Below are 136835 nucleotides of genomic sequence, written 5' to 3'. Positions count from 1 at the left end.
AAAATTAAAAAAAAAAAACTCTGCAAACTTATGCTGTGAGTAATCAGATGTTTAACTATGTGTCTGTAAATTCATCAGCTGATTAAAAAATCTTTGATGCATAACTGGCCAGGACCTTCTAAAGCCCTAACAGCTGCCTGTAATAATGATCTGTAGGGGACAATGAACACGTAAAAGCAGGGCGGTCGTCGCCAGGAAAGGCGTAGAACCGAGGCTGACAATTATAATTTAGTGATGAACAAAAAAAAGAAAGAAAATGTTCTCAGTATTAAAAAAAATTAAATGGCAGTGATGAAATACCAAGTGGAGTTTCAGTGACAAAAAGAATTTTTTTCATCAAAATTTTAATAGAAAATGTAACCCTTAAATGTTAAACAATTAATCCTTTGAATAATTTTTAGGAACATCCACGGTTCTTTATTATAATTTACTTAACTAAAGGCAGCTGATAAATTACGAACATTTTTTTTCAACGATAAAAAGTATTCAGTTCATAGAACAAACCTATGACAAATTTCAACTTAATACAATAAATAAATAGATAAATAATTATGAGTTTCATAGGGTCGCCCAAGCATGTTTTAAATAGAAAAAAAAAGTTAAAATGCAATAAGGGAGATTTAAAATATTGTAATGAATACTAAGTGTTTGAATGTATAAAACGAAAGTAAACCAAAACTTTACCAAGAGATTTTAGCTGGAGGCATGATATTTCAAATAAAATAAATTTGGGAGAAGAAGACCTACGGTGTCAGTCCAAAATGTTAAAAGATTATTTTAACGAATCCCAAACACTTTAATTTCAAACCAATACAAAAATCAGCTTGGAAATTGAAAATATCACTATGAAAAAAAACTAAAGAACTAAAATGGTCTTGGAAAAGGAATACTGGGGTGGGGGGGGTCTACAACAATTGTATCAATAATTTAATAAAAGAAGATAGAGACTTAGCCAAGAATGCGGAAGCGAGAGAGATCCTTCAGACTTACCCTTCATTTTACACCTCCAATTTAGATTAAAAACGCGTTTTAAAACTTTTATTTTGCCATAATGCAGGAGAAGAGTTTCCAAATCGGAACCCAGTCCCTTCTCCTATAGCCTGCCGTTATCAAAGATGGCCTACAATTCGTATTTAGAACTTCAAATTCAAAAAGTTTCCAGGGGAGTGATCACCAAATCCTGCAGAAACGCTTCCACCCTATCTTCAAAGATTATTTAAAATTTCGTTTTTAGGACTTCAATTTAGAAAATTTTCAGAAGTCATCGAATCTCTTCTCCTTCATCCAAGATCACCAAAGATGGTCTGAAATTTCTTTTTTAGGGCTTCAATCCTACGTCATTGAAAGTCGACGAAAATCAAGTTTTTTAAGCTGAAATTTCGAAGAATTGTCAGTCCCCTTTACGTTATGAAAGAAGACCTACAATTCCTTTTTTTAGATTTCAATTTCAAAAAAAATCCTGGACAGCACCCTGGAATCTCTTCTCTCCCTAACATTACCTAAAATCATCTAGAATGCATTTTTAAGACAAATTTTAAAAAATCGACCGGGGGGGATTGTGGCACCGGATCTTTGCTCTCATTAACATCGTCAAAGATAATCAAAGGACGTTCTTTAAAATTATACATTCTCTTTTCACGCGAAATCGCGTGAAAAGTTCCTCCTCAATCGGTTATTGCACCATAAGACCTTCAGATACTGACTTGGGGAGGGGAGCAATTAATCAGTAACAAACTTGTTGAAGAACTTCAATTTCAAAAAAACATCCCCCCCCCCCCCCCCCAAGAGCGTCAATTATCACCTAAATTGGCGTTTTGGGAACTTCAATGGCGAAATTTTGCCTATAAAGAATTTCTAAACTCCTTCCCTTCTTCCCCCCCCCTCTCCCTAGTATTTCCAAGCACAGGTTACACAAATGTTTTAAAGCTCTGATGTTGGAAAAAGCTTTGGGGGAATTCTCCAAATACTCTCTCCCGAAAACATCGCCCAAGATCATCTAAAAATAGTCTTAACAATACGTTTTTGAAGCTATTTTCGAAGATTTTCCGGGGGAGTGCCCCCCTCCCCCTCTCTGTCATCTGCACGAATATTACACTTTTTACTATGCAGGTATTTGTATAATTGATTCTTTTTCTCCACATTTGTAAACGCAGTTCTCCTAATTTGAGTCCGTCCTCAAATTGTAATGGTGACTCCCTCCTAAAACTAAAAGATTTAACCGATCTCTCTTTTACATCTGAAAAAAAACCAAGGGGGGGGGGGGGGTAGTGTCTCCTCTTCAAGGAGCAAGTTTTAAGGGGCCGGTTGGCCTGGAAATGCCAGGGCCGGTTCATGCTGTCCCATCCGCCACTGAGCAACAGTAAGACATCTTATCCCAGGAATAACAGATATCCTACTGTTGCGCTGAAGTGACGATATATTCAATGGACTGCCCTGGGAGCTTAAGGTCTCATGCGATGCAGCTATAACTTCATCTGACGAAAGGAAGCGGCGTCCCTGCAAATGTTTTTTTAATGCTGGAAATAGGTGAAAGTCACACAGGGTTAACTCAGACGAAAGGTGGTGTACTTCGGTGATGTGAACTATTCAGAACAAGGTTTTATACAACTTGTCCTCGAATTTGCATCGTACCTTGTATAATTCTGCTAGTCATGGAGATTTTTTTTTTTGAAATGTTTTCAGTGCATGTAGTGAATAATTAAGTAATTGAATCGATGAGCCCGAAAACCAGTCGCCACTTTTCTTTAAATGCAGGAGGCGACTGGTTTTCGGACTCATCCATTTGATTCCATGTGCACCTCCTCCATTTTCGTCCTTGGAATATGGAATTAACGATATACAAGGCAATTTTAAAAAATGGTGCGGTTTCATAGGGTTACCGATTTGGGAAACACCAATGGAAGTTTTTCCTGTGGGGATATGCAGACAGTATTCCATTTTGGGGATGCTCTCTTATATCCCCTTAACACGCTAATCTTGGATGAAAAGACATCCGACAAAAGCCAAGAGCTACATAAGCAAACAGCTTAAAAGATAAAAATAGCGGATTAGCCAAACACCAACGAGGAAATTATAAACTGTTACAAATTCAGTCAATTAGTAATTTTTTTTGTGATTAATTTGTTGTAATCTGGCTAAATTTGGCGTTTATTCCATTATTTTTCATCTAAAATTATCTTAATAACGTAACCTGTAAATAGTTTCTTGTAATGAACATACAACCCCCTAACATTCGACTGAAGTATACGGCCCCCCCCTCCCCCATTTCTGAACGATAAGATTTGTGAATGGAATAAAAAGAAAATATAAGACATTTGAAGAACTTTGTAGGATTTTCTAGATATCTCTTCGCTCGGTATAAAACGCCGGGCGTCTTGTAAATGTAGGAGTCAGTTTGTTTTCTAACTGTGGAGTCAAGTTTTCAGCATTCCGCTGGAAATGTGCCTTTGCGCTGTGTTTTTGCGTATTTTCATGTGAATACGTGTGTGACCATTGAGTTTACTTTGACATTTGTGTTTACATTGAGTTAATTGATACTTGCCTAATTGCTATGGTTAATTTAGCAGTTGCTAAGGTTATTTCTTGTACGTAGTTGTAAATAAATCTCCTGTGTTTTTCTCAAGAACTGTGTCGTCATTTAAAGAAAGTTTGAAGTTGCATCGAAATCGTAACGATTGGCGCTCAACCAGGGGCTTCTTCAGGACTTTCTTGAAATAATTTGTGTGATCTTCGACATTTCGTCTTGAAGCCTACCTGAACTCTGGTGATTACTCGCGCAATGAATGATCAATTAAAACAACTTAACGCATTCAACTCTGTGAAGAGTGATATAGCGGCTAATGAAGAACAATTAAAAGTGATAGGGCGGCTAATCAAGAACAATTAAAAAGTTATTTGACTGTAAGTTTTACAGCAAATCAAGCCCAATTAAAAAATGAATTGACTGCTAATCAAGTACAACTGTTTTTTTTTTTTTTAAATTACGCCCACCAACGTCCTCTCGGACATAAGGCGCCTTGCAGTCCAATACAACAAAGATGCAGTAGCAAAGCGGGGAAGCTCCCTGAAAACGACATCCTTCAGAACGTCGAGAAGAACGGGAAAATCAAAAAGATGCTCCCCTGTCATTTGCTTAGTCCCTTCACATAGTGGGCACAGCGGGGAACTAGCCAGTCCGATTTTTTGAGCCGCCAATTCATTTCACTGAAAAATGAATTGGCGGCTAATCAAGAACAATTGAAAAGTGATTTAACGGTGCTGAAAAACGACTTAGCTTCTAACCAAGAAGTAATTAAAAACGACCTTACTTCGGTAAAGACTGATGGAAAATAAATTTAATGACATAGAGCATCGAGTTGATGCTATTAAAAGAAAATTTGAGGCTGTTGAAGGCCGATTTATCGCAGTGGAAAACAAAATCGAAGTAAATTTTACGAAAGATTCGATTCCGTAACGAACCGTATTGACACTGTTGGAAATCATGTAGAGGAGAAAACTAGAGAGGAAATTGGCGACGTCTGGAAGCGGTTCTGCTGACTTTGTACATTCAGCTACACGACCTTCAATTAAGCTCGCCACATTTGACGGCAAGTCTTCATGGCAAGTGTATAAGACCCAGTTCCTGATAGTTTCGAAGCAAATGGATGGGACTCGGTTACCAAGGCATGTCATCTTGTAGCATCCCTGAGAGGTGACGCAGCGGACATTCTTAAGAGCCTTTCGGACAGCCAGCTCCTGGATTTCGCCACCCTCACATCTGCGTTGGAGCTTCGCTTCGGCGAGAAATGCCAGAAAGATTTCAGCCGAGTACAGTTAAAGTCCCGTTTCCAGAAAACCGGGGAAACCTTGCAAGAGCTAGTGGCGGACGTCGAGAAACTGTCTCATCTCGCCTTCTGCGATTGTCCTGCAGATGTTCGAGACAACCTGGCACTTAACTACTTCATCGACGAAGTTCGGGATCTTGAAATCCAAAAGGCCCTCCGGATGGAGAATGTAAACGACCTGAAATATGCTTTGGTGCATGCGATGAAATACGAGGCCGCCCAACGAGCAACCCGTGTGGATCGCTATCCCATCCGTACTCTGGAAGCTGATGAGTCTGATTCCAGGTCGTCCCACACCTCGCTGAACAACTTGGTGACTTGGCAAGACATCTGAACAGCATAACAGTCCAAAAGAAACAAGAGCATAAGTGCTGGAAATGTGGTAGAGAAGGGCACCTGTGAAGGTGTTGTCCGGCTCGCCAAGCTACGCGAGGGAAGGAAATCACCACCACCAGAACTCTGCAGATTTCCTCTACTACAAGGACGTAGCCAAGGGGTGGGTCCATGGGGTCCGGCCCCCCCCCCCTTCCCGAAAGACCCCTCTCCTTTTTTTCTCAGTTGTTGCATCTCGCATCAACAAAATTTTTCCAAAAGACAATGATTTTATAAAAGGCAGCATTCTCCCCTTAAATATTCCCAGTAATCGGCAATTTTCTCAGCGCTTGAGTCAATTCAGAACACGAGAACCTCGTGCAACAACTGCAGGTTCCCAATTTTCGTCCGTTTTTTGCTGTGTCACCTACTCCGTCCGAAACGGGGAAATGTCCCTTTCGACTTTCAAACCAGCTGGCTCCTGTGACCTTGAAATTCAGCCCCTCTCCTTGGTCCATCAAATTGCCATTGGCAAAGTAAAAACAAGCATTTATTGCCACTTCCGCCGTATCCCACATTCTCATTGGCGTGGTTTTCTTTGTTTCTTTCTCTTGTCTTTTTGGATTTTCGTGGATTTCGTAGTCGCATGTTGCACGAAAGACAGTCAGAGTGAGGTGCGTTCCTGGTGAATCAGTAATTGAATTCCGATTCTTTTCTGTTTTAACACGCAGTTTTTATCTACGTCATACTTATAGGAAACATATCTTGAACAAAATTGTATGCAAAAGAAAATTAAGTTTACCCAAACTAGGTAAGTCGTAGTGCTCCCTTTTAAAGTTTTCTTGATAATACGAGCAATTTTACGTGTTAATGTGTTTTTCCATTTAAAAACTAATTTTAGATTCTAAGCCAGCAGCGAAAAAAGAAATTCTACACATTTCGTGTGTTTGAGGATGAGAAAAATAATTATTGATTTTTTGTTTCATTTTAACTCTATATTTTTGGCATGGTTCATTTCAGATTCATTTTATTTTTTGCTAAAAATTTTATTTGAACTTTTAGATTACTTTTAACATCTCTCTCCTTTCGGAGTAACAAATTACGTAGATTTTTTACTGATGTTTTCCCCCCAATATTTAACCATGATCATGGAACATTTTAAATGCCCACCCCCCCCCCCCAAAAAAAAAAAAAAAAAAAAAAATTCGTGTTTGAAGGTAAAATAAATAAAATAAATGAATAAATAAAACTTAAAGTTGATGTAGCAAACTTTTTACGGTATAAAATTGTATAGAAAAATTAAATTGAAAATTACTTGAATATTTTACTGTGATCAGTTTATGAAATTACAAGTTCGGCCATATTAAGGCATGTAATAAGTAATTTATTAGAAATTATTACTTTTAAATCTTACTGAATTGTGATTCTATGATCCCAAAAGAAAAAGTTTTTAATTGACGAAAAAAGATCTTATTCGATGTTGTTCCATAAAACATATTTGTATTTGCATCATTGGAACACATTTTCTGATTGTTATTCACTGGCTTTGTACTAAGGAGTTATTTAATTAGCATCTATGCATCCATCTTTAGTAAATTGTGAAGGTAGCATTAAACGTAACAAAAAACAAGCATGTGCATTTAACTATAAATTACTAGGTGAAAATTACCGCTATTTACTGCGTTACAAGCAAAGAAACAAAAAGGTGAATACGAGGTAAATGTTTTTGAGCTTTTCTTTTGCCTTTTTTTTTAAACACTTATTTTCTTCAAGCTAAAGATATTTACTATTTCTTACAATAGAGTGTTTTGCTAACATCGTATTGAAGAAAAAAAATCATTACCTGCGTCGTAAAATATGATATGTACTGTTGTTAAAATTAACAACATGTTGTTAAAATAAAATTACACAGATGCTTAATTTACTTCATTAGGTATACATTCTATTAATCGTCATGTAAAAGATCTCTTAGGTCGTTTGACTGTGAATACTCTTGACAAAATTAAATTCCTTTTGCAGTTTCGCATCGAAGAGAGCTCAGGTGTTTCCATCTGGTGGAAACTGGGCATCAAATTTTCCTGTGACATTCACATCCGCGCCTTAAGAGGACTCATCAGACAGAAAATTTCTAGCTTTCGGAAGAGAGAGAGAGAAAGCTGTAGCGTTTTCCTTCCCCTCTACGTGGAGCGGCTGACAGGTTTTGGGGGACGTCTTCCCCTCTATGCTGTCACCGCTCAAAATTTATTGGCAGGGGAAGAGGGTCCGTGTATAGTATTGGATGACCACATACAATTTTTGCGTTGACTCTTTTAGCGCATTTTAGTTTCGACCGAAATCTTCTACACAATCGGTGTTTTGTGCCTAAATTTCCTTTCCTTATGCACTGAAACTCGAAATTTTGTTAATTTTATATTCGTTATTTGTTTTCTAAATTTGATTTATTAAAATGCTTTCACATGCTACTTTTTATGCACAAGAAGGATATGCAGTAGGATCATTAACATTTCGTTTTCCTTCGAAATGCAGCATTATCAATCTGCAAATCAAAAGCATTTGCAGGATTGATAAAACAAATTATGGATCACGTTGCGAATCGAATTTACCGCTCTTGTTCATCAAATATTACCGCATCATTACCGCCAGCACCAGGCAAATGGGCGCGAAATTCCTGCAGTCTGGCTGAACTCACCAAAATGAAACAATTATTCAAAATTTGAGGAATGTGCCAAAACAAGGCCCCCACCCCCTCCCAATTTTAAAGAAACGACTTAGACTTGAAATGATATTTTCGAATAAAAGCAAAACTGTTACTTTTGAAGACAGTTATATTCCAGTACTAGCTCTTACCCGCGGCTTCGCTCACGTTGATGTAGTTTTTTTCAATTGATTTAAGTTAATGGTCATTACAGGCAGAGGTCAAATAGTTACCAAAATATTGTTTGTCTCTAGTTTCGTCGACATTTCAAATTGTCTGTCCCCTTAAATGTATCAAAAGGTATGATTAAAACTGAAAATTAGGGGGAAGGGGAGTAAATGAAATGTCGGCAAAACTGAGAAGATACCCAAAAATCACAAAAAATATATCACGAAAACGTTCAGGAGTTGTAAAGAAGTCATGGGTAATTCCCAAAAAAAACCTATTCGAGTGAGGTCAACTATTCTTAAATAAAGTGAAACAGTTCCCTTATAATCCCGATCTCCATCAAATGCATAATATCCAGCGCTACACCGGCAATCTAAATTATTGTATAATGTATAACTTCTTACCGTAGAAATCGTCCCAAAATGGGATCAACAATGATGCTACCCGAAATGTTTCCAATAAACAGTAAAAGTTTGGCAATTGTATGAAATTGTGTGCAAAGACCACCCAGGTAGCACAAACCATCGGATTTACGTTGGAGAAAGGTTGAAAATGCATCGCAATGGTTGGAAATATGTTTTGGTTAGATATTGGTTTTTTTCATACGCTCATTCGATCATTCAAAGCATCGGAGGATGGTTTAAAACCAACCTATATCCGACTAAACGCATTCCCAACTTATTTCTAACCTTCAAACCTGTTTCACATTTATGCCCATTCATTGCATGCTCGTTGCTGATTTGCGCGTTCTGCGAAGCGTGCGTAAATGCGTCCCATAAGTCCTCCCCCCCCCCCCCGCCTCTGCAGTTTTGTAGAGACCCAGGATTTGAAAGGGGTGAGGGAGGAGTGCGCATAGCCATTTTCTTTTCATTCCAGGGTCACATACACATTCACACGTGTCGTACTTGCTCACTGCGAATTTCAATCCTCGCAAGTTCAAGTCTTCCAAAGTAAATCAATTCATTTTTCCAACTGTTTTTCTTTCTTTCAATAAATTTTCTCTTTTTTTAACGGGGGGGGGGGGGGGACTCCCGATTCGGGGGGTCTCCGATGAATCGAAATTCCTAAAATTTTTGCGCATTCGAACTGATTTTTTTTTTTTTTTTTGATAGATGCTTTAACTAGTTTTCTGGAACATTTTGTGAATGCTTTGAATTTGTTTCAGAATTTCGTGTTGTTCCTTTGCTTAGCCTTGATGGTAATTTTAAACGCACAATATTTTAAAACAGTTTGCTAGTCATACAAATTACACGTGCAATTTACCATAGAAATAAAATTGTGTCTTTGAATGAACTTTTCTCGTTGATGGATAAAATACATTAAAATTCCTTCCATAATAATAAAATGAAAAAAAAAATAAAAAATCAATGAACATGAACTTTTGAATGAAATGGGAGAGTATAATATAGTTCGGCAAAACAATAAAATAAGTACTTTTCATGATATTCAAGTTTAATCTACGTCATTTTAATTGTTATGAAGATTTACTAACTGAATGTGTATGCGTATGATTTTTTTTTTTTTTTTAATTTTTATTCTTATTTCAGGTCAAAGCAAAATTGAACCTTCAAACAAGCTAGGTTATTTTTCATGGCAGAATTTTAAAGTCAAAGATTTTATTCTGTCTTAAGAATAACCTTGCTGGTAATTAATATTTCCTGAAAAAGAAAAAAGAAACTAATGTATGCTTATGAAGATAATTTTCGAGTAATTATTCAGAAAAATAAAAGGTAAGAATTATAAATATCTTAATTTTTGTTCATATTTTATTGAAACGTTTGTAAATGATAGGGAAATGATAAATTGCGTTTTTTTTTTTTTTTTTTTTTTTTTAAAGCATTTTTACCCTTTGAAACAATATATTGATGTAATGAGTGAAAATAGTAAAAACTTTAAATGAAACAGGTTTGAGAGCAATCAGAGGTAGCAATAAAGGTTATGATGTCACAAAGGGCAAAAAGTCACATAAATTATAGGTACTATACATGATGCAACTATTTCTCTATTATATTTTAATTTATTTTAGCATATAAGAATTTCCATGCTTCAGCATATTTTTTTAATTTTTAGTATTTCTATTTCTACGCTTGTAAAATAATAATGATTTGATATATATTTGGTAAAGTATATTGATTTGATGAGGGAAAATAATAAAAAATTCAAATGAAATAGGCTGGAAAGCAATCTGAGGTAGCACACTATTAAGGTTGCGCATATTAAATTTCAATAACATTGGGAAATAGTTACTTAAATGTTGATTTTTCATCAGAATAGCGTCGGAAAATAATCAGTCTAACGTTGCAGCTAACGTTGGAAAATTGTTGGATAAGCGTCGAAATTTATATTGGGATAATGTTAAGAAGTGTTGTTTAACTGTTGTAATTTACATTGGAATAACGTTTGGAATTGGTTGGTTCACCGTTGCATTTTACGTAGGAACAGCGCTGGAAAAATGTTGAGATAACGTTGGAAACCAATCGTTGGATAACCGTTTTCCGACGGTGCACTTTAACGTATGTTCTAACGTAAGAGGCCGACATAAGTCTAACGTAATAAGCTAACGTTGGCCGAATGTTCGTGTGCTAGCTGGGCAAGTAATGGAAGTTTTTGCGCTGTTTATGAATTTGCGAATTAGTTGGCGAATTATTTTACGTGTTAACAAATTTAAAGAAATGGCGATATTTGGTTACATGGTGAAAACCGAGAAACACAGTACTGCGTAGTCTTTAGCTTCAAAAACAGCGACAGTTGAAAAAAATGCCAAATGCCTTAGCTATTGAAATGATTCCACAAAAAAAGTTTGGCTAGATTCCAGCCGATCGATTAAATATACCCAGTCAATACAAATAAATAAAAAAAACCATTAATTGCCTCAAAGTTGCATTAAAATGGGAAAAAAAATCAGCCAAATCCATGTATTATTTGCCAATCTTGTGCAAAAATCTTACTCCAAGATTTGATTTGAGAAAAGCCTTGAACAGTCACGAAAAGCAAAGATAGTCAACAATACAATAGTCGCTATCGACAGGGAGTTGAGATGATACACTAAATATTGTATTGAGTTAAGGAAAGCCTTCGAAAAGGGAACTAAAAAGCTCATAACTCGTTTTTTATTCTACTTAGAAATTTCGAACAGGTGCCATTTTCAGCAGAAAAATCAGAGCTTTCGATGGACATATAATGTTAATATGTGCAAGTATTTTTTCATCCCCATATTAGAGAATTTATACTAAAATTGTGTTTTATTGCCCCCCAAAGGGGGTTTTGCCCCCCCATAATGGGACGAAAACTACCCTATGTGTTATTCTGATGCATAAGCTAGATTATTGTGAAGTTTCATCAAAATCCATTTAGTAGTTTTTGCGTGAAAGAGTAACAAACATCCATACATCCATACATCCATACAGACAAACTTTCGCATATATAATAGTAGTAAGATTATTTTAATCTTTTGCAATCTATATTCTGTAGCATTTGATCTATTTCAGCCTCTGCTTCAAATTTTAAAAGTCGATTATGAAAATTACGTTTAAGAACTTCATTGGCCGCTGCGACACCATCATTAACTTTCTAACCAGAAGTCAGTAAATTTAATAATTAATTAAATTTATCCTGATTTAATTAAACATACTGGTATGATAAATTATAAATTCATTTGTAGAAACGTGAATCGAAATAAAAGTAACGGAAAAAGAATGATTATGAAAATTTTTCCGCATTAATTTCCATATTTGTCAAGCCGTATGGGAATGACAGAATCTTTAACCCCCCCCCCCCACGCCACTTATCGAATTATCAGGGAACGTATTTTTCAGACTTGAAACATATTGTTTTAATTCATAGGGTAAATTTTAGAATTAGTAAAGCGTTCGAAAAAGAAAATCAAATTTGTTTCTGAAGTTTTTTAATCAAAGATTACAGTCTTGAATCATTACTTACCTTTTTTTTTTTTTCAATGTCCTTTTTTTCTCTTTTCGAATTTGTGCGTAGTAGTTGATTCATGTATGTTTTTAAAAGCAAGAGTTTTGAATAAATTTCAGGTTTTCTTTTCAGATTTTTTGTTTACGCTAAATGTTTCACGAAAAGAATACTAATGAATCGGAAGAGTGTAAAAGTTATACCATAAGAACAGTGGCACCCAACCTGCGGCTCGAGGGGCACATACGATCTGTGAAGTTGATACGTGTGGCCCGTAGTCTTCTTTAAACTCAACAAATCGAAAAGCACGTTTAATGAGAACGTCAAAAACTGAGCTAAATATTCAGAATTGGTTTCTGATAAACTGATGCAATTAAAAAAAGATGCATCAAGTAATGATTACATCAATTATTGGTTTTTAGTTTTCATTCTTTTTTCCTCGTTTTCACATGTTATTTAAAAAAATGAACATTTTCAAATTTTAGTTATGTTCTGAACCGCGAGAACCATTTTAATATGAGGTGCGGTCTCAAGTAGAAAAAGGTTTGGCACCACTGCCATAAGAGATTAAAAAATCATCAAAAATATTTTTTATTACAGTATGAAGTATGAGTTTAATAATTTTATTTCTGGAAACACTTCGGAAAACATACGCAAAAAAATGTCCCCTGTGGCCCAAGCTCGCTTATTATAACCCTAGTTTATTACGTTTTATCTGCAATCTTAGAAGTTTGGATTTTGAAAGATTGGAAAGTTTTGTGTATTTGCCATGAAATGAAATTACATACCTTTAATAGCTTCCGTTTTATTTCTACCTACATTCGTAGCATAAGATGGAAAAACGTAGAACTTCGAGGATGTTAAGCTACCTCTCTCTAAATGTTAAAATTATGAGCTCAAGCTTCACAATAATTATTTTTTACATAGGTGAAACCAAATGGGAGAGTAAAACCAATAAAATAAAAAATAATAAAAAGGCCTATTTTGGACCACGCTAATTTACCGTGCTGTTTCGTATAAGCTGAAAACGGACAGGATACAGAAAAATCTTTTGGAGGAGGCACGGAAAATTGAATCCCCCCCCCCCCCCCCCCGCCTATTTGATGTTTAACAACAGAGTTTTAATGACTTTATTTTTAAATGGTTTTGCGGTAAATGAATCTACTTCTAAATATAGGAATATTATGCACTAATATATTTTGAATGTGGACGGAAAACATCTTCAACGTCTCAAGCCAATTAAATACTAAACCCAATTTAATGTCACCGAGATGCTATACAATGAGCGGTTTTAATTAGGAACATTGAGGGCAATGTTATTAAATAAACCCATCCTTCATTTGAGATTTTATAAATTTATTTATATTTTAACTACAAAATATTATTTGAGTAAGAAAATCATAACTTCATAAAACATAAGTTTTATTGAAGAATTCAGAAACTATTTCTGTGTGAATTTCAAAGCAGTTGCTAATTTGTTTTTAAAGTCATGACACAGTTGAGATAAAATATTGATACTACATGCCGTTTCCATTAATAATCATGATTTTCCCAAGAAACTACCATCATGTGATTTCTATCATTTTGCATTTTTTATGAGCTGAAAAAGAAATCTATTATTTGGCAAATAGCTGCCTGGATCAAAATGACTTTTTTAGGTGAACCTACACATTTTTTTTAGAAATGTTAATTATTGATTCCATAAAAGAAGAATTAGTAGACGAATGGCGATAATACGTTCCCTAGAATTCGAAACCAAATGTATTCTGCCACTCTGTGCCTCTGACTCCAGTATTACTTCTTTAGCAAACAAGACTGCTTTTATTCGAAATATGCTGTGTGTGTTTTGTGTTAATAACCTATATAAAAAATGCAAAAAACAATTCAATTAAAAATAATTAATAAAATAGTTAAATTAATCTATCCCTTTTGGGGGGGGGGGGGCTGCCTCACCCCTAAAATCCGCTACTGATCATAAACTTATGATTTGCTTTCTGACCCGCCATAACTCTTCTAGGTAAGCACATACATATGTATTTTTTTTATGTTAATTACTAATTCAATGAAAAAAGAAGTAATAGACAAATCGCGATAATATATACCCTTGGGTTTAAAACCATTGAGTTACATATCTTTTTTCGCACTGTCCTTAAATTCCAATAATACTCGAAAAGCGAACAAAAGTGATAAGGGTAAGTTCAAATTTTCTTCTAGGTATATTCAAATATTATTTCCTTTTTATATGATGTAATAATTTAAAAAATATATATATAGTTACATTGTGGCAAAATTAATTAAAAATTATTTAATGGGTGAGTTCAATTTATTTTATCCCGTCGAGAGAAGCACGTAAACTCTCAATCCCCCCCCCCCCCCCCAAATTTGCAACTGCATGTAAATCGTGATTTAAATACTTTTAGAGCTTAAATTTTGTGTTTATATACATAATTTTACAAAAAAAAAAAAAAAAAAACGCAATTACTTATTAAAAAATAAGCAAAATTAAAATTATTTAAGAGCGTCATTTTTGCCGGGTTTTTTCCTCGCAATTCTCAAGCGAAGGAAAAAAATGCTTTCCAGACAGCTATTTTGGACAGTCGATCTGTGGAGAAGAAACACGCCCACAAGTGGGGTGCTGACCGTTTCCCCGAAAAGGCCATAAATCACTTGCGGAGAGACGAATCTCGTACCTTCGTAAAGGGGGATGGAAATTTTTAGTTTGTGAATTGGAATAGGCTCACCATTTATTTGATTACTGTTGTTCAATTAAAGCTATCGAAAATATTTTAACATCTTTAGAAAGCTGAGATTATACGCTATGCTTCTATTTTTTTAAAAATCCGAATACTCCTCCTGGTTCGTCAAAAATTCACCTTTTCTCAAAGTTCAACTTCAAGTTTGTATAAAAAATTTTTGAATTATTTTAATGAAAAACCGCAAAAATAGAAGCACTCTTTAGTCGTCACAGATTAAGTCAAAAAAAGAAAAGTTTGAAAATCTCAAATTCCCAATGAGCTATCGTAAGAATGAGAAGACATTCTGCCCCGTAGGTTAACATAGGGATGCGAAAACCGGGAATCTGTCTGATGCGGCCTCTTAAGGGTGGCATATGAATGACTGGATGCCATATCGTTGGTTCGCACTTGTTCCGCAAAAGGCTAAAGCCTCTAACGCAGCCCCGTTAGAAAGAAAAAAATAATGATAAAATACGCCTTTTCCGATATTTAAATTTTGTTCGAACAGCTTTCACCCTTTTTAGGAATAGCGACTTCACTTGAGAACACCATTTATTTCTTGCTTCACTTTTTTTTTTTTTTTCCAGCTAACTGAAATCACTGTGTCAGTTGGCTGAAGAAAGAAAATATATATATATATAAAATGGTTGCAACAAAGGAAGCCTCCGTCCCTCAAAGAATTAATAGTTTGTTCAAGCTTTTAATTGATGATTAGGAATGATAATTAGAAAACGGATAAGATTGGAAATATCATTCTATTTCGTGTTATCAAAAGAATATTATGCATGTAAATAAATAAAAACTAATTCAAGCTTTTTAAATGAAACCTTGTTATTTTCGTTGAGAGAGTTGTGGGATTTTGCCTGAAATGTTGTTCAAATCGGACAGGGTTACGTTTTGTAACATTCATATAGTTATACATTCGACTCCATAGATATAGATTTATTTATCCTCATATAAATAATGCCGATGATCGAGTAACCCGCGTGTTTCAACAATGAATTCGCACCACGGCATGATATGTAATTCGATAATATGTTTTGGTAATGTTTAACATGCAAGGAAAGGCTTTATTGTGACAAGGCTGAACTCGATCCGGTAACTTGAACAGTTTTACTGGTAAGACTGTGTCATATCAGAGGAATGAAGAAACGAAAACAATGAACGCTATCTACTGGAGTTTAGGGTTAATGCACTGATGTTAGAGTTAAAATTTCAACTATCAAAATATCACCAAACAGGCAATTGCTTCGTTCAAATGAAGAAGAGTTGAAGCAATTTTCACCCGTCATGCCTTGACGGGTGACTTTCTAGTTTTCAAATAAAATGGCATAAGTACAAATGTACATATTTTGTTGAAATATATTACAAAGCTTTAATATTTTATTAAATTATCGCATGCATTTTCCAAGTAATTTCTAGAACAGTTTTCGTTTTCCGTTTTTCTTTTATTGTGCCCTTTTTATTAATAGAAAATATATCACTTATTTTCAGGAGGACAAAGGTTACTGACAATAATTAATTTACCACTTAACATAAACTTTTTGTTAACTAATTTTAACTAATGACTCTATTAATTTCAATATTTAATTAATTTTAGTTAATTATCATATTTTAATGATCAGTTTTAATTGGATTTATCTTAGTCTTGTGTAATTATCAGCTACTAATTCTGCTTTAGCATGCCTCCTCTTTTGAAGTTCGTGCAACTTTGGACCCCCCCCCCCCCTTAACAAAGTTCTAGCTACGTGCCTGTCTACTAGTTGTGGCAGCAATGGACTTTTCATTTGCGGGTATGTAAATGGATCAGCCTGGAAGCTGATTGTCGACACAGGAGCTAATGTGACCATCATTAGGACAGATGTGGCTTGCGAATTTGGATTGAAATGTTTGTGGACAGCGCCAGGCGTAAGTCTCCAGACTGTGACAGGTGACAAAATCAAGATTGAGGGCAAAGTAGACATGGAAATAATGTTCGGGAATGCCACTTACCATCATACGGCATTCGTTGCTTACATCACGGACCCCTTCATTCTCGGATTGGACTTCCTACGAAAATTTGACTTTACCATTGACTTCAAGACTAATGAGCTGCACTCGATGAGATAAGACATAGCCGTTTTCCACGCAGAGAATGACGTAAAATCCGCTCATCAAATAATTGCACTAAAGGACTTCACCGTACACTCTAGAACAGAATCATTAATACCTGGCTTCATTGAAGAAAGTAATAGTTTTCGATTTGGCGTCATCGAATACCCTAACCTAAGCAACAACCCAAAGGAGTGCTGGTAGCATCTACGCTTGTGGAGCATTCTAACGATGTAATTCCTGTGAGAGACGTCAACGTGAGTGAAAGGCCAAGGAACATTCGGAAAGGTGAAGTATTGGCAACTTGTACTCCAGTAAACTGCATCATTAGAAGAATCAATTCCTCCCAAACTGTGTCTTCTGAGTCCTTGACATCGAAGTTAATTGGAAGTGCGCCATTATCGAAAGCTCAAAGAAACTGCTGCGGAACAATTGGTGGACGACTTCAAGCATCTGTTTTCATCTACATCGGCGGATGTTGGCCGTACGAATTTAACGCGGCATAGGATCTACACTGGAGAACATCCCCTATTAAGCAGCATCCAAGACGACTACCGTTTGCCAAGAAAGAAGAGGTTGAGACCCTCCTGAAAGAAATGCAGGAGAATGACGTCATCGAACCCTCGTTCAGTCCTTGGACCCCCATCGTCTTGTTCCGAAAGAAAGATTGCTCGACCAGATTTTGTGTCTATTACCGACGGCTGAATGAAATCACCAAGAAAGACAGTTACCCTCTTCCACAGATAGACGACACCTTGGACACTCTTTCCGGACACAAGTAGTTTTCGACCCAGGACTTGAAGAGCGGTTACTGGCAGATAGAGATACACCCTGATGACCGAGAGAAGACGGCGTTTACAACTGGACAAGGCTTATGGCAGTTTAGATTGATGCCCTTCGGCCTCTGCAATGCACCGGCCACGTTCGAGCGTCTTATGGAGACAGCGTTAAGAGGACTCCCCTGTCTGGTCTACTTATTAGACGATATCATCATCGTGGGATGCAGTTGCGAAGAACATTTGGCTAATCTTAGAGAGGTGCTGCAAAAACTCAAGGAAGTCAAGCTGAAATTAAGCCCGTCCAAATGAAACTTGTTCTGCCGAGAAGTGAACTACTTTGGTCACATCAACTCTTCTGAGGGTGTACAAACGGATCCAGAAAAGGTATCTGCGGTCAAGAGTTGGAGTCGTCCCGAAAACGTCCATCAACTGCGAAGTTTCCTGAGGCTCTGCACGTACTACAGGAAGTTTGTAAAGGGTTTTTCCAACATTACACGACCTTTGCATAAGCTGAAGGAGAGCAATAAAAAGTTTGAATGGTCCAAAGAATGCGAAGATGCATTTCTACGACTGAAGGAGGCTTTAACATCTACGCCTATTCTCTCATATCCTCAGCCTGGAAAATCCTTTATCGTCGATAATGATGCGAGCCACGAAGGCATCGGAGCTGTTTTATCTCAAGAAACAGATGGCAACGAACATGTCATCGCTTACTGGAGCAAATGCTTATCAAAGTCGGAGCGAAATTACTGCGTCACCAGAAAGGAGTTCCTGGTTATAGTAAAAGCTGCAGAACACCTCCATCATTACCTCCACGGCCGAACATTTCTGCTTCGGACAGATCATGCCTCATTAACTTGGCTTTTGAACTTCAAAAATCTGGAAGGCAAGATAGCCAGGTGGACGTGGAGAAGTGGTGCCATTCTTGTGACGCCTTTGCTGCCCGTAAAGGACCGAAGAAAAGAAGCCCAGGTAAGCTACAGCTGTACAACGTTGGAGTTCATCCAGCACATTGGGCCAATGTTCCCGGCGCCCAAAATATGCCCGGCGCAAAAATGCTCGGCTCCCAATCTTCCCATTTCGTGGATCTCGAGATATGGAACACCTTTGCAGATTCATTCCGATCAAGGGAGGAATTTCATTGCTGTGTTTAAGGGCCTATGTCAAATTCTCAGAATTGAGAAAACTAGGACAACACCTCTACACCCACAATCGGACGGCATGGTGGAGAGATTTAACCGCACAATCCTGAATAATCTCTCGCTTATGGTCTCCAGAAATCAACAGGATTGGGACAAGAAGCTACCTTTGTTCCTGCTGGCCTACCGCAGTGCTGTCTACGAGACTACCGGCCGGATATGCCCCATCTCAGATGCTCTTCTGCTACCTTGTGATCTCGTCTTCGGTCGTCCTCCAGAGCGCCTTCATCGCCTGAGGAGACCATCCAGGATCTCGAGGACCGGTTGGAAGATGTTCATAACTTCGAACGAGAGCGAATCAACATCGCAGTGGAGAAGATGAAGATCCGATACAACACAAGGTCCACTGGACATGAATTCAACCATTCAACGAAGGTGACAAGGTTTAGTTATGGAATCCCATCCGACGGAGAGGTCTTTTACCCAAATTGCAGTCGCATTGGGATGAACCCTATGAAGTCCTTAACCGATAGAATGACGTCGTAGTGAGGATCCAAAAATCACCTAACGCAAAACCTAGGGTGGGTTGTACATTATGATCGGTTAGCCCCATACTATGGTCATAGCTCATGAGTATTTACGTAAACAACCATGGTTGATAACATAAAAGTTGTAGATAATTTTTGAATTTAAAGTTTAGTTAATATTTCTTGTTATTATTGTGTTTTCTGTGTCTGATTAGTTACTATTTGATGTGTGTATTTGTAAACTTGTGATGTAAGTTTGGCATCCTTTCTGGGGATTGACTGCCCAGGACGTGCAGTCCTTAGGAAGGGGGCAATGTTACAAATTCTGTAAACAGTAATTTTTTTGTGATTAATTTGTTGAAATCTGGCTAAATTTGGCGTTTATTCCATTATTTTTCATTTAAAATTATCGTAGTAACGTAACCTGTAAATAGTTTCTTGTAATGTGCATACAACCCCCTAACATTCGACTGAAGTATACGGTCCCCCCCATTTCTGAACGATAAAATTTGCGAATGGAATAAAAAGAAAATATAAGAAATTTTTAGAACTTTGTAGGATTTTCTAGATATTTCTTCGCTTGGTATAGGGCAGTAGCAGTCAGCTGCTTTTTGCATAGCAACGGAACCTGGCAACCGTTCCTGCTGGACAAGCAACCTCCAGTTCGCCGTATTAGCTGCATGTTATTGCGAGTGCAATGTTATTCTTTTATGCTTTTTCTTTGTATAAAAAGCATTCTGAATATTGTCAAAGCCATAATAACGAAGAAAAACGATGAGAAACTGAAAAAATCAAGATAATCAGCAATAAGGACCAATATTTATTGAGTAAAAATGAGCTTTCAACAAAGCCATCTGACTTGACGGACTTGAATCCTGAATTATTCGATTTATGGCTTCAGTGCCAATGCATTAGAAGAATTTAAAGCGTACTGAAGTTTAAAAGCTTATTACCTTTTCTCTTGTGGATGTATTTCGGATTTTTTATGTGTAAAATTTCGGCGATATATGTGCGGTGACTGAAACGATAAGTAAAAATCATGTTTAGCATACCGGCGTCTTCCCAAATATTTTTGCAATGACCTTGTTTTGTGCGCGTTTAATTACATAAATATAAAATTCGATTCATTTTCTAAAGGATTGATTTTTGTTTCGAATATCATATTTTCTATGAAATTGATCCCAGAATTTATGCTAAACTTGGTCTCCTAAGAAATACAAAATTTTTAGTGCAGTTTTTCAAGAGCAGATTAATTGTTGAATTGTTAGAACTTCATGAGCAAAAAAAGACAACACACCAGAGACAGATTCAGTTTTCACACTTGCTAATAAAACTGAATTATTGGTGAACATTTTAAATAAATGGAAGAATAGAAGAAATTTTAAATCCCCAGAGTTTTTCTCAGGAACTGTGTCGTCATTTAAAGAAAGTTTGAAGTTGTATCGAAATCGTAACAAAACCAATAAAGAACCAATAGGAATGCAAAGAAAGGGCAAGGGCTTTCTCAGAGGTATAGTAAAGCCGAAAGAAAGAATTCAACTGGACAAAGATTAAGTCGCCAAAGCTTAAACAAAAAGAAAATGTCAGTAACCGTGAACCGCAAGAAAGAAAAAGCTGAATGGGGAAAAAAAAAAAAAAAAAAACGCCAGGAAATGAAATGAACAAAAACAAAATTTTCGGAAAAGGAAAAATAAAGATAAATAAGAAAAAGGGAAAAGATGTAAACAAAGTTAAAAATAAACAAAGCAAGATAGATAAAAATGAATAGAAAAATTAAAAATAAAAAAGCATGCAAACTAGAAAAAATGGATGGGGAAAGGACAGAGTTAAAAGATATGGGAGCCAGACATTGGAAAAATACGGGACTGCTTTAAGATCATTAGCTAAGTTAGAACTGTTTCTCAAAATACAGAAAGATTCCCAAAAGTCAAGATCTGATGAATTGTGTCATTTTTGGATAATTTGATAAGAGTTAAAATCTAAAGAGTGATTCAATCCCAACAATGTTGAGCAATACTAGATTTATTTATTGTTTTTGCACATAATTTTGATGCTCTTTCAAGCGAAATTTTAAAGCACGCAGAGTCTGTCCAATATTATAGGCAAGTTTACAGCTACAATTAATAGGAACAGTTCTAACTTAGTTAATGATCTTAAAGCAGTTCCATATTTTACCAATGTCTGGCACCCATATCTTTAACACTGTCCTTTCCCAATCCATTTTTTTTTCTATTTTGCATAATTTTTAATTTTTCCATTCATTTTTATCTATCTTGCTTTGTTCATTTTTAACTTTTTTGTCATGGTCGACACATTTTCTCCCTTTTCTTCCATTTTTATTTTTTTCTTTTCCGAAAATTTTGTTTTTGCTTATTTCATTTCCTGGTGTTTTTTTCTTCAATTCAGCTTCTCTTTTCTTGCTGTTCACGGTTATTGACATTTTCCTTTTGTTTAAGCCTACTCCGTGGTTTAAGCTTTGGCTTAATGTTTGTCCAATTGAATTCTTTCTTTCGGCTTTACTGTACCTCTGAGAGAACTCCTGCCCTTTGTTTGCATTCCTATTGGTTTATAATTTTCTCACTGTTGTTTGGCTAATCCGCTATTTTTATCTTTTAAGCTTATCGAGCTCTTGGCTTTTGTCGGATGTCTTTTGCATTGAAAAAGGCGTATTCAAGCCCCCGAGATTAAAAGCAAAATATATTACTAGAGACCACGAATATGAAAGCAACTTTTCAAATGTACAAAACTGCAGTTTTCAATACTCATAAGCCCTTTAGCCCTTACCGCTCTGCAAGTTGGTACAAGTTATTTTGAAACCCGGAGAAAGGGCACTTTTTGATCCAAAGGGAGCTCATAATGCGTTTTTAATGTTTCTTTCTAAGTGATGATTTAAATTAGAGACTTACTGAGTAGCACTTTGGCCGAGTATCAATTATGTTTTACGTAGAACCATCGGCACACAAGTGATGAATTTTGAACACATTGGAATAGTAGTATAGACCTCCATTTTCATTAATAGTTTTTAAAACAAAATTCTAGCAAAAATTTAATTAATCATTGTTTAAAATTTCTTATGTCAAAAATGTATACAAAAAAGCTATTTTTAAAATTAAAAGTAAACAAATAGATGAAACGTATGACTAATCAAAATGGAATCAACAAAACAAATTATATCAATCATGGTGCTATTCCGCCAAACATAAATAATTTTCAAAAGCAAATAAAACAACGTTAAAATCACAAATGTGCAGGAGCACTGCAGACACGTGTTTCTGCATTACAAGGATTGTCTTTTTCAGTGCATAAAATGAGAGCTAATGAATGTAAATTCGTCTGACAAAAAAAATCCAACTTTTGTCGGATGTTTTTAAATCTATAAGCTCACATTTTGTGCATTTTAAAAGGCATTCCTTGTAAGCCAAAACCCGTGCCTGCTGTGTTCCCGCACTTTTATTCTTTAAACATCGTTTCATTTTTTAAACTAAGGTATTTTTATATTTCTTATAAATAATTTTTGTTTGAAGCAAAAGTCCATTTAATATAAAATTTTTTGTCCCATTTTTAATAAGTTTAATTAACTTTGTGGACATTAAAATAAAGATTTACTCCATTGAATCATAACAAACTTCATTATTCTCAAAATTAAAATTGGAACTGTAAATTTGAATTGTAAATGACTGCAGTATATTATATGCTTACACTTTTTTTATTAATTGTAAAATCTGTCTGAAACAATATTAAATTTTTTACAACTACTCGGCATTGGCCAAGTACCTGATCAAAATCTGGCCGAGTACCGAGTACTCGGCCACAGTACGTCTCTAATTTAAATCTTTGCGAATCAAATAAGATTGCAAAGCAATCTCTGGGGGTTGGTGAGCATTAGCGAGTAGGGGGCAGAGCCCCATTGTGTAGTAAAAAAAATCGTTTTTGTACCATTTCTACTTACAAATGTACATGTACAAATGTACACATCTGAAACTTCACCTTTTTTTTTTGAATCAGCCATATGTATGTTGTGTACAGATTATCATTACGTGGAAGATTATTGTCCGGGTCGGGATTTGAACCATGGACCTTTGTAATGCTAACCCAGTGCTTTAATCACTGAACCAAAAGGACCAGGACCTCAGGGTGGTGTAGGTCAAAATTTTCATGAAGTTACTCAGAGGGAGTTTGCAATGCACTGCACAAAGTTTTCTCTCAATTCATCTAAGGATCCAGATTAAATGTAGAAATTTTGCTTCCAACATTCCCAATTGACCATTGTTTTATTCTGATTGTCTATCATGATTGTATAATTTTGAAACAAGTTTAGATAATTGTTTATGTAAGTTACATAAGTAAACAAAAGGACACAAATGAAAAATTAAAAATGTAAAAATTTATTTTACTTTTCCGAGAACTAAATTTTCATTAATATTTTTTAAAACTTCTCTAACGGCAGTTTTGCTTTTAATTATCTTTTACCCTTTTTCTGAAAGCCATAATTTAGTTTTATTACTCATAACTGATTAGCACAACTATAGTTGGGACAAACCTAACCTGGCAGCAGCATAATGCTGCGATTAGGTTCTTTGTAGCCTTCACAATGCTGCCAGGTTAGGTTTGCCCCAACAGTAGGGAAATTACAATATTTTATCAACAAAGATTTTAAACCATTATAAAATAGACATGAGTCTTTGGTCCAAAATGTTTGTAATTTTATATTCAATTTATATGCTTCAACAGTTTTGCACGTTCCAAATGTTTAAATTAAAGAATGAGAGGATACTTGGATTACAGTAGATGCCACCCAATGTGATCATGCAATGTTTCACTTTCATACAATTAACAATCTTTATCTAAACATAGGTAGACTGCTGTCCTATTTTTCAATACATTAGTAATAAAAAAAAGTTTTCAAAACTTCATATTGCTAAAAAAACTAGTACATAATACAATTCATACAGCAGAAATGTAATAATTTATACAAATGAAATTTTGGATGAGCAGATGCATTCATTTTCGGTCTGTCTTAAACCTTCAAACACAAACCCTGATTTAGTGCCATTCTCCAGTTTCAATTCAGTGTCTTAATAAAGTAGCCATATTTACATAAAAGATTATGAAATTGTATTTTGTTCTCTCTCTCTCTCTCTTTTTTTGCAATAAGCAAAAGAATTTCAGAAATTAGTTGACTATCATACTACATAAATTTTAAATAAAAATCACAATTACATGTTTAACGCAAAGGCGTTTTTGTAGAAGCAGGAAAATGTTTTAAAACAATAATTTGAACCAGGAATATAAGTAGGGTTTGTATAGCTGTGATAAAATTAATTACTGTTAATTATCAGAAAATGTCTTACAATTTACGAAACTATTACAGATGAATCTACCTTTATTGTTTTGCTCGAAATTTCAGTTTCTGAAATCGGAACTGACACAAGCATTGGCTACTTCAGTAATTTTTGAGTCATATGTTTCAATAAAAAACCTTTTGTTTAAATATAGGCACTAGAACAAGATGCTAAAATACTGCATATACTGATGCTAGACAGAATAATGCACTTATGAAAAGAATGTTCCTACTGAATCGTTTAAATTGATAGTACTATTCTAACAATTAAAAGAAATGGTAGAAGCATTGATGAATAAATTGAAATACTAAATTAGAAAAAAAAATTAGTCGGTAAGATTACTAAAAAAACTAGATTCACAACTCTTTATATTTCAAAGTGACAATATTGAAATATCCTCAGAGCTATGTTCATTCCCTTGGAAAAAATTACACAAGCCTAAACCTAATTAACAGAGTCATAATTTTTCGCTATATTATGTAGCATTTGATCAAACAAATATGTAACAGCTAAACTGGTTTGGCACTAAATCTGAGTTTGATCAATTTGAAACCGAAATATTACCATGAATACTTTGAACAAGTTTAACAACAAGAAGTGAAACAGTATGTCTTGATCACATGAAGTTGAATCCACTGTAGCTTGTCAGTAGGTGTTTGCAAAAAAAATGAAAATAGCTTTTTGGTTGACTTAATATGAATTTAAAGCATAAAATAAATTAAAAAAAAAAAGTGCAACTACTAAAGAATTGGTAAATTGGATAATGTATTTTATGTGGGAAAAAAAAGAGAAAAATGTTACTCATAAATAGTTGGATTGAAAAAAAAAAAAATCTATATCTAATAACTAAATTATGAATGCTAAGTAATGAATTTAAAATTAAATTGTAAGCTGAAAAAGAAGGGAATGCATTGTTTTTACTACATGGATGATTAAAATTTTAGGCTTTACAGAGAATTTAAAAAAAAAAAAAAATAATTTAAAAAAATAAATTTCAAAACATTGCACTAGTTACATTGCAAAGCAATGTTGCAACAGCATTGCAACATCAGAGGTTCATCTGATTCAATGTTTTTGTAAAATATCACATGGGCAGATGAATTGTATATCCAACTTATTTATGAGTGATACATATGAAATAAATTCCATAAAAAATTAAATTTTAACGCATCAGGCAAAGAGCAAAAATTATTGTATTTTTAAAAACATATAATGTAAAACAAAAGTGGTGTATGTTTTTGCTGAATGTAGTTAAAGAAAAACAGGCTGAAAATAGAGGAATATCTTTAAAACATAGTAAGTTACATAAAATTTCACAAATATATCTACAAATTGTTTTACATAAGTCATAAAACTGTGCAGTTTTTAACAGTATCCCCACTAATCTCTTCCTTAAAGCTCTGATGTGGGTTAAATAAAAGTAAACTTAACACAGTAGCTTAAGTAAAAATCAATTCAATTCAGATTTATAAAAAGAGCAAGGGCAGACAAACATGATACACACAGTTACAAAAGTAATAATGCATGGTGGGAAACATAACATTACCAAATTTAATTTTTCTAAATATCTACTAAAAAGTACTACAGGCAAGTTTACAGAAACTATGAATTTAAACAGTAGATTCTTAATATTGTATAAATAGAAATAAATGCAAGGATGCAACGTTTTATCAATATAGATTTACTGAATAACAAATGTATACATGAATAAAGTAGTGATTTGAATTTTTAATTCTTTTTTCGTCTAATTTTGGAAAATACCATTTCATATTTTTTTCATCTGCCCTTGCATTTACAACAAAATTTTAGTTCAAAACCTTCAATGGAACAAAATATAAAGGTAACAGAATGAATCTATAATGTGCTGCACTAACATTTATTTTACAACAATTTAACAAACAAATAACTAACTTCTCAAATTCTCTAGATGCATTTTTCACCAGGCATCACATCCTAGTATCTTCTTTTAGAGTGGCAGTGTAATTGCTATGTTTACCCCATGAAAATGATTCAAAAAGCCGGCATCCTCGAGAACACCATCAACAAAATGTTGAAAGGGGCCCACACAACATTTCCCTTCCCCGAAATAGTTTCAAAACTTAAAAACACTCATAGCATGAGAATTGAGGGTTAGGGTGATTTTCTCTTTTATATGAAAAAACAGCAGCTTGGCAGTAACTGCTAATAGAAAAGTATAGCTAGCAATGGCCGGTGTACGAGAAATTATTCTCTTTGTCACTGCAAACAGACTTATGAAACAACAGTACTTGACAAAGTTAAGAATTTTAGAAATAAAGCCATATACAGCTCACCTAAGATCATTTTTTACTTCATGACAACAAACAATTCTCACAATAATTCAACAGAAAACTTCGCTTCAAACATATTCCACAACAAGTGTCCAATGTGTCCCACTGTGCCTTCAGACTTTGGTAAACTAACGCACTAATCCCCCCCCCCCCCACAAACTCAAAATCTGGACCACACCAATTAAAATCTTGTTTTTGATAAATTTTAAAAGTCCAATAAATGAAATCTACAACTTTCAATATTTTAAATAAAAAATTGTGTACAATTTTATTGTAACAATATAATTTTTTAAAATAACAGTTATGCTTCTACATCTTAGAAAAATATGTAGACCTTTTTTCTCCTTTTAACTTTTTATGAATGTCATAGCTCAAAGAAAATTTACCACATTTTATAACTTAAAGGGGGGAAAACCTCAATCAAATTTAAAACGGTGAGCTTTCATAAAACAATAAACCAAAAGAATTACATAAATTCATTTAATGACACAAATATTTACATACAAAATACAAGAGCATATCATAACTGAATGCATCTGCTTTTATAGCTCCTAAATCTTTGAATAGTTTAAAGAAACTTCTAACTGCCCATAAAAATGTACAAAGTTGTGTACTAATTTTTAAGTCAATCCAAAAGAGACTTTTGATATATACAGAGAAAGACTGCTAGTAAGTTTTTAACAGACTAAAACTACAATGTGAATGTAATTTTCATTTCAATAACTGCGCTGATCCCACCCAAAAATTTTATGTTATATAAGAGAAAATACATTCTTCGATTTTGGATTTGTTTCTTTTTTTTTCTTTTTTGATTTGGGTCATATCACTGAACACATTTCAGATCAATAAACAGTTCAGATTGTATAACAAGCAACAACTTGAAAAAGCAGCTTTCTGTTTCATCAAACTGTAGTGTAATCAATGAAGTCCAACAGTTTTCACTGACATTTGTACAAAGAATAAAGTCAACAAGGGCGAGGAACAGGAGAGAGGGAATATTTTTCTCGTGGTGGCTAACAGAATTTAAGCATGCTTTAATGATGCATTAATAACACTCACTTTATGTTGTTAGCCACAGACATTTTCAACATTCAAGGTTAGGTACAAATAGCAGTGACATTTGTGGCTCTCATTTACACTAACACTTAAAACAGGCAAGTTGCGTTTCCAAAATCTCAATTTTTAACAATGCAAGTAGTAACTTATAGAAATTCTGAAACACATTAACTGTAACAAGTGATACTTTAATTCATGAAGTAACATGAGCAATAAATATCAAAGGAGGTAGCATAACCACACCTTTGCATTCAACGTTTTCCTTCTTTTTAAAAATAACTTGTGGCCCCGTATTTAACAATTTCATCGCAGCTGGTCTTTCTGAATAGCATTAGAATAAACCTGAAAATGCACTAAATCGATATCAAATCTAAATATTTATAAAAATAAATCGGTTACATAACTTGTCAAATAGATCTTACCATTAACCTACAGAATTTTAAGGTTGTATTAGCTTATGAGTAACCAGTGAGAAACGGAAAAATCAGGAGACTTCAGAAACGCAAGCCCACAAAACGTAACAACCCGGACATATTTCGTGGTACACCATTATTGATGAGCCACTGATTCAACATTCGGCTGCTTTCAAAGGATATAAGAAAGATGAATGATAAAATGAGACGTCAGCAGTGATTTAAAACACTGCTGAAGCAAAAATGTATAGAACACTCTAAAATTTAAAAAAATATAACAGCATATATGTATATGAATACTACACTGCAAAGGTAATCACAATATTTATGAGAAAATGGTCTTTGTCTCCTAAAATTCATGTATGATAAATAAAATGTGAAATATGAGACTAGAGGGAGAAATAAGATAATACTAATAATCTAAAAATTGCATAAGAAACTCATGCTTCATGATAATTTCCAATGATAATTACATAAACTTCTTGAATTATTATCCTGCATTTCAGTTAGAAAGTGACGTTCATACTTCACAACAGCTGGTTAGCATTCAACCAAGCATAAAATGAAAAACACAGATAAAATAAAAGATATCCTATCCAGCAAGAAACACGTCTTCGAAAAACTTTACAGGAAGCAGAGCTCACCTTTTAAAAATGATCACCAGTCCAGTGTAGAAATTTCAAAATTCAATCTTTCGAGGGCTATCCTCTTTAACATATTAAAAATAAAAATAAAATATTTATCCATTTAAAGTGCAAGTTATGCAACATTTCAAAACCAATCATAAACCAATACTTAACAAAATAAAAATTGCAGCTATAGCATTCTTTTTTCACCGGGTTTCTAGTCTGTAGAGATTGGGCCCAGCATAGTGTGGCCAAAGCTTTAGTTTTAATATTATCTCTTAGCGACGCAACAAAGAAAACAGTCATTCACCGGGAACAAATAACAGCACCTAAACAATCACCAGCGGGACAGTCGGAATCTGCAATAAACGTGTCGCATACTACTAATGTCTCTGTACAATTGATTTTGCTCAGGATGGCACTAGATAGAACTTCATTTACCCCCTGTAGCGGATTTCTCGGACAATTCTTTCATCTTGTCTACATAATCGGCAAATATATCTCGAAAGCGAGACCAAGACTTTTCTGGAATGGTGATGGCTGTTCTCAAATTACTTTTAACCTGAAATATAATTAGAGAGAAAAACAATCTGTTGAGATCACTTGCAATACAAAATGTTTTGGCATTCATTAACTAAGCAGAAAATTTCAATTATTTTTAACTTATAACTTTGTACTTCATCTCTCTGTTTTGAAAATATAATTAAAAAAATAATTTCAAAGTGCGAAGTTAAAATTTTCTTATAACATACTGAGTGTAACAACTTGCTGCAAAATTTTTCAAGATGGAAAATTTTAAAATTAAAAATTTCAAAATCAGTTTTAAATAAACCAAATGGATTTAATATGAAACTTTATACATGTATATATAAAGTAAAAAAAAGTTTAAAATGGAAACTATGCATTAACACAATTAATGATGATGGTGACTTTAAGAAATAAAACAAAATGATCTTACTTTATTTAAGAATAATTTATGTTTCATCATCATTTACTTTGCAAAATGATCATATAATACAAATTACATTAAAAAGTTAATTGAATTGATCTTTCCTTAAATTTAAATTTACCGCTGATTATTCACTACTTTGAAAATTTTACCTTATTCCATGTCATTCAATCTTTATTTTGTTTTAAAGACAGAAATCTGGCAAAACCCATAACTTTCACCCAGACTATGATAAAGTCACTGATGAATAACATTTTAAAAGTAAATCATGGATTAAAAATGTTCTTTTTAGACAAAAGTGACTAGATGTGGCTAAGCTCAGAAAAAAAAAAAACAGTTTTTTTTATGTAAACATCAGAATTGAGATTTTTTAAAAATTGAAATTTTTAAAAAACTTTTCATAATTATTTGCAAATAAAATCAAACAATAATTCTCCAAACAGATTTTAAGTTTGTACCAGAAGTAAATGTGCTCTCAAGACTAAAAGAAAAATTTAAAAAAATCCTTCATCTGAAATTTTAACGGCAGAAAATAAAAACATAAATATAAATATTGGTAGGGAGGAAAAATACATCTCCCCAAAAAGCAAAGTAATATTACTTAATAAGAATGCTATAGAACAGTTGTTAAGATACAGGGGGGAAAAAACATTTATTACTATGATCAGTTCTGAAGTATAAGAGCCCAGTTCTAACCCTTTCCCAGTTTTGTGAACAATGTGAATGTTAAAAAATCTCATGCAATTTCCAACTTATTGGTTTTAAGTTATTTATATTTATTAAAAGGAAAATAAATGATTCTGACAAATTATAAGTTTTTGCAATAAGAATTGCAGTACTGATACAATGTTTTTAGCTATTTTCTTTAACATTCTTTATTTTCTTTAACATTCTTTATTCTCTTTACGAATTTCTATATTCTACAGTCGGTTACACTAGGTTCGAAAAAGTTACAGTTTTGTATAACTGTGGACTATCTTTTCAATTTTTTTATTCCTACTAAATATCACAGAAAAAAACACGATTACATTAAAACACTTAACATAATACCATAATACGTACGGACCATTCTCCAGAAAATGTAACTTTTAAATGCAAATATTTTTCAATTTCGAAACATTTTGTTTTCTTCTTTCTTTTTTCATTCTTACATGAAAGTGTTGCCTACTGGAAGTAACCATAAAAATGGTCCAGCTAAGTTCCAATTATTTTACTTATATATAAAAAAAATTTAAAAAATGTCTTGTTCACAGAAAAAATAAATAAATAAAAAATTAATTTGAATTTTGACATCTTGAATTCAAATTATGTTTTTCACAATCACGAGTGTGTGTATGTAGGCGTGTGTGTTTGTGTGTGTGTGTGTGTGGGGGAGGGGTATGTGTGTTAGTGTGTAGGGGGTATGCGTGTGTCTGTGTGCTGGCATTCTGATGCCAGATCTCGTTGAGAGCGGACGTCCCTGATACAGCTCCGCCATGAGCTACTACAAATCTCGAGTACAACGCAACTCCTCGCCGTGTGCAGTTATTGAACCTGGTGATGGGGGCAGTAAGACGCATGGTTGGGGCTTATCGAAAAGGAATGCTTTAACGAACTCTGATGAAGGAATTACTCCCAAGCCCCTTGCCAAGTACGCAACCCCGAACTCCAATTCTTCACTTCGACCGGACGCGCCTGCCGACTCTGAAGGAAGCGTGGTGAGTGTTGGTTCCTTTATTAATCAAAGTCTCATGCAGAATTACTTAACTAAAATTAATTTGCTTGAAACCAAACTTAATTCTAACTCTAATTCAATTGATTATGACGATTTACTCTTTTTCGTGAATAATCTAATTTTTGAATATAAATGTAATATTAATTTGTTAAACCCTGGCGACTTGACGCTTTTATTTCGACTTTTTGATTTAAAATGTACCGCTATACAGCTGAAGCATTCAACTCCATTAGGTACCCAATTTGAACGACTTGATACAATACAAACTAAACTTGAAGATAATAACTCAAAAATGGACTTTATTTTTGATCTTATTTCTAAACCCAAAACTGTTGACTCTACTACAAATACTGAGCTTGTAGTGAAACCCCCATTTACTGATAATGAAACTCTAACGGATTTCAGTATTTCAAATCCCAACGAGAATTCATGTGAGGAAATAACTGCAAACCGTGAACATCCCTCTATTGAAAGAAGTGCTAAGAAACACAAAAAGAAGAAAAAAGTAAAAAGTGTTTTCATCCATAAGTCTAATGTGGAAAATGTTAACAAAAATGAAGTCAAAACTGAAAAAATTGATTCTGATTCGGTTGCTTCTGTTAGCTCTTCGGGCCATCCAACCGACCCTGAAAATGAAACATTTGCTTTTTCGGAAGCTACAGAACAATGTGAAATAAAAACTGAAAACTCTTTCAAAGTTGTTAAGAATTCCAGATCTAGGAAAATTAAAGTTCCTCCGATCTGGGTTGATGGAACTCACGACTCTGATAGTCGGTTAAAGTTGTATTCTGAAGTGGCCGGAATTACTATCACCGGCAAAATTAAAAATGATAAGATAATGTGCTCTTTGCCTACTTTTGAGGCGCACAAAAAACTAAAAACATACCTTGATGAAAATTTTATAGGAAATCATACGCTTAGACTACCTGAAGAAAAACAGCTTAAGATTGTTATCCGCGGTCTACCTATTCAAACTGATTTGATTTGGATTGCCGATAATTTAGCCATACTAGGATATGTCCCCCAGCATATTACGCAATTGCGTAAAATTGGACAGGACAAATGTAAACTGCCCCTCTTTGTCATTTACTTGAAAGATCAAGTTGAAAATGAAAAAATTTGGTCCCTCGAGAAATTAGGGGATTTTAATATCACCCTCGAATCTCTCAGAAGAAAAGACATTATGCAGTGTTGGAACTGCCAAGAATTCTTTCACTCCTCGTTTAGCTGTGCTCGACCCCCCGTTTGCCTTGTGTGTGCAGGACAGCACAAAACTAAAGACTGCCGAAAACCCTCAAACGTACCACCCTCATGTTTTCACTGCAAGGGTGAACATCTCGCAAATTACAGAAGTTGTCCAAAACGACAAAATCTCATCGTCTCCTTGAATCGGAGAAATAAAACTGAAACTTGCACCTATCCGCGCCTCTCGCCCAAAATTCCAAATGCTGTTAATGAAATTCAACAGGTCCCCCCCATTTCTCCTAAATCAAATAACACTGTTATCGATAAGTTAACAATTACCCTCCAAAAATTTCTGCTTAAACTGCGTGGGTAGTGGATTTACTCTTGTGTTTCTTCTAGCTACCAGTTAATTTTCATTCATCTTTTGATATTACCTATTTAGGTTTTCCCGCCATTACTGTATGTTGAGTAGGCGTGGCTTACAGTGGCGGATTTACGACCGTCCAATGAACATGCCTCTCAACTATTCCCAACTCTGAAGGTGGAAATTGCTTGTTTCAGCTGATGTTCCATTTCAAATCTTTACGAATTTTCATTTGAATAATTACTGTCACCCTTTCCCTCTCTTGTCGCTCAATTTTTATTATTGACTGAAGTTTTATTTATAGATGAGGGCCTAACCTGCGATCTTCAAGTTGAGTGTGGTAGGCAATATCCTAATTTATAAGGCCTAGCTTACTATATTGTTTATCTTTTAAGTGTTTCTAACTGAGACTGATCAAAAGGGCCATTTAGCTCTACCATCAATGATGCCCGCCTGCGGCGGGCGCGCCATCCGAATGAAGTCTGTGTGCTGGCATAAGTGTGTGGGTAGTTGTGTGTATGAATGTGTGTGTGTGTGTGGGTGAGGGGGGGGGTATGAGTATGTGTGTGTAGGCATATGTGTTTGTGTCTGTGTGCAGGCATGAATGTGTGGGTAGTTGTGTGTATGCGTGTATGTGCTTGTGTATCTGTGTGTAGGTGTATGTGTTTGTGTGTGTGTAGTTGTGTACGTATGCGTGTGTGTGTGTGTGTAGGACATGGATGCAACCTGGAGACGGCTTTCGCTATAGGAGCAGCATTGTGAGGAGCCAGTCGACGGTGAGGAGGATGGCGGTGGGAAAATAAAATGATAGAGCACGCCAAAAACAGTCAAATGAAAGCAATAAGCAATCGTGTCTGCTCAAAAAAAGAAAAACCTTACATATCAAAAAATCAAGGCCAATTTAATATCAAAGTAGCAATGTTGTTAATTGTGCAAACAATAAGCTATTTTAACGATTAGTGGGAGTATAATATTAAGCTCTCTTAATTAAAGCACGGTTTAATTAGTAGTTATCCTTTTAGTTCAAATTTGTGTTATAAACTAGTATTTAGTAAATTTGGGAATATACTGGCAATTTATAATAATTCTAGATGGAGGGGAAATACATCAACTTGTAAGATTGATGCATTTCCCCTCCATCATTTATTTTCACCTTGGAAATAATGACATTGATAAGGTCTGCCACAGAGGTGAGGAATTTGCCATTAATATAGGTCTAATGGATATATTTTTCAGGAAAATATTTTTTTTTTCTTCATTGCTACAATCTGCACACGTTAAGCATATGAAAACATGTTCACTTCTTTTACATTAATTTACATCTCTGAAATTCAAGTTCACGGAGGTGAGAAGTCAGAATAACAACACTAAGTTTTTAAAGCAAAATCTATCTTCTTGCTATTCGACAAAAATCTCACAACTTCAACAATGGCTAAAACTAAACAAGGGGGCTCCCTTGTATCATGGAAAATAAAATTGGCTGTCATTACTGTCACGTGTTAATGAGGAATGGCATTTTGTGTTTAGGTAACAGAGGTGAGAATTTATCGGGTGACACGACTCCTTATCCTACTAAACCGAACTAAAACACATTATTAAAAAATTAAATATATATAAACAATTAGCATTTGAGACACTTGTGAAAGGAATAATAAATAAATATATATATATACTTTTAATTAAACAAGTTATTAAGCAACATAAAGTTACGCATGGTGTGTGACATGCCACGGAGGTTAGAATTCAGATGTTGTGAATAGTGATGTGGATCGGGTAAATACCCAGCGGGTAGGTAAATATTTTTTGGGTATTTACCTGGGTATTTACCCAAGGCCTGGGTAAATACCCAAAAACTGGGTATTTTACAAAAATTGCAAAAAAGTGAATGGGATTTTTTTAAAAATCTAAATGTGAAATAATTGGTAAAACTGATAGATACATATATGTATTACACAGTTTATAATATTTTTTTATTGAAAGACTTTGTGAAATCATGAAAGAAACATATGGTGAACCAAAGAATCTTTCTTTTCAATGTCATAATTGGAGAAGTATAAGCAATTCATTATGAACTTCAAGATTTCAAAATCACAATCTAGGTTAGTCATATCCAAAATGAAAAAAAAAGGAAGCATGAGGGATGTTTGGAAGAATAAACTGAGAAGTTATTAAGACTATCGTGTTATTTATTTTATTGATATTTAAGTGATAACATGGAAAATATAGAAAGAGTTTTCACATTAATAAACAAAAAAAAGCAAAATATTCTTTTCTGTTGCCTTGCTCATTTGCATTTGCTCCCCTGTAGGGTGGGAAGGTAAATATTTTTTGGGGTATTTTTCCGAAGGCAGGGTAAATCCCCTAATAATTGCGCATTTTGCAAAAAAATTTTAGGTGGTATTAAAAGGTGACTATTTTCTTTTTTAAACATAAATCCTAAAATAAACGATTAAAAATTTTAAATGTTTATGTATATTATGTTTGTGTGTGTATATATATGTGTGTGTGTGATATAGAATACACCGGAACAATTGAACTAAGTTTGGAGGAAATTTCTGCATAAGATATAAGTAAATAAATAGTAATAATAAATTGAGCGACATTTCGTTACATTTTGATGTCATGCAGGGACATATTATTGCGTTATAAAAGACTAGGACCTTAAAAAATTGATGTTTGCTTTTTTTGTAACCAGTTAATCTTTTTACTTTTTGTAGAATGGCTTTTTATATCTGAAATTTAGCTATCGACATTGATCAGGCATATCCAACACATTTAATGTGAATATCATATTAGATTGCTAAGCTGTTTCACACAATAATTCTTTAAATATGTGATCAAAATACAGTTTTTGGGCAAAAATTTATTGTTTTGTATATTGTTGGTTGTATACAGAAAAGTATTTTGGTTGAATATAAATTTTTGAAATAAATACCCGGGTATATACCCATTTTGGGTATTTACCCGGGTATATACCCTGGGTATTTACCCCTAAAAATAAATACCCGGGTATTTTACATCACTAGTTGTGAACCAAAAATAAAAATTATTATCAAAAAATTGTTGGCAGGTTTAAATAGATATATTTTGGATGAAATTATAAAGCATTGTCAAATGAATTGTTCCTTAAAGTTTTTACTGTAAAAGGCGTGTGACAGAAAAGTTTCACTTTTTGAAGAATGACCCATATAGCACTCACCAAAAGAAAAATTACCTTTATAATAAGAAATCAGCAGAACCGTAATACTAAATGACACATACAATACAAAAGATTTAAAAAAAATGCAAATTAATATCATTAATGAGTAGTATCAAATTGCACCTTTTCGATTGCCTTCAAGAAAGGCCTATAAATGATATTTGCGGGGAAAAAACGTAGGATTCCAAAAGATAAAGCCAGCTTTAACAAAAAGGAGAAAAAATCTTCATGATATTTTCAAAAAAAAAAAAAAAAACTAATAATTTGAATTGAGAAAAACATTTCAAATTTGAGTTAAGACACCAGTTATTTAAGCTCTAATTAACTCAACTGATCCAAACAAATTACATAAAGCCAGAAAAATGCCCTTTTTCCAACGGTATCAAAATTTTATTTGTGCATTGTGCAAGTATATTTTTTCCACTAAATTTGCAAAAGGCTGTTGTTTACCTTTTAATTAATTTCTTGGTTTTTTTTTTTTTTTTTTTTTTTTTTTTTTACAGACGATCTTAAGTTAAAGGAGAAGATTCAGTTTGGAAATAGAACCTCCATAAAAAAAGGGACAGTTAGCAACTCAGAAATCATAATTTTAGAAACTTTAGGACAAATATCAAAAAGTAGGAACTGTAAGACACATACATTTCCCCATTTTGGAAAAAAAAAGTCACTCAAAAAACACTCAAATTCACTGTCATGAAGATTGTGCCTTGCAGGACACACAGTGGAAATATTACATGTCAAGCATTGGAAACAATCATTTGGAATTTAAAATATATATATGTCTTAAGCAAATATACAAATTATTACCTCTGATATACGCATATAAATTCCCCTGCTATTTTGACCAATATCAAAATAAAAGTTTTTATTTTCTACTCTCATATGTTGTCCTTCTGGTAGTTCACCTTTAAATTCTGCAAAATAAATTACATTTGATGACATTTCAAGTTGATGACATGATTGCATAAGATAAACATCAAGCAGAAAATACATCTTTGTTATTATAATTTTAGATATCAAATTTTTGAAAATGCTAGTCAGCCAAATGTAGAGAATTAGTTTTTTTTTTTTTAATATAAAAGTTGCCATTTTTCAAAATGCACCAAAATATATGACTGTTGCTTCATTGAATATTTCATGAAAAACAAAAAATGTGTTTTTAAGTAAACAAACTGAAATATTAGTATACTTACTTTAAAGTAATTGAAATAATATTCCGAGAATATCTGAAAGTTGCTGGTTGGAAGCACTGTTTAAATACAGTTCAAAAAAACTTAAACTATGGAATACAAAATTGAGTATTCTTTGGTTTGAAATATTTTAACTTACTAAGAGATGGCAATATTCAACTTAAATAGTTTTGAAACATCAACAAAAATTGAAGATTGAACATATAACTTCCTTTACGTTGTTGTTAAAGAAAGTGATATTAGACTACCTGACCTGTGAGAAGGATGCGCGTTCAGAGTGGAATTTGTAGCCCTGTTGCAGAAATATATTTGTAAAATTAACACATTTGCCAGGTGGAAAATTACCAGAAAGCTCACAAACTAATTGGAATAAGACTTCAAATTGCATAATAATCTTTCATCTATCAACAGAGTAGTATCACACTTACGCCTCAGGCGTTAAAAACAAAATGATTGATCAAAAAAAGCTGTTGATTTAGAAAGGCTGAGAACACTTCTATTGTATTCATTTTCACCTTAGGTGTTGAATGCAGAATTCTTGATTTAAAAAATACTATCAAGACGATCCAATGAGTTAAACTAAAAACTCAAATCTGAAAAAGTCTTGAAAAACCTGTATTTGAATTGTTACATTATTCAGGGTTGCCAACCTTGGAGAAACAATTTTAGGAGCATCTGTGGTGGTTTTGAGGAGCATTTTGAAATTTTGCAGAGCAGCTCGGTATTTTGCATGAAGTTTAATAAAAAAGCTAAAACCATTTATCTAAAATTGTTTTGAGTTGAAATAATAATTTTAAGCATTAGCATAAAAATAAAAAGTTATAAACAATATGTCATGCTTGAAAACACTTGGTCGTGAAATGCAGAGAAAAATACATTTTTTGCGGGGATGCAGAGTTTTGCTATTTTTGCAGAGCAACTCCGCAAGATGTGGAGCAGTTGGCAACCCTGCATTATTTAAAAAATCTCAAAAGCCCAACACCTATAAATCCATGCATTCCATCTTAGATTCAGTCATGAACTTTGTTGTCTTAACATTATTAACATTATTATTACTATTATTCATTTTTGTTTTTGACAAAAAGCTTTGCCGACTCACCAACTGAAATAGGGTAATTTTAAATACCAGATAATTGTAGTTCTGTATGCATAAATTAGCTTTGACTAGAAGGAGTTATGCTTCTGTTTTTCTTTTATGAATCAATCTATTTTCGCCATTGATTGTTCGGAAAAGCAGTATTCAGTTTTCCTTCATAGTTTCTAGAAAATATGGCACAGTTCTGTTCAAAAGTAGATCCAATTTTTTCATATTATTCAATCATTGCAATCATTTTAATAATTATGTTCCCAGTGGTGGGTGATAGCATGAAACTGTAGTCATGACGCACAGTTATTATTTAAATTTTAGTCATTTGTATTACTGTTTTCTTAATTTTATTTTAAGGTTTCTTTGAATAAGCCTACTAGTTAGCGAAAACTCAGTGGGCATTAACTAGGGTGCCTGTTCCTGAGGCTTTCAGGGATCTGTCCAGAATTTTTCAGGGTCCTATTTTTGTGATTTTTTTTTTAAAGTGATAAATCAAATCTTTTTGTGAAATTTCAAAATGTAAACTAAAGTTATCCTAAATATAGATTATACTTCTGGTCTGAGAGCTCATTTATTAAAAAATGAGTCCATGAAAGGTCTGATTTGCCCAATCAAAATTTTGTGAAGGGTCCTTTTTAACTAATTAGATTTTTGTGATGTGTCCTTAAAAGGACCTACATTTCCTCTGGCCAGATCCCTGGCCTTTCTAATAGTTTACAAATTGATTGACCACAACTTCAGTATTTTTGGCGAAACAAAAGTCGGCAGCTTAAATCAAAAGTTCTGAAAGAGTGTTTGCATGCATTCGTCAGCTCAATTAACCACAAATAAATTAAAAGCCTTGATAAAGCAACCAAAATAAGGGGGGGGGGGGAACTAATTACAGTTGTGGTTAAAATTTCGGGTTAACCAGTCATCCCATACACATGAAATAGCTAGGACTGATACATAATCAACAGTAAGAAAATTAGAGTCAAAACTAAGGACCCAATCATAAGTATTCAAACAATTGATTTAGTAAATTTTCTAAATTGTTTACTGAATTACAACATTAAAGCATCTTCAGAAAAATATGGATCCAACTTTTAAACTGCTTATTACATTATGTAAACAAAATAAGAACTTAATACAATTAAAATTCAGGCATAATTTTACTTTAGTACCGAAAGTACTCCAACTTAAGCAGATCTTTTTTTATTAATTTAGTTTAAATATAGCGGATACATATAAAAGTATAGATTAAAATATAACCCCGAATGTGTAACTTTTTTTTTTCATTGAATATTTAACTTTGCAAATGTAATAAAATGCTGAAATTGAAGGCAGAGACATAATTTAGAATAAAGATCAGCTCCTGAAAATCCTCCTTAGAATAAGCATAACAGATCTTAAATAGGGTTGACAGTTTCTTAAGTTGCAGTTAAAGTAAGGAAATATTTCTACTCCATTACAACCTGAACAAATTTCTTATTCATTTATCAACAACCTCCAAAAATCTCCATTAAAATACAGACAACAAACTTTAAAAAAAAAAAAAAAAGTCACTCTTTCAAATGATCTTCCATGGGAAAAAGAATTATTCTTTGATTAAAGTGAATAAATAATTTAAACAATGCTTCTTCTATCAAATGAAAAATAGATTCACATTAGAAAAATGGTAACTGTCCTTAGAAACATTCATTTAGAAAAAAAAAAAAAAGAGCAGAAACTAATTTTTGCCCACAGAAAGCTAACCTTTGCAGAAAATACAGCTTAAGAATAAACAATTCAGAATTTCTTTTTGAAATGATTCAAGATGAACTTCAAAAACTATAAACATACCTCCATCATCTGTTCCAAATTCTTCTAACAAATCAGTAAGGGCATCTCTAAATTCTATCATACCTTGGGCAGGTATAGCTATTTGGGAGCGGGGTCCACCTCTAGCTATAGTTTGAGAAACCTATAAATAAGATTGAAAGCTCTCTTAAAACAGTGACTAAAAAATTTGAAATATATTTACTGTTCGTAATAAATTACTGCAACTATAAGATTAAGTAAAGTACCGTTCACTATACGAAAGCAAAAAATGACTGAAAGAGCAGAAGTTTTAGTAGATCATAATCGAAACGTATTAAATATATTTTTGTGATAATTATGCAATTTGACTGTTAGTTTCTTCTACTGACTAGGATAACTTCAGTTTTTTTTCCTTCCTGATTCCATACTTTAACTTTTTCTTAGCTGCTTGAATGCATGGAACTGATGTCATCATGTTTAAAAGTATTTTTGATTCTACTTTTAAAAGCTTTTCAAATGGAAAATTAAACAAATAAGGGCTTCCTTTCAAATATGGTAACTTCTCCATAAACTATGCATCAGGCAAGAATATTTCTTTGGGTAGTAGGAAATATTAAAATAAAAGATTTATTTAAGTTAGTATATGTTAAAATAACTTCTTTATTTCAAAATTGAAATGGATAGAAATACATTTCAAAATTGAAATTAGTGTTTGCTCAGGGGCCAAAATTGGACCATAACCATAACTGAAAATTTGAGAAAAGTATACATGAATTTTCATGTTTATTTTAAAACAAATAAAAATCAAACACTTAAGTGATTAATCCTATCAAATTCGATACTTCCTTAGAAAAAAATACGCCTATACTAAAGATTTCTTAGTAAGTAAAATAAAATAATGAAATATAAAAGTGCTATTCAAGGGAATATATTATAAAATAACTGCTATGCTTCAAAATGGTCGAAATATTTGCAGGATGCAAAAGAATTGAAATCACAAAAAGAAGCAATTTTCCGAATCGCATGCTTCATTGTACATATACTAAAGGGCAATTCCATGAAAAGTGAAACCAGTAGGTCAAAATTTCATATTGCGGTTATGTTGCTATATTATATATCATTGTGAAGCTTAAAATCTGTCTTTTCAAAATATTGCATTGTTTTTTTAATAAAAGTTAAATAATAAATATTTTCCCAAGCTGGAAGTATGATATTCGGGTCTTCAAAACAATCAGAAAAAAATACTACATTTTCAAACGCTTATTTTTAATAGCAACATGAAAATAAACAAAATTAATTGCAGTACAGTTTAAACTATTAACGCGATACTATAATGAAATGCATTTATTTAAAAAAAATTTACAAAATAATACTAGGCAATTTAATTTTTTTTTATGAAGTTTAATATAGGGGTCTGTAGCAAAAATTTAGCAAAAGTTGTCATTACTTCCTAGATAGTCAAAATAAAAAGAAATTCTTTTTTTGTTTCTTTAGCAATTCATCAGAGTAATTGTTTAACATAGTTTAAAACATTACAATTTCTTTAGTTTTAAAAAAATGGCCTTACAGACATAACATTATTTTGTTTCGTACGTAACAAAAAGCAGTATGTTCACATGTATATTTCCAATCAAATAGAAAAAAGTACAGGATGGGCAATGAAAATATAGTGTATGACATATAATATGATATGACAAAACTTCAGACTCAAATTTTTATAAATGTTAGTGGATATTTAATTTTATTTTTTAAAATTATTGAAATACACATGTGTTCCTCTCAAGGTAAAATTTTTTTTGTCCTCCAAATCATGCAATAAATTCAATTGGTGTAAATAATTCTACACAAATAATTAATGCTTAATAACTTGCATAAAAATATTCTAGAGGGTTCCTTAGTTTCTAAGACTTTGCTTCATCAATGCACTTTACTTGAAAAGTTTAAAATGTATAAATGTATAATATATATATATATATATATATATATATATATATATATATATATATATATATATATATATATATATATATATATATATATATTTCACAAAAAATTGTTCTCTAAGTAGATTTTTGTGAAAATTACTCTATCATTTAAACATGATGAAATTCAAACCATTTTGTGCATAATTTTCATTAATAAAGTTTCTTTTTTTTTCAAATTTATACTACATATACAGTGAAACCTGTGTATGGCGATATTGTCTATAATAATAACATGTCTATAACAATTTTTTTTTGGCCCCAGCAAAATGTCAGCATGAATAATCAAACTGTCTATAACGATAACCTGTCTATTACGATATTTTTTTTAAGGTCCCAACCGTATCATTGTAAACAGGTTTTACTGTATCAATCAGTTTTTCTCTTCAAACTTCTATCATTCTGACAGTGTAGCCAAATAGATTTACTTCATATTTAAAAACTAACTTAGGGATAAGAATTTGTCCTGTTGTTTAATAATTTAAATCAAAGCTACTCAGTTACTTGATTTTTATTTACTCCACAAAAAATTAATGTTTGGATTACTGTTTCATTGATACATTGAATATTTTAGTAGTTTTAAAACTTAAATCAAAAAACATAATTAGATTATTACAGTAAATAGTACTAAAAAGTTACACTAGCTACATCTGATCCTCAGATAAAGCACATCTAGTTTTGAAGCAAGATTTAGATTACTTAGGCAAATGTTGGCCAAAATGTATTTTTCCTATGACAGTTTCGACCGATTTTTTCCACCTTTGGCAAAAACATGCAAATTCTATTAAAAAGCAATCAAAAACAAAGGTAACTGTTAAACTTAGAAATTTGGCAGTTAATATGTTTGGTGAGAGATAATTTATTTGTAACTGAATAATTCTACTTCTTATGATGCACCAATTTATTTTTTAGACATTTATTAACATGGTGGTATATGCAGGGAGCCCTCCCCCCTACCTCCCCAAATCTTTGAAAACAATTATAGTATAACTTAAAGAGTCAAAATAATGTGTTAATCTATACCACTGCACTCTCTTAACAAAAATTATTAGTATATCTAAGCTTTTATTTGCTTTGTGAAATTAGCATATCAGACACGTTACGTCTATAACAAATATATTAATTTCAATCATAAATTTTACAAACAATATCCACAAAAATTAATGGTTTAAGAAAGCTTGAAATCTCTAGAACAAGTATTTAAAAGAAAATTGTATAAATCTATAAATAATTCACAGGAATATTGGTAATTGTATGACAATGTATACATCTCGCTGTTTTCTGAGTTACGTCCGTAACAGGCAGTTTTAATTTTTTGTTACTTTTTGTAATCAAGCAATCTGCACCCAAATTTTTGGTCGCATAAATAACACCAAACTGTACAACAGAAAAAAATTGTAGCTTTTAATGAAAACAAATTGAAATTATGTGCATTTAAAGTCTCTGGTTGTTACGTCTGAAACGGTGGAGTTGCTGTTAAGTATTTTATAATCAGGTTTTGAAGTGTTAGCTGCCAGAGCTGAGCCAAGAGTCAAATTTGCAATCTAGGGTCGAGAGTCAAATTTGCAATCTAGAGTCGGTCATTTCAACGGCAAAATCGAGTATTTACTAAGATCACAGCAAAAACTGGTAAAAACGGCACAATCATGAAAGAACAATATAATTTTGAACTTAATAAAATTTAAATTTAGACTTCAATCAAAGCAGACAACTGATATAATTGACTTAATTAGGTTTTCAAATAATTATTTGACAATTATAACAATTAAACACTTGGACAAAGCTCAAAAAAAAAAATTGAATTTTGACATCTTGAATTTAAATTATGTTTTTCAAAATAACGTGTGCGTGTGTATGTAGGCATGTGTGTTTGTGTCTATATGCAGGCATGAGTGTGTGGGTATGTGTGTGTGTGTTTATATGTGTGCATGTATGCGCATGTAGAATATGGACGCAACATGGAGATGGTTTTCGCTAGAGGAGCAGCATCGTGAGTGAGGCCGGTCGACGGTAGTGCTGCAGTGGGAGGTGGAAGGGGGGGGGGGGATAAAATCATAGGAACATCAAAACCGTCAAGTGAGAACATTAAGCAATGTGGTTGCTCAAAAAAAAAAAAGTTTAAAATAGATGATGTTTTGAAATTTTCTTTTTAATGTTATGGGGGGGGGGGGGCAAGGGGAATGATGCAGAGAATTTGAATGGTAATGAACTATTTTTTCATTTAATATGAGTTTTACCTTTTCTTTCATATTTATATTACATGTTAATCCCAGTTTTTCTTCAAATTTCTACAGGGCTCATAGCAAGTGGAAAAAAATACATAGGAGTTTAAAAGGAAAAATATATGAGTTTGGTAGAAAAATATATAGGAATTTCGAAAAAGTATAACATCTAGTATGTTTGAAGCACTGTACACAAAAAACAGAGCTCCAATATCAATACAATTCTATAATGCATGAAGTCATAGCAATGTGAAGAGTCACAGATGTGAGAGCAAATGAATTTTTGCACCCATGGTTGCTTCTATGAATCATCTTTGTTTAAGATAATTTTGATTCAATTAAGCAAACTTGTGTGTGCCTGTTTTTCTTTTAAACAGAAAACTCTACATACAACTTCCGAGAACTTTATTAAGTTTTTGGTCAAACGAGATATCATTAGAAGTATACAGCGCACTCAAAATATCCATTCTCTTGATTATTTAAAGAGTTTTATCACAAAACAATAGAAAAAGCAATTACAAAATTCAGGTTTTAACTCACGTGCTTCATAAAATGCATATTGATAGCTAACACTAGGTAATAATTAACTTAGACATTCTTTTTTCAATGTCATAAATCTACCCACAGTACTTGGTATTGGTACCCCCATTGCTTCAATGCTAACACTAACGATGAAAAGTCTTGTCAACTGTATGTCTCTCTTGTCACACTGGTTTTGTTGGACATATCATGAGAAAATCGTTACATAAAGTGTGCAACACTCTGCCTCCCCTTCCTTTCACTATTTACAGGAAAAAATAAAACTAATTTTACTAAACGAAGACAAAGAAAAAAAAGACTGCTAATGCATCACCTTTGTGGGAAATGGTCAGTCTCATACGTTTGATTCATTAAAGCCGCATGTTTGATTCAAAAATTCTGCAATTTTTCAATGTTAAAACTGGATTTCATTTCATTTTTGAGGAATTGATTCATTAAAGTGGCTGATTCCATTACCAAACGCTCACTGTAATGCCATTATCCATAACTTAGATCCTTAACTTAGAGTTAATGTGTGTATATATATACAGTTGGCTCTCTGTTTAACAACACTCTACTTAACGACTTTCTCTATTTAACGACGGCTTTTCACGGTCCCAGATGGTCCACTATAGTGTTAAAAGCATTCTATTTAAGGACGCTTTCTACTGAAGGACGATTTTTTGTGTTCCGTTGAAAGTCGTTAAACAGAGAGCCAACTGTATGTACATACGTGTATAAAGGATGAATTTGACCTAATCTGCCAAACAAAAGGGGGTTTTAGAAGAGCTCAAGTGCAGGGCTCCCAACACATTTTAGCTTTAGAAAAGGGTAAAAGAGGACCATTTTCAATCAAAAAGAGGAGTAAAGAGGACCATTTTCAATCAAAAAGAGGAGTAAAGAGGACCAGTTAGGATTAAAAAGAGGACCTTGGGAGGACCATTCATTTAAACCCAAGGAAGCACCAATAGGCAAATTAGCTGCATGCTGCTAAATCTGTGAAAATAATTCGTTAATTAATCATAATACTGATAATAGGCGTAATGATACATTTTGAGTTGAACCAGAGATGCTGGTAGTCTCACTGAAGCATAGATGAAGCTGTGCTTCATCTTTCTTTAGTTTAAAATTATTTTGTGTTTTTCTGTCTTGTAATGCTTCTTAATAGTGTTATATCCCTTCTCAACCGATATGAATCTATCACACACCAAACAGATCTATTGTATTGAAAATTTTCCGAAAAATGTCTGAAATGCTCAATTACAAAGAGAAGCAGATCACATGAGGCTTAGTTTTGCAATTTTCATATTCAAAGTATACTTTCAAAAACCATATAGCTTACATAAAAAAAAAAAAAACTTCATGATTGCAGGGCCATGAGTGCTTTGAGCTTTTATGAGGGGAAAAAAATAATTCCCCCCTTTAGCAGGCATCATGACAATTAAATGATATACACAAATTCAACATCATAAAATTATATAATTCACTTTGTTTCAAATACAAATGCTATTTTAAAATGTTATGTGCTCATTTGTTTAAATTTAATATATCCCCCCCCCCCACCCAAAAAAAAATAGTAATAACCGAAAATAAGCTAATAATAATCAAAATTAAGTTTGCAAAACTAAATAAACCTAAATTACACAGCACTAAAATTGTTAATTTTTCAGTTATTTAAATAAAAATTAAATTGAATTAATCTAACGTAGCATGTCAAAATAACTTCTAATTGCCATAAATATAAAAAATATTTATAAGATGCAAAACGATTGAAAGCTCAGAGAAGCAAATTTTCACGAACCAAGTTCAATGTTGGTTTGTTTCCCATAAAATACATTTATTTATTTTCTACTAAATTAAACATAAAACATGCTAATCTAAAGAGGCATATGGAAAAATAACATTGGATTAGGCAAAATATTTTAATTTTTAAATGATTCAAAAAGATTGAAATTTCAAACACTAAAAGCAATTTTTCGCGAAGTCCGAGTAAGTTCAATGTTGCCGTGGTTTTCAAAATGATTCCTTTATAATCATTGAAATTAAACGAAAAATAAGCTAAGCTAAGGTAGCACATGTCAAAATCACTTTGGATTGTAAAAAGCATCAAAATATTAACAAGATGCAAAAGGATTGAAACCTCAAACATGAAAGCAATTTTTCGCGACAAATCATATCGAATATCGAATTCAGAAAATTGCACTAATGAAATATTTTTAAAAGAATTACAAGCACAATCCAATGTTAAAGAATTTAAGCAATAAAGAAACTTTTTATACTTTTTCAAGGTTTTCAAGAAATTAAAAATGACATTTTTTTCCCCAAGAACGTTTCAATGGTTTTTCATGGGCGTACGAACCTTGTTTAACACTTGCTGCCGCGGCGTGTTTGGGTGTATAGTAACTTTTAACGAAATGAAAAACTTTTAAAATCTGATATTTTAGTAAAAACAATATAAAAGCGGACTAATCGGACCAAAATGTTAAAAAGCAGTCTAAAACGGACTCAACCATAAAAAACGTACTTTGGCGAGAAAAGCGGACCATTTGGGAGCCCTGAAGTGGAGCATAGAACCATCATTTATCCTCTCCAACTTGTAAACGCAACCGAGTAGATAGAAAAAAAGAGCCCCCCCCCCCAAAAAAAAAAATTTTTGTTCTTGGAAAATCTACACACAAAAAAAAGTATATACAGTCGGATCCCGCTACAACGCGATCCGACTTACGCGAAATGGCTATAACGCGAATTTTGCATGAGTAATGAATTTTTTAGTGCGTTCACAAATTACTCGCCTACAACATAAAATTTTTCGGAAAAGAGAGGCGGAAAGTTAGAGTGGGCTTCGTTGACACTAAATATTGGTTTTGTGAATGGACTTTCATCCCTTTAGCATCACTGAAAGCGTACGTTCACCCACTATATTAGTCTAAACAACCCTTTGCTTTAGTTTATACAAATAACTGCTCCGATTCTTAACTTTTTTTTTTTCATTTTTACATATGAACGTTAATAAAATACATTCTAATAACATTCTGGTCGCGCTGCATAAACCTTCTTCATTTTTTAAATTATAAATATATTTACTATATCTATACTGTTAAGTGCTATAATAATGCTGCAGTATACATACTGTAAGTACCATACTGCTTTATTTTAAGTTTCTCTCCCCCATTATTCATTGATTTTGTGCTAAATTACAAAATTTTATGTCAAATAATAATGCTTTTTCTAAGATACAGAAAAAGTTGGTTCTTTGTAAAAAATACTGCAATATATAGTTGATAAATGGTTTGAAACAATATGAGGGGTGTTTGCAAACGTCTAAAACAATTGGGTATGATTATGAAAAATTACTAAACATACCTTGTTCCACAACGCGAAATTCCGACTTACGCGAGGTGTCTTGGAACACATCCCTCTCGTAAGTAGGGACTCGACTGTATTTGAAAAAAGCAGACAAAATCCTATACAATCATACTTTTTTCATCGAAATAGTTAGTTTTCAGCGAGCAACAAGCTTTGAAACATTTGAAGTACTCAAAGTTGAACGGGAACCAAAATCTGTACACGACATTTTCAAAAAAAATCGTTTGATCTACAACTGGTCATTTGAACTACATGTAAGATTATATATGACAAAATTAAAAGCTTTCAAAATCTTTACAGCAGTACACTTAAAGTTAACATGTCATGCTATTAAAATTAAAAAGCAAACTCATTAAAAGTAAAGCAAATAATTGAAAACAAGTTAAAAGTTGCAAATAAAACTATCTATATTTTGTACATTTCATAAAAATAATCAAGCAGAAGTTTAGTACATATACCAACATTAAAGGTGTAAGAGTGCTGCACAGTGCAGGGGAGAAAGAAGAAAAAAATGGATCAAGAAATTTTGCACAAAAAAATATATAAATTAGTGAGAAAATATCGGAAATATCTGACAAAGTGTGAAAATATAGAAGGATTATGAGTCTTGTTTCCATCATTCTGATAGCAAACTGAAATTCATATTATTTTTCTGTTAAAAAATAACTAAAAGACAAGAATTTCTTGATTGTTGTTAAATAGTTTAAACCAAAGACAGTTTGTTTCATTGTTGTTTACTCTTTGCTTTTTTAGCCTACTTTCCCAGCAAAATACAGAGAATGAAGAAAAAAGCATGAAAAAAGGCTTAATCATCTTAAAAATATCGCGAAAAAAAAAGTCAAAAATAAATAAAATAATTACTGAACTATTCAAAAATTAAAAATTGGAAAGTAGGGTATTGAGATGGGGAAAAATGTCTGTCTGTCTGCAGCCCCCCCCCCCAATAACATTTGAGTGAATAGTCCGAATCGAAATTTTTTTTTTGTTCAAAAGGTCTCGGCGAGGACATTTCATTCCCATATTTTAATTTTCGATTTGAACAAATTTTCAATCAATTTTAAACAATTCAAAAAAACTTTACATTAGTGCCTACTGGAAATTCAAGGCAAATATAAATCCTGCACTTAGAAGTGAAGTTGCTTCAAACAAACTTTGTAGGAAAAAGTGTTTGAAGAAGAACATGTATAGAGAATATCTTTTTGATTCGAACAATTTCCGTTCAATTTTTAACAGTTTAGGGTCTACGGGGAAACTAAATGTCAATACAGATCACAAACTTAGAGGCGGTTTTATTTCAAACAAATTTTTCTTGAAATGGCTCTTGATGACCAACTCCTGACTATGACACCCCAAAATTAGTCAGTTTTAGCTAATTTTGAGAATATTGATCAGATACTAGAAAGTCAGTATTGATATGCGGAAAAGTAGACTCATTTAGCTCTGGACGGAACTTCTTGTTATACTCTGCACTAGTGTTACGCGCACCGCCTTGCCCGTAATAGAAAAAATAAAAGGTCTTTTGGTTCGCCTGTATATTTACAAATAATGTATGGTGAATGTTCTCGCCAATTGGCTTGTACCCATGTTGCGGTTCCACGTTATGATAATTTCGTATCTCGCCAATTGGCTTGTGCCCATGTTACGGTTCCACGTTATGATAATTTCGTAATTTTCCATCTTATATTTTTGTTCTTAAAATTGGAATAGAAAAAGAACCACATCGAATTTTCAGAAAATAGCTTCAAGGTGCACACCTCCATGCTACATACTAACTTTGTGCCAAATTTCATGAAAATCGGCCGAACGGTTTAGGCGCTATGCATGTCACAGACATCCTACAGATATCCAGACATCCTCCGGACAGAGAGACTTTCAGCTTTATTATTAGTAACTAGTGGCACCCGCACGGCTTCGCCCGTAATAGAAAAATTAAAGGTCTTTTGGTTCGCTTGTATATTTACAAATGATGTATGGTGAATTTTCTCGCCAATTGGCTTGTACCGACGTTACAGTTCCATGTTATGATAATTTCGTATCTCGCCAATTGGCTTGTGCCCATGTTACGATTCCACGTTATGATAATTTCGTAATTTATGATAGTTTTTTTTCTTAAAATTTGAATAAAAAAAGAACCACATCGAATTTTCGAAAAATCGCTTCGAGGTGCACACCCCCATGCTACATACTAACTTTGTGCCAAATTTCATGAAAATCGGCCGAACGGTTTAAGCGCTATGCGCGTCACAGACATCCTACGGACATCCTACAGACATCCTCCGGACAGAGAGACTTACTGCTTTATTATTAGTAAAGAAGATTCATAGTATGAATTTAAAACAGTATTTTACAGAAACATTATGGTTACTTTTGATGATGCTTTGACAATTTCAAGTTAAAAATTAAACTGCCATTTTGGCAAACATTGGCAATAATGTGTTTCTGCCAGGAGATTTTAGTTTTTTTCCCCACCTGTGGCAAAAACATGCCAAACTTACAGTAGTCTCACAATTTTTTAAATTATTTATTCACTTTTTAAATAAATAACACAAAGTTAGTGTACATTTTTTGATCAGTTTTAATTTACTCATAGCTTAACAAATGCAATTAAACCTTAATAACAAATTGCAGTTAACTTTTCAATTTATAAATTTTTCTACACTATGAATGATTCTACTGTAGATAGCATTAATAGAATTTTGGGAGATTAAACGGGATTTCTATTTATTTAGTAAACCTATCCTGGACAAAAAAAAAACTTCTGGTAAACTATTTTCGAGGAAAATAAGCAGAAATAGCCTAAAAGCTGTAATGAGGATGCCATTTTTAGGGTCTCATAATACTACTTCAAGGAATAAGTTAGAACACAAGAGAAACATACCCTTAGGAACCTTCCACGAGAATTTTCTTTGAGGTCCAAATAATAACGTCTATTGTCTTTCACCATAACTTCACTTTTTAATTTTCCATCTTCAGGTAAATTGTCGGGATTTGGAGGACCTATTAAAACACATAGCCAATTAGTTAATAGCAAAAAATTTAACACATTGAAAAAAATTCAAGAGAAACTGGGTTTGCCGATATATTCTTCTTCTTCATCAGCACAACAGCCTGGTGCAGGCCAAGGCCTTCTCCGTCTGCTTCCTCCAGGCGGTGTGACACGTTGCCAGGTTTTTTGCCGATATATATATTTTGAAAATATCATGATATTTTTGATATTTACTCTTTGAAATATGACAGTTGCAATGCAGAAATTGTAAAAATAACCAAAAGAAATATACTATATTTGTACAGAATATGAATGCATCATTTATGTATTGTAAATAATATAATATTCCTTTTTTATTTTATATTCATAAAATTATTAGTAATATAACAGTTTTTATAGATTAAAAATGTCTAGTTGAAAGTTAAAAGTTGGTAAGAAAAAAGGAAAATATGTTGCACTGACTATTGCATGTTTTTTATTTCTGAACTAAAATTTGTTTAAAGTAGTTAAGCAAAGAAAAATGAGTAAAGCAGTTAATTAAAATAGAAATTTAAAGTAAAATATTAATTTTATAATACGTATAAGTATTACACAAAAAATAACATATAGCTTTGAATAACTTTCTCACGTTTCAATTTTACAAGATGTTTTATATTTATGAACATGATACTGTATTTTTTTTCTGTGTTTATTTGCAGGGTACACATATATGTATGTATATATGTAATCAGTTTTACAGAGCACATGAATATAAAAGTCATTATCTAATATAATATCCAGTATCAATACATTAGTTATGTTATATTTTATTTCTAATACATTAAACTATCACCTTTCACAGATGATTGTAAAAATCATTTCTATTTAAATGTCATTCAAAGTACGTATATTTTTACATAAAATTTATTTCATGAATATAAATAATTAATGAAAAACCAGAGTTTTAAAGTTGATGCATTATGATTACAGTACTAGAAGTCATTTGAGGAACCAGTTACTATTTAAACACTTAAGTTTGCACTGGTTGAAAATATCGGATATATATCAAAATATCGGATATTTTCGCTATTTTTGAAAATACCATAATATTTTCGAACCCAGAAGAGAAGACACTAAGGTAGGAGGCAGCAAAGAAGAGGTTAATTTCCCTCTTTCCAATGACAACAATCAGGTTTGTTTGCATAGAGTAAAATTGATTACAATTATATTAGGACCATGCATTTAGATGAAGTCATCTTATTGTATTATTTTTAGCATTACCTCAATTTTGACAAAAAGTACAGATATGACTTTTGTGCTAAGCACGGCTGTATTCAAAGCACATGCATGTCGTTATGAATAGAATACAACATCATTTAAATGTCCGTCGCGGTTTCTGATGATGGCATGGATCCAAGTAATCCAATTCTCAATGAATCGGCCGCATAGATCTGGCTGAATTTGAGCGATGGGCTCGGTTATGTTGACTTAAGGGCATTTGTCGACTACAACTTATTGGTATAGAACAGACCAGTGACTTGAGGAAACCCTATAAGAAAAGCCTAGCAGGGTCTAATTGCACAATCTTGGCGGCCAATTCATGCCACCTCAGCGAGAGATAACCAAACCCTAAAACCGTTCATAAAGAATTTGCATCACAGCATGCGCTGTGGGGCACGCAGTGTCATCCAGTTGGAGGAACATGTCTACATCCATATCTTTCAATTTGGGTCAAAAGAATCATTCTGTAGTACTTGTCAGCCCACAATCCAAACCAAACCAAACTTTTGTGGATGTGTTTCTGCCTGGTGCCTCATGTGGGTTGCTGTCATCCCGTATAGGGCAATTTTGCTTGATAATTAGCCAGTCATACAAAAATGTGCCTTATCGCTAAAGATTATTTTTCAGCCAAAACTGTGGTTTTCTTCCAAATGCTTCCCAGACGAGTCAGTGAACAAATGATGTATTCTATAGTCATAAACTTCAAGCTCCTGGGTCAGATGGATCTTGTACGGGTGTAGGCTCAATGGAGTTCTTGTGCAAGGAGAGAAATTGACCGACTAGGATTCTCCTGCATACTTTCAGACTGAGGTAAAAGTCTGGACTGATCTAGTGTTAATTTGATGCATGGCTGATTTTTAGCTGATTTTTACCGAATTGGTAGGCTCAAACTTTGGCACTAAACTTGGAAGGACCACCGCGTCTGCCATAAAATCGGTAAACCACACACAACGCTTGCACTAACGAATTCTCATTTTGATTTTTATTTTATCAGTTGAACATGCTGTTCAATAGTGAACTTCCCTATACCACCAAAATAACATGGCTGCCAACCTGTACTTGCACCAGTTGAAAGACTGTATCAGAAAGGCTTTACTTCTGAATTGAATTTTTTATTCATTTTTAGTCATGAAATTTTTTATCAGGTTTTGTACTATACTGATTTTTGGGAATCAAAAGTGAGGAGTTTTCAAGTACCATTTGAAAGTTCTCAATTTCTTCAAGGATGCAAGCAAAGCACTCAAGTAACTAATTTTAAAAAATAAAAAATGGAATATTAATTATTAAAATGATTGTCTTCAACAAATAATAGAGAAAATTTAGTTCATTAACACAGGAGTTCAGAAATTTTCGAAGGCAAAATTTCCCTCAAATATAAGATTTTTAGTCAAAATTAACTGTTTTTGTGTTAACTGGTTTTGATGTTTAAAAAAGTATTATGGAGAGAAAGTTACTGTTTCACACATTATTCAACACAAATTTGTCTGATGTGTCAATCAATGCCACTAGAGTACAGATGTTTTGTGTGGGTTCAAGTTCATAATAATTTAGAAATGAAAAATAGAGTATCAAAATCTAACCTAAAGAAGCATAAAGTTCACTAAATGAAGTTAAATGATCTCTGAATTCAGCTGCTGTAGACATTGCTAGAAGTAGCCTACTCTTCCGTCCAGCTGCTCCAACCTAAAAAAAAAAAAGTGAAATCTCAATACACATATGATTAGGCTTGCCAGACGTCCCAGTTTTTAAACAACATCCCGCTGTCCCAGCCGGTTTACTTCATGTCCCGGAAAAAGAAAAATTTGATTAGAAATGGCAAAAAAGGTCTAAAAAATAGTTATTTGTGAATAATTATTCAGGGGATTATAACTTTGTCATTTATATCATTGACTTGTAAAATTAATACCTTTAGTTTGTAAGGAGTTTTACAACAAGATTAAAACCAAAAAAGTGCAATAAAATGAAAAATATATCAAAATATTATTGAATTTTTCATTTTCAATCAAAGTGTTTTTTCTAACCGAAATAAATTGGAAATATTTAAATCTCGGATGTGAAACTTTCAAATTTTATCTGTTTATGTCATTTTTTTATTACTCCCGTTTAGGTGTATAATTAATGCCCCATTTATTTATAGCATTGAGAATAAAGTGCCCTATAAAACGCTCCAAAAAGTGAGCCAGGGCTGTGTACTTCTTCGAATATGCTTGGGGGGGGGGGGGGGCATTCCGGTGTCCCGGTTGAACATTTCAGAAGCCTGGCAAGTCTACATATAATGCTACCTGCTCACTTATACACCCTTTTTCATGTATCTTGCTCATACATAGAATGATTTTCAGTGGCTAGAGCCAAAGAAAGGTTATTTACAGAGATTAAAAAGTATCTTCCCACAAAAATGGGTCAAACTGTCAATGAAGGGGTTTTGGGGATGAAAAGAATACTGATGTCTCTTTGGAAATTGAAGTTTTATTTTAAGACTAGTGGTACTCGCACGGCTTTGCCCGTAATAGAAAATTAAAAGGTCTTTTGGTTCGCCTGTATATTTACAAATAATGTATGGTGAATTTTCTCGCCAATTGGCTTGTGCCCATGTTATGGTTCCACGTTACGATAATTTCGTAATTTACTCGTCCACGTTATGAGATTTTTGTTCTTAAAATTGGAATAGAAAAAGAACCACATCGAATTTTTGAAAAATCGCTTCGAGGTGCACACCCCTATGCTACAAACTAACTTTGTGCCAAATTTCATGAAAATCGGCCGAACAGTCTAAGCGTTATGCGCGTCACAGAGATCCTGACAGAGGGACTTTCAGCTTTATTATTAGCAAAGATGATTAAAACAGAATGGCACAGTATACGAAAAGTCTTTTGTAATTGAACAAGATATGGATATTGAAATATTAATGACATAGCAGATGTAGCCAAGTTCCCACAATCTATATAAATACCTTATTCAATCTTATTTGCACAGTTTTTCCATTTTAGCTTTACAGATCATTCGATACAAAAATAAAGAGGGCACTGCATATACTACATAAAAAAAAAAAAATCTATATAAATTATCACAATATAAAAAATGTAAAAGAAAATAAAAATTCATATTTTTACAAACACTGAGACTTAACTTTTAAAATTCAAGTTTAATTTTAAAATAATTTATGATCCCCCCAATCCAAATATGATTCTAATTAAACAGAAACAAAAATCTTCTTATCATAAAAATTTTATTGAGAAAAAAAGCTTGTGTACATTTTAACTTGTGTACATTGTGCATTTTTTAAATATACAGCACAGGATCCGTCCAGACTTTTCATACAGGATTATGTTTTAATAACATTGACAAATCTACTCAGAAATACGAAAAAATGAAACATGTATTAAAACAAGTTCTTCAGCAAAAGAAAAGTCCTGTTTGGTAAAGATGAACAATTTTATCAATTAACTAGGCAAACCAGCAGACCTTGTTCTGCCACATAAATTTTTTTCTAGGATTCAAAACCTCTGTTGGATATTTTACAGCTTCGTCAGAATCGCAAATTTTTTCGATCGATTTGTATGATACCAAGTCGCCAGGTTGTATCTCGAAGTTTATAAATCGTCAACCTCCATTTTTTGCTGCCAAATATGGCTCTTTCTGCCAACCACACATGATGCATGTATTGTGCACGTACATCGTGGTCAATTAGAACATTTTCTAGAATCAACGGTGGTGCTGAAATTAAAGAGCAATTTTATGAATTCAAAATTTTCATAGACAGTAAATTTTCATTCGTCGATATATGACAATGGGTCCGAGAATTTGACAGCAAATGGATCGTGTAGCATTTGGATGTACTTTTTTCAACTGGACCTTTTCAAGATTGCGATACAGTGGCGAGGATTTCAAGTAAACTTTAATCTCATCAGCGAGCGACGGAAATGTTTGTCTGAAATCACTTGAAGAGAGTAACAAAGTGCCTTGTTACCTTTTGGAAAATCGCTTGATGTACACTGCGTCTGGGTTGTTTTGAATATTCAGTGGCAGCTTAAATGCTGAATGAGCTGTTCTGCATTCATCCAGTAAAGTTACTGCAATGCCAGATGATGCAACGGATAATGTAATGTCATTATTAGATCACATTTCCGCAAAAAATGGCAAAATGAGAAATGTTTTGCTAGTTCCACATGGTGCACCCCCCTCTCCTGAAAAAAAAAAGCACTTTGACCTGCCGAAACTGACATAGGTATAATCGGAATGTCACTATCCAGATTTTTTTTTTGACACTTATTTTTTTCGAAATTGGGAATCGAAAAATACTTGTAACTCCTAAGTTTCACCCTTCCATTCTTTAATCATGAATTTCCCAATTATCAGAATACCCCTGCAAAAGAATCAAAGAGCGAAATTGAAAACCATTGCAAAAGCCTTGCTTAAATTATTCAAACATTTTATTTGTTAATGAATGGCAGATGGCAACAAATAAAAATTTTAAATCTTTGAGAGTTTTTCGATGTTTTGCCAAAGCGTTGTGTCATTTTGACTCATGGTAGCCAAAAAAATTCTAGATAGAGACACATTAATTTTCAGTATGATATATATACATTATAACGTACCTCATATATAATTCTCATACCTGCCAAATACACATAAAAAATTTCATAAAAAACGGTCGAGCTGTTCCGGAGAGGTTCAAACACAAACACCATGACATGACAGTTTTATGCATTAGATTTTTTGACTTTTTTTCGTATTTCTTTTATTTAGTATCTAAAATACCTATATTCCCAAAATTTACCCCTCATACTTTCCATTTTTTTATCGCAAATCTCCCAATTATTGAAATACTTCCAAAAAAGAATCAAAGAGTGAAACTGAAAGCCATTGCAAAAGCCTTGCTTAAATTAGTTTCAAACATTTTATTTGTTACAAATAGAAAATGGCAATAAATAAAATTTTAAATCATTGGGAGTTTCCGAAGCACCATCTAGTGCGGCCATGTTCCGATATTTTGCTGGAGCGTCGTGAAAAAAATTCTAAAAAGGGATTTCCTAATTACCTAGCGATATGAAATATACTCTATGTCCTAATCTCATATCTAACAAATACGCATAAAAAATTTCATTAAAATCGGTCAAGCCGTTTCGTAGGATTTCAATAACACTGTGACAGGAGATTTTTATATATATCTTGATTTCATCCCATACTGCCAAAAGGTTAAAAATTATAGCCTTGAAAAATTTAAAAAGAAAAAAAAAATTATTCGACATCTTATATACTATCAAGTGGAACTCTTAATTAGAGCAATAAAATTACCTCAGCTACTTTTATAAACCTTCCTCTTCTATTTTGTTTCACATCCAAATAAAACCTTTTAGACTGTATTTGTAACATTTTTGTAGCCAGCTCTTGCTCCCCCTGAGGCACCATCTGCCCTCCTGAAATATAAAGTTACATTTAACAAACAGGATGAGAAATTTACATATACAAAAACTCTACATATATTCTCTCTTTCAATCTTAATTTCTCAGATATTTATACAACTTAAATAATTCATAACATTCCTTGTCAGATTAAAAATTTTGTTAAACACAGCACTTGATTAATTTTAGAAATTAGCAGAAGTGCCATTTGGTTCACAAATTCTACAAAAATAAATTATGATGCTGAATCAAAAGAAATGTAACACCTTTCCATTAAGCTTCTCATTTTGCATAATGTTTCAAAAAAATGGCCATTTTAAACAACCCTACATATGTTATGCATTTAAAAATAAATTCATACAATTTTTTTTATATTTACAATGGCATGTCAAGCCACTTTCCAATAACTCTTTCTTGTCAAGTTTCTTGTAAGATAACATAATGCACTTGTTACATTATAATTGACACAATTTAACATTTTCTAACTTATGCAAAGCAAGCAAATGTTTTGGACAAGACTTGAAATTGTTTTGTCTATCAAATTAGGTACATTAATCCTGATGGCAATCTATTTTTTTACCATTGATCACATTTTAGCTCTTTCTTTCAAAGTCTGCAGCTTATAACGTAAATAAGTACCTCTGTGCATAAAAAGTAAAATCAGAAATAATGTCAAATAGCAAAATTGTAGTTTGCTGCAAAATGTGCAATTTGACGTTATTTCTTATTTTACTTTCTGCAGCTTATGTGAACCTTGGCTTTCGCTACAAAACCAAACCAAAGCTTTGCGGCAAAAACAAAGATCATTTGTATTTTTAATACTAAAAATAAACAAAGAAAATACAAATTGCAACTGTTATTTATTCCGTTAAATAAAATACAATACTTGTGTTATTTTAACAAATTTATTAAAATGAATTTTTCTATAAGTTAAACCAATGCATTATTAACGAATTTGACCAAATAACAATGAAAAATTGAAACAAGAACTATTAAACACTCTCTTCATAACAATATATCCATATAGATTGAAGGAAAATATTTTGTTCATAAAATATGCTTTAATTAGAGAATACTTTTCTAATGTTGAAATCATTATGTTTAGTTTATGTTGAAAATAAAAAATAATAAACTTAGAAAACTTCATTAAAATTTAATTAATTTCAAACCCTACACAAATTAAGTTAAGCTGAAAAACCTGGGAAACCATTGCTTACCACCAATAGAATGATATTCCATTATGAATAGATTTGTAATGGCAGGAGCTTAAGATATTTTGAGGCAGAGAGCCAGAGAATAACTGCATGAGATTCATAAATAAATAACTGCTTAGCATTTTAACCACAGTAGCACCACCACACTTTAACTCTGAAGATTTAAAAAAGCTTACAAGGGGAACCCTAGTAGAAAAATACCAGAATAGGTATTACTAGAAGAAAGTTTAGTAAGTGCAAAAACATTCCTATCTTTAAAATTATAACAGAGCCTTGCCATTCATTACCCTACTAACTTTATGTAACATAACAAAATAAATACATTCATAATTTTTGAAGTTAGCTCTCCGAAAGTTGTACTTTAGCTACCTTTTTTCAATATACATTTCCAATAATTGCAAGAGTTGAACAGGGTTCAAAATCATTGGAGAATTGGAAAGACTATCCTTAAGTGGACTAGTCAAATTGTCTGTGGACCAGTAACTTTCTTTGAGGATTTTCAATGCTGCTTTAGGTTATTGAAAAGTACATTTAATAAAAAGAGCATCTAATAAAAGTCAAAGAAAGTCAATTGTTTGCAATACAATTATGCCTTTAAATGCTTATGCCTTTTTATGTGAAATTCCAATTTAATTTTTCTGTTTAAAAAATGCAGCTGATTATAAGAATTTCAGTACAAAATGAGTTTTGATTTTTTCACTTTGATGTCATTTAAACAAATAATTATGATGTACAAATAAGTTTTAAAGGTTTTTTTTTTTCAATTTGACGCTTAATTGTGCAAAAATGGTTTCATGTCCAGTTTTCGAAGCATAGTCCATTGTTGGCCCCTACCTTTTCCATCTTTCTGGCAATTTTCGGATGGATACTCGAAAAAACGATGCATATTTTGATGCAATCCACGAATCAATCCAATTTTGGACTTCTTCAAAAGACCAGAAGTGCTGTTCTCAAGAGCATGTCATCGACGAAAACAAATAGTAGTCGGAAGGAGTAACGTCAGAACTTTATAATGGGTGGGGTGGGATTGCCCATTTCAGGGTATTGAGGTATGTTTTAACCAGCGGCGAAACATGTGGCCGAGCGTTATCATGTTGCAAAATTATCTTGTCGCGTCTTTCCTTATATTGTGACCATTTTCCTCGCAGTGCTCAGCTCAAACACGTCAATTGAGTTCTGTAAATTTTTTTGGCACCAGTCTTCGTCCAATATAGCCTCCAATTCAGCATCTTCAAACTTTTGTGGCTGTCCATCGTGCTCTTTGTCGTTGATATCAAAATCATCACTTCTAAAACATCTATACCAAAACCGACATGTGGAAATCGATGAAGCATGTTCCCTGTAAGTTTCTTGCAGCATTCGATTGTCTTCAGTTGCACTTTTCTTCAAATGGAAGCAGAAAAGTAAACTTTGCTCCAAATTGTGTTTTGTTGGCACAAAAGTTTACATATTCAGATCACACAAAAACTATGTTGTTTCGACTTCAGTGAAATGTCACATACTGAAAATGAAAGCCTAATGATAAGGTTATAAAATGAAGTTAGTTGCAATATTCTCTGTTTCGATTTAATACCAGCGACACCATCTCTTGAAAATCCTTTAAAACTTATTTTTACACCAGATAAATAAATTAGCATTCTATTCCTTCAAATAAAATACTAATCAAATATTTTACTTGGATAAAGAATAAACTTTAAAGAATGAAATTAGGTTTTAAGCAGGATTTAAATAATCACAGAATTTTTTTAAATCAGAGCATTTTCCTGTTTACCAACTACTCCGGCACTTTTTAGGTAAAGCTTTAGGTCTGTCATATAACATTGAAAAAGTGTTGGGTAATTCCGATGACCTGTTCCAGGTTCCAAGCATATGTCATCCAGTGAAAGGAAAGTAACTGTTACTACTAGACCACCATGGGTTGTCACTCACTGGTGGGTCACAATACACTAACAAGCATTCTATTTATATTTATAATTACATGAAAGTTTCTCAACTAATCTTTTAAAAAAAAGTATAGGTTTATTTTTATTTCAAAAAATGAACGTATTAACACGTTAATCATTTTCTATCGAGAAATTTCAGTAGTTTTTTTACTTAAATATGTTTCCAACAACATTATTGGATTTATACATTTTTAAGTAAAAATTTGATGCATATTTTTTTTGTTAAAGTCCTTTTTTGAAATGCAAAAATACCCTCAATATGTGATGTTCACTTACATTCAAGTAAATATAAAATAAATGAAACAAGGTTTTTATATTTAGTCCAGATTTTAGAGAAAAAATGAGGATGAAATGAGTTGTTATAATAAAAGTTTCTAAAAACTTGGTTTCAATATTTGCAATTTAGGGAAGCTTTGATCTAAAAAATATTTCTCTTGAATGAATAACTCTTGGACAAGGCAAACTTGTCCAGGAAAACATTAAAAAAAGTTCTATCTTGATCAAGATAAATCATGTTTATTATTGAAATTAAGAAATGAAATAAAAACAATCTCTTTGGTTGTGTCTATTTGAAAGTATACAGAAGTCTAATGCAGATAAGACAATATATATATATATATATAAAGAGAGAAGAGAGAGAGGGGGATTCTCTCCTTTTTATGATTTTTAAATTGGAGTTAAACTACAGTAAAACCCCGATTATTTAAGGCTTGTCAAGGGACTGGAAGAAGTTATCATTAAATCAAGGAGCATATACATTCAATGCAGTTAAATCCGGACTAATAAATTGAGAAAATAAGTTGAATCAGGTATCGGGTAATCAAAGTTACACTGTAGTATTAAAATTTAAATATTAATTTTTAAAGTCATGGGTCAGTTAATTTGATCAAAAAAGTACAGAATTATTATTCAGTCACACTTTTGTTTCAATAACTAACCATCCTATTCTATTAAAATTTACTAAACTCAGGAAACTTCTGTGTTGCATATATGAATAAAAAAGATAAGGATTAATCAAAAAGTAAAATTTTGGTATAATCAATTCTTCTGGTCCAATTTGAATGAATGGCTAGGCTCTATGTCTGTTTAAAACATTTAAAAATTTAGTAAAATTCATTGTAATGTATTAAAATATCTGAATTGAAAAATAAATAATTTGAAAAACAAGAGCAAGAAATGAATTTTCAGTGAAATGCTCCACATTTAAATTGGAATAAGAATAGCTAGGATTGCCAGATGTCCTGTTTTGATCGGGACAGTCCCGGATTTCAGACAAAATCCTGGTGTCCCGAACGGTTTACTTGGCGTCCTGGAAAAAATTTCATTTGGACTTTTTTTTTTGAAATAATAACAAAGAAGGATTATGAAGAATTTTTACTTTCTCTGTCTTTCACCGCACTGTATGAAAAATGAAAACTATAGACAGGGTTCATACTCTATTCGGATGAAAAAATTCTATGACTTTTCCAAGACTTCATAAAAATTTTCATGACCTTGTTACATGAAGAGAATAGCACTATTTAAAGTCAAGCTTGCCATTTTTTGGAAATGAGCATTAGCTATGAAGCTCACTGCTATGTGAATGCCACTACCTCTTAGAAGTTTGTGATGGAAAAGTATAAGTGTGCACCTAAAAAACTTGACTATTCTTATTTCTCTACATCATATAAATTTAAGTAAAGTAAAAATACAGTGAATGGAATATAATGATGCTTAAATCCTCATATTTTTTTTAATTAACAGGCAGAATAAAAATGAATGGGACAAAGGTTGAGTGAGTCATAAGTCTCAATAAATTTAATTCAAAGGTTGTCTTTTAGCATCAACAGTGCATTTAATCATCTACATAACTTGACAGTTTTTTGGTTCTTTAAAGCAAAGCTGCATTCTTTAATAAATCCATGTTTCTAAACCAGATATTTATTTATTTATTTAAATTAAAAATTCAGAAGTGAATAAATCTTCTCATTCAAATGTACTTGTTTGTTTATTTGCACATTTTCAAACGGCATATAATTAATAGGTTCAGGAATTCCAGAACATAGTGTTTGATTCATGATATTGAACGCAGCAGTGGGTCACATGGATTATTTTTGCGGGCCGTATATAGGGCATAAAATCAAGAACGTGCAAGTTTGCAGAATATAAACTATTAGAAGTGTTGAAAACAATGGTAAATTCAAGATGAGTGATGTCCAAGCAGTAAAATCACATTGCAAAAAAAAAAAAAAAAAGAGACGAGCTGCGGCTACAAAAGTGGATGCAATGAGATTTCAAAATTCAAATTTGTTTTTGAGATCGTTCTATTTTCCAGTTTTATTAGCTTTTATATGTTCAATACTGTTAAATTACTCTAGGTTTCTAATGCTCTTTTAGCTACTGTTACTTTTTCTCTCGCCAGCACATTTTTCCATGACTTTAAATAAATTTCCATGACTTCAAATAGAAATTTCAATTTTCCATGACTTTTCTAGGTCTGAAATTTACTTATTTTTTTCCATGACTTTCCAGGATTTCCATGACCTGTACGAACCCTGTATAGAAGAACGATATTCTGCTAATAAATTGTAATGCTGTTCTCATATGGTCGAGTCCAATATTCGGCTCTGAAGGGCACAGCACCAGAGGAAATTTATTTTGCTGTACATATGATGAAGGAATCTATGGTTAATGGCTTAATGACATGTCAATCAGATTAGATTGTGCCGATTTTTACAATTAGATTAAATCTAAAAAAGACTTTCTGAAAAAAGTTCTATCCAATGAAAAATATTGTTACTTTTTTTTAATTCCTCATTTTAAATGTTCTTGTTTAAGTAATTTGTAAATATTGTCTTGTAAAAAAATTAATGTTTAAATTCATATGCTTGTATCATTTATGATTACCCGTATTTTAAGTTTATTATTAGGACCATTTTTTTTATAGCATTGACAAAAAAAAACTACTCTAAAAATCAGACAGCAATGTGTACCCTTGAATACCCATGGCACTGTGTGTGTGGGGGGGGGGGGGCGGCTGGCATTCCAGTGTCCGGGTTCAGCATTTCAGAAATCTGGCAAGCCTAAGAATAACAGAAGGGAGAGAGAGAGAAAAAAAAAATCCGAGGTAGGAAATAAAACATCTCATATGTAAAAAAATGTGTGTATTTTAAAAATGACGAAAAAAAAATAAATAAATAAATAAGTGAATGATTGAAAAATTCGTTTATTGTCAATGGTGTTTGAATTAATTCCAAATCATGACTTTCAAAAACGAAGTCCGATCATAATCAAATTGTTTATAAACACAAAAGAATCTCGCAGACGATACCGGCGAAGTGCCTGCTCAGAAAAGCAGTCATGTTTTAGCATAATCCACTTGAAGAGGGAGAGAAAAAAAAATCGGTGATCTAACAGCAACCCTTCCTACCCGATGGAGCACCTTTCGTCATACCGAAGCGGACATTGACCTCGCCAGACAGTGCATTAACAAACCGCGCAGCCGTCGCCCTACATTTCCGTGCGAGTTAAAAGGGATGAAGGCCACCCAGACTCCCAGATTTCTCCGCCGAAATTGAATATTTGAGCTGTTTCCCACACAAAACACAAATCCCGGTTTCTCAAGGAGACAATCTGTGAACCCGAAATCTGAAACATTGTAGATTCAAATTAATCGAAGAAATAGCGAAAATCGAAGCCTTTTCGCTTTCCGAAAAGCATCTTGTGGCATCGACCAGTGATACAAAGTATGCGTCTGGGACGTTCGTTATGCAAGAAGGAACCGGTGGGCGGTCGGCACCGGTTCCGAGATTGTCTTTCACCGCATGAAAATAAGTAAAGCAAAAAAAAAAAACGTATTTCAAAAAATCAAAACCCCCACATGCCGAGATAGAAATAATCGGGAAAACCCCGCAAATTTTGGGAAAAAAACCTGTTTTTACGAAAAAAGTTCATTTCCACTCGGGGAAAATTTTAAAACTGAAATTTCTAGCACAGAATTATGTACTCGGAAATTTTCATGAACACTTTCATTCTTTTTTTTTTTTCTTTTGTGCTCAGTATTCACATGAAAACATTATCTTTGCTGATGTAAACTAAAAATAATTTGTTTCCCTGCACACCCAAATGTTGTTATTTGCTACTTTTTTCATCATTAATGTATGAACAGAATTAGTACACCAAAAATATCAAATAGTAGAAATGTTTAAGTAAAGTTTTTTTTTTCGTTTAATGTGTATGACATATAAATGCATGTAACATTTTTTTAAAAGTAATTTCAGTTTAAAATCTCACAATATGTAAAAAAAAAAAATAATAATAAATCAGTTTTTTGTCGAACATTTGATTCAACCATTTACAAAAAATCACATTTTGCTCAAAATAATGGTTGATTGATAACTTTACTAATTTATATTTATTTTTTCTTTCAAAGCTACAGGCTACCCCCCCCCCCCTTTAACAGAAAAAAGTTTTTGGCAATTTCTGCTTAAAAGAATAACTTGGAATGCAAATAGCTTTTATGTTTTTATCATTTATATTTCCTAAGAAATGTATCTATTTAACACATTTTAATTTGCAAAAAAGTAAAAGTGGCAAAAGGTAAGGCTTTTGCACTAAAGGCATACGATGCAACTGCATATCTTCGCATCTTATGGTCATTAATCCATATAACTGCATAAAAATGGCAATTTTTCAAAATAAACATATATTACTAGACTATGTATTTTCGACTTCTTTTCAGATTTTTTTTTTCCATAAAAGAACAACAAACTATTTTGTTATTCATAAAGAACAAAATATCAGGTGACATGTGGATTTTCCACAGGTATGGATCTTTTTGCCCCCCTCCCCCCCAAAAAAAAACGATTTTTTTTATATTCCAATGTCAAAAAATGAATGGGAGGGAAGTGTATGAAATTGAAGGCCTCTCTTTTACATAACATATGTCTTAATTTCCCCTCAGAAAGTTTAAGGATTTTCCATCTTGAAAATGCAATTTTGATGATCTTTGGTAAAAGAGGTTTGAGGGTGCTCTCACATCCATTTTTTGAAACGACAGCTGTTATATCCAGTGATGTTCCCATCAATTTTTCTGAGGGTATACTTCCAGTAATCTATTACACACAATTTGTGCATGTGATCATATACATAGTATGTCATAATATGAAAGTTTATGAAGCTTGAGGGCTCAATATCTAAAAAATGCTTGAGAGTATACAGTGTATATGGAGTATACCCTATGTGCACACCACTGGTTATATCTCTAATTATGTTAGTAAAAGGGCAGTTTGGGAGCTCCCCAACAATTTTTTTTTTTAAATTATAGCTCTAAAAACGAAGTTTTAAAAGATTTTTGATGATGCTAAGGGGAGGAGAGATTCAAGGGCCCAACTCTGGTAGTTTTTTTTAATTTGTAGTTTTAAAAATGCATTTTAAACAATTGTTGGTATTGCAAGGGGGGGGGAAGGGAGGGGGAGTCAGGGGCATCCTCCCAGTCCGTTTTCGAAATTGAATCTTTTAAAATGTAATTTTAGATTATTACCTATTATGTTATAGAATGGGAGGGGGGGGGGGGGTAAATAATTTTTCGAAATAATAGTAACAAAAAGTTTTAAATGATGTTTGATAAATCTTTGGGGTCAATCCTCGGCAATTTTTTGAAATTGAAATCTTCAAAACACGATTGTGAGACCATCTTTGGTAACGATAAGGGGACCAGCAATCTTTCCCAATTGAAGCTACAAAAACATAATTTTGATAGACCTTCAATGATGTTAGGTGAAGAGTTTTCGGAAGCTGCTCTCCAGAAAATTTTCAAAAATTCAAGCCCTGAAAACTAAATTTAAGACAATCTTTAACAATGTAGGTGAGAGAGGGGAGGGGGGGGGGGGGGGGAGGGAGACATTCCCGTGGAATTTTTTTTTAGGTTAGCTGTTAAAATGCAGTTTTTAGAAAATCTTGGATAATGATAGTGGGAGGAGAGGTTTGGGGGCTCTTATTCGGTTATTATCAGGGAATTCTGACGGAATTTTTTTCGAAATTGAAGCTTTAAAAACAAAAGTTTAGACGATCTTTGGTGGAAAAGGGGGGTGGGGGGGTGGACATCTTGAATATTTCCGAGTTGAAGTCTGAAAAATGAAATTTGAGTTTTTTAAATAGCATGTAAAACTTTTAACAATTCTTACCATTGACTAAAACAACTTTTGCCCCCCCCCCTTAGGCCACGGCCTATTCAACATATTTATGTATTAACGTATTATGTAGGGTCACACGGGGGAATTATGGGTCACTCTCTTTCCGGGGTAAATAATGGTCACCAACTTTTTACAGTTAAAAAATGTTTTTGAAAAAAAAAACTAAATTGCAAAAACAATCCTGTTTTAAAAATGTTAAAAGATGGAGCTATAACCGAATTGATTCTGTACTTGAAAATCAGATATACTTTGTTGTATATGATGATAAGCAACATATTCTACAATGGGGAAAGTAATTTAATTTTTGGACAAAGAAAAAGCAGAAATCAATTTTCTGGAACAAAGTGTTGGAAATTTTAGCTTGTTCAAGCGAGATATTTCTAGAAGTAATTTGAAATAAGTGCGTTTTTTTCAGTTTAGTTAATTGAAAATGAAAAGAAAAATCCTTGCAGTTGATAGAAACATGAATGATGAAGGTAGCATACAACTATTAAAGAAAGTTCTTCATCCAGTTGTGGGCTTAGAGCAAAAGCCAATCGTAGTCGTCTAGTTCAAATTATTTCAAATATAATATGTGCTTTCTTAAACATAAAACTTTTTGCCATTAAAAAGTCTCTTAGTGGGCTAAGAAATGATAAATTACAATAGTTAAATACTTTTGACATGGATTACTTTAAAAAAAGGGGGGTGACCTGTATTGCCCCATGCATGACCCATAATTGCCCTGATCCGGGGTAATTCCTGGTCACTCATTTAATTTAAATAAATAAATAATAATGTAATTTTAGGTAAAGGGATTATTTGAACAATTTTTCTAAATTGTGTAAGTTTACTCCATGTCAAATTAAATCATTTTATCTTTTATACTTAAGATTATATTAAGATGTTATGGTATTTTGACCCATAATTGCCCCGTCTGACCCTATATGTAAACATATTTATGTACGTACAGTGCTGGTAAAAAAAAAATTGCATCACCCTCGCATTTTCACAACAATGGGATTATGTGAGAAGTTTTGGTCGACTGTTTAACGATGAATGTATGTGAAATTCTGCAAAACTTATGAAATAAACATTCAACAGCAGGAATCAGATAATTGTTTATGTAGATCAGGGCCGATTCTGGGCCAAGGCAAACTACTGACCCTATGCTCATTTTTCCATTTCTGAACCTGCGTGCGGGTTTAGAGAAAAAAAAAACTTAACCCCATGTCAATTTCAGTCTAATGTCAGGATAAAGGTTTTTAAATTGTTACTTACCAGTTTTGCCCGATGGCACGGATCAGAATCATCCTGGAAAATGACGTTTGGAACTGAATTAAAGTGATCCTTTATAGTAAGAAGCAAATTCTCCTCCAAAATGCCAATATACAACAGAGCGTTTATTGTTCCTTGCACAAAGTGGAGCCCATCAACTACTTGATCAGAAATACATCACCAAATCATCTGGGATATGGGATGCTTGACTGTGTGTTGAATGCAGTCGGGATGATATTCTTCTCCTTTGTGGCGCGGGTGATGCAATTTTTTTTACAACCACTGTATGTATTTTAAAATGTGTCAGCAACCAAAAAATTCAAATTGTTTATCAAGAGATTAGTTTTATCGAGATTTATTTCATATTTAGTTATCAGGCCCTGCAGGAAAGTAAAAGATATGCAAGTCCTTTCATGGTTCAAATTATGCAAAATTTTAATTGATAAGAATTTTACGGATAATCCGAATTTTCAGTAATTTGAGGTAGTGTCAGCCCCACTTCAGATTTTCGAGCCTTTACTGCATGTTAAAAATGAACTCGTGAAGAGTTTGATTTCCAATCATGGAAAAAATTTAACTACCAGTATGAATAGAATCGGTTTTGGTCATTGGACGTGGCTATAGGAAATAATAAAGCTCAAAATGAGTTATTAAAATCTCAAGTCGTCAACTGGATAAGTGGTGACTGTTTAAGTCGTCGTTTCCTTTTGGTCCCGACAAAGCCATATTCACTATAATATAAAAAGACCCTATTTTACTCGTCACCAAATTTAATTATATTCCGGTTAACTAGTCATTCAAAAATCGTTTTCTAAAATTAATGCTTCTCATTGAAGGGGAAAGCATAATTTTAAACTGGATTCCATGTGCATTGAAGAAATTTTCAGTGAGGAACAAAGACTTTTAGTGCTTTTCAACACAGTGCTGTTCAAGCAAACATACAGTATAAACATTCTATAGAGATCTATATCACATTTGAACAGAATTGCTCTGCAGCTCAGGCATTTTCTGTTATGCGACATACGTCTCAAATTTAGTAGTATTCTTTGGGGTTTAACACACATTTAATTTTTGAAACAACTGCTGGTGAGTAAAACTACTAACATTTAGAAGAGATTCTGAGTAATGATGGGCATTATTGATTTCTCATAATCAAATCGCTTGATTATTCAAGATCACCCGAGAACTCTATTATTGTATTTCGAGTTCTCGATCATCACATCTCGAATTATTGACCGACACAGCTCGAGTTCTAGATCTCAAAAGATCTCTTTTCATGGGTGCCCATATGTAAAATTGTAAGGGGGGGGGGGGGGGTCTCAGATATTTTTACCGTGGTTTAGCAGGATATTTTCCCCATGGAATCTGATTTCAGGACAGATTAGAATCATTAAAATTTGACATTTTTACAGGGTTCATACTCTATTTGGATGAAAAAATTCCATGACTTTTCCAAGACTTTTTCATGACTTCAATGAAAATTTTTATGACCTCGTTACATGAAGAGAATAGCACTATTTAATCTCAAACTTGGTAATATTTGGAAATGAGCATTAGCAAAACGTCTATATGAATTAAACAGCCTCATTGAAGCACTTACTCGTAATGGAAAAAATATAAGTGCACACTTAAAAAACTAAAATATTCTTATTTGTACATGAAATACACGTACACCGCCAGCTCAGTCAATTCCAGCCGAGGACTGCAGTTTTGTGCTTATTAGCACTAATCAGCCCGGCATAGGAGTGACTGAGCTGGAGCTGGAAAACCTCTTAAGGAAGCCAAGAGTGCCAAACAAACTGGTAGCTAATACAGAATTAGCACTGACCAGACGAGTGACCGAAACAATGGTTTGGTTCAACTCGAATTTTGAGGGCAAAGGCAGGTATATTCAGTAAGTTACCGCCCTATAGCCAGGGCTAAGGCAGAAATTCATGAAATCATGTATTTCATGTATTTCTGCCTTAGCCCTGGCTATAGGGCAGTAACTTACTGAATATTCTTATTTGTCTTCACCATATAAATTTAAGTAAAGTAAAAATGCAGTGAAGCGAATATAATGATGCTTAAATGTCTGATATATTTTTTTAAAAACAGGCAGAATGATATTGAATGGGACAAAGGTTGAATGAGTCATCACTAAGTTTCAATAAATTTGCTTCAAAAGTTACCTTTTAGTGTCAACAGTGCTTTTAATCATCCACGTAACTTGAAAGTATTTTGGTTCTTTGAAATAAAGTCACATAGTTTAGTTCTTTATGTTTCTAAACCAAATCCTTTTTGAAAAAAACCATTCAGTAATGATTCAAAAGTATATTTATTTTGTTTACAAATTTGCATATTTTCAAATGCATATAAATTAATAGGTTCAGAAATTCCAGAACACGTTTAATTACCGACATTGAACGTAGCAGTGGGTCGCATGGATTAGTTTTGCGTGCCGTATGTTGGGCACTACTGTTTTAGAGCATTAGAATTCCTCTTTTTCTGTATTCTATCGCCTGACTTAAGATCTTTATTTTCTAAAACATTCAACAAATTAAGATAAACTCTGATAAATTTAATAATAAAGTCCTTACGAGTGATGGAATCGAACTCGCATGCAACTGAATTGCTTTTTTTTCGAGTGGGCGTGGCAAAACTAAGAACGTGAAATTTTGCTACTACAGAATATGAAACATAAGAAGTGTTGAAAATAACAGAAAATTCAAAATAAGCGATGTCCAGGCCGTAAAATCACATCGCAAAAAATGCCAAGCGGCTGCGACAGAAGTGGATGCAATGAGATTTCAAAATTCAGATTTGATTTTTGGATCGTTCAATTTTCCACTTTTAATAGCTTTTATGCTATGCTGTTAAATCACTCAAGATTTCTAATGCTCTTTTAGCTACTGTTCTTTTCTCTTTGTCCAGGACATTTTTCCATGACTTGAAATAAATTTCCATGACTTTCAATGAAAGTTTCAACTTTTCATGACTTTTCCAGGTCTGAAATTCTGTTATTTTTTCCCATGACTTTCCAGGATTTCCATGACCCGTACGAACCCTGTTTTTAATAACTTATTCATTAATGGCTGGAGAAGAAATGTTTTTACATTTTTGAAAAGAAAAAAGTACTAAAAGGAAGGAAGTTCTAATTTCTAAGGCAGGCTCGAGCCCCCCCCCCCTGCCTTCCTATATGGGCGCCCTTGTCTCTTATCAATCAATCAAGTTCTTGATTTAGAAAGATCTCTATTATTAGAAGTACAGGATTCTGAGATTATGATTAATTTTAAGTTATCGATATGCCCATCACTAATTCTGAGCATTCAATGTGTTTCCAAAAGGTTGTGTATTAGGCCTCATCGTTTCAAGATGACACTGTAAAAAGTTAGTTCTTTTTAAAGTTTAGTGATCCCACATTTTCCTTTCCAGTAGGTCTACAAATCAGGGTTGGCAAAAACCAGTTTTTTTTTTTAAATAAAACCCAACTAAAGCTGGGTTTTTAAAAAGAAATGAGGTTTTTTCTGTCTTTTTTTAGGGAAAATGTGGAGTACTTGTAACATATTATAGCGTAAGTATATGGACAAAGCGCAAAAATTGTCTTGGGGTAAAAAAGCTGGAAAACTAGTTAAAATTCAGGGTTTTCTGAAGAAAAGTATAAAAGACGACAAAACCCAAGAATAGTGAAGTTTCAGATTTTTTACTTTCCATGATTACCAACAGTTATGGCAAAGTTACTTCTCAAGTGATAAAATCTATTGTTCGTTTTTAATTACTAAAATTTTTTTTTGCATTTTACTTTATTTTATTTCATTTTGTTATGCAAAACTACTGTAGAACGTCAAGTAGTTTAAATTCCTTTTCACTGAATTCCAGCTTAATCAAAACAATTCTTTGAACTTTATGTTGCCTGTTTTTCTATTTCTGTGTACAGAGTAAGAAATATTAAACTTTTTCGTAAGATAATGAAAATACTGTACATCCTATTCTGTTTTCTGTCTGACCGTTTGAGAAACCTGTTGATTTCTAAAAAATATACTTGTTTATTCGAGATTTGTGACATATTGGTTTGCAGAAAATAATTCACATGAAAGCCTTTTAGCTAGAGTAGTTTCCTCTGTACAATCTACAAATATTGAGAAAATCAGACGTGACAGGACTAAGTCAAGATAATTTGAGTTATTTTATTGACCAGCTAAAGAAAAAAGTTTAATATATTTATTTAAAATCTTTGAAGTATTTTTTTTTAATGCCGTCAAGAGTTAAGAAATACTATTAAAGTTCAAAATTCATTTTTTATGTCCATTGCCTACGGTAAAGAACTAAAAAATAAGTTTAAATTGGTCAATTGTGAAAGTATTTAAATTAATCAATTTTTTAAAAAAATTCTCAGAAAATTTTTAAAAAACCAAAAGTGGGCTAAATAATGGGTTTTTTCAAAAAAACCCAACCCTGCTACAAATGCAAAATCACTGGTTTCAACCAACTTGCTTGTCCTGTGGAACGTTGCTAAAAGCATTTATGTACGAACTTCACCTTCTCGGCTATTCTTGATGTTCAATTAAGGAGTTTCCACCTGCCCCATATAAATCCTGTACTACCACTTAATGGGAATAACTAAGTTTTCCATTCTTCCTATTTTCTAGAAGAATAAATTTATGTAAATTACTTTGGTGTGTATTTTCATAAAATACATAAATTCAACCCATACTAATTTATTTATTTTTTAAAGAGTTTTCTTTTTAAATGATTTTACACTGCATTTGAAGCATTCAGCGGGTCACAGATTAAGTATCGTTGGTGTAAAACTTCTTAAACTTCTAAACTAAATGTGTATAGTGCAATTATCTTTTCTATCAACATCAATCTGAAGAAGAAAAATGGGGTGTTTGTATTTAACCCCTAGTCTCTGGGGTAATGAAACATGATTTCATTTCCTAACAAACAGTTGACAATAAATTTGAAATTGAAATTTTGTTTCCCTTTATCCCAGTTGACCTGATCGATACGGTTGACTTGACACCTCATGGCACCGTTCAACTATCTCTGCGGCACCCACCTTGAGAACCTCAAAAATCAAATGAAAAATAACTTGTTTTTCATAATGATTACTGACTTACATAATGCTGGGTAATTTTGTATGGTCAATTATATGTTGCTCCCTCTAGATTAGGAACATCAAAAACTTGGTACAGCTATATGCACCAAATCAGAATACAATACCAAAAATATTGTTTATCCACTTGCGTAAAGCTAGATCAGAGGTTCCCAACAATCAGCGGGTTCATCGTTTCCCTCTAGAGGTTGGCTGAATTCCATTCCCTTAACCCTTTTTTTCCAAGAAAAACCATTAATTACGCCATTGAGCGAAAATGTAGATGATTTAAATTTTAATTTGAAGTAAGATCAGGAACGACCTGATGGGAGGTCGTGGGAGGCTATTGTGACCTTCCAAAAGTTTTCTTATTCGGGCAATTTTGTCTGACAATTCGGTAAAACAAGGAGGTCCATTGGGCGATTTCGCAGTTGGTGGACGTAAGAATTAGAAAAACAAACAGATTTTGGTTAAAAATTTTGAACAGATCAAAACATAAGATAAATAAATACCTTTGTGCTGAACAGTAGAGTAAGAAATTAACAACGTCAGAAAAGCACAAATTTGCAGATTACTGCAGGCACGTATTTCCGCGTTACAGGGAATGCCTTTTTCAATGCAAAAAGTAATGAGCTTATGGATGAAAAGACATCCAACAAAAGTCAAGAGCAGATAAGCATACAGCTTAAAAGATAAAAATAGCAGATTAGCCAAACACCAATCAGAAAATTATAAACCAGTAAGGAACCAATAGGAATGCAAACAGAGGCCAGGAGCTCTCTCTGAGGTACAGTAAGGCCGAAAGAAAGGATGGACAAAGATTGGAAGAAAAGGAAGAAAGAAGAAATTGGACAAAGATTAAGCCAAAGCTTAAACAAAAAAAAAAAAATTCAATAACCGTGAACCACAAGAAAGGAAAAGCAGAATGGAAGGGGAAAAAACACCAAGGAATGAAATAAACCAAAAACAAAAATTTTTTGGAAAAGGAAAAAATAAAGATAAATAGAAGGGGGGAAATGTCAACCAAGACAAAAAAAGTTAAAAATAAACTAAGCAAGACAGATTAAAAAAAATGAATGGAAAAAATGGATGTGGAAAGGACGGTGTTCAAGATATGGGAGCCAGGCATTGGAAAAATACGGAACTGTCTTAAGATCATTAACTAAGTTAGAACTGTTCCTCAAGATATGGAAAGATTTCCAATGTATGTAGAATTATTAGGCATAAAAATAATTTAACAAAAAATTTTATTGAAAAAAAAAATTTTCAACTCACCGTGTCCGACACATGAGCTGAATGAAAAATGAGACTAGCAAAACTAAAATCTAAGATTCAGGTCAATGGCTTAATCTGCAACATTGTAACTACTCTCATGTAAAAAAAGAGCAATAATGAAAGATTAATAACTCATAAATATGTTTTTTAATTTTAGAGGCAATAAGTGCCAAAATATGGAACTTGGTATTGCTGTTAGAGGTAAAAACTTGGTGTCGAACGAATGTGTACAAAATTAGCATGGTGTTGGACAAAAACAAAAGTGTTGAAAACCAATTCTAATTATTTTTATTCTTGCTTTAAACCTACAGTAATATGTTAATGACAAAGAATGAGATGTTTCGATATGTAGAACAATACATTATATCAAATATTTTCCAATGTTAATTGTCTCCAACTTCCAATTGGAATAGATGGGAAAATTTAGAAAAAAAAAAAAAAAAACTTTTTTTTGCTTTTGTAAAGATTTTCTTTTCTTTTGGCCATTCTCAAAGTGCCCTTCTGTCCTATGCATCACAGAAACTTTAATCTTTTTACTATTTAACTAGGTGATGCATCCTGGGTAATGTACAGACTCATAATTAACCATAACCCAGTCATGTACTTTAAGATGTGCAATGAATTCCATATCTTCAAATTCATCTGATGCATCAGTTAGAATTTTTTTTTCTTTAAATAGAAAAACCCTCTAAAAGTATTTTTGAGGAAGAAGAATAAGAGACAGTAATTTTTCATTCACTGAAATTGCTTTGACATAGTGCACACACTGAATATACTAGGAACAGCAAGGATTTTCTTGCAATATTGGTACTAAGTTGCTGAATTATGCTTATGCACACTCTCTTCTGATAATGTAAATATTATGTGTACATCTGATTAAAGGAAAAGTCATACATATGCATAGCATACTCTTTGCAATTGATCTCTGGTCATTAGTGCTTGGTTGGGTTGAGCCCTCCTTTCATTTCACTTCATGCTTTTACATGTACAGTCTTGAGCAAAGAAGAGACCGAGGGGACATGATTCAGTTGTTTAAGTTTATTAAAATGAAAGATGTTATGGGGCTGAAGTTTAGCACTGAAAATAGGACAAGGGGTCATTGTTTTAAGCTATTTAAATCTCAGGCTAACATGGATATTAGGGAAAATTATTATTACAGCAGGGTAGTGGAACCTTGGAACAGCTTACCGGAAGAGGTGGTAATGAGCAAAGGAGTAGATAGTTTTAAGAGGGCCATTGATCTTCACTGGGGATTGTAAATTGACTAGGACCAGTCTAGCTGGGCCCAGAGCCTGTGGCTGGTTGTCACTTTTGTATTTCGCCACACAGTGTCGTACATACTTTTTATTGCCTCACCAATGCTGTCTACAACCTTCTCGAAGGGACGTTATAAAGAAACTTCAGGCTAATTTTGCATTGAATTTTTTCTCAATAAATGTAAATTTGTCGATAAGAATCTTTGCTGAAATTATGAGCTGGGTTCATCTTGAAAACTTGTAGATTTTCAATGCTTAGATATTTGGTTTTAAAACATTCTAAAAGGTAGGTAACTTACAAATTTATGCACAGTGAATTTAGCATGAACCAAAGTGTCTGAAATTATTGTAAAATTTTCGAGAGATTTCTTTCAAAATCCATACAATGGGATGTGAAGATCATTACTTGGATGTGTGTCCAATGTGCAGATTAGATTTCGTTCTGCTGCAAAATTGCAGCATTTTGAGATAATTGAAATAAAGAAAAAACTTCCTTCAGATACCTAAGTTCAGTGCTTATAAAAAAAAATATCGAGTAACAAATTGGACCAGTTCACATTGGTCAATTTCCAGCTTCATGGTTAAGAAATATTTTTAAGTAAGAATAATCATTAATAAAACCATTTTTTTAATGACTACAGTATGAAAAAATGTTATTATTCTTGTCCCCCATCTACCCTTTTTTCTAAATCAGAGAAATTCTGTAACTGGAGCGAGATATTAATTTTTAAATCCTGATGTTGGATGTAATTAATATTTTATGGTCAACACCATAATATAACAAAAGCCTATTTTTTGAATTTTGTACCGAATGCACATTTTCAATATTAACTAGGATAAACCAGGTAAAATCTTTTGTAAAATATTACATCCTATTTTGTGCAGCACAAACTTTTAGGCAATTTAGTGTCAGACTTAATTTCACCAAAGTGCAAGCTATAAATAAGCCTTTTAAAAACAAAAATATTTTATTGAGGTCTCTTTTTGTGCAGCATTTGTTTTAAAGTGTTGTGGCAGGCATCTGAATAGTTACAAATTGAAAAATATTACTATAGTTTGAAACACCAAGTCCAACAATATACAGTAGATGACCGTTATAACGCCGACCTGTATAACGCAATTCTCTATAAAACGCACTACTTTTCAGAAGTATGTTTTAAAGTTTAAAAAAATTCCTCTGTTTTGCTTTGCAAAAATAAAAATGGTTAGGCAAATTAAATTTTGAAAGTTTTTCATCTTTCCATCTTATTTCAAAGCATTTAAATTGAAAATTAGTACTTATAGTAAAACAGAAAATACCAGATGGCTCTTGAAAATGCAGCTGTTATGCAAACCATGAAGCTAGCAGAAGTGCAGGATTTTGATTGTGAAACATATTTATTTGTGAATTACTAATTGTAATATTGGTGCTTTAATACTCATTGCAGATAAAACTCATTCTGAAGTGCTAATATATAGATATATTCTGAATATTAGTTTCAAAATTTGTGAAATGATCTATATAACGCAAAAGCTCTGGTTCCAAGGTGTGCGTTATAACGGTCTTCTACTGTATTTAAAAATGCATAATGGCAGTATGTCAATAATTCCTTTGTTTAAAGGCTTGTATCTCTTACAAGCATAGACTTCTGAGATGATTTTCATTATTTTCTTATCAACTTATAAGCTTTAAAATGATACCTAATTTGTGAGAAAAAAAGGATTTTGGAAAAATTGGTCATCAGTTCCCCATTTCCATGAAATTATCCTGTTTGGCAAAATTTTCATCATTCAGCGAAATTTCGAGTTCCATTCGGCAAATTGAGAATTTCCACCCTCCCAAAAATGTAAGGTTGGGATTAGGTATCAAAGAATATCACAAGGGAGGGGTGATTGCTTCTCCCTTGAAAGACCCTGTAACAATAATTTTTCAGAATTGAAGTTCTAAAATGCACATGTATGCCTCTAATAATGTTAAGAGAAGAAATAGGGTTTGAATCTTCCTTCCAGGAGCTTTTCGGAATGGAAGTTTCAAAAAGGCAATTTTAGAAGATTTTTTGCGATGTTAGGAGAAAAACTTAAGAAGCTTTCAATTGGGCATTTTGCAAAACTTAAGTCTGAAAGACACGATTGTACACAATTCGGGTAGTGTTAGGGGAAAGAATGGGTTCACCAACTAATTCTCAGGGAATTTTTTGAAACTGAAGTTTCAAAAAGCACTATTTTAGATAACCTTTGATGATGTTAGGGTAGGGTAGAGGGTTTTGAAACCTTCCATGGCATTATTACAAAATTGAAGTTCTAAAGCATAATTTTAGAATTACTTCTTTCAATGAAAAAGGAAAAGAATAATTTCGAGGATCTTCTTGGCTAAAGTTTTTTTCAATTATGATTTGGAGAACTAAAAATACTCTTTAAAATTAAAAAAAAAAAAAAAATATTTATATATATATATATATATATATATATATATATATATATATATATATATATTAATAAAAATAAAAATTATAATTCATAGGTAAACTTGAGGATGAGAACGAAGCTAATTAACTTTAAATTGTTTTCTTATCTTGTGATTCCTAATCGGAACTGGTAACAATGTGCTTCGTCTTAAATAATCATTGCCCCTCATGAATTTTTCGCATTTGAGGAACCAAATTGCCCCATTGAAGGTGATTGTCCCCAGGTTGCGAACCACTAAGATGGATGAAAGTATTCAGATTAAATTATTTAAATTTTGTTTTGATTACATAATTAAGTCTAAATAATTGTTCACAAAAGTTAATTATATTTTAACTGACATTATTCATCAATTTCTACAAGTGAAAGAAAGTTTTATTGCATCATTGATTCATCATTTTTCCACATTTTGTACAATGCTCTGTAGAATATTACATCCAGACCCACCATATAGAGATAAAACATATATCAAAAGGCAGGCCGTCTGCCGGGTTTTGCAGGTCTAATATTGAACTTTTCAAACATTGCAAATCCAAGTTTTTAGGCGTTTCTCTATTCAAATCATCAATATAAAAATGTTTTCCCCAAAATTCTTACATTAGTTGTTCTGATTTGAAATGTTTTAAGAATTCCACACAGAAATTGTTGTTGCAATCTTTTTCAAAAGTAATTTCAGAAAATGAATAACAATAGTAAATTGCGAGTTCTTGTTTCCCCACTGTGACAAAAATGAAATAAATGTGACTAATTAAATACAGTAGACTCTCCTTACATCACTCTTTTCCTCTGTTCCCTAAAAATTTAAATGTAATCAAACTTTATTCTAAATTTGAGTAACGTGAGTAATTGTAATATTGTACTTCTCAGGAAAATTAATTTCCCTTTTATCTTCAGTTATAGTGGCCTAAATTCTTATTTCACCAAAAAGCCATTGGTCTATTTCAAATTGTTTTAAATACTATTAAAAAAAGAAAACGGTAAGATAATTTATGCTGCCCTTTTGGGATATATCACGCTTTTTTATTGTCTCCTGATAAGTGCAATATAACGAAGGGCAACTGTAATAATAAAATACATCAAGGCTAAAAAACAGGACCAGCAGCTACATATACCTTCTGACACAACCATAAGTAATATATTTAATGGCTTACTTTATTTGGTCGATTTTGTTTTTCATTGAAATGTAACTTCTAGTCTCTAATGGATTGTTTTGTTTAAAAATTAAGCATTAAATTGCAGCATTATTGATTTTGGTAAAATGTGAGGAGCAACTAAGCATTTTGTTTTGACCAGTTTGGCGAAATTTTTTGAAAATTAGTCAATGCTCCGTGTTATGATTATTCATCTAATACATGCCTTGTGCCGACTCAAACCTAATTTGGCCCAAACAGTATACGCTAAACTGGAGGATAGGAATTAAAAATGCCATAAATTAAACAATAAGATTAGATAAAAATTAATTTTACATCAAGATTGCCAAAGTTTATGCAGATAAGGTGTTTGCTCCGATATATATGTCTCTGGTTAGAACTTTTCTCCCTTATTCGACTTGTGTAATCGTTCATGGTTCCTAAAAAGTCTTAAATTATTTTAAATTTTAATTTATATCCTTTCTTCACAGTATATTAAAATTTTCAAAATCATAACTTTGAAAAGATTCTTCATGTAATATGACATATTGAGATTGTATTTATAAAAAAAAAAAAAGCTCATTCATCATATACAATGTTTGTTTCAGGGTTGGCTTTCTGCCGGCAGAAACTAGTTTTTGCCGTGCCAGTGGCAGAAACTGGTTATAACCGGTAAAAACCGGCAGAAACTGGCAAAAACTTAAAAATGTCTTTAATAACTCAAGTAATTTGTAAATGATATTTTTTTAAGTAAACTAAAAAATTAAATATCATTTCATCATTTAAAAAAATAAAATCCCATACTAGTGCTCTTGATTTAGTTCAGAAAGGGAACTTTCCTATTGCAGAGGCTCGTAGTATTTGGATTAATTTAACATAGGATAAAAAAATCATACAGGAGTGCATAGGAAAGAGGAGTGACATACAGGATTAAACAGGCATTACTGATTGTAATTTGCTCCCTCTAAATTGTTTGTGATTGAAACTATCATGTCATGCGCTTCAAGAAAAAAGTGCCAGAATTTTACTTGCCTAAATTTTGTACCTAATGTCACAGCTTCGCAAAACAAATTGGCCCCACTTCTCAAAACTTATTTTTTCCAGTCAAATTTTTACCACAACCCTAGTTACTACATGGTGGACCAGTTATACAATAGATGAAAGTTTCACAAACATTGCTTGCTCCTTGATGCATTGTCTGCTAGCTCTCCTGTTTTAAGAATATTCTAAAATTTCTTATTTGTGCGTAGTAAATTGAGAACTTGTTTAGATTTTTGAAACCACCTTTTCTAAGAGGCAATTGCAGGGTCCAAACAGTGTAACATTTGATTTTGAATTTTGTAATAAAATTACAGTACTTTGGTTAACAATTAATTATTTTTTTTTCATGCATTTTCTGTTTTATATCAAGAATTAATTTTCCATTTTGTGAGTTTTTGCCAGTTTCTGCCGCAAAGTGGCAGAAAGTGGTTTTTGCCATGCCGGTTTTAACCGGTTTCTAAAAGTGGTTTTAACCACCTCGGAAGAAACTTGCCAACCCTGGTTTGTTTTCTAATAATTTCAACTATAAAACCAATTAAAAAATATATCTTAATCATTTTTTCTGAAGATACAACGACAGGTGTTTTAGCTTGATATGTAATTTTTTGACAATATGTCGGTATTTTTTCGGACAGGGTTTTAGCTGCAGGATGAACTTGGAATATTTAGATTTTTAAATTAGGGAATTCTTGTACTAAAATGGAAGATAAAAGATGTACAAAGAGATTGAACTGCACAACTAGAAAAATTAGCTAATATAAAGCTCAATGAGATCTAAAAACATTTTCTAGACAAAATCAATCTGCATATTTTACTGGTACTTTTTTCCTTCACTCTCATTAAAGGTGCCTGGTTTTTGCTTAAATGTAAATTAAGGTAACCCTACTTATACATGAATGTGTCTATGATAAAATCATTCACCAGATTTTTTTTTTGCATAATAATAAAAAAAAATTGAGCCTACACATTCATGCATGTTCTTTTCTTTTCATTTAATTAAAATCAGAAATATTGCGACAAAAAATATAAAAAATTTTTTTGCATTTTATTTTTTAAGATTTCATGAAAATCTAGTATTTTACATAAATTAATGAAGTAAGTAGATGGTGAAAAGAATGAGTTTTTTAGTAATTAATAGCAATATGCATGATGTTTATATCGACACAAATAATGCAATAAGATTTTGAATATTGAAAGCGCTTCTAAAATGATTTAGCAATGCAAATCGCATTAAGTACTATGCCATGTCTTGATATATCAAGACATGACAGTAGTGCTCACTTCAAAACAATCAATACATTTGAAGAAACAAACCAGCGTTTCTGTATTTTTTTGTTTATAGCATTTCACTCCACACAAAAGAAAAATAAAGTAAATGCGATTGAAAATGAGTGAATTCTAACGTAACACATGTTAAAAAAAAGATGAAGTCAATTTAATAAGAAATCAAGAGATCGAATCGTTTTTATGCAATAGTTTAAAAGTTGTTTCCAAAAAAAACTCTGATTACTTTGCACTTGAAATAAGTAAGTTTTAGAGAGCCGATTTTCACTCCCTTTGAAAACATTTCTATTCATATCATATATTTTCGCTGCGAAACCTGAACAAGAGACTATACTTATCATGCATACTGTTATCAATAGTACTTCAAAAGTACGAGAAAAACGGAAGTATAAATTGCTAATGAGAACTGCACACAGAAATAAGCATTGAAAAATAAAATTATGCTTAAAAAATTATATTCTTAATATCATAACTATGTAGATGAATGTTGCCTTCCTCGCCATGTTTGCTTAAAACCTACCCGCCAAACGATACTAAGTACCAAAAATTACCCTCGAGAAATCAAGTTTTGCAATTTTAAATGTACTGATAAGTTAGTATTTACGTATAACATTCTTTTAGCAATTAATAATTGATAAAATACACAGTAAACATACTTTGGGCAGGATGCTGTTCATACCCCACTTTCTCGGTCCCGACATTATATCTTTCCACGAATGACTACTTTAACCTCGAACTAGCATTCTTCCCTAAAAAATGAAGAAATTTTTTTTTTTCCTTTTTTGATTATTGAATTCGAAAGCATACTTCAGACATGTATTTTAAGGAAAATAAAATGAATTTTTATCAGCAGTTATTAGAAAATAATTTAAATACAATTTCCTCATACATTAGTTGACAGATATTAATGTTTATGTTGACAGTGTTTAGAATAAAAACTGATTAAAAAATGATTGAATTTAAATTTAACAAAAATTTAGGTCACAATAATACGAAAAAAACTAAATTTTCCTTTTAAAAACGGAATTATTCTTAATAAATATAGTTAGAATTCATACTTAGCATGATCCTTGTAAATATGTATTTCATTAAAAAAAAATGAAGATGCCAAAAATAAGTTTTGAAATAGTTATTAAAACAGAAAAAAGGATGTTCTTTGGCTTGTTTCTTTTAAGCAAACTTTTAATTAACTTAACTGCGAAAAAGAAAAAGTTAATTGTGACCGTAGTTTAATCACCATGACGCTATAATGTTAAACACAGCAATTATTCTATAGCCAATTCGTTATCTGAGCTGCATTTTTTGGCTCTAAATCGCCTCATTGTCAAGAGACTGGAACATGAATATCGTACAGGGTTACTTTATTTCCTTGCAGCAAGGTTTCTACTCATAGTGATCTTTCTCCAGAATGTGTGTTTGTTTACCTAGGATGATAGATATCTAATAAATTATATTTTGCTTAGGTGACTGAATAAGATGAGGCGACACATACACAGTTTTTATTCTATACGATCGCTTTCTTGGCCTTACGTTTGCCAAGTATAATTGTGCGGCTCAGTTGTAATGAATAGCGAATCTTCAAAAATATTAGATGCTGGAAATGTTTCAAATAAAATGAATCATGTATCAGTTGCAGTACCGGTTTCCGACAAAGATAGCTCCACAGCAAATATTAGTCCGTTTTTCTGGCGTGTATTTTCAGCTGCATTTTATGGCATTTCTTCTTTTCTTATCATCGTTGTCAACAAGATAGTTCTTACAAATTACAGGTGAATTGGTATTTTTTTACGAAATAATAGAAGCAATTTAAAGCAAATACGATTTTAAAAGTAAATGCTGGATAGCAATATTTTATTTTTGAGCTTCAAGTATTTTTTTTCTTCTTTGAAGATGAAAGAGTTTAAATTTTGCATGTTACCAAATGGTTTGCAATATTTTGCCCAACTGTTTACCCCATGTGCTACTTTCAGGGCTGAACAATAATATTCTGGGAAAAGACACTTGCCTGGTTTTTGTAAATGTCTATAAGTTCACCACTTTTGCATTGAAAAAGGGGTTCCTTGTAACCCGAAAACACATGCCTGCAGTTCTTTGCAAGTTCATGCAATTTAACATTGTCATATTGTCTTTCTTTTTTATCTTCTGAAGTTTTTATTTTCATTCTGAAAATGATATGTTGTTATTCATGTTTGGGTGAACTTAGTGGCATGTGTAACAACATGTGAAGAACCATAAAACAACGGTGTAATCAAAGCAAATAATGCAAGAAATTGTAAAGACACTTTTTTCAAGGTTTCAAAGAATCGTAAAAACTGTTAGCTCTTGGAGGTAAAGTCTTCTTGAGAAAAGCTGCATTGCTGAGAAAGTACCTCGGTGCTTTTCATGGGTGACTTGCCTCCAAAAGTTAACACTACTTCACATTAAAAAGTAAGGGATACTTGTAGTAATGAAAAAAGTTTCTGCAACTCTATAGTAATATTTGTGCCAAGCCTGGCATTTCATGGAATCGTGCAGTCGCTCTCCTGGCCAAACTAACATAATCAAAATAAATGCCTTAAGCAGTAATATTGCGCTTTGCAGGGTTTAAGCTGAGTTTAAAACTTCTTTAGCAAAAAAGCTAAAGTTAAAAAAAAAAGTTTAGCAAAATGCTAAAACATCGACATTTAATGAAGCCCAAAAATTCATTTATTAGGAGGTCAGATTGCAAATAAAGACTCAGTACTGGCTGTTGAACTTAATAGTAATTGAAACATTTTCTGAACTAAGAATTGTAATATGATTAAGTTGAGTATCGCTATTCTTGTTTAATAATCTCTGGGATCATGCTTCATGCATAGTTTTGTTTTGTTTTTAAATTCTTTATTTCTGTACTTTTTTATTTGAGCAAAAAAGCGAAAACGCCTTGTTTTATTTTCGCAATTTAATAGGTTTTTTGCATTTTGCGAAAAATGCGACCATAGCGGAAACTCTGGCGCTTTGCACTAACATGGAGTGACATTTGAGTGGTCTCATTCTATGCTAGATGTCACTCTAGATAGTTTTCTCACTCCATGTTAGAGAGTTAGTTTTCCGCTGAACTCATAAACCTTGTTAAAGAAGGCCAGCAATAACAATTTAATTTTTAAACTTACACTAGAACAAAAAATGTTTAGAAAATTTTATAGTGAAAAAGAAATGAAAACATTCATTATGAAAATTTTTGGGGCCCCCAAGCTAGGGGTGCCCAAGCCTGTGCTTCATGGGCTTACATTTAAATCAGGCCTTGATCTAAAGAGCCATCCGTGTACGCAAGTGCAACATTCCTCAAGAGCCCATCTCAATCGCCTCGTGTACCTTTTCTCTGAGATTATCTGGGGCTTCTTTTTCAGAGCAAGGCTGTAACAATTCTAGGAAGAATCTAGTGTTGGCTGGTGGTGGTCTTGTAAATTGGGGTTCCTGAAGAAAATTTAAGGAGGAGTGTTTTAAATTTACTTGATCTCTGATATTCCTGTCAATCTGAAGGGTCGAGAATGCCTCATGTGCCGCGACATCCAATGTCAACCTCTTGTAACTTGCAATATGAATTAGTTAATATTTTTGCTCTTTTTTACAAAGACAAAACAAATTGTAGGTTGTGAAAGTAAAGGTACCAAAGTGAAGGAAACATATCTCATTTGTTGAGAATTTATAACTTAAACCATTGAAAAAAATTATGTATAGTGTCATTCCATGGAAAAAGTAGCCACTTTGTCCTGCTTATGATGGTTTATATATTTCATTAAAAAGTAATAAGTTTATAAAGTAATAATAAAATTTTTTGCTTAACAAATCAGACATATGTTTGTAATTTATTAAAAACAAAATCTTGTTCATTATACCAATTTAAAGTTACTTTTACTGAAATTGGCGTCACATGCGGTACAAGATTACCATTTTCCATGGAATGGTCCTTATAAATTCTATTTGTCATGTTAACTTCGTATTACATATTTTTTCTCTTTTCTTCAATTTTTCATTATTTAAAACCAGAATGCGAAGCTGGACCACTACAGACCAATGAAATCCTGTAGTTACTGGTCCACTGGACAGCGACTCTTTTTTTTTTTCAATTTCCACCACTGCATAATGTATATGACACACAAATATCGATAAATTCATTGCAATATTTTGTTTTGCCATTTTTAGTGATAAGTATTTCGTGTTTTGGTCTCTCGTATTTAATGTAATTTCTTTTCTTCAGGTTCCCTTCCACTCATGCATTGGGTATTGGGCAGGTAATGACACACATCTTTCTTTTAATCCCTTTTTTTGGAATATTTTATGGACAATAACTAATATACTCACAACCATTTTTAAATGTCTTTGTTTATGAAATTTTACAATTTAAATGAGAAATAAGTAGTTAATGCAAGTAAGACTTGAGCACTCCCCCCCCCCCTGCTGGTAAAATAAAACTGCTCCCATATGCAAAATTTTAAGGGTGGGCTCAGATATTTTCCTCATTGAAACCGATTTCAGTACAAATTAGAGTTATTAAAATTTAACATTTTTAATAACTTATTTATTAATAGCTAGAAAAGAAATGTTTTTATATTTTTGCAAAGAAAAAATAACCAAAAGCAAAGAAGTTCTAATCTCTAAGGGGGGGGGAGCTTGAGCCTCCACTTACCCCCCTATATGAGCGCCCTTGGTACTTACTAAGTTGTAAACTCAACCTTCGATGTATAGTTAAGCAAACTTTTTTCTTTTGTGAAGTTATACTTGGAGTGAGCGTTGCCTGTCTTTTGAGAGTTCTTTTATATTTTATCTTTAAGTAAACAAAGTAAAAGTAAGTAAGTAATTAACGAATAATGTATGTGTGTAATATATGCAAATGAGTTAAAGGAAGAATCTAGAAGGAAAAAAAACAAATAAATTATTTTTTTAATTTTAAATTTAATTTGCACTACACGATCATTTTAAAGAGAAAACTGCTACTTATTACTTTATGATAAAAAATAAACTATTCTTGAACAAAGTGTGATAATTTGTTATAATTTTATATCTCGAGCAATTACCACCATTCTTCAGTGAACGTAATTAAATTTTCTAGTTTGTAACCCTTTTTGTGAACAATTAGTTTTTTTAATTTCAAGGTTTGTATTTAATCCTTTTATTCCCTTTAAATTTAAACTTAGGACACATTCTTTTTTATTTAAAAGTTTGTCTTGAGAATTTTTGTAACTTTGATTGCTGGTTACGTTGTAGTTAGATAAGGAAACTATAAAAATACAGGATTAAAAGTTTTCACAAAATATGGGTCAAACCTGGCAGCATCCTAATGCTATGACTAGGATCTGCATAGTGTTCCCAATGCTGCCAGGTTAGGTTTGCCGCAACTAATACTGTTAATGTAATTTTGCACCACCATTATTATATTGGATTACTTATCAATTTCTCATTTTCAAAATTGTCTATTTAATTTAGAAGTGAATAGCTAACATTTCATACAAAACCTTTTTTTTTTCACAAGTTTAAATTTACTTGACTAAAAAAACATACAAGTTCAGTCTTAGTTAGTAACAACGCATACCAGTATTGGGATCATCCAGCCCCTGCTATGCGCTCTTGTATCTTTGATTCCTAACAAACATCATAATGTTGGTTTGTAAGACAAGGAGGGAAAAAAAAAGATGGCTTTTTTTAGTATTTCACTTTATTGAGCGACAAGGGTAAAATTTGGACTGAGGGCCAATGTAAAGAATCGCTTTTACTTATTAATTTTAATTATTATATTTTTTAGTCCTCAAAAAATGACGGGGTGAAGGTGGGAGGAGTTGACAATGCCCCTTTCATAAGTCAGCTGGTGGTTGTACCATAAAAAATGCTTTTCTTTCTGATATCTAATGGTAATTTTTCCACTGGTGACGTAGCTATGTTGGTGATATAAGTTTTATTTCAGAATAGAATTATTGCTAAAATAACATAAGATATATATCTATTGCAAGAGAAAATGGGCTGACAGGTTGATAAAATTGTTTTGGTTGTAATCAAATCAGAAATATTTTAAATGACTACAAAAAATTGAAAATCGGATAAACACTTCAAAAAATAGTCTGTTTTATTTTCTTGCTTTGTCGTTTAAATAAAATTTAGCATTATAGAACATGAGGAAAAAAAGCAATTGGAATTTTAAAATATTACATCTGAATTTTTTTTAAATTGTTTTAATTTAAATTATCAGATTGTAATTGTTGAAAATTAAAGTAGTACACATCTGTTCTCTACTCGCCCTATCCCATTTTATCTAGGAAGTTTTAAATTGAAAAAAGTTTTGTGTAGTAAGTGTGCACTAAGATAAATAATTTTTTTAATAGAATTGATCACTGTTATAATCTTCAGAATTTAGGCATACTCCACTCTTTAAAAATATATTTCATCCCTCCAAAAAGTGTCAAGTAGTATTTTCATGCCTTGTAAAAACCCTAGCTATGTCTCTAGTTGCAATAGTGTTGTAATTTAGTTTAGTCATTGTTATGAAAAAGTTAATTTGCAGTAATAAATGTTGAATTATAGTTGTATTAATTCTTGTTTTTTCTTGATTTCATCGCAATGTTTTCTTCTTTGCAGATGCTGGTAACATTGCTGGTTTTGTATATAGCTAGATTTTTAAAAATTGTAAATTTCCCACCTTTATCGAAAGAAGTGCCAAAAAAGGTTTGTTTTCTTAAAACTAAATTGTTCTTAAATATTTCAACAACGTTTTCATCACAAAAAGTAGACTCCAATCCTCAATATAGTCGACTCTCACTAATCAAGATATGCACTCCAGAAAATGCGGATAAATAGTCGGAAATATTTAAAAAAAAAAAAAAATCAGTAAAACTCTTACTAGTATTCCACATTGCATTAATGACATTTATTTTATACCTTTGATGCTCCATGTTTCTACAAAATTGACATTGTTTATGATTCGAGCATCCGCCACTTTAGTCTCAATTTTCCAGAGTTTACTGTATAACTCTTTTTGAAGTTTACCCATAGATTCAATTATGTATGTTATTTTATAGTGTGTTTTAGAGAACTAATAAAGCGTGATGTAAAAATTTAAAATGAAAGCAGTGCATGAAAGAAACTACTAATGGTGAAAAATTATATTCAATGAAACAAAGAAAGCATTGTATAAAGAAAGGATAATTAAATATGTTTGTGCTAAAAAAAGACTTAGAAAGGTGTTATTTTACCCTGAAACAGGTGACTGCAATTTTTTTTTGAATTTTAGGTTTATTTAACTTTTACAATGTTCAAAGAGTTCTATCTGATTTTTGTCATTGACAAAAAAGTAAAAATCTACTTCACGTGTTTAAAATTAATAGGTCCTGAATAAAATGTTGAAAATTGAATGGACATATGTTCATCGAGAGGAGTACAAATTGCTCAAACAATTTCTGCATCATAATATGAAGCCAAAATTAAGTTCAAATTCCAAGCTTTCATGTCCCAATTCAGCAACTCAAGCCAATTTAAGTGTTTACCAGTTCCTGGATAATAAATCTTTTTTCACCAAAATGGCTTTTAAAAAATCATATAGTGATGAATCTAGCATTTTGTGCTATGGAAAAGGGAGGCTGGGTTTGTAAAAAAAAAATGTAATATTCTTACCCGTAACTTGAACTATTTAACCTGTAACAGAGGAGGTGAGGTCTCAGAGACCACTCTGTTTTCAAATTTTTTAAAAATCGTGTGATCAAGATAAATTTCTGCAATTTCCTCTTAGATGTTCTTTGAACTGCTATCAGCACGGGAAAAAATATTTTTGAATTTTTAATTGAAATATACTTTTTCTAAGGAAATTTTACTATAGCCTTAAGATATTTTGAGAAAAATCATATGCTGCAGTAAATAATTTACTACTTGTAATAAAAATCTATTATATATAAATGATTTTATTTTAGTTATTCAATATCTACAGAACATGTTGATACCAAAAAATTGATTGTATCACATTGCGGGAAAATTTTGACTACCTTAACTATAATTCAGCTTTCATTGCATCAGAATATTTATTGTGTAAATTTGAGAACATTTCAAATAACTCTCAACCTCATCTAGAATATTTTACATCTCTTCTGCATAACACGGATAAGATAAATTAATCCATCTTTGCGGCTCAAACGTTGAGAGCCATATCTACTATTGCCGAAAAAAATAACACTGAAGGAGAGGTGAGGTCTTACAGACCACTTCTAAAGAATGCAAAAAAATTTAAACCAGGTGCACTCGTTAAAAGATACTGATCCGTTTGGGGGGTGTTGAATGTCACAATACAAAAAGCTATTGGGTAAAACCATTCAATCGTACTAAAAATGAAATAAGGGTGGTGGGATGAATTTTTGAGCAGTCTGTGAGACCGCACAGCCCCTGTTGCAGGTTAAATAAAGGATATGTATTTAAAATATATGTAAATAAGGTGTAATTATTTAAAGATAAAAATTTTTTTTAGCTTGATTCTAGATTGGAGGGGGGAGGCACTGCCCAAAAATTTTTCACAGGGCTCTTTTACCAGATCATTCTGTTCGGTTTTGTCAAGCTAAGAAATCTATATGAATTGATTATTTCAGACAGAGCGTAAGCCCTACAAGAATCAGTTGAACTTATGCCCCTTCTGAAATAGTAGATTCATATGTAAAAAGTTTTAATCTCACTTTTTTCATGGTGGGCCCTTTCTCTGCTCGGGCTCCAATACTGTTGCAACCTCTAACCTTCCCTATGTGATGCTATGGTTAAGTAGCCCCCCCCTCCCCCAATGGATTTGCCACTAATGCATAGGTATGTAATTTTCAGTTTCAAAACTTCAATTGTTATTTGAAATGAGTCATGACTTAGTTATCAATTTTAATTGTCGTTATCAAATCACTTTTTCTTTTTACTAAAAATAAATATCAAGAATTTGTTTATCTTCTTTCTAGGAATTTCATCTTAAATTAGAAGGGAAAAATATTTTATTACACTTGTCCAAGGACGGATACAAGGGCAATCACCCGCTCCTTGAGCCAAGATGCAGGAACTTGTCATTGGCATATTTTCGATGCTGAAGTTCCGAAAACAAAGTTTTAATTGAGCTTCAAAAATGTTACAAAAAAGAGGATTCTCTTTCAATGTTTTTCAAAATTTAAGTTTTATAAATGCAATTATAGCACATCTCTAAACACTTTAGTGATAGGGAGTGGAACTTTGTACAGGAAGTTTTCCAGAGTTCCAAAACTCAATTTTAGACAATAATAGAAGGGGAAAATCCCTTGAAAGGAATTTTTAATTGGAGTTCAAAAAAAAAAAAAAAGGCAATTATAGGACACCTTTGATGATGTTAAGATAAAGAATGGTGTTTGGTACACTCCTCCGGGGAATTCTAAGGAAAAAAACTTAACTTAAAACTACTAACTCACTTGGTATTGCATGGGAATGGTTATTCAAAGGTTTCTGGTGCAAGCCTGTGTCTAACATACATTTCACTTTTCTTAATTAAAAAATTAATTTTGCTTGCATCTTCAACTTTAGTTACAACTACATAAAAATAAACTTATGAATAGTTTGACCTTTCTGTTCTTAAGCTGCATATTTTGTGCATTTTGATACATAAATGATGGTCTCAGACTATTTACATCGGGACCTTTCAAGAAAAAAAAAAGCTTCATAGTTTTTCTTGTTTCTTTTTATACAGATATGGCCTCTCCCTATATTTTTCATTGGAAATCTTGTATGTGGTTTAGGAGGAACAAAACACTTGAGGTACCTTTTAAAGTATTAGTTTGTAGTGAATAAAATATGACAACGTATATAAAGTACAAATACAAAATGAAAAAAGGTTAAAAAACCAGCAAACAGCTGTTTCGGCACTCTAAAATACAAATGCCATCATCAGTGCAAATAAAAACGAAGACAGGTTCAACCCGACTAAAACACAGTCGAGGCGAACATTGGAATGAGAGACGAGTTGTAAAAGATATGAGAGCAGTACCGGAAAAGATGACGTCAGGGTTACGTCAGAACTACAGAGGACAGTTGCACTCAGGAGAAAACGACACAGACAAAAAAAATAAATCAAATAACAGACTTCCAAACATTAGGAAAAGGGGGAGTGCTAGACAAATCATTGACGATTAAATTAGCATTTTTCCATATGTAATATGACTCCCAAAAATCTAAATCATGAATGGACGAACACTCGTGAATAACTTTGGCGGAAGAAAAAATAAAATTATGGCCACAAGACCAACAATGTTGAGCAATAGAGGAGCGTTTGAGATCCTGTTTTTTGACGTAGTTTTCGTGTTCTTTTATCCGGAATTTGAGGGATCGTCGAGTCTGCCCAATGTAGGCTAATTTGCACTGGCAGGAAACACTATAAATGCCCCATTTGTCAAGGTTCTGAACAGGGTGTTTAAGCTGTGAAAATTTTAATTTATTAACAGGAGAAAAAGTGACGGAAAAATGAAACTTTTTTAAGATTTTGGCAATTTGTAGACTGATTTTAGGAAAAAAGGGTAAGACAACGGAACTCGAATAGTTCACAGGAGCAAGTGTTTGATTTTTGTTAGCTGAGTTACATAGCTTCTTATAAATGGTATCAATAATATCAGATGTGAATCCCCGATCAACCGCAATACCTCGTAGGTAATTCAGTTCTGATGAAAGTAAATTGGAATTTGAACAAATGGCTAAAGCACGGTAAATAAAAGATCTAAAAGCAGCCAATTTTTGTTTAGGAGGGTGAACGGATAACTTGTGGGGGGGAAGAGAAACAGCAAAGGGTTTACGGAAAACAGTAGTTGTAAACATATTGTTATGACGAGTGATGGACACATCAAGAAAAGAAAGATGATTTCCAGATTCCAATTCAACAGTAAATTGAATATGTGGGTCAATAGTATTTAGGATGGATAAAAGGTTATCAAGGTCACTGACAGATGAGTCCAAAAGCACAAAAATGTCGTCAACGTACCTGACGTAAAAATCAAATTGTATAAATTTAAATAATTTAAGTTCGAAATAGTGCATGTACAAATCACTTAGAATTGGACTCAAAGGGTTGCCCATAGCAAGACCTTCAGTCATACGGAAAAAATTACCGTCGAAAATAAACGTGTTTAGTTTTAAGCAAGAACGTGTTAAATTGCATAATTCATTGATCTCAAAATCGGAAAAGTGATGTTCAGTTAATCTCATTTTAAGGCAGTCTAACGCACCTTCAACAGGCACGTTAGTGAAGAGTGATTTCACATCAAAAGAGGCCATTCTATGGTTATTTAGCTGAAAAATTCGAAGTTTGCGAACAAAGTCAAGAGAGTTCCGAACAGTAAAACAATTGCTGGAAAGAAGAGGTGAAAAAACGGAAACTAAAAATTTGGCCAATTTGTAAGAAGCACTACCAATGTTAGAAACAATGGGATGTTTGGAAGTCTGTTATTTGATTTTTTTTTTTTTTTTTTTGTCTGTGTCGTTTTTCTCCTGAGTGCAACTGTCCTCTGTAGTTCTGACGTAACCCTGACGTCATCTTTTCCGGTACTGCTCTCATATCTTTTACAACTCGTCTCTCATTCCAATGTTCGCCTCGACTGTGTTTTAGTCGGGTTGAACCTGTCTTCGTTTTTATTTGCACTGATGATGGCATTTGTATTTTAGAGTGCCGAAACAGCTGTTTGCTGGTTTTTTAACCTTTTTTCATTTTGTATTTGTACTTTATATACGTTGTCATATTTTATTCACTATGCAGTACAAAGTTTTTGACTACTTTTTATGTATTAGTTTGTAGTTTTGTTAAGTTTCTTGCCCATTTAATGTGGTTTGCTTTTCAATTCTTATTTATTGACACCTGAAGTAAATGTAACAATGTTGGATCTTTGACTTTAGTGATGTGTTGAGTTCTTTTACTTTAGGCTAAATATTAAGATTACTAAAATGTAAAAAATTTAAGAAACTTCTAATAAATAAATATATATTTGTTACCAAGTCTTGTTGGAAAACCAACCCCATAGCCGGGGCATGTTTTCTAACATATAAAATTCAGTCGGGGCAAGTTTTCCAATTAGTTTAAATGGTCTATAATAAAGGTAAAATAAACATGGAGTGTAACATGAAATTTATATTCTAATTCATTGGTAAGTACAATGGGTACATTCTTAATAATTTATTGCATTAAAATGTATTATGACAATAATCAAAGTTAGTCAGAGTCATCTCCCATATTACTGTGACAGTTAATGCAAACACAAAACAAAGAGTCTTCTTTTTTGACGCATGCTAGGTGAGCCCATTTCTTGCAACGAATACACTGGATCCACTTTTCTTTTGGCTTTGAGTTAGACCTACAAATATACAGTAAAAAGAGATTGTCGCAAAGGAGATTGTCTACTATATCTAATAAATTATTGAAGGTTTATTGTAAGAAGTCTACTTACACTCCATATTTTGGCGAATCCAAATCGTAGATTTGGTACAGGGGACAAGCCTTCCGTTGAGGTCATTTCAACTGCAGGAACTCGTGCTGACGGTACAACAACGTGTGGCATTTGGATTGTAGATACTTCGGCTTGTGGCATTCCGACTTGAACCATCAGCTTGAGGCACTTGGGCTTCTGGTAATTCGGTTTAAGGCACTTCGGCTTGTGGAACTTCGGACTAAGGCACTTCAACATCAGGTACTTCAGTTGGAGCCAACTGAACATTAATGAACTTGTGGAGGTAGTTATTTAATATCCTCATATTTATATTAAATTCTATAAAAGCTTTCTTAACACTACATCCATTTGTTATTGCTGCAAGCACTGCATTTATTTGCGCTTGCGTGTAGTTCCCTCGGTCTGACTTCTTACGGTAATTGCGCATCATTTTTAGTCCATCTGTAATATCACATTGGAGAATGAAAATTCAGTTTCAGATATGACTTGATACTATTTAAAAAAAACCCCAGATCATTTAAGTAGTTATCCAAAATTTAATTTTAAATATTCATAATAGTGGTTTTATGCAGTAATTATAAACTGTATTGGCTAAAAATATAAAGTTAAACGGTAAAATACAACAACATAAAAATCATTCATGGAGAGCCCGGGGCACATTTTCCAATTATAAAATGTGCCCCGTATTGAATTGGAATACTTCCCCCCAACGCCATATTTGATATTTTTTTAAATATTTGACTATGAAAATGAAAAATATTTGCCAAAGCAATCACGCCATCAGAAACGTAAAGAAATATAGTTTAAAGTTAGGTCCAGACAATGAAACAAAAATAGTATCATACATGTTTTATTTAATGAAAAGTAAATGTTTGCAAAGTTACTCACCAGAAGAAAAACCGCAAAAGTTGACGTCTCATCAAGACAAAGCCAGCTGATGAACTGAGGATCACGTGGAAGGCGTGCGCAGTGCTGTAGTTTCACACTGTCCGATAAGCGTCGCTACCTAGCGAGAAACTCTTAAACTATGGCGCGTTGGAATACGTGCCCCTATAGAATATCTGCCCCAGTCTCCCCTATATATAATTATTATTCAGTCTTTTTATATGAAAACTTATTTATCTGAAAATGCATGTTTGATTTTTAATGCAATCCAATTCCTTAATTGAATGGTGTTAAATGCTTTTAAAATTGTGAAAACTACAACTTTTGTTTAATTTTTTTCTTATAAATATTGAGCTTTTAGCTATTTATGATTTGCTTTTTTATCTGTATTATTACTTCATATTATTACTTCATTAAAAACAATAATTATTATTATTTGCCAATTCTATATATGTGTTTTATTTTACAGTTTGCCTATGTTTACAGTTCTTCGGCGTTTCACTATTTTAATGACACTAGTGGGAGAATATTTCATCCTAAAGTAAGTTGTATCAAACATTTTACAAAATTGTATTTTGTGACTTAGTGTGTTTTACTTCGTTTAGTGTCTTAAAAATTCGAGAGATGCTTTTGGCACTAGATGTCTACCTGGTGTAAAACATGTATTTTCCATTCAACAGTACTAAAATCAATGATATAAAAAATAAGAGCATTAATTACTTTTTATATTGATAGACTATAATAGCCAGTACAAGAACATACTTTGAAATAATGCACAAACATTGGAATTGACATGGAAAGGGAAAAGTTTATTTTATTTATTTATAAATTTGCTAACCATCTGTTTTATGATGCATGTCGGTATAAATTTAAGATATGGTTAGTTTTATATAATATTTAAGAATTTTTTTTGTAGAGAAATTTTAGGAATGAGTTACATTTTTATATCTATATGAATGTTATGGAAAGAAAGATACCAAAGCTGTGTTTCTTTATTGAAAAGAATTGTTAATAATTAGATCAGGGTTATTTCAACTATCACTTTGCCAAACAATCTCAAAATAAATAAAAAAAATAACTTGAATAAAATAATAAATAAATAGAAGAAAATTTGTATCCAACCCTCTCCAAACAATTCTACAAAACAGCTGTTGACAGATTCCTGTAACACCTTCTTTTAATTGACTCCCCCTCACTTTTTTGGTGTCAAGCAGTCTTCCTGTGAAGACCCTGGAACTACAGACCTTTCTATTCCTTTGGCAAATGCTGGAGGTTGTTGTTAGCCACCCTTTATGATCCACAATGGCGACTTTTCTGGATCTTGGCTTTAGAGACAACTTGTGAGCAAAAATTTGAGTTTTTTGGACAGTCCAATGTTCTACACCGTATCACATTGATAAATTTAGTAGGTAAAAGGACTCAGATTTAGCAATAAGTTTTTCAGAAGGGTACAGATCCACACTGCATCGCTTCAATAAGTTTGTGTGGTGATGGAGCTCAGACTAAACAATCTTCAGTGAAAGTAGGTTGAAGTGCTGAAAAAAAAAAACCTTTGTTTTTCACCAAGCAAGGTTGATGGATTAATGAATAATAGATTCAACATGTATTTTGACTCAATTTGACGAACATGAAAAAAAAAAAAGCCATCACAATTATACAATAAATGTGTAGAGATGTCATTTAGTGTCAAAATTTGAGTATTTTCTATCTCATAGCTCAGGATACTACACTATTTGCTCTACAAATTTTTGTGCTCAGACCGTTAGGAGGAAATGTTTATTTCAGTCTTAGTTTGATCTTCAGAAATGAATTATTCAGTAATTTATAAATCTTTGACAGATCCCTAGTTCCAATAGTAAGTAATAAAGTTTTTAATCCTAACTCATGGAGAAAAACACTTCTGGTTCAAATACTTTATCTCCAACCGGCTCTAAATGTTAATTTTTTGCTTACAAAATTTTCGAAATCATTAGTGAGTTTCAAATTTCTTTTCTTATTCACAACCCTTTTAATTGGAACCAAATGTAATCTGTATGAGAGAAAATTCTGACATGAGAAATGAACGAGCTGATGTGTGCATCACATGACTTCTTTTTTCTCCAATTTCAATGTTATTTTCCCTTTATTGACAATTTTAATGTGATTCAATAGTTAACTCTCTAAATATCACCACCAGTGGCCAAATTGAAACCAGATTTAAAAAAAGGCCAACTTCGCCACAAAATTTGGCGACCAAAAGACTGGCAATATATCGCCAAGTGTCCGCCAAGTTATAACACCACTTGAGTATGCATCGAAATTAATAATGATTCCCCCCAAAAAAGGGGCAAAAGACCCCTTTAAAAACACCGGAATGCAACCAAAAGGGGAGGTGCACAACTAGACTCCACTAGGGGTCTACGTACCAAATTTCAACTTTCTAGGACATACCGTTATTGAGTTGTGCAACATACATACATACATACGGACGTCGCAAGAAAAGTCACTGTAATTAACTCGGGGAATGTCAAAATGGATACTTCGAGTTTTTATACGTTCTTAGGCACTTATCCGCATGTGGTCAGGTTGACAGAAAAACTCAACATTAATTCGGGGGTGAGCAAAATAGAAATTAAGGCCGAGTTTTGAGTGAAATTTTTTTTGCGAATACAATACTTCCTTTTTTGCAAAAGGAAGTAAAACAAGAAGTTCCGTCTAGAACTAAACGAGCCTACTTTCCCGTATACCTATACTACTTTCTAGTACCTGATCAATATTCTCAAAAATAGCTAAAATCGCAAATTGTTTCAAACATATTTTTTAAATATTTTAAGCTGATTTCTAGGAATAAAATATTCCTTACTCATCTAAAAAAGTAGATGCGTAAGATAAATAAATAAATAAATAAATAAATAAAGGAACAAATGAAATAGCAGCACCTTTTAAACAAAGCAGCTAATACAATTTTTCCCATAAAAAAAATTCTTTAACAGCTTTCAAAACAAAAAAATAATAATTAAAATTGATAAGCTCATTAAAATAAATACATCATATCAAAAAAAAAGTTTCTTTTTCCCGTTTCCAAAAATAATTTTATAAATGAATTAATGCAATTTCCAAAATAAATAAAAGCAATAAAATGTCAACTTAAAGAAATAATTTTCACCGTCAAAAAAAAAAAGAGAAAAAAAAAAAAAAAAGTCTGCGCATCTCTTTATGTAGAAACATTAATGACTTAGAGTTTATCTACCGAAAACTGAATACCTAAATTAAAACTTTAGCGTGAAAATAAAAACAAGTCATATTAACAATAATTATTTCACAGTTAAAACCATAGCTGTGGTGTCGGAGTCGAATATCCAAGAATCGGAGGCAGTCATTTGTCCTCCGTGTATAAATTTTTACCAAAGCTACGAAGTCAGAATCGAAGTCGGAGTTGGAGTCAGGTGTCCCTAAATTATCGGAGTACGAGTCTGGAGTTTTTCGTCAAGCGCTATTTCCAACAAAATTTGTTTGAAGTAAATCCACCTTCAAGTACGGAATCTGCATTGATTTTCAGTTTCCCCGTAGGCGCTAATGTTAAGGGATTTGAACTGTTCAAAATTAAATGGAAAATTGTTCAAATCAAAAAGATATTTTATATACAAATTTTTCATTCAAAGTTTGAAGCAAATTCGCCTCACAGTTCGGAATTGCCTTGCATTTCCCTGTAGGTGCTAAAGTTAAGAGTTTTTGAACTGTTCAAAATTGAACAAAAAATAGTTCAAATCAAAAAATGAAATATAGGTATGAAGTGTCCTCACCGAGATCTTTCAGACAAAAAAAAAATTTGCTTGAATCGGACTACTCACTCAAAAGTTATTAGAGGGGGGGGGGGGACAGACCGACAGACATTTTCCCCTGTCTCAATACCCTACTTTCCAATTTTTAATTTTTCGATAATTATTGATTTTTTTTTATTTGTGACTTTTTTTTTTTGTCTTTTGTAATCTTTTCAAGATGCATTAAGCCTTCTTTCATGCTTTTTTTTGTCTTCCTCTTACTTTTACTGGGAAAGTAGGCTAAAAAGGAGCTGAAAGAACCAATTATGTTCTTATTTTTACCGTTTTTATTTAAGCGTGAACCCTCCAAATAAGATAAATGTATTCAATATCACCTTTGAAAATTTTTAGAATGCAGTTATTTACATTAAAAGAAAAAAAAACGAAAGAAAAAGAAAGAAATTTGGTTTACAAAATAATATGCTTGGGATGTGAAATAAAGCAAAAAAATTGTTTTTGACAGAATTTTACATACTATGTAAAAAGAAGAACAAGAAAAAAATCAATTGTTGTTTGGTACAAATTACATAACAACTGTTACATTTTTTAAACAGGTAAATAACAAATTGAAATTTTGAATCCATGCACTGAATAATTTTCAAAAAAATAATAATAATAATAATAAAAATACTTTAATAACATTTTTTGAAGTCCATTAACATTTAATAGGGTTCATTGATAATTGAATAACAGAAAAAAGATTTTCACTGAATACAAATCTGAAGTTGAAAATTCATTTATTTTCTTACTTTGCATCATGACATTTTCATTTTATTTACAATATTTTAACTCTCCAACAACTTTTGAACATGCAATCACATTCTCTAATGGTGATTTTCAAGAGTGTTGAATATGATTACTGTATATGATATCCAGGGCCAGATTTGGAAGTGTGGAGGCCCCGGGGCAACGAAGGAGTGAGACCCCTAATCAGGGTTCAAAAAGATCATGTTTTCGAAAATATCCGATACTTTGATATATATCCGAATATTTTGATATATGTGTATATATCCGATATTTTGGACCCATGAAAGTTAGGATATTTTGTAAAAAAATTTTGTGGGGACCCCTTTTTGTGGAGGCCCCCGGGGCAGTAGCCCCGCCTGCCCTCCTTTAATATCACATTTATGACATGCTTTGCCAATACCTAATTCCAAAGACAGTAAATTTCATAATGTAGGAGTTACACTTTAGTCACTGCAAAGCGCCAAATAAATTCTTTCATGTGTCCTAATATTTTGCAACTTTAAGAAAATAATGTTTTTTTATAGTTATTAAAACATTATAAAAAATATGTAATGTAATTTATTGTTTGGGTTTCTGATCAAATCAATAAGCTAAAATTTTAGAAGTTCGAGTTTTAAAATATTAGTTTTATTAAAATTATCCATGGACATAACCACATTGACTTCTGGATGACTCATGTGGGCATCTACAGCCATTTAGAACAGGTTCTGTCACCCATGTTAGGCGGGTTAAAAAAGTTCATCTGCTTCTGACATAATGCTGTATCCAGTTGTGTTTTGGGTAAAAAAACTTGCATATATTTATCCTAAATTCACAAATTTTTGTTAATAAAACAATTTGACAACATTCAATTTCTGTACATCAATATTTTGTTTTCTAACTTGTAAAATTGCTATTTATTTTTAGCACAAAAACAAACTCCTGCTATCGTTATGACAGTTTTTGCCATGGTTGGTGGTGCCATAGTTGCTGCAGTGTAAGTAAATTTTTGAAATTTAGTTTTTTAATTTAATACTGAACACTAATTTTGTAGTAATCATATTGCTATTTGTTTTCTTACCTAACTTGAGAAAATGAATGTAGCATACAACAGCCTTTTTTATTGACTCAGGAAAGTAATGCCAAAAGTAAGGTATAGGACACATCTATTCATTAAGTACTGCTGTCATTTATCACAATCTTGAGAAAATGCTTTTTTGTGTGGTTGATTTACAGGGTTCATTTTGCAATGCATTTTTAAGGGGCCTTAGAGACGAATAGAATTATGAAAAATATTTTTATTAGCTTTTTTGTATTCCCCTTTTAGCCCCTATGTCATGGAGCCCTCTCGCAATTTCAACAGTTGAGACATGGCAAATCTGTCACTGTTTGTGACAAACAGTAAAGTCTCAAAATTTTAAATAAGATTTTGTTGCTCACCTCTTAACAATTTACTGTGGGCACGGGAGGAAAAAAAAAGAACATCATTAACATTTTATCTGCACATTAAAACTAGTTAGCACATTAAAAGTTTTGACTTTTACATCAATTCATCAGAGGAGTAGAACAAACATTAAATTCTGCCCACATTTTATTCTGTTTTTCTCAAATTAACCAAAATATTCTGAAGGATAGGAGTATGTATACAAGTACTCTTGGGAAATTCAGCAATAAGAAGATAAACAAATTTGAAGAGGGGAGGGGGGAAGAAGTTTACAAAGTTAGCAAAAATGAAGAAAAAGTGTTAAATTATTTGAAATCTAGTACTTTGCCCATTATATTCCTGTTATTATGTAAAAATAAATAAATAATTGAAGTAAAAAAAAAAGTAAAAATAAATAAATAAATAATTTATCTTGATTTTTTGTTTGTATATCATTTTTTAAAGTAAAGGTTAGCACATAAAACTAAAAATTAATTTACTGGCAGAAAACTACTGTGACCAACAGGGGTGCCCACAGGGGGGGGGGGGGATTATGGCGCAAGTTGCGCCATCAAAAGTTTTTTTTTTTTTTGGGGGGGGGGAGATTTTTAATTTTTTAAAATTTATTTGTTTTTTTAATGATTTTTAATTAAAATTATTTATTTTTTATTATTCTGTTTATATTTTATTTCATTAGCACATAACTTTTCTAGTAAAATAATAATTATAATTATAAATAAATAAATAAATAAATATTTAAAAAAATAAATAAAAGAATAAAAAATAAAAAAGGGAAAGAGGGTTTGAACATTTTTTTTGGGGGGGTGGGGGGATTTACGCCATTGAACTTGGGGGAGGGGATGGGCACCCCTGGTGACCAAACCCATTTTCTAAGTTCAATCTCCATTACCATCATTGCATGCATCATATTATTTCCAAACATTACTTCACATCTTCCATTTTCCTCTATCCTCTTTCCAGGCATGGATTCAGAGGTGGTCATCAAAGTAATGGCCGCCCTTACGTGACCAAATGCAGCCAAAAGCTACATTTTTGGGACTAATATTTCAAATGATTTGCCTCAAAACTCCTTTTTGAGCCTGAAAATTGCTGATCATGGTTTTCTCCAAAACCAGAAGCTGTATTCTCCCTGTGGGCCTTGTTCTACTCTTTTTTTTTTTTTAAATTTGCTCAATATTGTTTAGCCTTCCTTTATTGACATTGCCTACAATTGGGGTAATAAAAAAAAAAAAAAAAGAAAAAACTACCTTTAAAACTGTCAGTTTTGTCCTGTATACATCAATTTTATACGTTTAAGAACAATTCCTCAACTATCTTTATGCAAACCACAGCCTACCCTAAGTGTGAATTTATTTCCTGCATTATCTACCATCGATCATTACTCTCTAAATGGACGCAAAACCATCTTAGCAATTATGTTCTTATTTTAGTTTCATTGTAAAATTTTATCTATTACTTAGAATTTCATGTTTTATCAATCCTGTTTTCTTCAAGATTTCTTTTTCTTTTTAAAATGTCTATTAATTTAAGAGGTAAAAGCATCTTTGTTCGATCAAAAGTCAGCTTATTCCTAAAAAAATAAATGATGACGTTTCGAAAATGTGTGATACTTTTCAGTAACACTAATAATTTAGAGGGTTTTTTTTTAGTTTAATAGAGGATAAACAATTAAATTTGTAATAATGTTGAAAAAAAAAAACTCTTTTAAATAAAAGCATTTGAGGAATTAATAGAATCATTCAATGAAAGCGTACCTAGGACGTTATCTTTAAACGCATTTTACTCAAATTTCCGCTTACATCCCTTTGCTTTTCTCTGCCTCATTTGTACATGAAATTTTTTTATCTTTTTATATGTTTATTGTAAAGTTCAGTACCATGATCAGATTTGATTTAGGGGTAGGGTAGGTAGTAACAAAAGGGAATGCACTCAGAGCCTGATCATTCTAATATTGGACATGAGGCACAGTTCTAATTCAAGACCCCCCCTAGGGCCCGATTAAGAGTTTCGAAGACACTGGGCATGAAATTCATTCTGTGCCCCCCCCTCCTATTCCCGCCTATTCTATATAATGAAGCTATAAAATATTTCGATAATTGCATATTAACACAACCATGCTAAATTTGGTAGTACCTCATATCACAATATAGTATTATACATTTAAAAAGTAGAAGAGATATAGTATACAATAATTGTATTTGATGCAAGGGTGCCCATATAGGGGGACAAGTGGGACTCATGCCCCCCCCCCCCCTTCAAAATTGGAACTTCCTTGCTTTTAGTACTTTTTTTCTTTGCAAAAATGTAAAGACATTTCTTCTCCTGCCATTTATGAATAAGTTATTAAAAATATCAAACTTTAATAACTTGAATCTGCACTGAAATCAATTTCTATGGGGAAAATAACCTGCTAAACCATGGGGAAAATATCTGAGCACCCCCTTAATATTTTGCATATGGGCACCCATGATTCGATGTGGTTAAACTTTGCCCATTGCAGTTAACTGTAAATATCAAAGTTATCTATGATATAACTTTTAATAGTAAATACAGACTAAACTTGGAGTGGTTTTAGGATTTGCATAGATATCAAGTTTTTAGCGGGAATTTTACTCTCTACTTACAAGATTTTTCCTTTGTCTCAGCATTTGCAAAAATATCAATGATATCAACTCTAGGTTCTGAGTGAAATCATTATTTATTTTTAATTAGCATGATACATTAAAGGGATTTTGGGCCCCTCTGAAATCTAAGAGGAGGGGCCTGTGCCCGGCATGCCCCTGCAGTAATCAGGCTCTGAATGCACTAGTGAATGAGACTGTGCGATATTTTCCGTAATCCTACTCAAACAAAATCTACTTGCAAGCAGTTCTCTCAAAACCCCACTCAATATTTTAAAAATCCGTCCTTGTATTTTTCCCTGATGTGAAACCTGACGTATTAGCATACTAATACTGCTAATCATAGTGGGGGGCCAAGGTTTAGGGGTGCAGCAGTTTCCCTAAAAGCCCCTTGGCTGTACCTATGACAAAATTAAAAAAAAAAAAAAATCTCAAAGAGCAATGCAATCACATACCTACCTTCTCCCCAAATGGTTTTTCCTACATAGCTACTAAGTAGTTCTCCTACAGGGCATCAACGTTAAACCCTGGTTACAAATAAAAAAAAAACAATGACAAAGGCACCTAGAGATTTATTCAGATTTAGTATTTTTAGTGTTATGCAAAAGTTAAGTAGTTTTCATTTCAATAGATAATTCTTGAAGAATGCTCTTTTGTCTGTTGAATTATTTTTTATTTCCATCTTCACTAAATAAAATTTTTTTTCTTTTTTTCAGAGATGATCTGTCTTTTGAAGTGACAGGATATATGTTCGTTTTGTGCAATGACTTTTTTACTGCTGCAAATAATATCTGTGTAAAAAAGAAGTTGGAGGCTAGGGTAACTACTTTATTCTTTTCTATACTCTATATTCGTCATAAGATTTCAAATATTCAGCTCTTAAATTTATGTCTGTGAATCAACTAATTTTTCCCCTTGGGAAACACTTGTAGTATTGCAGAAGTATAATTGGAGGTTTAGGTGCCGAAATCCAGTTAGTCTATGACGCCTCAATAATTTAAATAGAAAATCTCAGTTACATTTTTGCAATATAGCTCTTTATGTAATCAAAAAAAAAAATGTTTTTTATTTAAAAGCATAGTTTTTTTTTAAAAAGAAACCCTTAATACCAATCGACAAAAAAAAAAAAAAAAAAAAAAAAAAAAAAAAAAAAAAAATAGAAACAAACAATTAGAGAAGTTTAACTTTTTGGGCATTTGTCTTGTCAAAATCATCGATGACATTTGCACATCCACATTGGTAAATACATCATACTTGATACATTACAGTTTTAAACCAGTTAATATCTATAGCTTCATTGAAGATCTAAAATGATTTAATATAGTTCAAGTGTACTGAAATTCCTGTTCCAAGAAACCATAATTGCTGAAAAACAAGGAAGCAATCTTAATGGAATGGTTAGTTCACAAAAATTTATTTAACCTGTGGCATTCCTCATAGGGGTTTCACCTGGGGTGGTTATTTGGGGTATAACTCCTCCCCCCTCTAAAAAATTTTTTTATATAAAAATAAAGTACATTCATTTTTCAGAAAGAACTCCCTTTTCTTTAGTGGTGTATGAAAGCTTAAAATTAAAAGATAATTATAAATTAGGAATGCATTTATGTAAAATTCGCCCTAGATGTATTTGTACAGAGTTCATAAACTCCTTTAATACTCCTTCAACTAGAAACGTTTTTTTTTGAAGGGCCCTTCAAACTTTTACATTTTGGGGCTAACTCTTTCTGAACTCCTTGATTTTTTGGTGAAGGCTACATAATCTTCCTCTATGACAGTCATTCAAAGCAAATCGATTTTCTCACTTTTCCAATTAAAAAAATGTTATGACTCTTATTGGAAACTCGTAAAATGAACTTTTTAAAATTTGATTCAGTGCTCACTAATTGATTTAAATATCAATGCAATCTGTGTAGTATGTTTCCATCAAGGATAATATTTTGTTGACAAGACAATCACAAATATATTTTGTGCTTTATGTTCAGTAATATAAAATGCAGTTTCAAGATTATTTTTGCTTGTTTATTTTGTAAATGTGAGACTTTTGTCCAAAATTATTTACTGTCGCACCAGTTTATGGCTGTATATACTGTCCATCTGTGAGAAGTTGAGCTATGCCCTTGAGCAAGTCCATTTCTTTCAAGGGAGAGCAATCAGTAAGAAGAGGAATTGTTTGGAGCAGGATTGGGCTGCCCTTTATTACAACCCTTTTATTTGTAGGAAAATCCTGGACTGCTTTCTACTTCTTACCTGAAGTATATTGTTGCCAAACGGGCAATAACACTGCAAACTAAATCCCCAAGTTCTTAAGCCGTTTTTCCTCACCCCTATTTCAACAAATGGAATCGTTTAATCAGTCTGGCAGCGGAGCTCAACTTGCCAGATGTAGACAGTAGTCAATTTATGTCTGTAGTTTAATTGTTTCAATTCCCCTCTTTCTTAAAGAAATCATTAAAAAAATATATTAGAAAAAACGTTCTATATTTTACACCTTTCACTGCATTATTAATGTTTAATAACAAAATTAGCTAAAAAAATGTTCATTCGGTCTCTTTTACTTCATTATAAATGAACGTTACTGTATATTTTAATAATGCATTTTTGGACAGTTTAAATATACTTAATAAAAATATTAGCTGATTTTTTTTCTTCTAATTTTTGAATTTTAATTTTGTAGTTTAGGGATGCATTTTCTTAGACCAACTAAAATATAATTAATTAATAAATTGTTCTTAAAATATTGGGTATTTAATGTGATTATTTTGCTAAGTATGATTGAAGGGAAAATTTTTTTCAAGGAGCACATATTTTAAGAGAATTAAGTAATTTGTTTTTATAGAATTAATTCTAGAAAAGAGAAATAAATATTTTTTCATTGTCTTAAAAAACTTCTTTCTTTTTAATGTAACTACATTTCTTTTTTTTTTGAAACAGGTCGTTCAACTGTCCCTTGTGGTACTCTTGTACCCCATAACATTAGTATATATGTTTTTGTTCTAGTATATGGTTTAATGTTTACCACTAAAACTCCCCCCCCTCTTTCTCTCTCTTTCTCTTTTGCAATAAAGAGTCTTAATATTTGGTAGTGGTGTTTCTTCTTAAGTCTCTTGTGCTTTAATTTTATGTAATAAAATACGTATTAATAGATTCATTTTTTTTCCAGTTTAAAGTTTATTGTTGAACTAATTGCATTTCATTTGTAGGATTTTGGAAAGTATGGATTACTATTTTATAATGCTTTTTTCATGATACTGCCTTTATCAGCTTTATGGTGGTATTCGGGAGAAATTGAAAAAGTATGTATGCTGCAAAATACATTTGCTTTATTAGTGTCTTTAGATCTAGTGAGGGTGGTTCGGTTACGTTTTAGGGTTGCCAAATGCAAATCCAGAGAGGTGTTGGGGGTCCATGGGGGCCCTTTAAGCAATCAAAGATAGCATAAAATTTCATTTTGAGGATTCATATATCACTAAATTGGCCCCAGATGCCCCATTTGCATGGGTATTCCCATAGGGGACCCCATAGGGTTCCCATTCTCCATATACGCTGTATATTCTCGAACATTTTGTGAGTATTATTGCAAGTACATTTTATATAAAACATTAGTGTATTATATATGATCGCATACACATGATGTGCGTGATGGATGACTGGAAGTATACCCTCAGAAAAAGTAATGGGAACATCATTGCCCATTTTTTCCTAAATAATACACTTATAACTGTTCACCTGGTATTGATATCCTCCAAACTAGGCGTTGAATCTGCCCTTAAGGGGTATCTAGTGGCAGAGATAAGGATTTAAATTAGGCATCATCATGACATCTAGGATTGGTTTCTAGACGTCAAACTTTATAGGTGCCATTTTTCCACCTAAGTGTGCATCCACCTAGCGAACCTCAGCATTAGGATGTCCAAAAAAAAAAAAAAAAACGAAATTTAAATCATTTTATCACGTACCCTCTTTTTTTTCCCCTTTTACACCAAAACAACTATTAAAAAGGTTTTATGTAATTTGAACAACAACAATCTGTGTCAACTTGCCTCCGAAAGTATGAACCACTACTTGTGCATAAGGCTGAATCACTTTTTTTTCTTCAGAAATTTGAAATTGATTAAAATTTGCCCCTATATTCTAACATGTACTGCAAAAACTTTTGTTCAAATTAATATATATTTAAGTATCCCACATAAGGACCTTAAATTTATAAACTCTTCAGAAAATTGATTTTTCCTATTGTTAATAAAAGATATTTAAAGATAAAGTTTAAAAAAAAATATTAAGTTGAAAATTTTTAGCTATTTTTTAAATCAATACTTGCAAAAATGTATCCTAAAAATGTTTCTCACTATGTTTTTCTATTCAAGCTTTTGAACTCGAAAAGTGACTAATTACTACTTATCTCTAACATTGGCGGGTACTCACATTTTGGGATTTTTCTGCCATTGGGACCAGAATGGCAAGTCTAGTCATTTATTTTGTTATCATTTTTTAAAAACAAAGGGAATATACATAAATATGTTTGATTTGCTTATTTGTTACTCCTGAAATAAATTGTATGCTAATGCACTCCAAACAAGAACTATTTTAAAAACTAGTATGTTGTGACCATCATGAAACTTTCTTCTCAGTCCATATTATGAATTCTTGGATCTAATGTACTGTTACAAATTTTGCAAATATTAGTTATTTTTACGTTTTAATCCAGCTAAATTTTGCTTTTATGCCATTAATTTTCACTTAAAGTTACAATAGTTCTTCAAACTTTACCTGTTATGAATCATTTTAACAATATGCTTATGGGATTAGCAAGAAATTTAAAAGATATTGCCAAGTTGGCATCATTTTTACCAACTTCTTGTTGTTGCTAGATTTCTTTGACGAGGAATCGCAATATGTCTCCAAGCTTGGCGACATTTCGAACATAAACATGTAAATAGTATTTCAATGCTAATAATGAATGAATAAACCCTAGAATCAGGTAAAGTGGGTCCCTTCTCCATGTCTAATGAAAAAGCAATATTCCCAACAAAAATAAAATTACGCATTGCAAAAAATTGGGGACCATCCCAATTTCTGAACTATCAAAATATCCTAGCAAAAGCAAAGCTAAGAGTGAAAATTAAAAATTATTTTAAAAGCCTTGCTTAAATTAATTACAAATATTTTATTTGTTAACAAACAGACGATAGCAACAAATAAAAATATTAAATCATTGAGATTTTCTGATCATTTTCTAAGAATTGAAACCCTGTAGACGACACTTCATTACGATTTATCTTTCTTATTGTTGCATTAATAAAGCTCTTTGCATTCAAACAAAAATCAACCCCCTCGGATTGATTGTCGCCAACATTATATCAGTGCCTGTTTCCGTGTAGACTAACATTTATTCCAAATTTCAAGAAAGATGTAGCATTACTTCTTGTGATATAGCATTCACCATGAACAATAAATAATGTTCGATCGCACCACCCCCTTTTGAGCTATTGATGCCAAAATATAATCAGCTCTTTTACCATCTACAGACTACATTGTGTCTCACATATGAACAGTTTGCCTAACTACGTTTGAATATTCAATGATCACTGAAAATGAGAAGAAAGAAATATTTTGATCAATTCATATTGAAAAGAATTTGTTAATGAATTAATATTATGTTATTTTAAAGTAATTCTCAATTATTTTCAATTGCAGACATTTGCATTTACTAAATGGCTCGATTGGATGTTCATGTCTTCATTCCTTATGTCTTGTTTTATGGGTTTTATTTTGATGTATTCAACTGTCTTATGTACAGCTTATAATTCTGCCTTAACTACAACTATTGTTGGGGTAATTAAGGTAAGTAAATTGATGTATTTGGTCTTAATAATCTATGTAATTTTTATGTGAAGGATATAAGATCAGTAATTAAATGCCTTTGGTGTTATTTGCATATATACAGTCAAATTTTATTGTCACATCACCCTCAGGACTTTCAACAAAATATCATCATAAGGGCTGTGATATCTTGACTGAAAATAATTTGAAATACAGCATTAATCAAGATAATATTATCCAACTAGCAGATTTAGCAAATGAATTAATGCTTTGGCCTTTTAAATTTGATACAATTAACATAATATTCAATTAAAATTGTAAGAAAATGGTACTTAAAAAAATGTTCTCTGCCATAAGATAATTTTATGGGCGGGGGGGGGGGCACTTAATTATTTTTTCCGTAGGAACTTAGCTTTGAACTTCTAGGAAGTCAAAAACTGGGGAGAAGGCGTGTTTGAGTTTACTTTGTTCGGAATTTTTTAGAACATACTTTCAGGTATCTCCAAAGAATAATTTTCAGGAAAAATTCCCATATTTGTCGCTAAAAAAAGATATTAATGAGAATAACTTTTCCTGTTTTGTTTAAACAATTTTGGGAACCATTTTGAAACTCTCAAACTGTTTCAGATTGTTGGATAAAGAGAGACAAAGAGAAAGCTGATAAAACTTTGAGTATAGTCAAAGTATAGTCTTTGAGTATAGTTGAGAGTTGGTTAATACTCAAATATGAGTAGGTTAAAATAGCGGCTCCGGGGGCTTTTCACCAGAAAGTTTTAGAAATTTTAGTTCTAAACACGCAGTTTTATACTATCGTTGAAGATGAAAGGGGGACAAAAAGTTCCGAGAACCTCTCCGATATGTTTCAAAATTGATGTTTTAAAAACGCGATTGTAGACCATATTTGAGGTCGTAAAGGAACATAATAGGACTCAGGGAGTTTCTAATCAATTAAGCGTCCCCTCCCAATGTTTCAAAATAAAATTCTTAAAAACAAAGATTTTAATCGTTCATATTCTCATTAAAAAGAAGAAATTAGAGGTTCTCCCTCTTAATTTTTTTGAAATTGTAATTTTAAAAACTCAATTTTTGTTGTTCTTTGTTGATATTACAAGATTCGGGAGCCACCCTCTCCGAACATTTTTCAAAATTGAAGACTTAAAAAGGCAATTGTAGACCATTTTTAGCAACGTTAGAATCCAAGCAATTTTGCGAAATAGAAGCTCTAAAAACGCAATCTATCTTCAATGTAGTTAGAGCACGAAATGTTTGAAGGCTCTCCTCAAATTGAGGACGATCTGCAATGATTTTTTTTTGGGGGGGGGGGGGAGCATCCATGGCTTGACATTTTTGGTGGTACTCTCTAAATTTTTATTTTAAAAATAAATCAAATTTGAAGACAATATGAACTAATGAAAAATTATTCTCCAGATTTCCGAAAATCGAAACATGCTGAGTACCTGCTTAATTTTGGAATACAATGTACATTTTTACGTCATATCTCGAAGTTATTTTGAGTCCAGTAACCAAAATGGGGAATAGCAAATTTGTTGCTCCTCGTATGCTCAACCACAGACACACCTAAAAAGCATTCATGGCTCCACGTTAGAAAGAAAAATGCTAATGTGTGCATTAATTAGCATCAAGTGTTTTCAGCGTAAAAAAGCTTGTTTCAGAGAATAGCATGTTTAGACACAGCAAGGCAATAATTTTTCCTTTAAATAGGCAGCGAGACAAATTGCTTGCTTCAATGAGCAGTATAATTTCACTGCTACCACCACCATTTATATAATGAAAAGATCAATTTTATTTTTTTGGTTGGAGATTTTTCCACCTTAGCTGAGCTCGCCGCCTTTTGACTCTGACGCCGTCGTGCGTCACACGACCTTGCACATAAGGACGACGCAGCCCTAACCACAAATATTACAAATAACACTGAGAAACAAGCCATAGATATCTGGCATGATGTTTACTTTTTCTAGTGCGTTTTTTTTTGTGCTGATTAGAAATCTGAAAATTATTTTGCTCTATCACGTCAGGTTTTCAAGATATTAAGAAAAAACATATATTTTTTAATCCCCTTTCATTGGAATTTTTTCTTCGTTTTTTGTTTGTCTTTTTTAATGGAACGCCGAATTTTCCCCTGGATTGTGAGTAGTTCAGCCCTGCCACCCCCAACCCAAAATGGTATTAACTCCAATAGAAATATATAAGCTACAATGTTATGTAAAAATATTTAGTTCCCCTTCATATTTGCATTATTATGCCTCCACTTCATATAAAGTTGAGGGTCCATGAAGAACTTCATGAAGGCACTAGACAACAATTTAGATGCTTTTCGGCATCTATCCAACAAGTTTCCCAAGTTGAGTTATGCAAAAGGGAAAGAAGGTGTGTTTATGGGCCAACAAATATGGAAAATCATTGACTTAGCAGTACTGAAAAAAAATGCATAATTGGCATTCAAATCTGTTGTAGTAAAATTTTCTTTGAAGTAATAATTCTCCTGAATATGTAAATATTGTGCAGAAGTGCATTAGTGCATACAGCTTGATGGGTTGCAAATTGTCCCTCAAGATTCATCTCTTTGACTCACATCTCAACTTCTTTCCCAATAACTTAAGGTTCTGTATGTGATGAACATGGTAAACATTTTCATCAGGACATCTCAGTGATGGACAGGGCCTGATTTAAGAGACTTCGAGGTCCCCTAGCTTGGAGGCCTCCAAAAATTAGAAATTTTTTTTTACATGTATAAATGTTTACAATTGTTTTGAACTATGAGAATTATTTTTTGTTCAAGTATGAGTTTAAAAATTTAATTGTTATTGCTGGCTCTGTTTCAACAATGTTTCTGAATTTAGTGGAAAACCAACTATCTCCCATTAAGCGAAACAATTATGAGGAGTGACATCTAGCATAGAATTATATGGCTCGCCTGTCACTTCATGTTAGTAAAGAGCTCACTATTAGTGCTTATGGCATTTATTTTGTTTCTGTTAATTTACAATATTTCAAGGTGTTTAAATCTTTTGTAATTGCTTATTTATGTGAACTTCAAATTACAAATACATAACATTGATACAGGAATTAAGTAACTTCATAACTACTTTTGAAGATTGGATGCCTATGTATTGCAGCCTCAAATGCCAAAGGTTTCAGAGGGAAGAGGGGTTAATGTGGTCAACCCCCCCAAAAAATCAGATTTGCAGACTAGATGAGATTTTTTTTGGTGGGGGGGGGGAGGAGTTGTCAAGTCTCTTTTTTTTTAGGGTGGTATACCACAACTCTTGGAAATGGAAACCTCTGCAATGATGAAAAGATATGCAATTGAGCATATTCTTCAATTGTGCAATTTAAGGGGGCCCCACAGGTTTATTTTATTTGCAGTCCTAAAATTTCTAAATCCGGCCCTGGTGATGGAGTCACGCTATCAGGGTCGAGATGTTGTGCAACAATGTTGGCTGACTACTACTGGATGCTTCAGCACAACTTGCCAAACTTAAGTCAACGGCCATGAAATTCAAACCAAACTAACTTTAAATTATGGAACTTTATGTTATACTTATGTATTTTATATGTGTATTATACCTTAAACTAGATGATGCTAGATAGTTTATGTTAATTAGTACTATATTGAGGAGTATGTGCTGTACTGTAACTTGTCTGTGAATTGTTTGCTTTGATATAATGTTAAACATATATAATTGGGCAATGTCTGATATTTCAAATACAGTGGGTGATAGAGACAAACGGTTTGCATATTTTTTATCAGCATGTCTAGATTGTCTTAAAACAAGTATTGGATACCAAGATATTCACTGAAACGTTTTTTAAAATTTTTTTTATCAGTATAGTTGGTAAAAAATGATACTATACTTGCTTGCAACTTAAGTTGACGACGACGTCATGATGCATGGAAGAAAAAATGAGTTAACAGACAAAACGTCACACTTACTAGCTACACCTACCCTAATTACTTCGTGAATAAGAGGAGATCACCACCTGTCTACGAGCTGCTATTGGCTGGCGTGTTTGATTTAAATGTATGAAATGCTCTGCGGATGATTTACTGCTTTGCTCATAAAATTGAAAATATTTAACGATTGACAGAAATTGTGACAAAAAAAAGGTTATGCATTTCGTCAGTTTAACTAACTAATCTAATTTCTAAAGGGAAGAGTATAATTTCGCCAGAATATCAGACAAGGCGCTAGGAATTATTTCCTTCGCTTGGCCTCAGCGTATTTCTCCATTGTCAAGTAAGCTTGCAGTCGAGTACAGTGTGAACAATAGCTAAAAAATATGAATAACACTCATGAGTACATTTGAATTATAACTAAAAACATTGCTACATTGCATCTACTAGCATTGAATGTAATATATATATATATATAAACCTAAAAACAGATAGTAACACAATCAAAAGTTTAAAAAACATTTAATGGCCAATTAAGAAAAACAATTTGAAAAGACCCTCAGGTAATCTAAACCATGGATAATCCGATCGCCGATAATTGGGAGTTTACTGTAGTTTTATTATAGTGTAAAAAAAATAAGGTGATTTCAAGTGCTTTATTCTGATTTTAACTTTGCAGCTTGTACCACATACCTTTCTTAGTGAATTAATTAATACTTAGATTTTTAAACAACATATACACCCAAACCTGCATAGGGACTGCATAAAAATATTGCACAAGAAAAGTTGTTTGAAACTTCACGAGCAGCTATAAAAAGTTATTAAGTTGATTTTGCAACACAGTTAAACAATATTTTTTTTATGCGGTGGATAGGGACCATATCAAAAAAGTTTCACATAGAAAATAACCCAAAAACTTACAAAATAATCTTTAAACAAAATCTAAATAAACGAAGTGATGATAATTTTTGCCTAGTAGTCGGGCAAAATTTTCCTAACAGGGAAATTTTTGTGAGGTCACAGTGACTTCCCATCGGGGTGCCTACGTCATCACTTGAAGATGCTACTTCGCACTCATTTAAAAAATAATTTCGTCAATTGAATCCCAATGTGATTGAAATTTTAATGTAACGCACGAAAAAAATTCGCACAAAAAATTGCATACAAAAAGACCGCATAAAAACAGGTTTGGGTGTACTTTTAAATTTTTTGCTTTAAGCACATAATCAAAGATTATAATTTGTTTACTTGATGTTACAAATTTATAAGTGCATTCTCTACAATAACTGAAAGACTCAACTCTGAAAGCTATAAATGTTTTTGTGCCCTAGTTTTGTTATTTATCAGTTCCTGTAGTTTTACTACTTTTGAATATGCTTCTTCATTTTTTCAAAATTGATTTTGAAATGTTGCTCTGAATTTATTTTTTTTAATCTCAAATGTTTGGGAAAAATGAATTCTTAGTTTTAAGTAAATGAGAAATGACTCATAGTTGTTTCCAAGAATGCAATGTTTTTGATTTTTTTTTGCCTGATTTTGAAATTTAAAAGCTAATATTGTAATCTCTTTTTTCAGAATATTTTAATCACCTATGTTGGAATGTATCTGGGTGGAGACTACATTTTTAGCTGGACAAATTTTATTGGCTTAAACATTAGGTAAGATTATAAAAATCCTTCACTTGTTTCTAAATTTCAAGCCAGCCACACCTGTTACGATTTGTTCATCTTTTTTGTTGAACCAGTAATGTGCATAAAACTTCTATTTTTTTATATATATATACTCTTAAAATGCAATTGAATTCGCTTACCTACTTTTAACTACAAAGTATTTTGAATTCTTTCACTTTTATCGCAGGGGTGCCATATTTACATGAATATGCAAGATTTATAAACTGTAGCCTGTTTGCAATCTTTTTGTTTTTCCATTCATAGAGAAAAATGAAAATTAATGAACTCTGACAAAATAGTTTTGAATGAAGGCTTGTGGAGCAGATTTGAAAATTTTCAAATCATTTTGGAGACAAAAGAAAATATATTAAATTGCACAAATTCCAGAGAATTACAGACACAAACGTTGGGGTTACAAGGAATTCCTTGTAAACTCCAAAACACATGTCTGCAAATTCTCTGCAAATTTGTGGGAGCCTTCCAAGAACTCAGTAAGATTTTTCAAAAATGAGAGCTAGGTCTTGATTGTTTAAAATTCTATCACTCAAATCCTCAGTTTTTGCATAGGAGCAGTTTTAACATTTTTTGTGGTCAGACAGTCAAAAAAATTCTTCAGACATAAAATCCGTTTTTTTTTGTTAAATTTGCTTTCAAAACTATTGTTTTCTTTGAAAAAGCACCACAATATTAAAACAGCAATGCAGTGTGTTAGCTCGTAAAACACAACACAAGTGCTATTTTTTTTTCTTTGTTCCATAACAGCAAATTCTTTACAATTTCAATGTCAAATCTTACTTGCTTTTTAAACACTGCAGCATTATTTTTTATTTTCAGAACTAATTTAATTCTCTACAGGTAAAAGAAGTGAAAATTTCAGTAGAAAGTCATCAAATGCTCCTTTCAATAACATTAAGAAAAATACTCTGAAATTGCACTTTAGGAACTTCCAGCTTTCTGGAGGAGAGTACCAAACTCCAGCCCTTCCCTCCATCAATCCCTTCAACTAACGTCATCAAATGTGGCAAATTCCAAACAATTTCCGTGGGAGTTTCAAACCCCTTCACCTCTATGCCATTAAAGATAGCTAGCATACTATTGCAATTTTGAGATTTTAACTCAAAAAATTTAATGGGGAAAGCTTTCAAACCTCCTCCTCCTCTCTCTCTCTAACATCACTAAAGTCTGTATGAAATTGCATTTTCAAAACTTCCATTTCTAAAAATTTCTTTCAAGTGTTCCAAGTCTCATCCTTCCCCAGTTGACCTACAGTTGCATTTTTAGAACTTATGTTTCGCAAAATTTCCAGGGGAGAGCCCTGAATCACCTATCCTTCTAATATAGACAATAAACTGAAATTGTGTTTTTGAAAACTTGCCAAGGGAGGGTTCCTAAACCCTCTCCTGCTAACATCATCAATGATTGCCCAAAATTGCAGTTTTTGAAATTCAATTTTGAAAAATTCCCTGGAGGCAGTTCCTATTCCTTCTAATTATGTCGTAAAAGGGTCCTACAATTGAGTTTTCAGGACTTTCAATTTCAAAAAATTTCCTGGGAAGAGAAGTGCCAAAACGCCATCCCTTCATCAGAAAATGCTCAAAACTTATTCTGGACTCACCACTGGATTAGTACATGTTGCAGGCATGACTGCAACACTTTACCACGGCTGCATGCTTTTTACAGCAACTTGTGTCTTTTTCTCTTTTTGTCCTAATGTTCTTTGCTCTATTTAAATAGCTTTTTGTTCCTAATAAAGTTATTTTTTGCTTATCTTATTAGGGTAACTTTATATAGTTTTAAGATTTAAAACTTTTGTAAAACTTCACTTCATAGAATTGTAAATGAGTACTTTTTCACACGTATATAAATGCATTACTTAATCCAAGTTTGTTCGGGAGAAGTAAAATTTTTTAGATTTAAAGTATTAAATCAGTTTAAGATAATCAGCTACATTTACATAATTTTATTGATAATGTTTTTATCGATTTGGCAACACTCTTTCAGAGTCTGATTACCGCAGGGGCATGCGGGGCACAGACCCCTCCTCTTAGATTTCAAGGGGCTCGCAAATCCTCTTAATTTATCATGCTAGTTAAAAATAAATAATGATTTCACTCAGAATCTAGAGTACAATGATATCATTGATATTTTTTCAAATGCCAAGACGAAAATCTCTTATTTATTGATGAAAATTCCCCTTATAAATTTGATCTCTTTGGAAATCTCAAAACCACTCCAAGTTTAGTCTGTATTTACTATTTAAAGTTATATCATAAATAACTTTGATATTTATGGTAAACTGCAATGTGCAAAGTTTAACCACATCTTATATAACTATCGTATACTATATCTCTACTACTTTTCAAATGTTGTGATATGAGGTACCACCAAATTTAGCATGGTTGTGTTAATACGCAAGTATCGAAATATTTTATAGCTTCAGAATAAGTGGGAATAGGAAGAGGGCACATAAAATGAATTTCATGACCAGTGTCTTCAAAAATCTTAGTCAGGCTCTAGGGGGACCCTGAAATAGAAATGTGACACATGTCCAATATGAGAATGATCGTGCTCTGCACTCTTTCAGTTTTGTATGTGCTGCAATCTTCTAGATTTAGTTTAACAGTTTTCCCATGTTTTTGATGTGTCGTGTTTCGTAGTTACGTTATATGTTTAATATGTTGCTTGTTTGCCATTTTTACTATTAGTCGAAATAAAATTGTTTTTATGAGATTATTGCGGAACTCTGCTGAATAATTTAACAAAATTTAGTGCTTCTTTTAAATAAAAAATTTTTCTTTATAGGTTTTATTTATGTATTTAATTCTTTATTTTTACAGTATGTCAGGTAGTTTGGTATATTCATACATTACTTTTGTGAAGCCTGATTCCAAACCCACAAAAAGTGCTGTTTTAAAATGACTCTGAAAGGTATGTGTCGAAGCCTATTTTTATAAATTAATAAGGTCTTCATTTGTCTTGTATGTGTATGAAATAAATGTGTAAAATGTAGTAATATATATAATTTTTAAATTTGCAACTGGTACTTCTTTTTACAGGTAATTTTCTGTCATAAGCTTTTACACCCAACTAGTAAGAACTAAGCATCTTATATATATATATATATATATATATATATATATATATATATATATATATATATATATATATATATATATATATTTTACTGTATATTCAATACAAAGCTAAACAAGTTATCGGTATTAAACTGAACATTTTTACGCTATTGAAAACTCTACTGCTTTAAAGAAGTTTAAATTTTGTTTTGAAATGTTTCCAGAAACTGCAATCATTCAACTGTGTTATTTTGAAGTTTTTTTTTTTTTTTTTTTTGATTAATTTTTAGCATGATGAAACTTTTTAATGCTGTTAAAATTCATTAAGTCAAAATACCACTTCAAATCAACTTCACTAAAATAAAATTAATAATAAAATTTTAAAATCTTTGAAGTGAGACATGTAACTATTTTCCTTCACTGTTTTGAGAGATGCAGTAGTTGTTTCTAGAACTCATGATTTAATCACTGTAATCAGGTTTAGTTTTTCTAGATACTATTTGCTTGTGTTTAAATTTTTCATTAACACAAAGGATGGCTTGTAAGAAACTATCTTAAAAACAGTTTTGGATTACATTTTTAGGATAAACATTTTTATATAATAACATTTTTAATATATTAAACAGATCATCTTTATTTATAATTGTCGAATCTATCTATCTATGTCATCACTACTCCTGGTGAACGACAGAAAACTGAGCATTGAACCAGGTATTGATAGATTTATAATTTTCCTGGCTACATGTTTTGCTAAGTGTTATAATTGTGTGACTTTAATTTGCAAAAATATTAATTTTAAACATAGTTTTCTTCTCCTCTTGGATATTCTTTCAAAATATTTGTTTAGTTACTTTCTCCTTCAGACAATTTCGCATTTCCCCATTGTTTTGGCAAGTGGCCAAAGTGGAAGTGACTCGCAGGCGGGAAGGTTACGCAGAAAAAAACGAATATTTTTCGAGTGGCGTAATGAAGCACGTTTTTCGGTGCACAAGGAAAAATACTAATTCAAATGGCTTTCTTGTTTTTGATGCAATATTTTTTTCTTTTCCTTTAAAGGAATGTAATTTACATCCCAAAAACGTCAGTTTAAATTCTTTCATTAGCTGAAACTATCTCAAGGGGCAAGTACAGGGCGAAATCCCAAAAGTACCCTTGTAGTACTTTCAGGAAATGGGGTGTTGCACAAGAGCCTGTTTCAGGTGGGTCAGGCCAGGTTGATGCTGCACAGTAGGCAGAGGCAAAAAATTGACAACTCCGCCTTGGCAGCTAGTCTTAATTTTTAATTTTTGAAAAGTCTTAAATTTCTGGTAAGTACCTTTCATGCTGACAAAGGATTCCATTTTGTAAGGAGTTGGGAGCAGAAACTTTTTCTATGTTGTTGTGTTGTTACTTATGCCACTCGGGAACCCGAGCCCAAGTAGCAATGCTACTCGATTTTAAGGCAGAGGGGTACGGCTTCCGTTTTGATCGAGAGCCTATTTCTAGGTGGAAGTCCAATTTCGCTCAGACAACATGATAGATAGCAGCACCATCTACAGACAGTTCGATAATTTAGAACCAGAACAGAAGTGAATAACTTTCTGGCCTAGCAACCCCAGAGAGATCATTTCACTTGGAGGACATTGTGACCACGAGCATATTTAACATCCCCTAGTCACCCTTAGTGAAGATGGTGGATCTTCGATCGGCTAGGATCGAACCAGGGACCCTCCGGTCACAAGTACGATGCCTTACCAATCAGGCCACCACAGCCCTACTTTTTTTTTTATAGAAGTTACTTATGAGAACAATTAATGGGCAATATGTATAAAAAATGTTTTTTATTCATCCCTTTTAAAAGAAATTATTTTGGTTGAATTTTAGTTTAATAATTTAATTTTCAATGCAACTTAAGAGTATGTATGCAGTTCATCCAGTATCAATTTCAATGTTCTGTACCACTCTGAATACATTACAGTCGAACTCGCTTATAGCGAGCCCTGTTTTAATGAGAACTCGGATTTAGTGAGGAAATGAAAAAGATTTGATTGGTACAATGTTAAGTCTAAGGGAACGAAACTCGCTTTTAACAAGTAAACCCCATTTAAAGTGAGCAACATTTTTGTATTTCATAAAATGTCTGTTGATTTCCTCCTCAGAAAAGATTATTCTATATTTGGAAACATTCCGTTAACATTTTGAATTCAACCAAATGTTAAGAGATAAGTCATAAACCATGAGAACGAGTGCTGACACGGACATTTTTTTGAAATTCATGGAGTAGAGGAGCATTTGAAAATTATATATTTATTGAGGAGAATGTTATCATTTCTGAGATATACTCGTATTGTAGATGAAAGTCGAGAGAGAGAAAGAAAGGGGGAAAAATGAAAATGACCACCATAATGGCCAAAGGTACTTGGCCTCTAAAATGCTAAAAAAAAAAAAAAAATCGAACTATTTTGAAGCCACTTATGCAAATGACGATGTTTTTCGGACCACACGTTCCTTGAAAACAACTTCTTTGGTACTGTTCAGGAATATAAAAATAACAAAGCAAGCATGTAAACATTTGTATGATTTTTTTCATGAACTCATTTTTTACGAGCACTCGGTTATAACAAGCAAATATCGTGATCCCTTCAAGCTCGTTATAAACAAGTTTGACTGTATTTGATTGAAATAGAAAAGTTTCAACCAATTTTTTGTCTTGAGAACTCAATAAAAGCATCATAACAAATTAAAAATTTATTTTTGGCATTGGAGTTATTTAATAATAATGCACAGTAAAAAAAAAAGAAACTCTTAAAAATTTAAAACTTTATTCAAACATGTACAAGTATTGTTCTTGGTTATACACAAATGCTTTCAAGATTTTTTGTCTTTTCTTTTTTTTCTTTCGCAAAACTGCATTTCAGAAACTCCAAGCTTGATGTTTAAAAATGTATTTGATGTTGTTTAGCAAAGTATTTTATGCAAGAGCCAATCAAATCATAAATCCAAAAGTCATTGATTTTGTAGTTATTTGCTGATTTTAAGTGCAGCAGCTGAAATGCTCATGAAGAGTTGAAATGTTTATGCTTTCCCAAAAGGTAAAAGCGGAAAGAGAACATCAAAAATCCACAAATAGCAGTGAAGTTGTAAAAGTGTTTCCGGGTAAAAGGGAAATCCTTCTATCCTTTCAATTCAAAGTTTGTTGATGAAAATACATCCGACGAAAATTTAAATCTTTATTCCAGTTGGATTTTTATCCATAAGTTCATTGTATGCATTGCAAATCAAATACAAGGAATCGATTTTGATTAAATTGTGTTTTTGAAAAACTTATTTTTCTCTGCTGTATATTAGTTTTAATTTTCTTTCCTTTGTTCCAGATTTTTACTGGTGCTTGCCACATTCTTGCAAATAAAAAGCCAAGGGATTTAAAGCCTCACATTTGAATAAGTTTTACTTCTTACTATTGTATGTTGTAAGGAAGTTTATTACTTCTGAGTGATTATTTTATTTAAGAACTATATTTTACTCATGAGTTGAAAGCATTTACTCTTGACATTAATTCTTGAGTAATGTGTAGTTCTTATATTAGAAAAATGACTTAATCAAAAATGAAAATACAAGTTTGTGTTTTTGAATACTCTTTTTGAGTACCTCTCTATTATAATGTTCATTTTTATGCTAACATTTTGTTGCTCAAAATTTCTCATTTTTTAATTTTTTTATTGCGATTTTAAATGCTCAGTTGTTTTTGAAATATTTAGTATGAAATTGTTTTTTGCTTAATTTTATTCATTCTTTAAAAATTCTTTTTGTGAATAATGAATTATGTTCCAAATTTTTTACTCCTATATCAATCCTACTTACTTCTGACTTAAAATAATTAAAATGAAAACTTCTGTTTTCTTTTTAAGGAAAGTTCTCATATATTTTTGAAAATAAACGTTTTTTAAATGTATTTTTGATAAAACATTTAGAAAAGCTTAAGTATTTCTTTACTCTTAAATATGCGTAGTAAAGTTTGCTGTTCCTTCATGTCATTGATATTATGTTAAATACATCAAAGTGCTATTTTTTTGTTCTAGAAAATTATTTTTTACTATTGTTATTTCTCTGAAAAACTAGATTTAGTTCTTTATGAAGTTTACCTGTCTCTTTTCTCTATTTATGTGTTCAAAAGATAGTGCAGCTTTGCCTATCAACTCTAAAAATATATTTCATTTGTTAAATGACTTTGGCGTAGCATTTAGTAATAAGCAGGGGTCATTTACATTGATCAGCTCAGACAGTTAAAATCAATTATTTTTATTGAAAAATCCTCATTCAATAATATTATGGACTGCTAGAATTAATTTAAGTTTTACTGGCTTCCTTAACTCATTAATTTATATATATAAAAAAATTCAATCATTGAAAGCAAGTGGAGAGGGGAGAAAAAAAGCTAAATTATTGTGTCTAAAATTCTTAAAATTGAACCTGAGTTAGCTACCAGCAATTTAATTACCCACAATTATCAAAGTAAGTTCTAAATTTTTTGTAATTGAACCAACGCATTTAATTGTCATTATAGTCATAAGCTTTAAAAATGAAACAGAACATTTACTTTTAAGTTAAAATTGGGTTTTTGGTATACCCATTTTACATATGTAATAGTTTGTATAGAAATTTAAACAAACTTTTTAATTCATTTATAAATTGAAATTTTCGGAGAAAAGGTAATGTTTTGAATCCTGTAATTTTTATGCTTTTCTTTTCAATGAAGCAGAATGCACTTTATCTAGTGTAGCTCAATACTTGTATTTCTTTCTTTCTTTTTTAAAAACAATATCGTGATTCTTCTTCTATTGTATAAAAATTGTTAAAGCATTCACAAAACGTTCTACTTTTTTCATACTTTAAAAATACTTAAGAATAGATAACGTTTTGTAAATTTTTGTTGCATCATATGTGTTCGCATGGTTTGGTTTAAAATTTTCATTTTAGAGAGTGTTAAATAGTGAATTTTGAATTTTCTTATTTGTCTATACTTAATATTTTTGTTCAGTTTTTCATTTTATTGGTTTGATTAATAGATTATAAGATTTTGCATTTATTTTTTAAGGGATGCTTAAAAGTCTTAAGTTTTATGATGTGTAGAAATATTTTAGTTCTTTTTATGTGAACTATTTTTTATAAGGGTTAAAGGTATGAATAAAAAAATGTTTTTTAAAGATGGTCTAGCATTTAGAGGCTTTGCCAAGCTATTAAAATGAATAATACGATTTCTGTTTTAATAGCTCCACTGTTTTTATTGTTCAAATATTTTTTAAGTTTTGTTGTTCAAATACTTGATATATTTCCCTGGTTTTAAAACCAATTACTGAAATCCTTTTTGTGCGTATTTCAAAAATAGGATTGATAATTACAGTTGAGTTAAATTTTGTATTGGAGCATTAGTGGTTTTATGCAATTTGTGATTTTCGACATTTTGGAAAATATATTTGTGCTAGAGAAAAATATAAGGTAAAAAAAATTGTTTTAATGTTATATTAATTCAATTGTGTGAGCTGTGGTTCCATAGGTGGCTGGTACGAAGGGGCAAGAGGGGCAATTGCACCCTCACAACCAGAAAAAAAAAATGTCTTGCCCCTCCACTTTCTTAAGTTCAAATACACTCTAATCAAAACGCACCATGAAGGATTTGTCAGGATGAACAAAATTTTACATATCTGAGGGCAACATTGATCTATGAAAGTGATTACAAAATAAGCGCGAAATGATCATTTATTACCAGAAAAAAAAACAACCCAAATGAATGGAGGTTTAAGTACTATTCATTTGTGATTTTAAGTACTTAAGTAAGTTGAGTCACCTCTCGCATGAATGTACGAGGTAACACAGTTGAGCATTGAGACATTGCAATCTTGTATGATGTCCTACATCAGCTTGTACCACAGTTACTGTAAGTGTAAATGCACTACTAATTCAAACTCATAGGCTATCCAATTTATAGACTCACGTGATCGCTGGTATGCTCGATTTGTGACAAATCAGGGCATTGCAGAAGTCCGAGACATTGCTAATTTGAAAAAGGAAGTTCCCACAAACACTCTTGCTTTGTGTTACCGTTAATTGTCTTGTTGAAAAATGGTGCCTGGGAGCCCCATCATGCACACAAACACATGTGACTGAAGCATGACACTAACGTATCGTTATGCTGTCATGGTGTTGTGGATTAATATTAGAGGTGACCTCTTGTATGATAGCATTCCGTGATTTCACCCAAGCTGTGGCTGTGGTATGCAACTGAAAAGCATAGGCTCTCTTTTAAAAAATGATCTTCTTTAATTGCTCTCTAACATCAATGTTGCCATCATGTGTGTGGAGTTTTATTTCATTCTGACAGTTCCTCCTTGGTGCTTCGATTTTTTTTGTTATAGAATGTAAGTTAATGATGAACTGAAATAGTATAGTCTTGATGGATTAACATGTTTAAAAGAAAAAGAATTTAGTTAATAGTGTGTGTTTTGCATCATTTTCGTGTTAAAAAATTAAAATGAAATTTTGAACTGGAAGGGGGAGTCTCTATCCTGAGGTGGATTTTTGAGGTGGTGTCCCAAATTTTTAAGTGAAGTTTTTTTATAGTCCAAGAAAAGTTGAGTTTATGGCTACTGTTCACCTACTCCGCTTTTATGTCCTTTGACCCCCACTTTTTGGTACACCAGTTGCCTGTGTGTAGTTCTTATTATTTATATTCTCAAATCATTTTTGTTTCTGTTTTGAAGCATAAATGCAAAATCAAAGGACATTTATTTTGTTCATATATGATAATGACCTTCATAATATGACCTTTTAGTTATAGAAATGGGAGAATTTTCTGGTATTAAAAAATACTTCAATTAGAATCTCTTTTTTGTACTTTCAACTGATTTAAAATTTTATGAAGCTCAAAAAACAAGTCATATATTTGTCTTTATTTGAAAATTTGATTGCCTAAATTGTAATTTTAATTTTCATACTCTAAGCTGGAAACAATATTCTCGGTTTCATTAGTGAGTTCTGAGAAACATTTTATGGATGAAAAATGTTGAATGAAAGGCAACAATGTTTTACTGCTAAATTTTATGTTTCTTGGCATTTGAGCTTCAATGCATCAAATATCATTTTTTAAAGATGAATTTCCAAAGAGCTCTTCAAGTTGATTTTTATTTTGTGATCATGTTTGAATGCATTTGTTGCCAGAAGATGTTTGCATGTTTCAATTAATTTATGCACATAATATTGTTCTATTTCATTTACTACCAGTAAAAGTTATAAAGTGAATGGTAAAATGTTTGTAAAATTTTGTTGGTTTCTGTATTATGATTTTTGAATCTAAATGTATGTTTTCTTTAAGAATGGAGAAATTCAATATTTACTTAAAATTACTTAATGTTTCTGGTTAATCCTCTATTTTGTATTTCTTTTTGAAACAGAAAAGTTTTAAGTTTTTGCTTCATGATTTGATGTTCTTATTCCCAATGGCAAGTTATTCAGTTTTCTGTCCAACAGAAATAACTCCTGGGTAGGAGTCATTTCTGCTTGCACAGTTTGAAAGTGTTTCTTTCAAACTTGAACAAAAACAAAAAGAAGTCAATGTACGGTGTAACCTCGATTTAACGATTGTCAAGGGACTGGAAAAAGTTATCGTTAAATCAAGGATATTGTTGAATTGAGGAGCATAGATGCTTATTACAGTCAAATCCGGACCAGTGAACTGTATCTTTAAATTGAAGAAATCGTTAAATCGGGTATCATTAAATCAATGTCATACTGTATTAGTACTTCTCTCGTCAAAACAAGAGTTATTCATGGATCAAAGCCCAAGAGTTATTTTCTTGTGTTCTCTTCTAATGTTTGGGGATAAAAATGTCTGAAACAAAATTTAATATTTTATCTCAATAACGAGAATTTGAAAAACACTTACTGTTACTTAATTTTCTTATAACTTCTGATAATTCTTTATATTCTCAAAACGAAAAAATAATAGTAAAATGTTTAAGTTTTTTAATGCATATTTGTAGTATGTTTACTACCGATATTTCTCGAGTGATATGCTAAATATGTGAATGTAATGTATTTTAAATTTTAATATTGGTTAAATATTATATGTATTAATTTTTTAATTAATTTAAATTTGTTTTCAACTGTGCAAGAACATCAAATACTTAATTATATTTTTGAGCTGCAACTCTTTTAAAATGACAAAGAAAAAATGTAGTCATTTCCAAAACAGAGTATAATTTCAGACTTCTAGATGTCAAAACTTCTACAACAGGAATTGGCTGTTCTGATTGGTTACAGTCCCTCATCCCCAATATTCAATTTTAAAAGGCTTTTTGCTAGAAATTCATCTAGGGTCAAAAGGAAAAAAAAACATGTAATCTAGATTATATTCAGTAAGTTACTGCCCTATAGCCAGGGCTAAGGCAGAAGTACATGCTGGCGGTGTATTTCATGTAATCTAGAGTTGGGGTAAAGCTAACACCGTGAGGGCTATACAGATCCTGACTGTTACGAAAGTTGCTAAGTTAGGTTTGTCCCAATTGTAGATTTTTGTGTAGGATTGAATGAATTGGAATAAGATCAGAAGCTGAACATATGCGATATTTATTTTAGATTGTTTTATTGAATATGTTTTAATTATGAAAATAGTAATGATCAATACTAATGCTATCCAGCTCCTATTTTGTAGAACTTTTCATCTAAATAATGTAATTGCATGTATATATTTGCTACACCCTTTTCCATTGCCAGGGATGAACTTAAAGTGATATAATGTTTCAAATAATAATAATAAACTTCACGGTCAGTCCTATTGGAATGTAAGCAATAAATTAAATATTAAAAGTTGAAAAAGCATATTCAAAACTGAAATAATTTAAATGCCCCTACAAAGCCTCAATAATAAAAACGAATGAACGAATTGTAATTCATTGAGACCTAAGCGAGAAGTAGCAACATATAAAATTATTCAGCAATTGCTCCACCTATCTGTACGTATGTGACCAGTCTAGTGCAAAATATACTACATGAAATTGTAAGAAATTTGGTACACATATGTGCCCCCATGTGAACTGGTGCCTATTAGATTTTGGCAACAATTCCTCTAAGGAGGGTGGAGCAATAGAACTTTTCTTCACTTATGCGTGCCTGTTATTTCTCAAGAAGTAACTGGCCAAATCAAACAAATCTTGATCCATATGTTGACCATAGCAGGAACATGTGTTAATTCAATTTTGGCGCCAATAGCTCAAATGGGGCTTAGCAATCGAATGTTTTTTGTTGTAACTTGTGACTGCTATATCTCAAGAAATGATGAATGGAATCAAACAAAAATGCATTGACATATAGCTCTTAGAAGGTACAAGATTTGGTTGTATTTTCGACATCAATAGCTCAAAAGGGGGTGGTGCAATCAAACGTTCGTTCTTGTTCTTTGCGAGCGTTATATCTCAAGAAGTAGTGCTTTGTTTTAGGTTAAATTCAGAATAAATGTGGACCTACACAGAACAGGCGCTGGTTTAATTTTGGTGCCAATTGCTCCAAAGGAGGGAGGGGGAGGGCTGATTTTTGCCATTTTTTGTGCAAATAAAAATGCAATAGTAAGAAAAATAAATCGTAATAGATTGTCGTCTGCGCCTTTCTCGTGATTTTGATTGTTGGAAAATGATCGGAAATATCTCAATGATTTAAAATTTTAATCTGTTTTCATCTTCTGTTTGTTAACAAGTAAAATGTTTGTAATTAATTTAATCCAGGCTTCAAAAATAATTTTCAATTTTCGTTCTTTGCTTTGCTTTGCTTTTGCTAGAATATTTTGATAATTCAAAAGTTGGGTCGGTCGTCAAGTACTATTTGGGTGCGTGATTTTTTTTGTGTTGGGAATATTGCTTCTTTGTTTAAACAATCGTGTGGATTGAACCCCTTTGCCTGTTTCTGGTAATTTTTTTGAGTTTACTGGGTTTGTCCGTTCATTATTAGCATTAAAACACTATTTACATGGTAATGTTTGAAATGTCGCGAAATGATGCCAGTCTTGATGCCATTTGGCGATTTCTCGCCAAATTTGGTGTAAAAAAGAATGCCAACTTAGCGATTGTTCTTAAATTTCTCTCCAATCCCATAAGCATAATGTTAAATGGTGCATAGCAAGAAAAGTCAACATACAGGTAGAATTTCAAGAACTGTGGTAATTTTTAATTTTAAGCAAAAAGTAATGAAAGAAGCGCCAAATTTAGCCAGATTACAATGAATTAAGCATATATAAACTTAAAAATAATTATTATTTGCAAAGTTTGCAATAATATGCTAGATCCAAGTATTCATAATAGGTATAGAAGAAAGTTTCTTGATAGCCACAAAACTTGCCCTGTACTTAGTAAGATTTGTTTTTTCATTCTTTACATTCTCGCATATTATGTAGGTCTCAAAACGAACAAATTATTAACAAATAATTAATTTCCTAACAATGGGCATTTCTTTTGTTTCATATACTTATTTATAAACATTTTGGATGAAGTTTTTGATTCATCAGAATTAAAAATGTATGTCATTAAGTGGTTGCCATTTACTTGCAGAGAAGCTTGTTTTGAAAATTTTAAACTGTGGATTTTGACACTGAACTAAGAGTTAAAATGTTCATAAATATGCAAAATGCTGTTGATGGCTTTTGTAAGAAAGAGTTTTGAATGTTGGTGCAGTATAAAATTTTTTTCCCATCCCGTTATTAATCTCCTTTTTATATTATTATTATTTTTTTTAAATTGAGATGTCTGTGTGTTCACTTTTCTAGCTCCTCATTTGCTATTTGGTTTTTAGATTTTGCATATTTTTTTTTGCATTATTGATCTAGTTTTCTATTTGAGTTTTTAATCTTATTAAAAATAATAAATAATATTTTTTGAATTCTTGGTGGAAGTTATAATCACTAGTCTCATTTATGTAAAATTATAATATAGACACAATTTTTTTTGAAAAAAAAAAAAAAAAATATTTATGTTCATCATGGTGTAGTGCATATTTCAATTGCTCATGAAATGCTGCTACTATAATTGTAAAAACTACAGCCGAGTCCCGATAATCCAAGTTGATTTGGACTAACATGAACTTGGACTACATTATAAAATCAAAAATAAAGGCTGATTTTGATGTACAAGTAAAGATTAGATAAAACAGCAAAGAAGAAAAAAAGCATACAAGCATACGGATTTGTAAGTATAAGTATGTATTTTGAAACTTCAGAAAATCACTCAAAAATGGTTTTGTCAAACCACTCTTCAAGAAGTAACTCACTTGTGCTTTCATAATCCATTTTCCGTGTTGTTAATCCGCATTATAAGGAGTCACCATTTGTTCCATCTGTGACTCACACCGCTTATTAATTTTTTCACCTTTTCTTCTCTAGTCACCAAGTGCCACTTTTTCTACACTTAATTCCTTACAAATGTTTTAAATACTTTCTCTCAGGGGGAGGGTTGTCTTGAGCTATCTCGAATCAAACAGAGCTTGGCTTAGCGGGACTCTGCTGTAGTATGCTTTTCTTTTCAAGGCTTACTGGTTATCAGGGATTTTTTAAAAATGATTTTTGCTTGGAAATTCTAGCCGTCTATTTATAAGTAAATGTATATATTTGAACTATTTCTTGAGCATTTAATTTTTTATTTTGAAATTGCATTTGTTTTTATACTATATTATGGTTCCTTTATGTATATTGTTCAAAATGGGGAAAAATAATCAAAATTTGGTATTTACTTATGTTAAGTTATATACTTATGTTGAATATATTTATGTATTTATACTCATATTTTTCTGTGTATAGAATATCTTTCCAGAAATACAGCTAACTCACATTACTATGAAGTTATTCAAAAATAGTTTTGTAATATATTGAAATGGCACTTCATAAAGGTATCTTCCTTCTGTCTTAAATGTTTTGTTCATCTGAAAGTACAGTACAAGGGCGCCCATATAGAGGGGCAAGGGAGGGCTCAAGCCCCCCCCCCCCCCCATTAGAAATGAGAACTTCCTTGCTTTTAGTTCTTTTTCTTTGCAAAAATGTATGAAAATTTCTTTCCCAGCCATTAATAAATAAGTTATTAAAAATGTAAAATTTTGATGTCTCTAATATGTACTGAAATCGGTTTCCATGGGGAAAATATTCTGCTAAACCATGGGGAAAACTTTTGAGCCCCCCTTACAATTTTGCATATGGGCGCCCTTGCAGTAAAACCTTATTTATCTGGACTAACTGTTACCACAAGCAATCCAGATGATTGAAAATCTGGATGATTAAAAATCTGGATGCTTGAAAAATCTGGATAATAAGCAGAACAAATCCTTAAAATCTGTTATTTGCCATCTCTGTGAGAGATAATTGAAAAAGTTATTAAGTCATAAATCAGGTATATAAATGGAATGTGTACAAATATTATAATTACTTATGTATTATTGGCATTGCTGTAAATATATTTTTCTTTTTGAAATATAGGTTTGAAAGAATCTAATTGTTTTGTGCTCTTTCTAAAAACAAAATCTAATGTTTGCTGCATGATAATTTCAATGTACCAAATCGGGTAGAAAAATCACTTAGTTTTGACTAATTAAGTTGTCAAAAATCTTGGAACTAGTGGCTTCATATCAAGTTTTGGAAAATCAATTATATTGTTATCTGAAATGATGATTTTTATGATTTAGAGCATTGTAGAATATAGAAACTTTCTCTCCGGCTTTCAAAAAGTTGTACATAGAAAGAAAATGAAGCAGCCAACATTAGTCCACATAATAAGGACCTCATACACCTAAGGTACTGACATCCCAAAGTCAGCGGGTTATAATGGATTTATTGCTGTTGTAAGCTATGGCCTTCTTAATTGACACCATTCTACACCTTTATGGCCATCATGTTTAATGAAAGTTACACAGCAAAGTTAAATCAAATTATGGACATGAGAGATTTGGCGATATCACACTTTTTTTTTAAAGTTAATTTTAATATAAACCATAAAACAAGATTAAAAACTGCATTTCATGCAAAATATTCTGCCAAATAAATAAATTAAGCCATTAAAATGTAAAAAAATTTGTCGGCTAAATTAGCCAACATTAAAAGTCCCATTAGGATGTAAATTGAGGAACAAATATGACGGAAATGTAAACGATATGTTTTTTGTTCGTCCTAAGGTAGAAAGTAAACAAGTCGCCAAACGCCAATGTATAGCCTACCCCACAATTGTCGGTATTCAGATTTCTTCAAAATCGATTCGAAATAAGAAAAACCAGGGTTGCTAAAATCCAGCATTTTCAAAACACGTTTTCTTCACAAGACGTCATTGCTTGTTTTCAATATTGCATAACTGATTTCTGAATTTTGCTGAGTGCCAATAATTGTGAGGTGGACTGCACCAACATTGCCAAGAAACTTCTTGGCAGTCTCAACAGTTCTTTGTCAGTGATGTTAAATATACCTTACCAAATAGGTTTAGTTAACACCACAGCCCTTACCAAAAGTTTGTGATAATTTTCGTACTTACTCAGCTAAGAAAAATACAAGTCATTAATTTCTGTTCCTAATCAAAATAACATCTTTATTTTCATCAACAACAAATGTCTTATACAATTGGATAATACAATATCATAAAGACTTTTTTCTTTCAACAAATTGTAGGCGAGTTGCCGGAAGTAGAGCGACAGGCATAAACAATTTTATATCATTATAACACGTATAAAAACTTGCTAATGTTTCAAGGCGAAAAAAATTGCATAGTATCCAGATCAATGTGTGACGTCATTTGATTATTATTAAATGCTAATATTGTCCCGTAAGCCCCTTGGCTTGCTTGGTTTGTTGGTTATCATAGGCATTTCTTTTGCAGAACTATCGTCTCGTAGTATGAATAAATACATAAATGATAGTTGAAATAAAATGCATGGTGCATTAGAGCATTTAATATCTGAAAATGATGTTATGTGTGCACTCTCCCAATGCTTCTCGACCTGCGGACCTCTAGTGATCTGCAAACAGCTTGAGAAAATTAATCTATAAATCATTTTTAAGATTGTAATTAAATTTATTAAAGAAAACTTTTGAGTTCATCTCATTCTGCCTAATATAATTGTTGTGAAAATATTATTCATATCGCTTAGGATTTGGAAGGGTACCAAATGGTCCTCAGTAATGGAAAGGTTGAGGACAAGGCTCTATGACAATAAAAATAAATGTCTCAATACACTGTTGTTGTTTCTAATGCAGCGTACTTACCCTTCACCATTTGCATATTCGGTGCATTCCTCAGTGACTGGCGGGCTTTCTTTCCCGTGACCACTATAGCGCAGACAGAATTTACAACTTGTTTTGTCATTTGAAGGCAGTGGCCCCGATGGAGGTCTCTGTGACCTCCTCTCTAAATTTTCCTTATTTGGAAAGTTTACTAACGTTTCGGCAACTTTAAAAGGAATATTGCATGGGATTGTTGTTTGGAAACAAAATTAAATTATTTTTTATTGATGCTTAATGTACCTTATTAAATGTAATGCAGGTATGGAGAGGGTTTTGACTAACTTGAGGTTGCCCTTAAAACTTTTCATTTTAATAGGGATTTCTTAAGCCCCCTTAGACGTTATTTGGAAGAGTTTGTCGTCTATTTTATCTATTCATTCAGTTGTTTAATGTTAACACTTGCTCCTCATTGATATTAATTTTGTTGAATATGCATTTAGAACTAATATGTTTATTTCATACTAAATCAAACGGCTGTAACATCATGAGATATTTGATGCTCCAAGCATAAATGGAAACTTATCAACACTTACTCAAATTTTTAGAATTTTCACATGGTAAAGAAGTACAACTGATAGAATAGCTATGCATCTGAAATGAAGTACACAAATAAAGCAAATCTTTTACAAAGTGTATGAGAATTTCCAAAACTGAAAGGTATTTTTTAAAGAGTAGCTAATGCAGTTTATTTTATAAATTTTCAGCAGTTTCTTGAATTTCATTCACGTACCAAAGAATCCGCATTATCTAGCAGAACAACTTTTATGTCAGAACGATTAACATTATGTTTTTTAAAATGAGAAACAGATTTTTATGGGCTTATTAAGAAATAAAATTACTCTCTGCGCATTTCTTTCTTTTTCTTTTCTTTTTTTTTTGCGGTAAAAGAATCTTAAAAGTGCTGAAGTGCTAAATAGGCATTTTAAGTTTTTTTTTTTTTTTTTTTGTACATGTAATGACTGATCCGATTAACCGAACCTGTCTTGAAATGATTTGGCCCAGATAAACGAATGTCCCGGATGATCGAATGTGTGTAAATTTCGATGAGAAATCTTTTAAAATTGAAATATGGCACAGTAGAATAGTAAGTGATGCAGGAGGTGAATTAAACAAAATAGCTTAAACGATCAAATTTTAATAAATGTTTATCTGGATTTACTACTATTACTAGAACTAGTATTACTAGTATGTAATAGGATTTAATTTACTTTATTATTTTATAAATTAAATTACAGATGGTTGTTCTGCTTTTCATTTGCTCTACGACAAATTCTGCTTTGTAGATACTTTAATTCATTACAACGCTGTAAACTTTATCCAAAAGATTGAAATTCAAAAAACTGAATAACTTCTGATGGAGAAAACATCACTCCTGAGTGAGAAATATTTTCGATATTGATTGGCTTGGATAGTGATGGCATTTTTAAATTAAAATGGCTGCAATTTTCGTACATGGTACGATCTAACTGAAAGCAAGTATTTTATTCATACAAATATATATCAACAAAATTTCTCTAGAATGCCTTTTTGAAACATGTTTATTTTGAATAGGTTTTGAAGTGTTGCATTTTAATGAAATGACAAAATTAGCTAAATTTTGCTCTGGGTCAAACAGCCAGCAAAAAATTATGTTCTGAAAAATGGAATGTGATTGAAATATAGAATACTATTTTAGTCATGGTAATATGAAATTATTCTTTCTAATATTTATAATAAAAAATTCAAATACAAGTTTGAAGCAATTAAATATTTGACTTTTTTAAAAAAACTTAATCAGTGGAACAAGTATTGCGCAAAAACAAACTTTTACCGAGCGCATTTTTTTACAAGTTTAGACACCTGAAATCTCCCTAAAAATTTCACTGTATATTTTAATATGGTGAGGAAATTTTTTAAATTATCATTTTGTTTTCAATAAGGTGTAAAAATTGTTTAATTTGGTCGTTGAAAATAAATATACACATTCGAAATTGTATCTACTATTTTCGATATCGAGTTCTTTCAATGTTCTAAACTTCACACGTTTACTTTGTGTAATAATTAATAACAAAAATTTAGGAAACAAGTGCAAAATACGAGAATGCTATTTTTCATATAGCGTATTATATTTCATTCAAATTTTAAAATATGAATGACTTGAATCTTCTTACATAAGTCGTCTTGTATGTCTAAATATAGAGCAAAATATATCTTAGTTATGTTTTTAAAGCTGTTGAAGAAATAGTTCTATTTTGCTATCAAAATCTTAGGGTTATCGTTTACATCCAATAATTTACTGAAGTAATTAATAAACATGTGGGACGTTTATGCATTCTTATTGTTAGTAAGTAATCAGATTTTAATAAAACTACTCGTTAGTGCTTTGATCATTTAAAAGATTTTTCAAATTATTTCTAGAAGTTTAAAATTTCTATCTATTTCCGACGTTTTTTAAGTAAATTCAACTATTTCTTTAATCTAAAAGTGAGAAACTTACTTTTAAACTCTAAATAATATTGTAAAAAGATTCTAACAAAGTAGAGTTGCGTTTACTTTCATTCTTACTCTTGCATTTCTTACATGGTTCAGAAACGATATCAGATGATATCTTCAGCAGGGGCCCAATTAAAATATCGGGAGCCCTAGAGCAAATACTTTTTCGGGGCCCTCTGTAATCAACCTTTACAATTTTAGCCATAGGCTAAAATAACTTCATCCATTTTTGGCCCCCTAAGAAACGGGGATTCTAAGACATGGCCTAGTTGGCCTATTCAGCAATTAGATCCTGTCTTCACGACATTCCGGAAGGCATATATGCAGCCTTTACTTTGCTAGAAACCATTAAAAGTTTGGAGACTGCTGATTAGCTACCGCGTGGAAGACGTCGTCTATCTCCTTTTTTTCTTGTTATGTTGTTTCATTTTGAAGCAATATCTTCAGACATTATGTTCGAAGGGTGGGGGAATTGAAAATATTCATACGTGTGAATTCAGAACTTCTTAAATGTGAAGTTTGCTCACATACGTTGGGGGGGGGGGGGGGGGGGGGGGGGGGAATGGCCGATGCATTTGTGTCGGCTGGCCAATCAGAAGTACCAAAAACTGTTACGAGGTTCCTAACTGAGTAAAGATTGTTTATATATGCTTTCTGCATGTAACATATATCTAGCAACAGATCTTTAAACAGATCGCTGCTGATCCTCGTCTTTAGATCTTCAAATAGTTAAAAGTTCATTTCGAAGCATCAACATATCTTTACTTTTGAGTGAGTTTGTCAAAAATATCAGTTTTGAGAAAATTGTTCATTAAGTTTCTTATTATTTTTTTTTCTGGCTCTATCTCACTTTCAAATCTGAGCCCAGCGAACTTTTAAACGCTTCAAGTGATTATTGTCTCGTGCTACATTAGGAATATACATATAATTTTAATTATTTTAATGTAACTTGAATTAAAAGTCAAATTGTTCTTCTCCAAGCGAAAAATATGATGGGAATTTTTCATTTTCTTTTTTGTATTTGATATTATAGTAAAATTAAAAACAACTTTTATAATATCAAATAAGTTTAGTATTTGGTGTTTCTTCTTTTGCTTCGAAAAGTGCCTAACTATAAATTTATGGGCCTGCTAAAGAAATTTATCTCTGCAAAGACCATCGCAGTAGCTCCTACCATACTGTCCAAGGGTTCATTAGTGAGTATACATTATTGCTATTTAACATACTGCTTAGAACACAGTCCAAGAGCATGGCTATGAAACAAACCAATTCTACAGATGCGTACTGTTTCTGTTAAACTGTTATGTTGAGACCGTTTCCGTAACTTAAAAAATAGTAACTTCCTAAGGTTTGGACATAGTCCGAAAGGCAAAATATATCTCTATTCTTTACTAATTAAAAACTTCCTATCTATATGAAAAATGACTGCATGTACTTTAAATCTGTATTATAAACCTACATTTAACTAATATCCCAGCTAACGTTATCAGTGA

General features: G+C 32.2%; 2 protein-coding genes across 2 annotated transcripts; one reads left to right on the top strand and one right to left on the bottom strand.

Annotated features, from left to right (window-relative positions):
- Positions 1 to 25730: 25730 nt before the first annotated feature.
- LOC129225745 (transcriptional activator protein Pur-beta-like) lies at positions 25731 to 82905 on the bottom strand. Its single transcript, XM_054860244.1, has 7 exons — positions 82886 to 82905; positions 58031 to 58152; positions 54316 to 54418; positions 51368 to 51486; positions 40443 to 40563; positions 37152 to 37258; positions 25731 to 29495 (listed from the first exon to the last, which is right to left on the bottom strand). The coding sequence occupies exons 2-7, from the start codon at positions 58142 to 58144 to the stop codon at positions 29367 to 29369; spliced, it is 693 nt and encodes a 230-aa protein (XP_054716219.1). The 5' UTR covers positions 58145 to 58152; positions 82886 to 82905; the 3' UTR covers positions 25731 to 29366.
- Positions 82906 to 83659: 754 nt separating this feature from the next.
- LOC129225997 (UDP-N-acetylglucosamine/UDP-glucose/GDP-mannose transporter-like) lies at positions 83660 to 118454 on the top strand. The gene is made up of 11 exons (XM_054860571.1): positions 83660 to 83998; positions 86449 to 86482; positions 88818 to 88904; positions 91909 to 91976; positions 96000 to 96071; positions 100985 to 101053; positions 104838 to 104940; positions 107322 to 107414; positions 109816 to 109962; positions 115433 to 115515; positions 118365 to 118454. The coding sequence occupies exons 1-11, from the start codon at positions 83793 to 83795 to the stop codon at positions 118444 to 118446; spliced, it is 1044 nt and encodes a 347-aa protein (XP_054716546.1). The 5' UTR covers positions 83660 to 83792; the 3' UTR covers positions 118447 to 118454.
- The last annotated feature ends 18381 nt before the right edge of the window (positions 118455 to 136835 follow it).

Source organism: Uloborus diversus, chromosome 7, assembly GCF_026930045.1.
Source record: "Uloborus diversus isolate 005 chromosome 7, Udiv.v.3.1, whole genome shotgun sequence".
In the NCBI taxonomy this organism is placed as follows: Eukaryota; Metazoa; Arthropoda; class Arachnida; order Araneae; family Uloboridae; genus Uloborus; species Uloborus diversus.
This window is presented reverse-complemented; position numbering and strand designations above follow the sequence as displayed.

Bases quoted from the DNA above. Each gene is read 5' to 3' on its own strand.
- LOC129225745 (XM_054860244.1), bottom strand. From the start codon at position 58,144: ATGGTGCCTCAGGGGGAGCAAGAGCTGGCTACAAAAATGTTACAAATA. The intron at 51,487-54,315 runs GTTAGATTTTGA...GTGTTTTAATAG, and splicing joins TGAACTTTATGCTTCTTTAG to GTCCTCCAAATCCCGACAAT. The intron at 37,259-40,442 runs GTATGTTTATAG...TTTATTTTGCAG, and splicing joins ATTTGGAACAGATGATGGAG to AATTTAAAGGTGAACTACCA.
- LOC129225997 (XM_054860571.1), top strand. From the start codon at position 83,793: ATGAATAGCGAATCTTCAAAAATATTAGATGCTGGAAATGTTTCAAAT. The intron at 104,941-107,321 runs GTAACTACTTTA...TTTCATTTGTAG, and splicing joins AAAAGAAGTTGGAGGCTAGG to GATTTTGGAAAGTATGGATT. The intron at 115,516-118,364 runs GTAAGATTATAA...TTATTTTTACAG, and splicing joins TTTATTGGCTTAAACATTAG to TATGTCAGGTAGTTTGGTAT.